The sequence below is a fragment of the Globicephala melas genome, chromosome 12 (assembly GCF_963455315.2).
Source record: "Globicephala melas chromosome 12, mGloMel1.2, whole genome shotgun sequence".
NCBI lineage: Eukaryota > Metazoa > Chordata > Mammalia > Artiodactyla > Delphinidae > Globicephala > Globicephala melas.
This window is the reverse complement of record NC_083325.1, coordinates 14,182,736-14,300,211: the sequence shown is the minus strand read 5'-3', so window position 1 is coordinate 14,300,211 and position 117,476 is coordinate 14,182,736. Positions and strand designations below refer to the sequence as shown.

The following is a 117,476-nucleotide window of genomic DNA, read 5'->3' as shown; positions in this document are numbered from 1 at the left end:
CAGGTCTCATCAGGGGTCACCGACCAGTGTGGGGACTGGCTGTTCTGAGGTCAGGAGCCCACCCTGGCCCATTTGATTGGGCTAGCAGGTCCACGTGGAGCAAAAAATAGTTATGTGAGCAGTTTTCTCTCAGGTGGGCCTGGGGTGGTAACACGTCTGGTCTACTAGGTTCACTGCATTCATAGCAGTTCTCACTTAGTTTATTGGAACAGGATTTTCATTGAGAGAAGAGTAAATGAAATAGCCTTTCAGTGTGCCCATTCGTGAAGCTAAAGAGGCTGTATAAGTGGAGACAAAAACTTTTTAACCAAGAATTAAAAGATACTATATTTTATAAAATTCATTTATCCACTTGAGATTTCATACTTTTAATTGTGAGGGTAAACTTTTTCCAAAATTTTCCAAAGACACATTGTAGAATCTAAAGGGGAAAAGTAATCTCAGTCATGTTTAGGAACGATGCAGAAGTTAAGCATTGCTCACATGAAGAGGGGCAGGTAAGCGGCGCTGAGGAAAATTCAGCTTTTCAGGATGCTTACAGTCTAGGGCAGTGGTTCTCCGCTGTCCCGTCAGAATCTCTGGGAAGCATTTTCAAAGAGCAGAGCATTTTGACGGGTTGAAAAACCATTATTAAATACAATTATTCCTCAATTACTGCTTCAGATCCTTTAATATAATAGTTGGTGATGATAAGATGCCGTTCCTCTATTAACAGATTAAGAAAAAGATAACCAAATTGGAATTCTGTGGCATGTCAGACTAGGATTATTGGAGGAACTCCTTGAAACCAGTGTGTGTTCACTAAAAGGAAAAAGGGTGACAAGAGAGTGTTCTAAAACTCCAAGGCCAAGTGTGTGTCTGTTTATGGGACCAGTTAATAAAGAACACACATTTGATTCGAGACGAGAATCTCAAGAACCTGACGCATGGAATGGCTTTCTGTTTTCATGGGTTTTCATTTCCTCCTGCTTCTGAGGTAGCAGAAGCCAGTCCCTCACAAGGCCTCCACATCATTTCTCACCTGCCTGGCTCCTCACCTCTTCCATTCACCCTTGGAAGCGGGATGGATCTGGCGCCCGAAGAAGCTGAGGAGGAGCCTTTTCTACCACCTCCGTGACTTCTTAGTGCAACGTGGACAACGGGGTCTGTGGGCCTCAGAGCACCTTGGTTTCCCCTCTAGGCCAGGGGCAGGAGAGGTAGAGACAAGGGCTGGCTAAGGCCCCAGCAGCCAGAGATGGACTGAAGTGGAAGGGCTGACAGGCACATGATTTAGGGGAAAGGGAATTTTCATACATGTAATTTTTGTTTTATGGGTAGCAGGGCTTATCATCTACATTGATTTTATAGTTTGACAACAGAACATCTTATTACATTAAAGGGTCTATCTAAATGACATTCAAGTATACGTAAACGTGGAATTTATTTAACACCTACTACATCCCAGCATGGATCCACAAGACGGCTAACCCTCATACCAACCTTGCAAGGGAGATACTATCTGTCCCTAGTTTAGATTTGCAGAAACTGAAGCTCACAGAAGGTTAAATACGTTACCCAAAATACAACTAGTAAGTCACAGAACCCGGGTCCCATCTCCTTGGAATCCTGTGTATTTCCCCAAGCCTTCTAACAACATATGAAAATTCACATCAAAATCAACAAGTGACTGTAATCTAGCACCAGAAATACTAACTACTTCTTTATGACACTGAACCAAGTCAGCTTTTAAATTTTATAACTTTGCTTTTCTGTTATTTGTCAGCTCTTAACCTGGTTAATATCAGTTCTGTTGACATTGGACTTGGCTCAGGAAATGATTAACGAGTGGGTTTTCAGCCTTGCTTTGCATCTCTTCTTTCTTTCAGTCCTCTATCGTCTTCTTCACCTGCTGCTGCTATGCCTTACAGTCCTCGCGTCAAACACATAGGACTATAAAGGCAAAGAAAATGAGGGTTTCATTGTGACGTTTCAGATTTTGAGTTTCCAAGTCTTTCTTTGGGGGGGTTTTTGTTTTTGTTTTTTTTGGCCACACGACGCGGCATGTGGGACCTTCCCCAACCAGGGATCAAACCCGCGCCCCCTGCAGTGGAAGCGCAGAGTCTTAACCCCCAGACTGCCAGGGAAGTCCATGTACCCGTTTATATCTTAAAGGCAAGGGCTGCAGTGGCATTAAGGGCATCCATAACTCCCAGTGCATCTCCATGTGCCCCGCCCTCTTCTGACCTGCATCCCTTCTCCCGCATTTGCCGATGAGGACACAGGTTCCTAGAAGGAAAGCAACAGACCAAAGGTCTGTTCGCAGAATTAAAACTGCCTTGCAGATGAACTACCCTGTTTTCACAGCTACCTGGTTTCCACTGGCGACCTTTAAAAATGTAAGACAAACATAGTACCAGATTTATATTTATGTGATCAACTGGTTTTCAAAGCACAGATACCAATTAATTTTTTTCTCTTTGCAACAATTCTGTGCAGTAGGCACGGAGCCAAGTCACCAGGCACCAGGCCAGTTAGTGGCTGAGTACTCAGCTTCTAATCCTTGCTGACGAATACTTTTTTTTTTAAGTATTTTCTCTTTCCTCAAAAGCCCAACATTACAAAGATGTCTTTTAAAAGAAAAAGGTTAAGACTTTATTCAAGATATATATCAGGCATTATAACAAAACAGCAGAACTTCAACCTTTGGAGTACTGTAACTTTACATCCCTTTGATGCACAGTTCAGTATACTATTTGATTACAGATCATTCTATGGGGATTACAGAAGTAAACCAAGGGCAAGTGTACACAGTCACCGTCCAGAATGCCAGCTCTCTGAGTGTGTGCCGTTTGTGAATGAAACACACATCCTTTACCATTTCCAATACTGTGCAAGGTGAACAACTAGGAAGGTACTCGGTGGTGGTCGTGGTTGACAAGCACTGTTAGCACAGACACATGGACAGTATACTACAGAGAACATACATTTCAGAGGCCAGCGAAGTGAGCAAGCTATTCACATAAAGCCAGGAGGGATTATGCCTAACTCTCCAGTTTATAAGTACAATACCACGTCTCATCTTCTCAGAAACAGAACAGGTGCTCAATAGCAAAGAACCGAAAATTACTACATGAAAAGTACAGACTTTCCAGCTAGCATTTTGTAAACAGCCTGTGTCTGTAAATCAGCCAATTAAAAACATTCAGTTTTATCCTCTAGACAGAACTCCACATCACTACTTGTACACTTTGAGGCATTCACATTTTACGTCAGTCCACACAAAAACACAGCTTGTTGGATAAGTAAACATGTTTTGCCAGAAATATGACAGCTGCTCTCAGTTGTACAGTGGGTGTTTTTAAGAGAGAATCCAACTCCCTAACCAACACTTGAAGGAAAAATAGTTACATTAAGACAGCAGTTTGGATACCTTTATATTTTTAAAATCTTAAATGAGAACTAATACAGCATGTCTGAGAGTAGAGTGCTTCAAACTTGTTTTTGGCATAGTTGAGTGCAAACTTCATAGCCCGTATGTTAAAACTCTCCATTGTAAAATGGTGAAAATATAGCTTGTTCACAATAGGATTTTAATCTCTGCTGCTAAAGGCATTTATTACTTTGGCAAAAAAAAAAAATTGCTAAAAAGCTGCTTAATGAGTTAAGCTTTTTTGCTTTTGTTTCTGATAATTCTGGGTACTCCCAATGACAGGTAAATACATTTTAAAGCGTATATTTTTCCTCTGTCTGAAACTATTCAGTGAGCTTGAAGAAAACAGGTTTTCTGTCTTCCCTCGGGGGTTTAGGTATTGGTGGGTGTGGGGCACAGACAATGAACAGACAGCCTCTGTTTGCCCTCTGAACCACAAATTTGCTTTTAGGTTTATTTTCCTAAATCCTTTTGTAAATTACAAAGTCACCTTCAGAGGCATTGTGGGGAAAAGGGATTTAAATATGCACATCTGGTAACAAGCAACTTCAAGTAAAACCCTCTCGGAGGTGGCTAAGATCCAGCCAATGTGTCACCAGCAAAGACTGATGTGTGTTTGCGTAGCTCAGTCTTTAACTGGGCCTGTTTATAGCTGATTGACAGTAGGTTCTATGTGGTACATAACACTCTCTAGTGTTCAGGGCCTATCTATGAACAAACATAATCCAAGTATTATAAGTAACTGGGTTGTGACCACTGCATGCATCACACTGAAAGGAAACACCAACTCTAAGCGTAAGTATATGAGTCCTACATTTAGGGTCAGCTCTACCAGAGCAGCTGCCTCAGACCAAAATGCTATTTAAACCAGATTCTTCTTTTCAGATAAAATTCTCAGTCTAAGCAGGGAGTTCCCTCAGACAGTGATTTGTTCTCTTCCTAAGCGATGCGGGCTTGTATGAAGTACGAGTGCCCATGAGCGTGCGACATCTCTGGTTCACATTCTGCACAGGCCAGGAGAGGAACAGAGGGCATGAGCCAGAGCTGCCCGTGAGCTGGGGAGCCAGTCACATCCATGAAGGTCTCGACCTCTGAAACCTTTCTAGAACCCAGCGTTTGGACTGTTACCCAGGTGTCTCAGATATACTTCACCGCGTATCTGAACCGATCATGATCGTAGGGTTGCTTTTGTTTGGGTGGATGGGTTGGTTTTCGCTTAGTGTTTCCTGAAACGAGGCGCTCCCACTGTGGGCTCCTCTACCTGGGGAAATCAGTCACAGCACTGGGTCCTATTATGGAGACACAGTCATCGTCAAGCACTTTTGAACCACTCAAGATGATTCCTTACAACAGCTCTGTAAGTCTACACGCCCGAGAGGAGTTTTACCAAGGGCGAGGCTGCTGCCTAAAACAATGATAAATCCCCTGTAAGGATTCAGAAGCTCCTAATCCTGGATCCATGGGAGAGACAAGCTTCCTGTGACTTTCCTCTTATTCTAGGCTGTTCCCCTGTCTTCGTTACACTCACACCTGTCACTAAAGTGTTGCCTCTCTTCATTCTAAACTTCCCTCTGGTCTGTTGACTGACTGTCTGAAGGATATGGACCATCGCCCTGCAGGAAGAGGGATGCTGTACTCGAGGTGTATTTGGAAGCTTCGTAAGCACATCTGAGACATCCTCTAGAATCAAGATAATTTTTTACACTTCTGCTTTTGCAGTTTTCTTCCACATCAGAACCTCTGGCAGCCCTTGCAAGTCCACTGTCTTAAGCCAAAAGCCATAAATATGTACATTGTAGTCCAAAGTACTAGTACCAAGAACAAAAAGAAGTTAAAAAGCAAATTGCCTTGTTTGCATATACAGGACTAAAAACGAAGTATGCGACCAAGAAATGACAAATGTGCATCCCAGCAGTGGGGGCGATTCTCTTCTATTTCTAAAACACTGCTGTCTGTACGCCGGTCCAGTTGTGGAAAACTGCTGACCCCCGGCACACTACCTTTCCCTTTAGCCTCTCCCCAGCAAAAGAAAGAAAAGGAGGGGGGGAAGAGAAACTCTTCCAAGTGGAACAGGGGAGAGAGGAAAGGCCGCGTCCGAGGCTGCACGCTCAGCACACCAGCCTGCGGGTTTCTATGTTATTAGTGAATAAATAGCTCTTTAAGGCAGAGAAGAAACATTCTGTGGATCCAGTGCTGTTGGCTCATCTCACTCACGTGGTTTCAGTGGCCGAGGATGAGGTACTTTTCTTCCTGAAGCGAGATCGAAGGATTCTAGGCGGTGCCTGGTAGAGGAAACAGAAAAAGGACCCCTCAATTTGGCATAGCATGGAAGCTTTCGAGGACAGCACCCGGCTGGGTTTGTGTTGAGACTCCAGCTCCTTTGGTCAAATGCACGCGTGTGTGAAGAGGCTGGTGCGGCTGGGGGCCCACTCGGAGTGTCCACAGTAGGAATCGGAGTCACAGCCCAAGCATCGCCATGAAGCTGAGCCAGTTGAGCCCGGCGCCTCCCTCTTCATGTTCTCCTAAGTCCCTGGATCTCCCAAGTGAATGGCTACACAGAAGGATGACACATCTTGTTTCTGCCTTGAGAGCAAAATGATCTTACCAAATGACTCAGCAGAAAGACCTCCCCATCTCTTCCCTTGGGAACCAGCCTCGTGTTACTTGGTACATGCTTCAAATTTCCATCACCAAATTTCCAGTCCTCTTTCTGGAGGTGAAATCCCTTCATGCACAGCAAACCACACAACAGAGGAAACACTGCCTTTAAGTATGAAGGGTTCCACCTCATCTTCCCTACAGATGGCTATCAAGGGACCCCTCCTTCCATGGGACACACAAATCACAGGGGAAGTTACTATCACAATAAAAGAAAAGGAAAATATTTTCTAGCATAGCACTCAAGGGGGTTCACAACTGGCCCCAACTCTCCGTACTCAGCTTCGTTTTCTACACTGCCCTTTCATACCTCCATCCCTTCTGACCAGAGGTCCTTCCTCCCTTCTCCATCCAAAGTCACTCCTGAGCCCCACCCGCATGGCCCACCCACAGCCAGGATCGGCTCCTTGGTTCTCACATTGTTTAGCACGTGACAGGGCGTCAGAGGACTTTGCGCCCACGGGGGAGCCTGCCTGCTCTGTGCACTGTGTCCCCTGCCACACTGTGACTTCCTGGGAGCAGGGCCGAGTTCACCACCGTTTCCCAGCAAGGAGCTTGGTGCCCAGTGGAAGGGAGGCAGGGAGGCAGAAGAGAAAGAAGCAGGAACGGAAGGCTCTGGCCTTCCACATCCTGAGTCCTCACGCTACACCTCTGCGGCTAGGAAATGTTTACCAGCCACCTCTGGACACAGTAAGAAAAGAATGGGTGAAACCTGTTTTAGGGATCTGCCTCAAGCAGATTAACCATAAACAGTAAAGCAGCTTGCGCAGCTGTACAAAAACAAAAGCAAAAAGGCACAAAGCCTCAGGACCTAGAATGGTTCTGGCACCTTCCCTGCCCTCCGGGAAGGAGGTCAGCCTTTCCATGCACTGCCTCACCTGAGGCTCACAAGGGTCTCTGCTCTGTGGGCAGGGGGACTCCCAACTTGCCTCAGATGGACTCTCAGGCCGCAGTGTTCAGGGGAAGGGGAAGGGGGGGAGATGTGACGGGACAGAGAGGAAGACTCTGGGGTCCCCCGATTCTGTGGGCCCTGCACCCGAGCCCAAGGCTGGTGACCCTGCACAGAGCAAGGCCCTGAGGCTCTAGGCTTGGCCCTCCTGCTGCCAAAACTCCATCTGCATCTACGACTGGCAAGAGTACACACATCAAGTGTATTGTTTTGGTCATTTTGAAGGGCTGTGCCCCTTGTATAACCTTTTACGAACATCTGTGTTGTACCAGGCACTACGCTGTGTCATGGAGATACAGGGATGAACACGCTTTATTTATAAAGACTTGTCATATGACACATTCTGAGTGTTTCTTCCTCCAAAACACTCATTTGGTTGCTTTTCATTCACACATCACCTTAGGTTGGTAGTTGGGTTTTTTGTTTGTTTTTTTAATCCCTAGGCACTATCTCACCTCTCCTATTTCCAAATAAAAGTAGTAGGGTCTTTTTTACCCCTTGGCAAGTAGCTGGACGCTACCTAGTGGCTTGTCCTGCCTGTTTGATGGAGAGAGGTCTCCCTGCCCCAGGCACTCCGGAGGCGTTGGGTGCCTGAAGAGATGCTGCCCCCGGGAGCCCCAGTTCTCCAGGGCAGAGCCCTTTTTGCAAACACACGCTCCACCCCGCAGCCCCCAACACCGTGTACCTCCAGGGGGAACTCCGTCCTTCGAGGTGCTTTATACTTGTACATGAAATCCAGCAGGTCTTCCTCATCATCATCGGAAAACGCCAATGGGTTTTGGACCTGGTGAGGCTCCCATGCCTTCACACCACCCTCATTCACATCCCCCTCAACCACTGAATGTCCATTTACAATCTATGCAGAGGAGACAAAGTACAGCGAGGTGGGATCAGTGTAGAAAGGAGCGAAGAAGGGCACGCAAGGTCAAAGTTAGGCACACAGCACGGCAAGCCAGGCCGGTTAGGAGAGCCGAGGCCCCGGTATCCTCCAGCGATACTGCAGAGGATCCAGGATCATTGCAACTGTGAGACTGGTCAGGCGCCGTGCATGGGAACGGGCACAGGGTTCAGAATCTACTGATAGGCTACCAGGGGAGGTGGGGACAGCGCTGCCTTAACTGAGACATGTCTAACCCTGCAGCTTAGAGCTGTGAGGCCATACCAGAAGAATGCTTCGGGAAAGAATCTCTAGGAAAGATGGTGGCAGTGACCTCTGGAGAGGAATAGCACAGTTTTCTATAATACAAACCAGCAATGCTGACAGTGCCTTCATTACACTTGCACGTTCAGCTCCAGGCATTCTTTAAGAGACAGGATGTAAAATGCCAGGAAGCCTTCAAAGAGAACCTTAAGCAGAGCTATGTAGATTTTTCATTTCAAAGGCCAAGTCCTAGAGGAGCAGAGGAGCCTCGTGGAAGGAGAATCTAGCAGCAGTCTTCCCCTCCAGAACGACAGCAGGATTCCTGTTTCGGTCTGCCGTGACTAATCCCCAGGGAGAGCACCAGAATGGACTCATGTCACTGAGTGCACGGTATTTTTGCAATGTTCAACGCTGAGCATATTCCATGTCATCTGGCCGTGTGGTCCTATCTCAGTCGAGATATAAAATACTTCCTGCCCACACCCAGTTTATCTGACACCCAGAGACACATCTTCCTAGGCTTCGTATATTGTTTTTAATGCACAGCCAGGGGGCCCTCAGATCACCTGGTCCGACCACCCCAAGGCCTGCAGATAAAAACCAGAGCTCTTTCTGGGACACCCTGCTACTTCTCCCCAAAACATTTTCAGCCACCAAATGTGTTCTCTCTACCAAAAGGGGGATAACAGCACCCGGTGTGGGCTTAGTAAAACTAACAGCGGAAGAGCCGCTTTCCGGGTCATTGCTGCTATACTCCCAATAGCCGGCAGGGGGCAGCACGAGAGCAGAGCTGCCTTAACCACGGATTTCAAAGCTGAATCGTAGGCTGGGAGCAACCTGCTCAGACAGCACCTGAGTAAGAGCCCGAGATCATTAAACTTCCTTTGCGTTTTTTGCTCCAGTGCATCCCCCAGCCTGTCTCCTCCGGGTTTAGGTTCCCTCTGGTCCCTTCCCCTGGCCAAATCAGCTGCATCCTTAGGACCAAGGAACATGAAGGCTGGCAACTCCAGGGAGCCCTCCCTGAATGCTCCGGTCCTGCCTGCCTCTCTACTCCCAGCGGGGCTTGGGATGTGTACCACATGGCTTGTGCTGCGCACCCTGGTCCTCCTGTCCGTCCGTCTCACTGCCTCAGCCCCACAGAAAGCATCCTGAGCTATGGTTGATCCTCCTGGGCCCCTCGGAGCACCTGACCCCGGGGTTGTACCCACAGTGGCTGCTGGTCCACTAACCAAGGTGGAGACCTGACATCATCTCAGAGGGCTTGGCTCCTGTCCCAAATCAGAACTCGACACCTATCACAAGGACATTCCTTCTGGACACCTGACAGGAGGAAAAAGAGACAGGCCAGCCCAGGCCCGAAAGCTCTCAGGCCAGGCCAGAAACTGCAGAAGCAGCCTGGCCAGCTCCGTCCGCACCAGCACAGAACCCCACATCCTGAGAACGGGTAGGGGACCGGTTTGAGTCTGTGCCTCTGCACACGTGGTTCCCTCTAAATCCGGGGCCAGGGCTTTCTCTGTACCGATCACTCTGGGGTTCAGAGGGCAGCCCAGAGTCACCAAAACATCCTCAGGCATCGAACAACTCCGCCTGCTCACGTGGTCTGGATTCTGAGCCATGAACCCACACGTTACCAAAATAATAAGAGTAATAATAACAACAACAACAACGACTATCTCAGGACTGAAACAAAAATGGCTTCGAGTTTGTTCTCCTCTGCATCCTTGAGCATGGACTAAAGGGTAGAAAAGAAGTGACCCTCTGGCCCACTAGGAGTGATGGATCAAGGGGAACCCAGATATCCAGGCAGGAGTAGAAAACAATCATTCAACTCAGCAGAGGTGGGGAACAAAGGAGGTTCGTGTGGGCAGCTTGGGGGCTGGAAGTAGCTTCGGATGGAAGCCACAGAGAGAACCTGCTAAAAAGAAGAATCCTACTGCTTACTGTGTTCACGGAAGGGTTTTGCCAAGAATGTTGTTTGTAATGTTCTGCCTGACTGTCGGGACCCGTGAGAATAACCACTGTGGACAAGCTGAGCCTCTGAGCCTCCGGGTGGCTACCGTGTTGGGACACTGAATCTCTGAACTGCGTTTCCCTCTTTGCACTGGCTGCCAGGAAGCCCAGCATCTTGGACAGTCTGTGACTTTGTGACATGCACTTAAACTTTTCTTCTCACTCTGACTCCATCTTACCTGCCTATTCCCTTTCTCTCAAGCTTCATTTTTCTTAGTTGGTCCAATTTATCATCTGTATTTCCACAACCAGACTTAAATCCTTTGTGGAACAGGGAGGCGTATAAATGAAGATATAAACCCCACAGAACCTGGTCCCACCAAGATGGGCACCAGGACGAAGGTGAGTGGCTGGGTGGAAAATTCGATGGTGGGCCTCAGCACTCCTCTCCCTCTAGATCCAAATAGAATTGGTGACTGAACAGGTTCTCACCCAGAAGGGTACTGCTGCCCACATCTCAATACTCTGACGGCTCCTGAAGACAACTTGTATGAGGAACGTCTCATGCAAGGTCATGGCCAAAACCACCTCCAAATCTCAAGGAACGGCAGCCAAGGCCTTGAGCCCGCAGAGCTGACCATGGTGCCCGAGGCTGCGCGGCCTCTAGGAAAGGACAGGGGTCGCCCTTACTTTCCACAGCAGGGGAGTGAGTGTGTGGCCTTGAAGGACATTCTGTATTAGCAAACGTGTTTACAGCAGGCTAGGAAGCAGCTGCACCTCTTCTCTCCGTGGAGAGGCCAGGGAGGGAGAAACTCCCAGCCCTCCAAGGCCGAGCTGATCTTTCTGCAGGAGCCCCGGGGCCCCCCCCACCCATCCCACCAGTGCAGCAAACAACCCAGGTTAGCAAACACTCCCCCGCAGCACACGTTAGTGGGAGCCGTTCACGAAAGTCAGCAAAGGCATCTGGAGGAGAGCACGCCCATCTGGAACACTCACATCAGCGTCCCCGACAGCCACCGAGGAGAAAGAAGAGAATATTCTGTTAGGGAAGGACCTCTGGGGATGAAACTCACACACACGTGTGAGTGTTCGTGCACACACACAGGTATACACACACGGACACACGCTCACTCTCTGCCCGCGCTCCAAACCTCTGACGGCTCCGGCTGCCGCGGAAAGAAACTGCCGCGGGGCCACCCTCAAGAAAGATGCAATTCTCTCTTTCTTTTAATAGAGAGGATAAAGAGATGACTCTGCTTTTTATATGTCCCATACACTTGATTTTTTTAAAAAAAAGGAAAAAAAACCCCACCTCTATGACTAATTTCAAGCAGTAATAGAATTCAGTTTTCAGCTCTATGTAACATAAGGCAGGTAGAGAGAAAAGAGGGGAGAAAGGGCGGTAGGTATGAGCGGGAGAGAGAGAGAGAGAATAACAGAAGCACAGAAAAAGAGAGACAGATGTGCAGGAGACAACAGGAAACGATTAACAGATGGGCGGGAATGGAACAGAATGTTCTCCTGGGGCCCGAGACGCACAGATGGAAATCATTTCAGGGGACCAGGAGGGCCCCTCCGACCAAAGCGTCTGTGACCCCCTGAAATCCTCTCTCCCAGCATCACTGCCCCAGCCCCGGGCGTGAGACCAACCTCCCCCAACACCGTCTGCTGACACTTCACACTCAGCACCCTTCACCCGCAGAAAACGGGTCAGAGCTGGAAGGGCCCCCAGGGGCATCAAGCTCAAACCACCCCCACCCCCACTTTACAGAGGAGGAGACTGAGGCCTGGAGAGCCAAGGGGTTTTCCCACCATCACAGAGGTTCCTCGCAAGAAGACCTTAGGGAGACGGGGAAGAACTCCAGGGCCCTGGGTGTCAAGAGGGCCAAGAAAAGGCAGGGCTGCGGCAAAGGCTCCCAGATCACAACCCTGAGCAGGGCCACCCCAGCCGGAGGCCTCCACCGAGCCCCACCTGCTGTCCAGTCCCCAAGAAGCCCCCATCCCCGCAGCTCCCAGGAAGACCGAACTCGACTCAGTTCCCACAATCCGCTGTAATTCTGTTTAAACGTACTGGAAAGGCAGCCTCTGATTATGAAACCACCAGGGGTCATGGGGAGGGCGAGGGCTTCCCCATGCAGACAGCAGCACAGAACAGGCCCACGAGGCAAGAACGGAGGAGAAGGCAGCTCTCCTCTCCCCGGTCCCCCAAGTGACAAGATCCCGGAAGGAGAGGCGTTCTGAACGGCTCATGGAATTTACAGACTCAAAATTGTGAAGGGTGACTAGATAGAAATAACCATAATTGCCCGGGACGCTGTGGTTGTTTCCCACAAACTAGTACGTCCACCAGGCCCGAGTCTTGGCCGCTAGCGCTGGAAACAGCTGCGTGCAGCCCCTCCGTTTCTTTTATCCTTGCTGAGCATATATACACTCCTCTGTCCCAGCACGATGCTGGTCTCCGCAGCCCTGCTCAGGACTCCTTGGACCATCTGTTCTCATTAGGTTTATGGCCTCCAAAACCCCCATGTCTTCTACAGACCTTTGAAAACCTTAGCACTGAAAAGTCTTAAAACTGAAGAACTAAAGGGAAAACAGGACCCTTCTCCCGCCACCGATATGGGAGGCGTGAGCCACGTCTCAGTGGCACCGGGGCAGGGGGCACAAGGCAACAAGGGCGCCAGGCGTGCCTCTCTCCTCCCCTCACACCAGCCAGCAGCTGCAGGCCGGGGGCGGCCCCTCTCGCCTTCTGAGCCAAAGGCACCTCCTTGGTGTGGGGGGAGCAAAGGGGGCTGGGTTAGCCCAGCACCATTTCTGGTCCCTCGTGTGTCTAGTTAAGGTCAGGGAAAGCGCGGGAGCAGGTCAGGAGAGAACCACGTGGCTAAGCTATCACCCACACCCAGGGAGGGTGGCAGCAGGGGCCGGCTGGGCTCCCTGAGGTCCCCTGGCTCTAACAGTAATCACCATCACCACCCTTCACAAAGTCCTTTCACAGACATTTTCACAACAGCACAGTGAAGTGGGGAAGCGGGGATCTTTCTCTCTATTTGAAGCAAATCAAGGCTTAGGGTGTTAGGTGATTTGCACATACTTACACAGCTGGTTAAGTGGCAAAGCAGGACCAGGGCTCCCTTGGCTGCACAAGGACCGAAACCCCTGGGGCTCCAGCACTTCAGAGGAGCTGGGTAAGTGCCTATGTCATCATCACCCGGAGCACAAGGAACTATGACCCTGGGATGGTTTTAAAATAGCTCCACACATCCTTTGACGCTCCTCCCTTCAAGAGGTGGAGATGAATTCCCCTCCCCTTGAGTGTGGGCTGGACTTAATGACTCACTTCCAGCAAACAGAATAAGGCAGAAGTGGTGGTGTGTGACTTCTGACCAGGTCCTAAAAGGTACTGTGGCTTCCCGCTTGCCCTCTCTCTCCTGCATCACTCACTCTGGGTGAAGCCAGCTGCCATGTCGTAAGGATGCGCAGGCAGCCCCAGAGAGGCCCACGTGGTGAGGACCTGAGGCCTCCAGCCAACAGTCACAAGACAGCCATCTTCAGTCAAGCCTTCAGATGGCTGCAGCCCTGGCCGACATCCTGACCGGAACTCCTGAGTCCCTGAGCCAGACCACCCAGTTAAGCCGCTCCCAAACGTCTAGCCTGGCTTCGCTGTAGGGTAATACATGTTTGCTGTTTGGAGGAGGTAACCTCCTGACTCCACCCCCCAGACCCTGCAGCTGAAAGGGAGCCCCCAGGTCTGACACCAGCTCATGGTTAGAGCCTCGTCCCGAGGCAAATCCCGCACGCTGCAGAGATGCTGGCTGTCTACTCACCTTTCCAGGTCCTGCAGGTGAAGCAGCAGGTACACACTGTGGGAATGGGGGCACCATCAGTGATAGCCCCCAGGTAAACCGGGAGGTCCCAGGGAGGTGTGGGGATCCCAGTGTGTTCAATACAGGGGTCCCAGGAATGTGGGTCTCTGTAGAGACACCGAGGTGGCAGAGGGGATCATTCCAGATCCAGCTTCCTCTCGGGTGCTAGAAAATGACCTTGCCTGGCCCACAGAGCTCAGTCCTTGTGTCCTGCAGCCCAAGGATGACCTTGCCTGACCCACAGAGGTCAGTCCTTGTGTCCTGCAGCCCAAGGGAAGGCAGGGGGTGACGTCAAAGTTTCCTCTGAGAAATAACTCCAACTGTGTCTGCCCAGATGCCCTTCCTCTGTCTGTCTCCCAGTTCAGAATGACCTGCAGGAAACTGACCGCTGAACCCTCAAAGTGCTCAAACAGCTAATTGGCTGCTACCTCACACAGTCCATTGGTCTTGGTGCACATCTGGGCCTTGGTATACAGTAGGTGCTCACTAAATACAGGCTGTCTCCAAGTTCATGGAAGGCAAGGATCATTTTTTCAACTCCCTTGTACCCTTCCTGGGGTTCAGTGCCAGACTTTCAATAAATGGTGTCTGACAAAACGCCTCCCAGTCCATTCTGCAGGGTGGGCGATGCAAACTGCATAGTGTTATTTTACACCAATGGGCCTACATTTTTATTTTACATAAGTTGTTATATAATATCTTGTTCCGTTTTGTACTTTTTTCACTAGGCCTCGTGTTTTCAAACTCTACCTATATGTACATTGAAACTGTTGCTTCCAACGCTGCGCACAACTCCGCGGGAGGGCAGCCACTGCGTCTTGCCTATCCTCTCCCAGCCTGCCCGCAACAGGTGCTACCTGCCAGGGCTTGCACATAAGCCCTGTGCCTTGTGACTGCTCTCCTCACAAGCCTAAGATGTAGGAGGGGTAGGGATTCTTGCGCCTTTTCTCCAGAGGAAACCTGAAGGCAACGGAGCTCGTTTTCTGTGCCAAGGTCAAACCCTCTGATAGCAGCCGCCTGGGGTATCATTCTGAGGAAGGTTCTGACTGAATCCAGGCCCAGAGGGAACAAGTGTGGTGACTGCTTGTTGACGTCTGCCTCGCTGTGTTGCATTTACCGTCTCTGCGCAGGCCCGGGGTCACTCAGCCAGGATGGAAGCCCAGACTGGGGGCCGTTTCCCCGACCCGACCACGCCTGGCGTCCGAGGCTGGGTGCTGGGAGGGTGCACAAAGCTGGGCCTCCTTCGGCTGACTCCCTCCCAGGCACCCGCACCCTCCACTCTGGGGTTACGACAGCCCCAGAGCCTCTGATCTGGGTGCTTCTGCCCCACGCCCAGACCCTGGGCCATCTTTCACTGGTCTTTCTTTCTGAGATGACTTTTATTTTAGGCCCAGAACAGCCAGGGCAAGGGCCAATGGTCCCTGCCCTCCCTGCTAGGTCAGCACCTCCCTTGCCCGCCCCCTGAAGTCACAGGCGCCACGGCCAAGGGCAGGCCGTGAGGAGAGCAGGTCGTGTGGCAGCACAGCGGGCTCTCTGGTTCTCTGCAAACTCCACCCACTTGGCCTGCACACCTGCAACCAGAGCGCTGCCCCTGCCCCACGGGGCACAGCAGAGGACGGAGGGCAGCAGGTCAGAACCAAACAAATCAGCCCAAATCCGCTTCCATCTAGTGATTGTCTGGGAAGATGTTCAAAGCCCAGGGGACGCCTCCCATCGCCTTTTTTTTTTTTTCCCGTATTGAAGTATAGTTGACTTACAATATTATATTAGTTTCAGGTGTACAGGTGCAGTAATTCAATATTTTTATAGATCGTACTCCGTATACAGATACTATCAATAATAATGGCTATATTCCTGTGTTGTGCATTGCATCCTTGCAGCCTATCTATTTGATATCTGGTAGTTTGTAGCTCTTAATCCTCTCCACCCATTTTATGCCTCCCGGCCACCACTCTCCCCTCTGGCAACCACCGGTCTGTTCTCAGTATCTCTGAGTCTGTTTCTGTTTTGTTATATTCATTTGTTTGTTTCATTTTGTAGATTCCACATATAAATGAAAACATACAGTATCTGTCTTTCTCTGTCTGACTTATTTCACTAAGCGTAATACCCTCAGGTCCCTCCATGTTGTCACAAATGGCAAAATTTCATTCCTTTTTACGGCTGAGTAATATATCCATCGCCTTTTAGATCCTACCAAACCTCTCTCCTTCCTAGTTCTGAAGCTGTCACGAATCATCCGCCAAGGGCAGGTGTAGGCAGGAGGCCTGGCTTCCAGTCCTGTGTGGCCTTGGCACAGCGTGTGACCTCTCTGAGCCTACTTCCTCTGCTTCGTTCACCTCTGTAATGACAATAGAGACTCTAAGAGGGAAAGGGACTGTAGGGCCACCTAGGCCCACTTCCTAGCCAAAGCAGGAATCCCTCCCTAGAGCTTTGGTATATGACTAGTTGACTTTGGTTTGGGCCCTTGCAATGTCAGGAATCTCACTATCTCACAAGGCAGCCCATTTCTGTCCCGGATACTTTCATATTATAAAGTGCTTTCGTAGGTGAGTTAGATATCAACAAGAAGAACAAAACTGGCAGCAGCTACGACCTCGAGTGCCAGGCATGACCGTAAGCACCTTTACATGGATTATTTTGGTTGAATCCTCACGACAACCCTACAAATGGGGCTCGTCATTCCCTGTGTTTCGATAAAGAATCTGCAGTGCAGAGAGGATAAACAGCTTGCCCGGGCCACACAGCTGGTAAGTGGCTACCCCCTTGGAACTTGACCCCACTGGTTCTAGCTCTGCCCACTGAGCCTCAGAGAACTGGGGCCCTTTTTCTTCCAATGACAGCTTTCATTTGAGGCTTCGTAGCCGGGAAGCTGACCGAGGGTGGAGGCGATATCTAATTGCATTTCGCATCCCTATTTCTGCGACGGTGCCCAGGAGGTCAGAAGCTGTAGATGCTCAGGGAAACCTGACGGCCAGCAGGTGAGTGGAGAGAAGGCCCTGGCCTAGGAGTCAGGGGGCCACAGGAGAATGCCACCGGCGGGCAACCCTGGTGACAGCTCCCTTCCCTGGGCCTTTGTCTCTTCATTGGCAAAATCAGAGGATTAGACTGAGTGATCCCCGAGGTCCCCTCCTGCCTGGCCTTTTGGGATTCCATGCTAAGCTCCCCTGGCACAGGGACAGGGTTCCCCTACCTGAGGTAGACCTCACCCCCATGGCCAAGCCTCCACCTCCCCAGCCCTGCTAGGGTTAAAATCTCTCCCTTCCAACAGAAAAGCCACATTCTTCAATCCTGGGGCCGGGGGTAGAGAGGCCATTCCTGAAAGGGTTGGAACGTGGCAGACGCTGGGCCGGGCCCTGAGCTGTTCTCCTTTCCCTGGAGGGGAGCATGGGTTGTCATTCCCAGGGCAGTGGTGAGGCTCCCTCTTTCCCATCCATGTCTTAGACCCTCAAGTCAGGTGGGGCCTGGAAGGACCCCAGGTGCAGGACTGAGATGCCCCTGTAGGCTGCACCTCACAGCACACAGTCTAGGTCTAGGTGGCCTGGAGGTCCCTGTTTACACATTTAAGGGCAGGCTAACCACCTGCACATGTCACAGCCAGAGATTCCAATAGTGGCCCAATTTCAGCCCCCAGGCTCAATTTCCCAGCAAGGTGGAGGGGCGGAGGTGATGATCCAGAACGATCCCTGCAGCCCCTTCCCCATCAACCTTCTGCTGGCAGCAGCAGTGCTCAGCTCCCGAAAGCCAAGCCCCGTAATCTTCCCAAGGAACAGTCTGGGAAACCGAGTCCCGGTCCAACTCCGTAGCCCTCTAATCCCTGCCCCTACCTTCCACAAGCCCAAAACCCACTGAGGGATCAGACGTCAGTGGGTCCCAAATGTGGCTGCAACCTCGACAGCATCACACACCAGGGGCTCACCCTAGACCTACTGAATCCCCCGGTGGGGGGGGCCCAGGACTCTGCACTTTTAAACGAAGTTCCAGGCCAATCCTGGCCCAGGTACCCCTCTACCAGGGGTAGACATCGAGGTAGAGGTGTGGTTTCCGTAAAGCCCTGGCCTCCACAGGAATTAGACCTCAGAGCTAGTGTGGCGTTTGCATGTGGTGGCCGAGGTTATGCATGGGGCATGGTGGCTCAGGGAGGGGAGGAGATGGTAGAGTGAGAGACAGGACAGGAAATACCGTGCAGGGAAAAGGGATACTGTGCTGTAAGCCCTGGCTGGGTGGGAGGAGACACTCAGGTGCTCACGACAGGTAAGCCCTCCTGGGAGTGTGGGGTCAGAGAAGAAGAACACAGAGAAAGCTGCCTTGGCCCAGGTCCAGCTGGGCCTGTCGCCTCTAGGCTTGGTCCAGGTACTACTACTCAACACCCCCACCCCCACATAATCAGATGGAGGAGATGGGGCCCTTTGGTGCAGGTGACCCAACCCTGCCCCTGATCAGAGTCCCCAAGGCCAGCCCTCTGCCCTGGCCCAAGTGGTGCTCTGCCCCTTGGCTGGCCTGGCACGGTCTGATGCACGTCTGTATGGGTGGCGAGTCCTTGGGGCAAGGGCCCTAGGGGGGCCTGGGTCTCCCTTCACGAAAGCAAGGCCTACGAGGTGGAAAAGAGGGGAAGGGAAGTGACACCTACCTGAGCTGCCAGCGCTCTCGGAAGCACTCCTGGACATCTTAGGCTGGCCGTGTTTGCCGCTGGCCCGCCCGGGCCCTGGTGGCGGGGGGCCGGAGGGAGCAGGGGCGCCGTCTCCCCTGATGGTGGAGAGATCCTGCATGCTGAAGCTCCGGAGTCTCTCTGATAAGGCACCCTGTCCCTGGACACAACACAGGACGGGGCACACGTCAGAGGCCTGCCCCACAGACCGGGGCAGCTGTGGCGGGCGAACGCAACCGAGGCCAAGAGGGGGGCTCTGATGGTCAGCCAGGTGGAGGCCAGTCCCCTGGAATACTCTGCAGAGGGGCAGCTGCCTGGTGTACTTGCAGGGGACACTGAGGGGATCCAGGCCCAGAATGTTCTAGGGCCTCCTGTGGGCTCAGGAATTGTTCTTCTGGCTCCAGGCTCCTTCCTCTCCTTCAGACGCCCCCCACAATAAGCCCGAGCCTCGGCCAGACTCAGGGCCGAGGAAACGACTGCTGCCTTCGGTTCCTACTCTACAGGGCTTGTCTGCGGCTTCTCGGGCTTTACATAAATCAAAATCCTTATAGAGCTACATTTTGCTCCGTTCCCAGGACACAAGGATCTGGCTAGAATATCAGAACTTCATAATCTATGTGCTCAGTCCTTACTCTTTTCAAAGGAAATAAAATGCAGACAGTATTTTTTAAACGTATGACAACAGCCATTTCTTTTATCTGTTCACACGACTGTCCGTGAGTCACACTGACTGCCACTGTCACCTTTGAGCTCCATAAAATACCCAAAGTAACGAATCAGGAAGGAAAAAGATGATATTAAAAAAAGACACACACGCGACAAAACACTGTTGACCGTAACCATTTCTCATTCTCAAGGAGCCACAGAAGCTGTCTCAGGGGGAAACTGTTCTTTTGTTTAGGAAAAGCAAGATCAATCCATTATACTTATGAAAGGGAAGGGCCTCGCTGTCTGGATGAGAGAATCTGTCAAAGTGAGAAGATTATAAGGAAGGCACAGGGATGACAGCATTGCTTGAGGTGTGCCTCAGGGGCTGGAGGGGGAGAGCTGTGTTCGGGGGAGAAGGAAACCCGAGGGTGGAGGGGCTGGTAAGGAGACGTGGATTATTGAGAACCGGGCTGGGATTCGGAGCAAGAGGTGACAGGCAAGTAACCACTAGGCAAATTGATAAACTTGGGTATCTTCAGAAACACTCACGGGCATGCAGACTTCCCATAGGTACATGGGATGCATGGATCGGGGGCGGAGGTATTTTATTTGAATAATGAAGGAAAGAGTAGTCCTAGAGGGCTAGAGGACGTGGGGACCATAGGCACCGCAGATAGAACAGAACCAGCAAATCAGCACAAAATCAGCGAGAGCAGCTAACAAGGGCTCTGGGCTGGGGGGTGGGATTGACGAAACCAACAAGGGCCATGACAGCATTAGTTAAGAGGCTTTCAGAGATGGCAGAAGGGTTTGGAGATTTTTTTTCACTTTACTTAAATAGTAATGAAAATGAGCCAACAAAGCACAGTAATTCACTGAAGTAACTTTAGCAAAAGAGTCAGTTAGCTAAAGGAGCAAACGCAGAATGAGTTCATTAGAGGCAACGGGGGAAGACAAAGGAGCTTGCAGACAGTTTTAGAAAAAATGTCAGAATGAAACAAAGATGCATTAAAATATGAAAATGATAAGTTCTCAGCCTACAAAGATATTTAAAAACCACGTCTCCAGGAAACTAACAACAGCAGAAAGAAAACCATTTAAATAATCAAATATACATACAGGACTTCCCTGGTGGCACAGTGGTTAAGAATCCATCTGCCAATGCCGGGGACACGGGTTCGATCCCTGGTCCGGGAAGATCCCACATGTCGCGGAGCAACTAAGCCTGTGTGCCACAACTACTGAGCCCACACACCACAACTACGGAAGCCTGTGCGCCCTAGAGCCCACGTGACGCAACTACTGAGCTTGCGTGCTGCAACAACTGAAGCCTGTGCGCCTACAGCCTGTGCTCCGCAACAAGAGAAGCCGCCGCAATGAGAAGCCCGCGCACCGCAACGAAGAGTAGCCCCCCCTCGCCGCAGCTAGAGAAAGCCCACGTGCAGCAACGAAGACCCAACGCAGCCAAAAATAAAAATAGATTTAAAAATAAATAAATAAAATAAAATAAAAAATATATACAACTAGAATTCTAAATCCAGGCAAAGGGGTGTTTGGAGGGCATTATGTGAGAAAGGCAGAAATCTCCCTGGTTGCCTCAGATACAGCTCCTGAACGATGGTGGGCAAGGGGTTTGAGGCTTCACCTTCTAGACATGACAGCTGGGTGGTCTTTGGCAAGAAAATGAGGGGGGAGACCCGCTCCCCAGTATAATCCCCTCCAAATCCATCAGCCAATGACCCATGATTATTCTACTCAGAAACATTCCAGATGACATCTAGGAACTTCCCTGGAGGTCCAGTGATTAAGATTCCGTGCTTCCATTACAGGGGGCACGTGTTCAATCCCTGGTCGGGGAGCTAAGATCCCACATGCTGCGGGGGGCAGCCAAAAAAAAAAAAAAAAAAAAGGATCACTTCTGGGAAAAAAACTAGGAGGGGCTTCATGATTCTAAGTCCAAATAAAAGGTGGCGGACTAACTCCTTCCCTGGGTCTGGCAGCTCTCACAAAGGCTCAGCAATGTATCTGCGGGAAAGAGGCAGCAGGCATGTCCATGACCATTTCAGCAAAGCACTCAGTTCCAGTCCCAGAAGCCAGCTGGCCTGCTCCAGTATCACTAGCATCATGAAGGCAGGAAGTGGCAAAGGTTAGGAAAGAAAAGGAGATAATAACAGCTCAGTATCGACTGAGTCCTGTCTCAGAAGAAACCACGGCAGCATGGATACAGGCTCTTGAAAACAAATTAGCCCGTACCCATCAAAACAATCTGAGACGGTTCAAATCAATATAGCCCTCTCAGCTGTAAACCTCTCAGCCCTGCTCAGTCTCTACTCCAAACCTCATCTCCATTCACTTTCCACAGACCTTATTCCACCGGCCGATTCAGCTCTGCTCTGAGAACCTTCGTTTTCTTATTCTGGGAACAGCCCAAGAGTGGTTCTCTGGTATTCTGCAAAACTGGGTTCCTTATTTTTGGGAAAATAAATTTGGACTCCCTAAATTTGGAAAAGCTTAAAAACATATTCTATAATTCAATGAGCCACATACGAAAAGCTTTGAGACGTTGTAGTGTTTTGGGTTGTTTGACTCAGCATATCCCAAATGTATTTGACCACAGTGGGATAGACTGTTAGTTGACCATCCAAAAGTCATGCCCAATTCCGTTCTCGAAATGGTGAGAAAAAAAACCAGGTTTCCCAAACTCCCTCCTAGCTATTATGCATGGCCATGTCTTGCAGTTCTGGCCAATGGGAGGTAAGGGGAAATCTGCTAAGGGATTTCTGGGAAAGATATTTTCTCTCTCTCACATGCAGGAGAAAGGCCTGACCCTGCTCCCTGCCTTCTGCCTTTGAGTGTGGGAACTGCCACCTTGTGACGAGGAGACTCGCAGAGACATCCACCCGGAGCCTTGACATCACTAAGTCACTGGAATACCGACGGTGCCCATTTACTCCTAGACTTCTTGTGGATAACTATCGTCAATTACAAGACATACATTTTTTCACCTCTGAAAACTGGGGAGGGTCTTACGATTGCTGTTGCCTTGTCTTTGTTGTCACTGCCTACACATGAATGCACTCAGTTGTTATTCCCAAAGGCATGACCAGACAATGGAAACTCCTGACTGTTCACTGTTAACAAACCATTTAAGACCCAACTGGGACTTCCCTGGTGGCACAGTGGTTAAGACTCCACCCTTCCAATGCAGGGGGCTTGGGTTTAATCCCTGGTCAGGGAACTAAGATCCCACATGCCGTGCAGTGCAGCCAAAAGATTTTTTTTTAAAAAACCCACTTGAAGAAGGAATCTGAGTCTAGGTTGCCTAGAACACGTTCTACTGACACCTTCTAGTAAGATGAAGAAAGTGGCGACATCAGAACTGGCAGAATGGGCATCAGCAGCATGGATGAAAATCTCAGAGACAAAAGCTCTGCATCACCAACGCTCTAGAAAGCACAGAGAGTGATGCAGCCTCATCCTAAACGGATACTGATGAGCGGAGTTGAAAAGTGATTCAGAAGAATCGGATTCTGAAAGTGAAGGTTAGAAAGACTTCAATCAGTTTATGGTGCCTGTATCCTTTATTGCATATACAAAAGTGACACACAGAAAAATCTATGTCTAAAGACTCCAAAAGAGTCTTTTTAATAAGTAGAAGTAGATGGGACTTCCCTGGTGGTCCAGTGGTTAAGAATCTACCTTCCAATGCAGGGGATACAAACTTGATCCCTGGTTGGGGAACTAAGATCCCACATGCCACGGGGCAGCTGAGCCCATGTGCACTCTAGAGCCCAGCCTCATGGGACCAGAAAGGAACACATCCACAGCCTTCCATGAAAACTAACCTCCTGCTTGTATTGTCATACTTTGACCTCTTTATTCCCCACAGTATTGTAAGCAGGGTCTACCCAGTTTTGTTGTGGCTGCTTGCTTACATGCTGTTTGTTTTAACAGACTCACCTTGCTTTTTTCTGGGTATGTCAACAACATATGGCCCAGTGGCTCTCTCAGCTGGGCTCCTAGAGCCCCAGAAATCCCACAGAAGTATCTTGGGGGCAAGGGAGGGGAATCTATTCCTGATTACTTTAATCTTTTCTTTTTCCTGGCTAAAACTCTTAGAAAATTGGACTTTAAGAAGTAAACTGTGGGGACTTCCCTGGTGGCACAGTGGTTAAGAATCCACCTGCCAATGCAGGGGACACGGGTTCAAGCCCTGGTCTGGGAAGATCCCACATGCTGCAGAGCAACTAAGCCCATGCACCGCAACTACTGAGCCCACGTGCTGCAACTACTGAAGCCCATGCACTTAGAGCCTGTGCTCCGCAACAAGAGAAGCCACCACAACGAGGAGCCCACGCACCGCAACAAAGAGTAGCCCCTGCTCACCGCAACCAGAGAAAGCCTGTGTGCAGGAACAAAGACCCAACGCAGCCAAAAATAAATAAATAAAAGTAAATTTAAAAAAGTAAACTGTGTCACTGAATTGTCTGTTAATCTGAGATCTTTTTTGTATTTCAATTTTATTGATGTAGTTTTTCATTTGTATTTAATTACTACATTTTTCTAATTTTATAGATGGATTCAAGATATAAACCTTAGGGACTTATATGTACTTTTATGTACATATTTATATGTATAGGTACTGTAAATTTTTAAAAAATTTTTACAATTAATTTTTATTGGAGTACAGTTGATTTACAATGTTGTGAATCTGGGAACTTTAATTCCTCATCCTTCCCCCAATTTGTAAGGAATAAGAAATCCATGTAGCTAACACACAGCAAATTTTCTATATTTTGATGCTTTTCTTAGTCAGATGAGGGAGTGTGTTCCTGGGAAAACCCAGACCTTTAAAAAGCTGATATTCTAAGTAAAACAATTTACCACTAATAGAATACCTGCCATTAGGGCCCACAGAACCCCGAGTCAACAGTTACTAAGTTTGGTTGCAAGCCCTCGACGAGGTCCTCTTTTCCAGAGGGACACACAGGGGAAGGGACACCAGTGACAGGGACACAAGTGACAGGAGGGAGCTCCAGCAGAGCACAAAGTTTAGCCCACCTCACCTCACATGGTTTCTACTGCCTTCAACTGATGACAATGAGAATAAAGACAAAAGGCTTTAGTAAGTCAGGCAGTTGATAACAAAGCCACCAGCATAACCACATTTCCCACTGGCGATTCAAATATTTGAAAAAAAGAAGAGTTAGTACTTCCTTCTAAATTCCCACAGGGTTTCCACCTCGCTGAAACAGTTAACCTCTACAGCTATACATGCTCCACGTCGAGGCCAAGCAGGCTCCTTCCCAACATGCTGCACGAAGGCAAGGGCCTCGTTCGTGACATAGAATTGGATTAACAAACAAGAGAGAGAGAAAGGATTCTTCCCACCGTAGCATCAATCGTCAAATTCAATTCATTCTCCAGGCATGAAACAAACAAACCAAAACACCAAGTAAGTTAATTGCATGTTAGATGCTACCAAATCAACACAATAAGAGGCTCTGGGAGGAGGCTGACAGGGCCTCGGCTCTGGGATTAACGCACATGTACACACATGGCTGTCGGGAGGAGAGACACCTGGCTCCGATCCAGACCATGGGCCAGTGGGCACAGGTGGCTGCTGGCTTCCATCCCCAAAGGGTTCAGTTTGGAGTTAGTCACATCTCTCAGCGGGGTTACCTGCCCTTCTCTGAGGTCCAAAGAGGAGACAAAAGGAAAGAGTCGAACCACCTGATAAAAGGGAAAAGAAAAAAAAAAGCCATGGGCACCAAACCTACAAAATGGGTTGAAGGGAGCCATGCTGCCCTGGCCTCCTACAAGTCACTCATTCACTCACTCACTTCTTCATTCCTTCCTTCGCAGCCAACGCTGCTGGAGAGCTCCTGAAGTGCTGCGTGAAGCCCCGCAGGGGAAACAAACATGAATAGGAAACACGACACGGTTCCTACTCCAAGGTTCTCCCAGTCTGGCTGAGGCATCGAGACACAAACGCGTGCAAGACAGCAAATGACAGACGACAAAACATACGACAGAAGCTCAGGGGACGGAGAGAGAGTACTGTTGGCTAGGATACCCGGGGAGGCCTTGTCCAAGAGCTCAGACTTGAGCGAGGCAAGGGCTGCCCCATCAGAAAGAGAGGGGAAGGACACTGTGGCCAGACAGTGGTTGGAGCCAAGGTGGGAGAGTGGAAAACCCGGGTGCATTGGGGAACTGAGATTGAATCAGTCTGAGGAGAAGAGGCTCGGGTGCTGGTGACGAGTGGGAGATCAGTCTGGAAAAACTGTATTTTGCCTGAACCTGGACTTCGATGAGAGCTCCACTGAAGGTTTCTGGGTAGTGAGCAAAGTGAAGACAGTGGGATTTTAGAGTCATGAGAACATTCTGGACACACTGCGTGGCACACATGGAGAACGGCCCCTGGTATCTGCCCTGCCTTCCTTCCTCAGGTTGGAGCTGGGCACATGGATGTCTGCAATAAAGACCGGAAGTGCCCTTCATGGGAGATGAAGCGCAAAAATGAACATTAACTGGTGAGGGAAGGCCGGTTGGGAACACTGGCCAACACCTCAGGCCAGGCTGGATCTGAGGTGCTGACAGCAGCTGCTGAGGAGATGAAGACCTGGATCTGGGAAGCGAGACAGGGCTGTGCAGGACAATGACGGCACACAGATGAGCAGAGTCCCTGTAAAGCAGAGCAGGGCCTGGTCATCTGAGCCAGGCCAGCACCCAGGTGATGGGGTTTGGGGGTCACCGGGAAGGGCTCCACACGCAGCAGCTGTCCAGCCCTCATGTGTAGAAGGCCACCAGTGAGACCCAGCTGGAAGCTCTGCTTGGTCCAGGCTTCCTCCTTGGAGAGGCCAGGCCCTGAGGGGAGGTTAAAGCTGTGGCAGATCTCTCTTCAAGGAGTAGGAGTCGGGTAGGGGACCCAGAGGTGGGGCATCCACAGGACAAGTTTGCTCAGTGAAAAGCGGAGCTACGATTACAACTTCCCACTTTATCACAGTGATACGCTTTGTTTATTTGTTTTGCTTTTCAATATCCTCATTTCTTTTTACTGAAGTACAGTTGATGTACCATGTTATATGAGGACACAGTGATAAAGCTTTAAAGAAACTATCTTTAGTCTCTTAAGGTAACTTGCGACCCACCACCTGCATTTCAGTGTGGCCCCAGCCTTGCCTCAAGGCAAAGTGGGAGCCTGCCTTGGGGGCAGCTGCTGGCCGTCTCTCGCATATGAATGTACCTTCCTGACTCCTAGAGGTATTCCAGATAAAACGGTCAGAAGCTCAGGCAGACAACCTTAAAAGTACCCTGGGCTGGGACTCGCTCTAGAATTGTCAGGGGCAGACAGGCATCCCTCAGGCTCTCGGCCATGGGGGCTCAGGGCCTGGGGGTGTGATCCAAGCAGAATGTGGTCAGGAATAGTCAGTTCAGTGTGTGTGGAGGGGAGGGGGCCATGGGGGTGTCTGGAGTGATGCAGGAACACAGGACTGGGAACTGGAGTATCGCTCTCAGCCCAGCAGCATGACCTTGGGCACTGGGATCTCGGGGTCCTCCCCTGTGAAGTAAGTGGCACCTAAGGCTCCTTCCTGTCCTAACAACCCACAGGTTGACATTCCTCTCTCTCTCTCTCTCTCTCTCTCTCTCTCTCAGTGGGGTTTGGGGCAGGGGCTCACGTGTTATATAGACGCTGCCACTCGGACACTGCTCACCTCAAGGCTGAACAAGGAGACGGAAGATGGGCCCAGAGCAATGAGGGACCTGAAGCCCAGGGTGGGAGAGTGGCTTGCCCAGGGCCACACAGCACAGGCAAGGTGGACAGGGAGGGACAAGGGCGCAGGCAGCGCCCCAACTGTGCCCAAGCTACCGCACCACAGAGAAAAGACGGGAAGAGATCCGCACAAGCAGGAGACAGCCTCCTTTCCACAAGAGTCTGGACTGTAACTGCCCAATGCCAGCATCGGACTTGTTTCTCTTATTGGTTCAACAGTGAGTGAAGATCATGGTCAACCTTAGAGAGCAAACTGACACAGGAGAAGTGGCCAACAGGTGGCCTCAGCATGAGCTCTGCCTCCTGGGAAATCTCTATGGACATCGACTCATGACTGTTTTGTGGCAAAAACCATTATCATGCCCATTTTGCAGGTGGAGAGGCTGAGGCTCATAGAGGTGCAACAGCAAGTGGGGGAGGTGGGGTTTTTTTTGTTTGTTTTTTTGGCTAGGCCGCGTGGCATGTGGGATCTTAATTCCCCGACCAGGGATCGAACCTGCACCCCCTTCATTGGAAGCACAGAATCTTAACCACTGGACCGCCAGGGAAGTCCTGGAGCTGGGATTTTTTTAACCTGGGTCTGCATATTTCCAAAGCCCATACTTGTTGCTAAGCATTGCTCTCCTGGCTGTGACAGCTAAAAATATGAACAGCCATCCTTCATCCCTTTACCATTTACTGTGCACCTAGTAGGGGTGCAGGTAAGACATGGATATAAATGACTACAAGAGGGCCACTGGGGTGCCATGAAGTGAGACCAGTTCCCCCAGGAATCTAAGGAGGCTGCTGTGAAGGACGTGGCTCTTGACCTTGAAGGGTGGACAGGATTTCAAACAGGTGGGAACAGGGGCAGATGAACTAGCATCAGTAGAGGCAGGAAAGAGAAAATTCTAGAAACAGCAGAGTTGCTATTTCTAGAAGAGCACTGAAGGTGGTGCTGTAAGTACAGTATACAAGAACCAGAAAGGTCAGGAGAGACTAGACAGGAAGGTTGGGATCAGGGCCAAATGCACAGGCCTCAAACAGGAAGGGAGAGTGGCAGTGACCCCTTGAGTGGCTACTGCAATAGTCCAAGCTAGAAGGGAGGGTGCCTGGAAGAGGGCCTGGAAGGAAGGAAGGAAGGAAGGGGTATCAAATGGACAGGACTTGAAGAGTCAATCAGAGGAAGGAGAAACTCAAAGATGACTGAAATTTGGAGCTTGGGGTCCAGAGAGGATGGTGATTTTGTCATCATCAGAAATTTGGGACACAAGAGGAGGGACACATTTGGAGTTAGAGAGATGCTGACTGAAGGTACCAGGAGACAGGGAGGAGATGTTCAGAGGACCAGAAATGCTGGACTTGAGACCTGGGGAGAGGAGCCTATCTGGGAACCAGGAGCAACAGGTGGTGACAGCTGAAGGTGAGGGAAAGGATGAGTGGCTCTGGGATGGAGAGGAGAGCAAGGCGGGGCCCTGGAGAATTCCCCCCAACACTGAGGGAGTGAGGGCAGGAGCCAGGAGTCGGCGGGAGGAGGTGACCAGGAAGGAAGGTGCATTGACACAGCCAAGTGCTTTCTCAGACCTCCTAGGTTCAACCAGGCTCTTCTCAGAGGTCAGGCAGGCAGGTGGGCTTCTCTCTTTCCACTGGGACCCTCGATGCCTCCGGCTACATATGATCTCCACAGGCAAACTTGGAACAGAGATTTGGCAAGTAATATCAGACCGGCAAACTCCGCCTTCTGCTGACTTGTGAGACTGAGTCTCTTGTTTGTTTCAATCCACCTCACCATCTATGGAGTGGAGTAAGGTGAGGTAACATTCCAAGTAGAAACATCGGGAGGAAGACAGGGTGTCGAGGAACAAAGGCGAGTGTGGTGGAACCACAGTGGACAAGGCTTCAGGTGCTGCTTCAGGTTTTGGAAATGAGCTCCAGGGCAAGCTGATTTGTCTGGGAGGGAAGTATTCCCTACCCGCTACCTAAATTTTTTCAGCAGGTTGTCCATAACAGTTTATGTAATCTTGGTGTTTAAATGGTTGCCACGGTGAACTCTAAATATTAATTTTATGTTACACGGTCCTTGGCTTCAACAGAAGAAAGAGGGCTAACTTGACATAAGCTAGCGCAGAGGCTGGGAAATGTTCCTCTGAGGGGGTGAAGGGACGAGCATGAAACTTCTTAGAGTCCTCAGCCACTTAGATTCAGCAGACACAAGTGTGCGAAGCCAGACAAGGGAGACACGGGGATCCAAAAGGGACAGCAGTCTTCTCTTCTTTCTTGGAAATACATTCAAAGCATGAGTGGATACAGGGAGGTTTTATAAAAAGAAAATGAACACCTGCCCTCTGATTAATCGTAAACAGGTAGTTTTTGCTTTTGTCTATCGTGGGGGTTTTTTGGCAAGAAAAAAAACAAAGGCAAAGGCAAACAACTCCAGTCTGGTCAGAAGCCCCTAATCACTAGGCTTATGAACTTTCCAGAATGAGCTTCTGGTTCCAAGAATAAAGTTCCATGTCGTTTGAAAGCAGTATTTTTATTCAAGCAAGAGGTTTAGATAAAGCAGTGATGGATAAAAAATAAGGATCAGAGGGAGAGGACATTTTTTAAAACTATTTATGCTGAACTGTTTAAAGAGTTTGTTTTTAAAGCAAAATTGAGTGGGAATTTTTTTTTTTTAAATGAGTGGGAAAACACTATAATTTATCTCTCTGTGATTGTGCCTAGGTGTTCAGATGCTAGGGCTATAACCAAGGCTTGGCTATACCCTGGTGGCCACTGACCATAACTGCAGGCAAAGTACCTGAGCTCTGGCTGGCAAGTCAGCAAAGCGGAGGTCACGGTGTGAAAGCAGAGCCGGACCAGGGGAGAAGATGAAGAAACGGAAAGATCGACCATGGGCAATGCCGCAGGCTGAGTCTCCATCTGCCCGTTTTCCTCGTGAACCTCGTATACAGAGGCCCCAAAGGGCTAAGTGGGTAAGGGAGGGGCCCTTGTCAAAGCAGAGCACTGCAGGCGAGAAGATGGAAATAAGGCAAAGGAGAACCCAAGAGGCTTAACAGAAGGCTTGGGACAGTGCTGCCCAAGAGAACTTTCTGCGATGGTGGGAACGTTCTATCCCTGTGTCAGCCACCAGCCACGCTGGCTGCTGAGGACTCGAAAGCGGGTGAGTAAAGACTGAGGAATTGAATATTAAAATTTACTTCATTTCAATTAATTTAAACAGCCACACGTGGCAAGTGGCTACCATTTCGGGCAGAGCAGGAGTGGAGGCATCAAAAAGTTTATTCTTCAGACCCATCAACAAGGTTTAATGAGTGCAAAACATCAGACAAGTTAGCAAAGTTTGGTTTTGGGTTTTTGCTAAGCAAGAAACAAAGGAAAAGAATCCAGAGTCACTCAGGGCCAGAAGCTCACAATCTAACAGGAAATACTAGATTCTAGGGGGGAAAAACCCCACACGCAACCTGGGGACGAAGCATCCCTAATTCACAGAACGCCAGCTTTACTTAGACCGGCTGTCTTAAACAGGTGACTTTAATAACACTATTGTCAGCACTGGAACTGTTCTAGGGATAGGATTTCCAGGGAAAGTAAAAGGCATTATTTTTCAAGTTATGAGACAGGTCAAAAGCAAGATTGGTTTACCAGGCCTGAGAAGTGGGCAGGTGGAAGAGACCTAGGATATGGTTCAAATGGCAAGGGGAATAAGGTGGCCTGGATACCTCACAGTTTGGGGGGATTTTTTTGAAGATTTTTTTATGTGGACCATTTTTCAAGTCCTTATTGAAGTTATTACAATATTGCTTCTGGTTTTTTTTTTTTTATGTTTTTAAGTTTTGGCCACGAGGCATGTGGGATCTTAGTTCCCCGACCAGGGATCGAACCCACACCCCCTGCATTGGAAGGCGTAGTCTTAACCACTTGACCGCCAGGGAAGTCAGTTGTAAAAATACCTGACAGTTTTAAAACTCTTGATCAATTGGTTTTTCTCACTATTGTTTCTCTTCCCTTGAGAATGTGTTTTGCTTAACTAATGAGTTTCTAGAGCATTAATTTTAAAAAGCGAGAGATTTCCAATTCTAGTCTTAAAAAGACGTGGGGCTCAATTTTCCCTCTGGGTGGAATTACTGGCTGGGAAACAGCTAATATCTAAGCTCAGAGCCAGCCAAGAGACTAGGGACACTTAGAAAGAAGGTACTACCGAGGTGTGTCCCTAGGAAGGAGACAGATCAGCTTTTGCTGAAAGAAAAAAATGCATCACTACTTCCCGGGGACAAGGATTAGACCTTGGGGAAAACTGGGAGGTGGGCTGGGGGTTAATAGGCCTGGGGAGAAATTTCCAACGTGTAATTTTGTTTGTTTTGTTTTAGCTTTTCTATTCTAAGATAAAACATTAACATTAATAACAACTTATATTTGTACAATGATATGGTTTACAAAGCTTCTTCACACTTCATGATGATCCCAAAACCCTGCAAACATTCACTTTTCTAGAGAAAGGGCTCAGGGTTCAAAGTTATAAGGAAAAAAAGGATTAACTAAAAGTGGAGGCAGAAGATCTTTCATTCTTCTGGTTAAGTTCTGCAGTTTCCTCCTGGGGAGCCACCAAAGGATGGAAAATAGAGCAGATGAGGAAGGAGTGACCGCCCTCATCCGGTCCCCTGGTCCCAGCCTCCCTTCAATCTGTCTGAACTCAGAGGGAGGCTCTCAGTCACCTCACCCTCTCTCCTGCAACTGTTTGGCTAAATGCAGCGGATGTTTACAGTGAGAACTGATTTGTAGGCTGAGGGTGTTTTCTGGGAGGAGACAGGCAGGGTCCAAGAGACGTAAAATGGAGCCATGAGGAGGGCGACCATAAACCCCGGTTTGCTTGGAACAGACCTAGTTTCTACCTGTTGTCCCAGCATAATAATTACAGCACCGTTTCACTCTCAGATGTGTGCTGTTTGAACAGTATATGGTCACCCTAGCCACTGTGACTGGGCAGAGTGTCTTTTTTTCACAAAATTGCTTTGATTGTTCCCCTGGGGGTAATCGACAAGGTTGTTCTGGACTCAGCTTTCTCATTCTCAAGGTTAATGCTTCTAAGCAGCTAAATCTGCATCCCAGGAATGTTAAAACAAGTTAACTGTTTTAACCCTCATCACCTGTGGTGTATGGTTCTGGATGGGCCCTCAGGCAGGGACCTGTAAAGAGTTGGCTGTTTATTTTATTTACTTATTTTTTAAAATATATTTATTTATTTTGTTTATTTATTTTTGGCTGCGTTGGGTCTTTGTTGCTGCACGCAGGCTTTCTCTCGTTGCGGTGAGCGGGGACTTCTCTTCGTTGCAGTGCAAGGGCTTCTCATCGAGTTGGCTTCTCTTTGTTGGGGAGCAAGGGCTCTAGGCGCAGGAGCTTCAGTAGTTGTGGCACACAGGCTCAGTAGTTGTGGCTTGCTGGCTCTAGAGCGCAGGCTCAGTAGTTGTGGCGCACAGGCTTAGTTGCTCCGCGGCATGTGGGATCTGCCTGGACCAGGGCTTGAACCCATGTCCCCTGCATTGGCAGGCAGATTCTTAACCACTGAGCCACCAGGGGAGTCCGAGTTGGCTGTTTAAAAATCATCTGGGGAACTTGTTAAAAATAGAGATTCAAGGGCTCACTGCCTGAGATTCTGATTCAGCACATCTGAGAATCTGTTTAAAAATGAAAAACAAAGCTTCCCAGGTGGTTTGGATACTAAAGCCAGATTTGAACCTAGTGGTGACTTATCATCCTTTGGCCGCGGCCTGGAGTGGTCCATTGTTACTATGGAAACCACTGATCTATCCCTCAGCCAGGTTGAATTTTACTTCTTTTTCTTTTCTTTTCTTTTTTAAAGTACACATCTGTTTCAAAAACAGAGGGCATTATTTTGGGGAAAGAAGAGTGTTTTCTCTCTCAAGATATTTAGAGAGGAAAAGCAAAGCCCCCACAAGGCAGAAAATTTTCTTGTCTGAAACCAAATTCAGCAGGAAGCAGGCGTCCCTCACTACTTTTTAGCCCAACTAGAAAGAACTAATGAGCAGTTATTTTCCGAGGCAAGTTTCAGACTATCTAGAGCTTCCTTCAGGTTAGTGGTAAGGTGCCCGGCTGGAGGCCTAGGCTCACGGGCTTCCCCGGTGGTCAGAGGGACTGGCGGTGACTGGCCAAGATTCAGGAGGCTCCAGCTTGAGGCAGACCTGGAAGAGGACGGCCCTACAGAATTACCATAAGAATATAATTTACACACACGGCTGAGTGGCCTGGTGACCGGTACTGAGCCACCCTGATAAATATACCACACTGATGCTCTACAACTGAGCTGAGAACAGAGCAGTAACCTATATTCCTTCAGGTGCAGAAGCAAAGATGGGGTGGGGAGAGGGCCTGGGAGGCCTCTGTAGCTTTATGTGGCAAAGTTAGCCTGATGAATTCAGAATTTAGCAATTCTGAGTTCTCTTTTCTGTCAGCTTAAACACAAAAGGCTAAAACGATTGCATCTCAAACAGAAGGATCTTAGAATTCACTGCTCTTTGTAAATCCTGATACATCTCCAGATACCGAAGCGGAACTTCCCCTCCGATGATACTCATTGGGATTCATCACTTTGCCAGCTACTCTTGTACCTAAGGTGGACAGGGACCCTCCAGGTACCAGCGGAACACTTCACTATGGTTCTGTGTTACAGAAGCACCTGGTCCTTCTCTGAAATAGGAATCACTCCCCTTTGGTTCTCCTGTCTCCCCGCCAGCCTTTGTCTGCAGAACTCCTTGACTTTATGTGGAAGGTGCTTTTCAAACTCCCAGCCCTGTGTGCTAAGTTTTCCTCCCAGAAATGCTCCTAAAGTGCCTCTCCTTGGTTCAGGGCCCAGAAAACCCAGCTCAGTTCCCTGACCCAACTGGCTATCGACACCCTCCATCCCACCATCCACTGGGAGCCCGTGGAGCACGAAGATCTGTATTAATTGTCCTCTTCCAAACACTTTCACAGCTCTACCCTCTCTTTCCTCCAAACCCTCACATGGCCACCCAGGATTCATAGCTTCCCTTTGCTAATACAGCTCACCTCCCAACCATTGTATCTCTCCAGACATAAGCATAACTGCCTTTCCTCCACCCTCAGCCAACTGTAGACCCCTACTCTACCTTTGGATTTGGAGGAAGGTGTTGTCACCAGGAAACACTAGGGCAATATGCTGAATTTGCTCTGAGAGTAAACATCTACCAATTTAATTTTTCAGGGCTGAGCACATAACGAGAAACTGACAAAGCGACAAGGAGAATGTAATGGGAGAGGAAGCTGGGAAGGAACACAGAGGGCCTTTGAACAGGGCTGGGTGGAAAAAAGAAGGAAGTAATTGCTTATATCACAATATCCCACAAGACCAGTATTTATTTCAAACCTCCTCTACCTCTAGTTACTGCTGCTACACATATCATTGTCCTCCACGTTTGAACCACTCAACTTATTCTAGGACCCTGGGTTCCTTCCCCTGGATCTGTGGGGCCACGTGAGCATGGAGTGCACCCACTCACTCAGGTAATAAGTCTCTGCACCTGTCTATTTAGGTGACTCTCCCAGTGCACCCTAGGAAATTGCAGAGAAGAGCTCCCTCTCCTCCCCTTCTCTCTTCTCTGCGTCCAAGGATTTCACTCCAAGTACTTTAGAGGTCCTTGAGACCCACAGATGAGCTTCAGGAGCTCGGGGAACCCCTCAATATTGCATAAATCATTTGTGTGTGGGGGTGTGCAGTTTTCTGGGGGCAAGATTCACCCTTTTTCCCCTCAGATTTTCAATGGGACCCCAAAAAGGATGAGGAACCTGATCGGTCCTTAGCCTGTCTCTGGGCAAGTTACAGCCATGGTGGTCAGGTCCCAACATGGTACCTTGGAAGCAGCCATCACCGCCGCCGTGGCCGCCACGTTCAAGCCTCGCTTCCCAAAGTGCACGAGGGCATCATAACTTCGGTCTTTTGCTTGGACCAGGCAATCATCGATTTCCTGTCGAAGGAAAACAGAGGCACACTGAGTTGGAAAGCTCAAGTAAATCTCTGTTCTTTCTCCCTTCTCCTGAGTGCTGAGCTTGGGGGCTTGTGCCCAACCACTCATTCTCTCTGGCATTGCCACTAACTGGCTGTCAGACCTGGGCAAGTACTTAGCCTCTATTCACGGTTCTGTCTTCTGAAAAATGAGGACCCTGGTAGCACCTAACTTGTGGAGCAAGGTGAGGATTACATGCGATCATTCCAGGAAAGCACCTGACACAGTGGCTGGTTTCAATAACCAAGAACCATTGTCATCTTCCTTATCTCAAGGAGGTCAGGCCCCGGCAGCTCTGAAATTCTGTTATTCCACAGCTATTTCATACGATATCCATATCCCTCCCCGTGTATATATCGATGGGAGGGATTAGGACATAGAAAGAAATAGGTGTTATTTTTGTTGATAGAGAAGATCATTGTACAGATAAAAAAATAAAAGCATAAATTAGAAGTCATCCAGCATCATACCACAAGGTAAAGGTGAGGTGGGAAAGAGGATTGACATCTACTTCAGGGACCGAGACCAAGTAAGATATTGGTTTAGTTCAAATTTGAATCAACGTTGGCTCGTTCTTTTTGTTTGTTTGGTTTGGGTGGTTGTTGTCACTGTTCGAAGAAAACAGTGATTTTGGAATCACAGGAGCTCATTGCAGAGTTCAGTCAATGACACTTGGTCTCCGTTTCATTTGAAGTTCAGCACATCGGTGCACTTCCTTGACTTTGGGGTATGCAGGCGGGCAGTCAACCCCCTGCCTTGTCCTTGTTTAAGCTCCTTCAAGAAGTCACCACACTAAGTCTCCATTGCGACCCCTGGCCGACTCCAGAAGTGATTCCTGGCAGCTCTTAAGAGTCAGTCACCTTCATTTCCATGGAAATTACACTGGCAGCTTCAGGGTAAGTCCAGCGTTTGGAGAAAGGGAAGCAGGAAGAATAGAGATTTGATAACCAGGTCGAGACAGGGATTACCGTTCCTCAAAATCCACCCTCTGAGACGGGAAGTGTGTCCTAGTTCCTAAACGGATTCTCAGAAACGTCTACAGTAGCCTGCTCATCCAACCGATATACTCAAAGGCTTCCCCTGGAAGTCCAAAGTATCCAACTTTCAGAAGCAATAGAAATGAATATATCAAGCCACCAACAGTGCTCCTAATTCATGCTGTAGGATCCTACCACACAATCAGTTTAGAAAGTCATATAATATCATTAATGAGTTATACAATGTTGGACCCAGTAATCCCAGTCCTGAGAATTTATTCTAAGATAAGAAGTCAACAGAAGGAACTATATACCATGTGTGGTGACTGTCGTGGGTCACTAGGAAGACCAAGTGAGAAAGGATGCTATGCCGTCATGTCTAAGATCTCAGAAGATAAATACTGCATCTGCTCAGCGTTTTTGTTATTGCCTCTTGGTTTGGAGTGGCTTTTTTTTTTTTAATGTACACTTAAAATTTTATTTTAAAGAAACGTTTCACAGACTGGATTGAACTTAAAAAAGGAGCTACCAAACAAATTAATAAGACAGAGGTCCTGTTTATTTTAGTGGTCTCAGCATCTATTACTGTATGAAATCTTAAGAAAACAATGGCATAATCCATTGAAAGCAAATCCGGCAGATTAGGTTCAGTGGAGATGTTAAACAAAAAATAATTTTATAGACAGTGACATTATCTTATAAGTAGCTTAAATTTCTTTTCAAGAGGTGTAAGTTGTAATTCCCCCTTGAATCCTTAGTTATTGTTGACCCCTTCCTGCAATCTCTCCCTATCTTATTTTTTCCATCTCTGACAATAGACACACCTGCATTTTCATTTCAAGGATGTATGTGAAGTACTCTGAAGCGAAACAAACACAAATGATAAATAGCGAGAAGCAAATTATTATGACTATTCTCATTAATACTTATTGACTGATAATTACTAAAGTAATTACTAAAGTAATTACTAAAGTACTAAAGATAATTACTAAAGTAAAGCAGGTATTTCATTGGTAGCATACATTTTATCATTGAACAATAAAGCAAACATACTAGAAATGTATTATATTCCAGTCTCTGTTAGTAGCTATCTGGGTACAAGTTCAAATCATTTAATCTCTCTAGGCTTCAACGTTCCTGTTTATGTTAAGTTTTTAAAGTATTTTAATAGTCTATGTAAAAATCCTATCTGCAAAAGGATAGGGGCTGAGCCTGATGAAAGGAAGGAAATTCAGTTTGGGGAGTTGAATTATGAGTGAATCTCTTCTGCTTTTTGTTTCAATGTATGGAAATGTTTTACAATAAATAATGATGAATAACATCCTCTGGAGAATTTCACCACTATTTCTAAACAGGTCATAAAAATAGACTTAAAAAAGAAAGATTAGAAGGAACGAATGTTGGAGGGGGGAAATAAGAGTCAATTAAGAGCCTCCTGCAATAAAACAACCTGCCTTTTTTTTTTTAATCACTTTTTAAAATTTTTTCACTCGCTGGAAGGAGTGCAGGCAGAGCAACATAAATTACCTTTTCTTTTGAGGACAGCGTGGGATGTACAAACTTCCTATAGAGGAGGCTGGAGCCTTTTGTGTAGGGAGACAGCAGCCAGGCTACAAATGCTATTTTTAGTTCATAATAGAATGGAAACCTGGAGAGAGATGAGAAAATACACATTCCATTAGGTTCTCAGCAACTCCGCCCTGAGTCTTTGAAACATGAGACCGGGGGGCACAGACACCTCTCCTGCCTGCACACGGCCGCCTGGCCCCCAGATTCCCATGAAGGTGTATGCACACACAAGCACATCCAAGGCACAAGCCCAAGGCCTCTTGGAAGCCAGTTCATTTTTTTTTTTTTTTCCTCTTTGGCCATACGGCTCAGCTTGTGGGATCTTAGTTCCCCAACCAGGGATTGAACCTGGACCCTCAACAAAGAAAGCACTGAGTCCTAACCTACTGGACCACCAGGGAATTCCTAAAGCCGGTTCGTGTTTTCTTTCCTTGTCAAGCAAGCCAGGGAGCTGGGGTCTCTCCAGCAATCACCCTATGACCGTGCTTGACAACAGCTGGAGCTTCCGTCCGAGCTCTGCTCATTTCGGTTGGAGCCGGGGTTCCTGTAGGCCCAGATGCCACAACCAGCCGTGCCCAATTTCCCGGTCATTCACTCTTCACTGGAGGCCACGAAGGCACAGACACAGGATTTACCGTAGGGCGGAGCTGACAAAGAATCGCCAGACTGAGAGTAAAGCCTCCCCTCCTCGGCTATCTTCTTAGTCCCCCAAAAAGGCAGGGACGGGAGCCCGATGCTTGCCAGGAAAGAGGATGCTACTCACCCTATTCAAACCAACAGCAGGCTGGCGGGGAGGAGGGGAGGCATCAATTAGGAGTTTGGTGTTAACATATACACACTACTATATATAAAATAGATACCAACAATGACCTATTGTATAACACAGGGAACTATACTTAACATTTTGTAATAACCCATTAGAGAAAAGAATCTGAAAAAAATATATAACTGAATCACTTTGCTTACACCTGAAACAAACACATCATTGTAAATCAACTCTACTTCAATTTAAAAAATTAAATTTAATTAAAAAAACCAACAGCAGGCAAAAAGGTCTTGATCTTTTTGGTGCCGAAAGAAAGAAGAGTTCAGGGTACAGATAACATACGATACTGAAGTTTAAAGTCCTGTGTGCCGTGTGTTTATGCATCCCATAAACACCCACCCAGCACCCATATGTGGCAGCCGGTGCTGAGCACCAAGGAGACAGTGGGAAGCAAAGAAGACCTGACCCCTGCTCTCTTGGAGCTTCCAGTCTAGCGGGAAACATAGACAAGGTTCTGGTGTCCTTGGAACTGGTAGTCCAGTCAAGGAAACAGAGATTGCTCAAATCATCACGATTAATATAGAATAGCAACCTGAGACGAGTGCCATCGCGGGCCTCTGCTGACCCACGTGGTGTCTCTGCACGTGTGAGAAAAAGCCAAGTCCTTCAGCTGGATGCAGTCCTGGGAGCACATGGCTTGCAAACAGGGCTTCATCCGAATTTCAGCTCCGCTCGCCTCCTTGGCCAGATATCTTGTGCTATGAACAACCTGTGCAACCATACTTGGCAGGCCGGATGTGTATTAACCATATTTTAAAATTTTCTGTCCTCTGATGCTTTGACATCTTGGGACCTCGCTGACTCTGGAGAGACTGCCTCTCCCATGGAAACCACAATACAGTCTCTTGCCCACACTTCCTGCCTCTGCTTCCTGATCAGCCCCGTGCTTCCCCATGTGGCTCTGCGCAGCGGGCTGTACCTCTAGGGATCTGTGAATATAATGAACTTATTCCTTCATGATAGTCATTTCTGTGACTGCATGTCTTACCAGACCTGAAAACAAAGTCTGGGTACCATTAAAACAGATGCGATGAGGGAAAGTGACACCTGGGATAGTCTGAGGAATCAGAAAAGTAAACCCCTCCCAGGCATCCCCCCTGATAAGAGAGCCAAAACAAAGAGCAATTTCTAGCAGGTCATTTCAGAGCCCTTTAACTCTCACGTCACTCCAATCAGCGGCCCCACCCCCTCCTCCTTTCCTCATCCTAGTTCACTGCCTTCTGCTTCCGGCAGGCCCTTCCTGAATATTCCCTCAGCACCTGAAGGACACTTTCATGTCAAGATTGCTTAATGTTTCACAGCCAGAAAAGAGAAGGAGCTGAAGGAACAGAGGTGTGATTCTCCCGTAATTGAACACTCTGGTGATGAACAGTGAAGGAAGTTTGGTCTGGAAAACAAGTATGTGTCAGCCCCAAGGGACGAAGGAACCTGCGAAGCTCAGGCACCAACCCAAGATTCGCGGATAATCCCAGGGGTCCTGTCACACTGCTGCTCTTTTGTTTACTACGTAAAAGACGGGTTTTGTAAAAAATAGGTCATGCGTGCACAGAGTTTAAAAAATTCTAGAAGTCCAAAAGAGTATATAGCAGAGTCTCCTTCCCATCCTGGATGCTTTTCCAAAGGCATACGCATCATCAGTGTCTTGTGCGTCCTTCCACAAGTGGACCAGGGCTAAGATACACAATTGTGTGGGTACATATGACTCCCGTAGTGTCCCCCATGCTCACCTAGTGGCATTCTCTGCACCCCCTCCTGCGCCTTGCTTCCCCCTGCTGCACACACACGATTAACAGTACACTTTGGGGATTTCTTTTTTTTTCGCTGCACCCTGTGGCTTGCGGGATCTTAGTTCCCCAACCAGGGATCGAACCCGGGCCCTGGTAGTGAAAGCACGGAGTCCTAACCACTGGACCGCCAGGGAATTCCCCAGGCCTCACTCTTCTTTTTTTTTTTTTTTGAATTTCATTTCATTTATTTTTTTATACGGCAGGTTCTTATTATTCACTCTTCTTCATGGCTGTGTATGGGGGCGTGAGCATCTACCCAGACCCCCATGAATGGATATTTACAAAAGGTTACAATCTTTGGCTACTACAAGAGGGCTGCAGTGCATCTCCTGGAACATGCTTTATGTACCGATGCTAACGTGCCTTTAGGAAAACGCCCAGAAGTGGAATTTCTGCGGGCATCTAATTTACAGCTAGAGGTTGTACTTCTGTGCAAACACAGGTACAAGAGGCTGATGGCCCACAGTCACACCCTCACGGTGTAGGACCAACCGTAAGAGCCTGCCCCAGGCTGGACGGGGGTGTGGGGGGGAGAACGTTAGATCCTGAGCAATCCTTCTGGGCTGCCAGAGACCCTTTATTCTTTGGCCAGCCTGCTCCTGAGCTTCCTGTTCTTCAGGATCTTTCCCGTGTGCCCCATCCATGCTGACGCAGCCTTTGAAAACCTTCCTGCCTCCTAACCTTCTGGCTTCACCTCCCAAATCTTCTCCTGTCAGGCTGGCAAAGCATCTCCAATGACCAATTGCGGTAGCAGACTTCACTTGGTGGTCTTCAGACCACCAAGATACCGCCCTCCCTGGCATCTCTGGACCAGGACACAGAGGGTTCCTCTGTATTCCCCTGTCCACCTTGGGGGATGGAGCTTCCTTTGAAGCGAAATCAACTAGTTATAGAAGAATCACAGTGGAATGGGTTTGTTCCTTGGGCAGAAAGCTGACATGGATATCCACAGAAGAAAAGAGGAAGAGGTTACAGCCTGCTAATTCTCCACGTTTCCAGGACTTTGGTTAAAAGGAGCCTCCTTTAGAGTCTTAGTAGCAAAACTCGAATCTCAAGACTGCCTCCTACTGTTAGCAATCACTAGGTTTTCTTTCAATCTCTCTCCTCAAGCTTTTTTCCTGCCCCACTTTCTACTCAAAGATAACAACTAGCTTATTGATTGATTCATTCAGTTGGGAAAATTCTATTGAAAAGCTATGAGGTGAAAGGTCTGTGCTAAGCAGTACAGGGAAACCAAAGCTAGGTTAGGCATGTCCTCGCCCTTAGGGGTTCATCGTCTAGCAGGAGAGCGGAAACCAACAGGTGACCCCATAATGTGCAGTGTGATATGGAACAATGTCTTAGTGAGGATCAAGAGCCTTGCTTCTCTCCAAATCTCCATCCGCCGCCCACAAACATCCACTTCATAATTCTTACTATGTACCTGGCATCAGCTCAACCTTGGTAGACCCAGAGCAAATCTCTCAGAAGTCTCTACACATTACTCTCTGGTGGGTGAGGGCCCTCTCCCCTTTGCAGATTCAAGTGAGGAAATGAGCTTAGGACTGAGGGGGCCTCAAGTTTTAGTCTAAGTTGCCAGTGACTGTCGGTAAGGCCTGCAGGCCACCTGAGAAGGTCCCTGGGGATGCCAGCTGCCCCGTGGTATCAAAAGAAGCTGAGAGCTCCTGCTGAAACCTAAAGCCTCACGCCACAGAACGTAAGTGGGAAACCTCCCTACCTCCCTACTGTGGAACGAGATATCCTGGAGTAAAGGCTGTGTATCTTAGCCAGGACAGGAAAGGAAGGGAAGAGCGTGGACGGAGGGAGGCTAGACAGACAGAGAGACAGACAGACAGACAGACACACACACACACACACTACAGCGGAAAAAAGAATCCTGCCCTTAAGCCACCAACATAGAAGAATAGAGGACAAGAAGAGGCACCTACTTACTTTTTAGTGTATTGTTTCAATTTTATTTTGTCATGTGTATGTATTATTTTATAGTTTTTAAAAAATTAAATGAAATCACTTATACAAATTGTGAAAAAAGCCACCATCCTATCTCTCTCTCTTTTTTTTTTTTTTGCGGTACGCGGGCCTCTCACCGTTGTGGCCTCTCCCGCCGCGGAGCACAGGCTCCGGACGCGCAGGCTCAGCGGCCATGGCCCACGGGCCCAGCCGCTCCGCGGCACGTGGGATCCTCCCAGACCCGGCACGAACCCACGTCCCCTGCATCGGCAGGCGGACTGTCAACCACTGCGCCACCAGGGAAGCCCCCATCCTATCTCTTCTGTGACCATACACAATTGCTGTTTTCATCAACACAGAAAGTTTTTAAAAGTTACCAATGAAGAGGGAACTGCCCTGGTGGAGGGGTGGAGAGAGCAGGATGGGGATGAGTGAAGAGTGACGGGAAGAGTATACACATGAGGGGTGATCTCCAGGCCTGGAAGTAAACAAAAGTTAAAGATGCTTCTAGGAAGCCAGAAGGTGCAGGACTACCCCGCCCCCCTTTCAATTATAAACAGAGCTTAGAGCAGCTGAGTTGGTGTCCATTCCCTGGAAGGGAAAGGGGGCCCTGTGTCTGATGGGTCTATCCCATGTCCATTCCCAGGGCGAGAGGCAGGATGGAGAGGAAGGACTCTCCCAGAAGGAGACCATGATCTGTAATACCTGGAGGTTGGCAGGAAAAGAGAAAGCAGACTGAGGGTATGTCCAGGCTGTGAGCTGAGGCAGGCAGGGAAGGGCCCCAACGAACCATTCCCTGCAGAAGCAGAGCCCACGGTGCCAGGAGAGAGGCAAGGGACCCTCACTTTCCACCCACAAACTGCATGGACAGCGCCAGTTCAGAGGGACTAACGAGGGACCAGATGAGGCCTCCACATGGGTCAGAAAGAGAGGGGGATTCTACCCATACCTGTGCACATGCTCCAAATACCCTAGTTATCAGATGCCTTCCTGTGGCATGCAGCACATGACCTTGATCCTATGGCCTTCCTCCCCATGTTACCCACAAATATGTTACCTTATGTAGCAAAGGGATTCTACAGATGTAATTAGGGTAATTACTCAGCTGCTTTTTTTTTTTTTTGCGGTACGCAGGCCTCTCACTGTTGTGGCCTCTCCCGTTGCGGAGCACAGGCTCCGGACGCGCAGGCTCAGCGGCCATGGCTCACGGGCCCAGCCGCTCCGCGGCATGTGGGACTTCCCGGACCGGGGCACGAACCCGTGTCCCCTGCATCGGCAGGCGGACTCTCAACCACTGCGCCACCAGGGAAGCCCTCAGCTGATTTTAAGATAGGGAGATTATACTTGATTACTGAGGTGGGTCTAATCTAATCACCTGAGACTTTAAAAGCAAATGCAGAGCTCTTTCTCTGGCTGGTAACAGAAGAAGATGGAGATGACGTGCCATTGTTGGCTTGAAGATGACAGGGTGGCACACGTCAAGGAAATGGGGACCTCAGTCCTACAGCCACAAGGAACTGAATTCTGCCAACAACCTGAATGAGGCTGGAAGTGGAATCTCCCCAGACTCCAGGTAAGAGCCTAGGCTGACCCACACCCTGGTTTTGGCCTTGTGAGTTCCTCAGCAGAGTTCTCAGTTGACTCTACCTGGACGTCTAACTCACAGAAACTGTGAAATAATAAATTTGTATTGTTTTAAGCTGCTAAATTTGTGGTAATCTGTTACTGCAGCAACAGAAAAGTAATACACTGGGACTTCCCTGGTGGTCCAGTGGTTAAGAATCCACCTTCCAATGCAGGGGATGTGGCTTCGATCCCTGGTCGGGGAATTAAGATCCCACATGCCGCGGGGCAACTAAGCCCGCACACCACAACCACTGAGCCCACGCACCACAAACTACAGAGCCCACACACCACAAATAGAAGAAGCTCACACGCCGCAGTGAAAGATCCCACGTGCTGCAATGAAGATCCCACAACCAAGACCCGACGCAGCCAAAAATAAATAAATAAACAAAAATTTAATTAAAAAAAAAGAAAAGTAATCCATCTCCCCAAATCAAAATCAAATCCATCCCAGAAACAGTTGTTGAGCACTTATTAGGCATGAGACTAAAATTCCAGGGCCATGGGTAAAACATATTCCAGCTACCAGGGAGCAGCACATCCATCATCAGGCAGGATTTCCACCCAGGCAAGAGCAGCAAGGCTGAAATGCCCGAAACCCCCGGGAAAGAGCTCATGAGACGAACGCTCTCCCCGCTTTGTTCATGATAAGGGACAGGAGGACAGCAGGAGGCCACCTGGCACCAGACAGAAGGAGGGCATCATTAAGAAGGCTGCACGACATGAAGTGCTGGCCATGCTCTTTAATCGACTACACAATCCTCACTGGGTCTGGCCTGTTCTCATCTCTGCAGGACAGACAGGAACCTCCCCACTGTAGCTCTGCACAAAATGAGGTCCACCTCCTAGTGCCAGCCTCTGGGGTCTGGGGAAGATGAAAAAATGGCTCAGCAGAGTTCCATCTCCAGCCCTGGAGACTCAGCCCCGTCTTCAGTCTGTTGTTTATCTGGGCACAGGACAGGGCAGAGTGGCACAAGCATATTGAATTAGGTAATCCAGATTCCTTCCTTCCAGCTTAAGGCCATAAGAGCTGAGACATCTATCTCTCCCAGTAGAGATGAAAGCCAGGCTCCTTCAGGGGAAAAACTACACACTGAGGTCATTAAGGCCACTGACCCAAGACAGGATTCAGTGAAGTGGTGTTCAGAGAAGTGGATGTCTTTGATCTAGGACATCCCAGAGGGTAAGTCCAGGCTAATCCTTTCTGGGGTAAGAACTTTTTTTTTTCCCAAAATGGAAATATCTTTATTATCTTCCCTGATGAAACCTGATCATGGTAAAACATTCACACAACACAGCAAATGTGAAACTGACCCCATGATCCCAAGTTGCGGAAATAACCTTTGCTAACAGACAAGTATTTTCCACACTATTTTTAGTACACATTCACATGTGCACAAACTCAGACCCTTTAGATACAAACAGGATACTGTATATTATTCACAGCCTCTTTCAGCTAAGACACAATATGTGAATACAAACACCTAGCTTATGATTTTCACTTGGTCCATTGCTGTAATAGCTGCATTGTTTATGAGAGAGAAAAAGCTCTCTCGAAAGGGGACTGATTAAATAAATTATGATCCATCTATACCATGAAATTCTATGTGGCCTTTAAAAAAGTAGGTAGATCTATTTATGCTTACGTCAAAGTATTTCAAAAATAAATTTAAGAAACAAAGTGAGAACTGTTAGGTATACTACAGTACTATTGTTTTTTAAAAAAGGAAAAGTATGTGTATATGTGTGTACGTATACACACGCATACATATTTTAAAAGTATATACAATTGTGAAAAGCAGTAACGGTGAGAGTGAATGGTGTAGGGGAGAAACTTAGTTTTATGAGAGAAACTTAGTTTTATTGCACACTTTTTTGTACTGTTTTTCTCCTTTTTATTTTTTTTAACATAAGAATGCTTCTTTACCAGCTCCATTAATTGAGGAATTGTGTTTATCTTGCCCATCATTATATCACCGTCAGAACAATACCTGCTCTTACATGGTCATTCAATAAATATTTACTTGAAGAACAATTTTACAGACTAATTGATTTGAAATGTTCCAGTTAGTATTCCTGCACCTGCTTCTCTGTGCTAATAAGGTTTGAGACTGCTTTCAGACCTTCCCACCTCTCCCTGACACTTGGCAACATCTTTCCTGGAAAAGTCCCAATTCCTACAGTACTTACCAACAAAGGAAGATGTCGGTGAATGTCTCTGCTGTGGTGAAAAGTGCAAATATAATCCAGTACATCATCCATTTGACCTGTTGAAGGAGAAAGCAACAAAGCTAGCAGAAAAGGTCAAGGATGAATGGCTTCCAACTTGAAGAGAACAGGCCCCGACAGTGGATACTGAGACGTGTCCAGGCAGAGTGGCCTGCACTGGTAACCCCTTTTCCTATCTTTCCCCAGGTTGGTCCAGTTCTACTCCAGACCTTGGGGCTGGGGGCAAACAGGCTGTTTCCACAACTGACCCAGGCTCAAGCTCTAAGTAGACTTTAGGTGGCCTTCAATAGCCCTCGGGTGAGCCAGGGAGACCTGAAGACCAGCAGTGACTCAGGTTTCAGTCAGCTCATTTGCCCAGGACTAAAACACCAGGTGAATAAAGTTTTCAATCCTCCACAGAGACACACCCTGGAATAAACTTTAACCTGGCCAGACTCTCTGATATGGAATGATGGTAATCCTCACTGGTCATTTAAAAAACCCTTCCAGGGACTTCCCTGGCGGTCCAGTGGTTAGGACTCCATGCTTCCACTGCAGGGGGCGTGGGTTCAATCCCTAGTCGGGGAACTAAGATCCCGCATGCCATGGTGTGGCAAAAAAACAAAAACAAAAACAAAGAGAAAAACCCTTCCATGTGGGAAATCCCCACAGTCCCTCCCAGAAACTGGATCTTTTCTTTTAATCTCCCACATGTGACCATACTTTTCCATTTCTACTGTCTCTCTTTCCCAATTGAGGCCTTGGTCCCCTCTCTCCTGAACTACTGCAGGGGTCTCCTGACTGCTTCCCTGTCTCTTGGCTTTCCCCTCGCCAATCCAGTCTACAAACTATCCCCATACTAATCTCCCCCAAAGCATGAACTCAACCTATTAATCCTCCATTTAAAATCTTCTAGCCTGCAGCATAAAGTCCAAATTCCTTAGTCTGCTCCTTCTCGCTTTCGGAAATGGTGGGGTAGTTTGTATTGGTCTAATCCTCTTGCCAATAACGATAATAAACTCTGAACAAAATATTTTATTTTATTGATTGATTGACTGATTGATTGCCTGCCGTGCCGCGCCACATGGCTTATAGGATCTTACTTTCCCGACCAGGGGTCGAACCCGCACCCTCAGCAGTGAAAGCGCAGAGTCCTAACCACTGGGTCGCCAGGGAATTCCCTGAACAAAATGTGTTAAAACAACTGTTTGAAGGCTAGAAAAGCTATCAAAAGCTGGCAGAAACTGGAAAGGATCCAACTCTTGAAATAAGGGGACCACACCAGAGTAAATCCATGTTGATGTAGTTAAGGAAACTCCCTAGCTGGCAAATCATGGGGCAGATAGAACTCCAGAAGAAATCCATAGTCTTATTTGCTTGAGGAAGTGGAAAATAGAGTTTGAGACTGCCAATGATGCTGGAAACTGAAAAGGAAAAATCCCCAGTAAGAGGGAAGCCATAAGGGTGTAGGCCCCCAAATCCACATATAAATTCCTTTCAATTTCTTGGCTGGCTCCTGAATTGCACAGAATCAGGTAATATTCCAAGGTGACTGAGTAAAATACAGCTGGAAAACTGAGAGTTGAACAGAGATTCAGTTTCTGCCCACTGGAGGAGAAATAGAGCTTGGAGTTCAAGTTCTGCCAAATTAGAGGAGCTTGGTAAACATTTGGGAATTTCCAGTGAAACACCTAAAAGGCCATACCTTAGGAATAAAAATTATGCTCTAGGACTCAGAGATTAGCTCTAGGACTAAGAGCAAAACTGAAATACACCTGCCCCAATAAAACGTAAAACCTAGCTGCCACAAGGTCAAGATGATCTGTCAGAATTTAACTGCCTGTGAGAACAAAAATTAACGTTCTTCACAAGAAGGCAATGCAGGTCTAGAGTTCCTATGATGTATTATACATAACAGTCCAATAAACAAGAAAAGCTATATATATGAAGAAACAGGAAAACATACTCCATGGTTAAGAGAAAAACTGGTCAATAGAAACAGATCCATATTTGACCTAGATTTTATAATTAGCAAAGACTTTAAAAAGTATAAATGTGTGTTAAGACAACTAGATATTCACATGTGAAAGAATGAAGATGGACTTCTACCTCACACCATATACAAAAAATGAACTTAAAATGGATTACAGACCTAAATGTAAAAACTCTTACAAGAAAACACAGGAGTAAATTTTTGTGACCTTGGATTAAACAATGTTTTCTTAGATGTGACATCAAAAACACAAGCAATGAAGGAAGAAAATAGACAAATTAGACTTTGTCAAAATTTAAAACTTTTGTACTTCAAAGGATACCATCAAGAAAGTGAAAAGACAACCCACAAAATGGGAAAAAAATATTTGCAAATCAATATCTGATATGGTATTTGTATCCAAATAATAAAGAACTCATACAACTCAATAATAAAAAGACAAAACCCAACTTAAAATGTGCCAAGGGCCCATATCTTTTAGAAAATGAATCAATAATTAATAAATCCAATACCCATTTATGATAAAAACTCTCAGCAAAGGAATAGAGGGGAACCTCTTCAACTTGACAAAGAACATCTACAAAAAACACTACAGCTAACATCACACTTAATGGTGTGAAGTTAGATGCTTTCCCACTAAGATCAGAAACAAGATAAAGAGGTCCCCTCTTAACACTCCTATTCACTATCATACTGGGAGTCCTAGCTAATGCAATAAGACAAGAAATGAAATAAAAAGTATACAGACTGTGAAGAAAGGCATAAAACTGTCTTTTTTTTCAGATGGCATGACTGTCTATATAGAAAACCTAAAAGGACTGACAAAAACAAAACCAAAAAACCTGGAATAATGAGCAATTATAGCAAGGTTTGAGGACACACGGTTAATATATAAAATAATCATATAAAAAATATAAAAACCAATTGCTTTCCTATATGCCAACAAAGAACAACTGGAACTTGAAATTTAAAAGAAAAATACCATTTATATTAGCACCAAAAAATTTAATTACTTAGGAATATACCTAACAAAATATGCAAAAGCTCTGTATGAGGAAAACCACAGTACTCCGATGAAAGAAATCAAAGAAGATTTAAATAAATGGAGAGATGTTATATGTTCATGGATAGGAAGACTCAGTATTATCAAAATGTCAGTTCTTCCCAACTTGATCTATACATTCAATGTAATCCCAATTGAAATGCCAGCAAATTGTTTCGTGGACATCGACAGATTAATTTTAAAGTTTATATGGAAGGGCAAAAGATCTGAATAGCCAATATGATACTGAAGAAGAAGAACAAAGTTAGAGAATGGACACTATCTAACTTCAAGACACAAGCTACAATAATCAAGACAGTGTGGTATTAGTGAAACTACAGATAAATATATCAGATAGACTAGACAAATAGAATGGAGCTCCAAAACAGACCACATAAATATAGTCAACTGATCTTTGACAAAGGAGCAAAGGCAAATCGATGGAGAAAAGATAGTCTTTTCAATAAATGGTGCTGGGAACAACTGGATATTTGCATTAAAAAAAATGGATAGATATAGGTGTTGATCTTACATCTTCCACAAAAATTACTCAAAATGGATCACAGACCTAAATGATAGATGCAAAATTATAAAATTTCTATAAGATAACACAGGAGAAAATGTAGGTGACCTGGAGCTTGTCAATGAATCTTAATACATCACCAAGAGTGTGACCCATGGAAGAAAAAAACTGATAAGTTAGACTTCATTAAAATAAAAAACTTCTGCTCTGCAAAAGACATTGTTAAGAGAATGAAAAGACAAGCCACAGACTGGGAGAAAATACTTGCAATACATATATCTGAAAAAGGACTTGTATCCAAAATATACAAAGAATACTTAAAACTAAACAACAACAAAAATAACCCAATTTTTAAAATGGCAAAAGATCTGAAAGACACCTCACCAAAGAAGATATACAGCAACTTATTAACAAATATTTTGTTATAAAGCTAAATTTTTCTTCTGTCACCACTTAACAAGACACTTATCCTAGGAGAAAAAGGGTGGGTTCAATATTATTTTCTTTAAAAAGTAGAAATATGTTAAAGAATCTATAGGGAAGGGTAGATATAATGAGTGAAGCGATGGGAGATTTCAAGAGAAAGAAGGAAAATTTTTAAAAAGAACTAAACGATATCCTAGAACTGAAAACTACAATATCTGAAAAAAATTTTTTTTAATTATTGAATGGAATTTATAGCAGCTTGGACACAAAAAAAGATTTGTGAACTTGAAGACAAGACAATAGAGTCAACCAGGCTAAAGTCTAGATTGGAGGAGGGCAGGTGCGGAATGAAGAGTCTCAATACCTGTAGAACAGCATCAAGCAGTCTAACACATATGGACTAGGAATTCTAGAGGAGAGGAAAAAGAGAATTGGACAGAAAAATTATCTGAAGAAATATCGACTCAAAATTTCCAAAATTTGATCAAAATATCAAACCCACAAGACCATGGAATCCAATGAATTGAAGCAAGATAAATATGAGGAAAACCACACCTAGCCACATCATAGTAAAACTGCTAAGAAGCAAAGAGAAAATCTTAAACAAGGGAAAAAAGACGTTACATACAGGGGAATGACAATAAGAATTATAACTGACGTTTTATCAGAAACAATGAATACCAGAAGAAAATGGAATAACATCTTTAAAGTGCTAAAAGAAAAAAAAAGTGTCAACCTATAATTCTACACCCAGCAAAAATATCTTTCAAACATGAAGGCAGTTCTGGTGAACCTCCATTGTCTTTGTGACTCTGAAACATGTGGCACAATAGATTAATTAGAGGACTTCTCTATTTAGAAAAACAAGACAGTCCCCTGGAAACAAGGCTGGCTTAGTCCATCAAAAGAAACTACTATCGGGGCTTCCCTGGTGGCGCAGTGGTTGAGAGTCTGCCTGCCGATGCAGGGGACACGGGTTCGTGCCCTGGTCCGGGAAGATCCCACATGCCGCGGAGTGGCTAGGCCTGTAAGCCATGGCCGCTGAGCCTGCGCGTCTGGAGCCTGTGCTCCACAACGGGAGAGGCCACAACAGTGAGAGGCCCGCGTACCACAAAAAAAAAAAAAAAGAAAGAAAGAAACTACTATCTAAGATGCTACACGCTACCAAGGTTATCTGCAGCAGAACGGGCTCCTTATCAGGGAGCAAACAAGATCTAGTCCAGCTGTAAAGTCCATGGCATACTGGGGCCCAAGATCCAGGAATTCCCAACACTGGTATCCAGATACACTGGCAGGAGCCTGAATTCCCTCTCTGGAGGCTTTTTCCTTTTAGTGTTCAAACCACACTCTAGTATCTTCGGTTAAAAACAAAGGAAAATGATAACAACAATAAAATAAATATTTTTCCTTGACACAACGCTTAGATACAAACTTCTCCAGTGGGTCACCTACACTTGCAGTGTCTACTTCCTCATTCCTCACTTACTCAGTGCACTGCATCCATTACATCAAAACTGCCCTCACTGGGGTCTTTGTAATATATTTCAAGGGGGTGTAAGGGACGCTTTTTCAGTTTTTCACTTGACTTGCTTGACTTTTCAGCTAGACGTGAAACTATCACTTAATGAAAAGCTCTCGCAACACTACCTGATTTCCCTCTTAACTTTCTGGCTACTTCTCAGGCTCATCAATTCCTCCCCAGGGCTTTGTTCTTGACATCCTCTTCTAACCCTAGACTAGACATTCTCCCTGAAGGAAGTTCTGCATTCTTCACCTAACACAGCCAATGAATCAAGTTCTGTCACTTCCACCCTCTTATTTCTCTTGAACTTATCTTTTCTCCATCCCTCTACCATTACTTCAGACCACCACCATCTCCTGCCTAGAACAAAACTACAGCCTTTTGATTGGTTTTTATACCTCTACCCCCTTCCCAATCCGTCCTCCATATTCCAGTCAGAATGACCCAAATTTGATGATTCTCCTTCCTAGCTTAAAGCCTTCAATAGCTCCTTATTGTTGTTACAATAAGGCCCCAGTTCCTTAAATTGGCTTACAAGTCCTTGCATAAACTGGACATTGATTACCTCCACCAAAAGCTCTCCTCCTCACACATACCTTCTCGAATTTTCCACTCCAATTATAACGAACCTCTTTCAGTTTCCTAATAGAGCATCTTCTTTTGCCTCCAGATTTCAGCCCTCAGATATCAACTTAACTGTCATTTCCTCCAGGAAGTGCCCAAAGTTTACGTATCCTCTCCTTTCTTCCTCCCATGGTATCATACATGTTCCCTGTCATAACACTTACCACTCTGCTTTGAAAGTATCTGTTTATTCTGATGTTTCTCTTCCTACATTGTAAGTTCCCTGAGAGTAGAGACCAGTTCTTCTTGCACATCATTATATCTTTTGTACCCAAAACAGTTCTTGGCACATAGTAGGTTCTAGGTGAATATGCCTGGATTAGAATGTTGGGTGTTGTGAATGGAAAAGAAAGAATGGTCTCAAAAAGGTTGAGATGGAATATACTTTGGAAAATACTGGTCTAGGTGGCTTTTTGAGAAGACAGAATTAGATAGCTGGCAAAGCAACAGATGCTCCCCAAGAGATGGATGGCTAGGTATACATGGGATGAAAGGGTCCTGGTGAAGCCAGGGCATGAGTGACTGATAGTTATGGAGCCTCTCACACTAGCAAGAAAGTAAAGAAAGAGCCAATTTAGGGAGAAGAAGCTAAGCTCCATGAGGCAGAGGACAGTCTGAGGGTCCCAGAGGACATCCAAGAAGAATGCCCAACAGGCCTCTGGAAAGGCAAAACTAAATCTCAGGAGGGGGGTTGGGGCTGAAGACAAAGGTGAGGGAGCCAAGGCAGAGAGGAGGCTGGAAGTGTTAGCCTAAAAGAAGTTTCCATCATGTACTCCTCCACTTTAAAACACTTTCGTGCAGAAGGAAGGGTCTGAGAATGACTCACTGAGCTTCACAAGGTAAATGAAATACTGGTGACTCATTCACGGAAACCATAAATAAATTACCTGGAAATGGTTTTCCCCACTAGGCCTCAGAGAAACCAAATGTAAGGTATTTTTCCAAGATTTGAAATAGAACTTGCCAGGTTTGAGGGATTCCACCCAAAATTCCCTGCAAGATGAGGGGGAGCTTGGGTGGGCCAGCATCCAAAAAAGAGACAGAGAGTTATTGCTGATTTGCGAGGTTATCACTGGGGGCAACTCTGGAGTGGAGAGTTGACAGCATAACTGGGAACTCCCCCTGGACTGGTCAAGCACAGGAATGAGAAGATAGGAGAGCAGTGGTAACCCTAGGCCATAATAAAGGGTGGGAAGCAGAGCTTGTTGACCTTCCATGAGCCACAGAGGTGGGCTGAGACCCCACAGCCCAACAGACCCTGCTCCCAGGGCTCCTGGGAGCCTGCAAAAGGCCTCCCCCATGAGCTGTGGAGACAGCAAAGTCAGCCACCTCTTAGCTTCGCCTCACCTTTAGCCTCCCCGATGCAGTCACACTAATATTTCTTGAGCCTCTCACATTTCCTCCTGCATCCGGGCCCTGCTTCTGCCTCACGGGGAATTCCCTATGCCAAATGACTGAGAAAGGACAAATGTGAGGCTGGTTGACAGATGAGTCTGCACCATCTGCTGGCACAAGCTCACAGTGGACAACTGTATGGTCAGGGGTGACCTGGAGGGAGTGGGGAAGGAAATTCCCTGCAGGCAGAACTTTGAGCAGCACAGTTAGCCTGGAAGAAGAAATGTCCTGAGGTAATACATTTATACTGTCACCAGGTTTATTAACTGTATTTTCTTATTTTCTGTAGTCTTGATGCTGGGACATCTGGGGTCCTGCTGACCGGAGAGAGACTGCCCCCTCTAGGACTAGCTAATTCTTGAGACATTCTTGCCCCAGAGCAAACATGCAAACTGCCCAATCCAGGATCCATACTCCGAACTACCTCCTTTATGGAGCTCTCGTAGGTTGAGCCAATACTTCCCAGCCCTAATCACCCCAGGACCTGGTACCAGATACCTAGAGGCAGCCCCCACACCCCAGAGCCTGCTGAAATTATTCCAACTAGCCAGTTCTAAGCTAGCTTACTCTGCCTTGCTTTGCCTTTCCCACAGAAACCATGATAAAGGTCATTGCCCGCATTTCCCTCTCACTGACCCTGGTGCTTCTCCGTGTGGCCCTGCATGGTGTGTTGTGCCTCCTACTTCCAGGGAACTGTGAGTAAAAGCTTCTGCCTCCATGAGCCATTTCTGTGTCTGCATGCCTTACCATACCTTATTAAAACAAATCTGGGATACATTTTAAAACACCACGTAAGAGTTTGGATAGATGATGAGGTACTTGGAAGGGACAAGACTGAGCGATTGGTGTTGAGGTGGTTTGGAAATTATACGAATGGGCCCACAGAACGCAAGTATTTGTGGTCCTTGCTAATGCTCACCAAAAGGTCCTGATGGCAGCGGAGGCTCTTGGTAATCAGGTGGATGAGATGACCAGCCCTTTGCATATCTATGAGCCTTTTACTCCAGCATGATATTGCATGATCAATGGGCTCATGGACCAGTGGTCATGTAGACAGAGGGAACACATGGGCTCAGCAATGTTCATCCCTCTCACCAAGGGCGACCTGGCCATGACCCTGCTCAGACACCAAGTTGCCAGCAGTAGTGACTAAGTATCTCTAGGACAGTACCATATCTTAAGGCACCAGCCAGCATCCTGGGAGCAGGCTCATCATAACAAGCCCCTTCCTTCATAGAAAGGGCAGCATAGACTCTTTTCTGGAATATTCCTTTATTGGGTATGTGGACTTGCTTTTCCCACTGCCATGTTTCTGGCAGTCATACAGCAAGCTGTGGACTCAGTGAGTGCCCTGTTCATTTTGATGTATCCCAACATTGCTTCTGACCAAGGGTCCTCTCTTACAGCAAAAGAAGTATGACAGTAGGCTGATGTTTTGGGGAATCACTGATCTAATCATGTACCCCAATGCCCTGAGGCAGCTGGCCTTATACAATGCTACAAGAGCTTTGGAGAGTTCCAGAAAAGAACCAGGTGGGAGTCAGCATTCTGTGAGGTGATATGCTGTCCTAGAGGATGCAGTTTCCTCTCTGAACTAGTGACCAACACAAGGTACTGCATCTTAGCCAGAATCTAAAGGTTCAGGAACCAAGCAAATGAGGGTGGTGTTTCTTACGATGAAGCCTAAGGCTAGCTCCTTGTAACTCAAAGTGTGGTTCATGGGCTGTGGTTCCAGTTCACTGGAAACTCCTAGGAGCTTGTAGAATCTCAGGCCCTACTCCAGAGCTAATGGATCAGAATCTGCATTTTAGTAAAACTCTCTATTTATTCATATGCATGTTAAAGTTTGAGAATCACTGGTCTAACCCACTCACAACACTTCTGCTTCTCATCCTCAAACCTCTGAGCTCTGCTTTTTAATAATTTTAGTACTCGAAAAATGGGTGCTTCCGTGAGGGATATAAAATGGTTCTGATGAAGTGGAAGCAGAGACTAGAAGGTCACCTGGCCATTTCAAGACCACCAGGCCACCAGGAAATAGATAATAAAAGGACTCATGGGCTTTCATGGGTTGACTGATCCTGCCTATCAAGGGGAACTAGAGTTGCTACTACACAATGTGGCAGGAAGGAGGGTGGATGGAATTTAAGGGTCCTCTAGGGGATCCCCTAGTATTGTCTTATTCAGAGGTAAAGTCAATGGATCACTACTACAACCCTACAGAGGTAAGACTACTAAGGCCTCAGATTCCTCAGGAATGAAGATTTAGGCCACACACTTGGAGAAGAAACCACACTGGAGGCACAGGGGAGCGCTGACTGGATGGTGGAAGAGGGAAGTAATAGGAAAAGTTGTGAAAGACTTTGGAATGGGTGTCCTGTGGAATACTAGGTGCTGTCCAGAGCAGCCTTCCGAGTTATCTTAATTCTGCAGGTGTCTTGTTTTACAATGTCTTTGAGCTATTTTGCAACTTTGTAAGTTACAGAAAACTGATTACAATGCAAATAATTTAGTCTATAGATGTGCCAAAGAATTTTGTCCAATGGAGGTACAATTGGGTCCAATGGCCCTACTTCCCAAGAAATAAGTTGAATATCTATGAACAAATTCATTTAGTAATTCCTCAATGCTTATATATATATATGTTCTTTGGAGTCTCCTTTGAACTGTTTTTTAACACCTTACTGGTTCCCTAATTATTTAAGGAGTTAAGTAAAATTTTCAACATGTGTCAATTTTATATTTGTACAAGAATCATTATTTTACCCTTTTAAAAATCATCTTTTGGGCTTCCCTGGTGGCGCAGTGGTTGAGAGTCTGCCTGCCGATGCAGGGGACATGGGTTCCTGCCCCGGTTCGGGAAGATCCCACATGCCGCGGAGCGGCTGGGCCCGTGAGCCATGGCCGCTGAGCCTGCACGTCCGGAGCCTGTGCTCCGCAACGGGAGAGGCCACAACAGTGAGAGGCCCACGTACTGCAAAAAAAAAAAAATCATCTTTTAACAAAAGACATAAATACCAACTATGAACTCATGACCACTTGCCTAAATAAGGACTGTGCCTTCTATCCATTTTCTTCCTTTCTGTGTTATGTATAGATTTAAATATTTTAACTAATTTTATTTTTATTTATTCTCCTTCTCCCCCTAATATAGTATATACGGTGTATCAGTGACGGTTCACTTGACAATTTAATTTTTAGAGTGTTGAATATTAAGGTTAGATCCTGTCAGAGCCGGAGGATACTGGATCTGGAGCTGGACTCAGATGAAGAATTGGATTTAGCAAGCATCAATAAATGAGTGGTAGAGAATTCTTGTTGGAAGGTTTTTTTTCTTTTTCTTTTTGGCTGAGTTGGGTCTTCGTTGCTGCGCGCGTGCTTTCTCTAGTTGCGGCAAGTAGGGGCTACTCTTTTTTTTTTTTTTTTTTTTTTTGCGGTACGCGGGCCTCTCACTGTTGTGGCCTCTTCCGTTGCGGAGCACAGGCTCCGGACGCGCAGGCTCAGCGGCCATGGCTCACAGGCTCAGCCGCTCCGCAACATGTGGGATCCTCCCGGACCGGGGCATGAACCCGTGTCCCCTGCATCGGCAGGCAGACTCTCAACCACTGCACCACCAGGGAAGCCCGCGGGGGGCGGTCTACTATTCATTGCGGTACGCGGGCTTCTCATTGCGGAGGCTTCTCTTATTGCGGAGCACGGGCTCTAGGCGCGTGGGCTTCAGTAGTTGTGGCTCGTGGGCTCTAGAGCACAGGCTCAGTAGTTGTGGCTCACGGGCTCTAGAGTGCAGGCTCAGTAGCTGTGGCGCACGGGCTTAGTTGCTCCGCGGCATGTGGGATCTTCCCGGACCAGGGCTCGAACCCATGTCCCCTGCGTTGGCAGGCGGATTCTTAACCACTGCGCCACCAGGGAAGTCCCTGGAAGGTTTTTTTAAAAGCCAAAACCTGGGTAAAAAAGTGGATGTGGATGTTGTGCAGCCCAAGAAGTAACTGTAATTTAGATTATTATACTATATATTTTCATATATATAATATACAGGCATACCTCGTGTTACTGTGCTTTTTTTAATGCACTTTGCAGATATTGTGGTTTCTTGGGGTTTTTTTTTTTTACAAACTGAAGGTTTGTGGTTAAGCAAGTCTATGGGTGCCATTTTCCCAAAAGCATTACCTTTTAATAAAGGTGTGTATAGCGTTTTTTTAGACATAATGCTGTTGCACACTTAACAGACTACAGCATAATGTAAACAACAACTTTTATACGCAGTAGGAAACCAAAAAGTTTGTGTGACTCACTTTTTGGTGATATTCATTTCATTGTTGTGGTCTGAAACCAAACGTGCAGTATCTCTGAGGGGGGCTGTGTGTGCGTGTGTGTGCGTGCGTGTGTGTGCATGCGTGTGTGCGCGCGCGTATGTATTTTTTTTAAACTACCCGCATCCAAAGCCTTCTCATTTGGAGGGCGTCTCCCAGCATGCAGGTCTTTATGGGAGGCAAGGCCTATTATCCAGGCTTGGAAAAATCAAATGCCCCTATCCAGGGTTTTGAATCTTCATGAAATGTTCCAAAGTCATGGGCAGCTGGCAGACAGTTCCATGGTGGTGACCTGGGCAGCAGCTTCCTAACCAGACCCTTCCTGAGGTATAAGCTTGGCTGTCACCCAGCCTTCTCAGATCTTCCCCAATTTCTGAATATCTTTCCCCCGGCTTCTAGTTAATCCTACAAATTCCCATAAATTCCTTTCTGTTTAAGTTTTTGTCTCAAATCTTTGACTACTGCAGTAAGTTTGGAAAGACATAAAAAGCTATGAACGTCAAGAGCGGTGTTTCTCAAATTGAGGATCTTGTTAAAAATGCCAATTTTTATTCAGGAGGTCTGGGTAGGGCTTGAAACTCTGCATTTCTAACTAGCTCCCGGGTGATGTTGATAATGCCGGTCCACAGACCACACTTTGGGTGTTGACACTGAACGTGGGCCTTCCCTGGTGGTCCAGTGGTAAAGAATCTGCCTTCCAATGCAGGGGATGCGGGTTCGATCCTTGGTCAGAGAGCTAAGATCCCACATGCTGAAGGGCAACTAAGCCTGTGCACCGCAAGTACTGAGCCCGCACGCCTCAACTAGAGAGCCCATGTGCCACCAACTACAGAGCCCATGTGCTCTGGAGCCCTCGCACCACAACTAGAGAGAAGCCCGCCCACCGCAACAAAAAATCCCATGTGCCGCAACTAAGACCCAACACGGCCAAAAAAATAAAGAAAATAAATAAATATCTTTTTTAAAAAAAGAAGCACTGAATGCTTGTAGAGAAGTGGCTGGAAAGTAGAGAGAGAAAGATCAAGAAGGTTCAACGCTGTCTAATGGAGTTTGGACTTCATCCTGCAGGTAATAAGCAGCCATGAAAGGATCCAGGGGGAGTGAAATGAATAGATTTCCATTTTTCAAAGGCTTGTCGAAGTGATGTAGACAACAGAGCATGAGATGAGGGACAGGAGGTGGAGAAACCAGTTAGCGGTATGGCAGGCAGAATAACAGCCCCTGCCCCCAAAATGTCCTCGCCCTAATCCCCAGAACCTGTGAGTATATTGCATTATAAGACAAATGGGACTTTGCAGTTATTAAGTTAAGGACTTTCAGATGGGAAGATTATCCTGGATTATCCAGGCAGCCCCGATGTATTCACATGATCCTTACAAGTGGAGAACCTTTCCTGGCTGCGGTCAGAGACAGACAGGATTACCGAAGAACGGGGGGAGACGCAATGCTGCTGGTTCTGAAGATGGAGAAGGAGGCTCGAGCCGAGGAATGCAGGGGGCCTCCAGGAACTGGAAAGGGCGAGGAAATGGACTCTCCCCTACAGCCTCCAAAAGGAGGCTTGATTCCAACCCAGTGAGACCCATCCAACCTCTGACCTCCAGAACTGTGAGATAATACATGTGTGGGTTTTTTGTGTTTTTTGGGGGGCTGCATCGTGCAGCTTGTGGGATCTTAGATCCCCGACCAGGGAATGAACCTGTGCCTCCTGCAGTGGAAGCCTGGAGTTCTAACCACTGGACCACCAGGGAAGTCCCGCATTTGTGTTCTTTTAAGCCACTAAATTCATGGTAATTTGTTACCGTGGCAATAAAAGAATCGAATACAGGAGGCCACTGTGACATTCCAGGGAACGACGATGACAGCCTCATTGAAGAGACAGGCAGCACAGAAGGAGAGACCTGGTTTGAAAGATTTTAAGGAGGATACAGAGGAAGGGTCATGGTCACCACCTGGGCATCTGGGTGGGGATGGGTGGTGAGGAAAGGACAGGAGTTAAAGGAAGTTTCCAGGTTTTTCTCTTGGACAAACGGGTCTGTTGGTCAAAAGGAGGGAAAGAAGTGAGTGTGAATGCGTGTGGGAGAAAGCATGTGAGCATGCATGCGAGTGTGTGAGTTGAGCGCATGTGAAAAAGTGCAGGAAAAGGAGGCAGGTCTCCCGTAATACCACTGGGTGCCTTGCTTCCAGTTCCATTTTTACTGAGAAACTGTCTAATCTTAGCTCTCAAGCTTTCCCTCCTGGGCAAAGCACGTGCTCACCGCCAACACAAACAGCTGCTCTGCTCGTCCGTTATATTTTTCAGTTTAAATTAATGATTGCCGTTCTAGGCATAAACCAGGCTCCTGTTGAGTTTAGATAGAGCAAAACAATTCACCAGGGTTTGCTCTCTCCCGGATGAGCGGACAGCGTTGAGTTTCTACCCCTGCAAATCCGAGGATCAGACCTTGAACTGCGGTGACCCCTGCTCTGCTTCCTTTCCTGGCACAGCATCCCCCCTCCCCAGGCTGGAAGCAGTCAGGGAAAGGGAGACCTGGAGGAGGCTGCCCAGCGCTTTCCCCTGGGCCGAGTCCATTAGGAATCATGAGGTTCTGTGCTTGCAACTTAACAGCTATTTATAGTTCACACTCTGAGATGCGTTCACAGACACATACTGGGGACCCAGCCTCCACAGGAGAACACGCCCCGTCTGGATCCTCTGCATATCCTGCTTCGTAGCAAACGCAAGCCGGGCAAGCAGTTCTAGGAAACTCAGAGAGTGGGTGTAGGCAGCTCTGGTTGAGCTGACCTGGAGGTGGCTGGTTTCATCCTAAGGACATCCTGGGAACGCTGAGAACTTGCAAACCTGCTCTGAATGATGTCTTTGCCTGTGCCTAACTTGCCAAGTGACCTCCTCTGAGTAAAAGCGGAGCAAAGACCCTTTGTCCCTCACAACACTAGGCGCTGGGATTGCTGATATCCACCACTGCTCAGATGAGGAAACTGAGGCTCCTGGAAGTTAAGATTCTTGTCAAGCATGGTGCCAATCCGACGTCAGAGCCAGGACCTGACTTCAGTCTCTTGATGACAAAATCTATATCTTTTGTACTTCGACCTGGGATACTGTCCCCCCTGGGGAGGGACACTCCTCCCTCCCCAGCCACCCCCCACAGGTCTTCTTCAATCAAGGTGTGGTCTGATGGTTCTCCTGCCCAGAGGTGCCCAGCACATTTAGGGCTGTGACTGGGGCACCCGAATCACCCAACAGTAATACAATCCTCCAACCAGTAAGTACTCCTAATCCCCTACCCGTGTGTTCAGCCCTCTGCGAGGTGCAGTGGGAAACAGTCATAGGACGATGGTGACTCTTGCCCTCTAAAAGCTTATAAAGCAACAGGGCTTACACAGTGGGGTGTTCAAATCACAGAACCGGCATGGGGATCAGAATTGCTAGGCAGGGTCTGCTGGGCTTTAGGACCTGTGCTCCTGCCTCCAGTGCCAGACTGTCTCCCAGTAACGCTGCTTTCCAGTCCAGACAAGGAAACTGAGGCTCAGAGAGGTGAAGTCACCCTTCCAAGGCCATAGAGCGGCCTGTGGCCACTGGGGGCCTCCGATTCCAGGTGCCATTTCCTCTTGCCAAGTCTCCCCGCTGTGCTCACTTCCACACTCTAGTTCTAAAGAGGAGGTCTAGCCGGGAGAGGACGCCTGGGTCACACCCAGCAGGTCGCCGTACTGCCCTGCTTCCCAGTACCCACCAAAGAGGGCGTCTGCGCCACCCCCCCGCCCCGCACTTCACGCCCAGCTTCCCCCATCTAACCCCATCACCGCCACCACCCCGCCCCCCAAAAGTGCTACTTACATATTCTTTAATGTCCTTCGATTTCACAGCCTTGTAGGAAGAATAGGCAGGGTAAAGGGTGCCAAATATTAGCCTGGAGGGGAGAGAGAGGGGAAAAAAGAGCAACGTGATTTTCATTCATCCTATTTGACGGAAAATGTCATCTTCGATGCAAGGAGCATCCTCCACGCTACAGAAAATGCTGCTGTGAGGCTTGGGTAATTTTTCTGAATGCCCTGAAGGTTTTCTGCTCATGGCTGGGACGCGCTTAGGAACCTCTACGTCCTGTTACAGATCCACACCGACCTCCTTCAATCTGTCATTTGGCAACACAGCAGGGTGGTTTGAGGTCATGAAGCCAAAAATGGGGCCATCCTCTGGAAAGGCCGAAATTATATCTGGGGAACAAGATAAGACAGCTAAGGGGACAAACAAGTAGTCTGAAAGGAAGCAAGAAATTTAAGAAAGAGAGGGATGGCCACAGCGCCAAAGATACAGGCAGCTTGGGGAAGCCCACTGGATTCCGTCACAAGCCAGCTCAGAGAGGGGGGTCTCCCCAACACCCCCGTGCTGTCCCGCCCCCTAAGCAGTATTCTCAGATACCAGGGAGAATCTTCCTTCCTCTGTGAGCCTTTCCTGACCTCAGCACCCCCTGAAGATTAGGTTCCTCTCCCGTTCGTTACTGCCACTCCCTAGATAGTCCCCTTTCTTAGCCCTTATCCACACCATGTGCAATGGTTTATTCAATGTCTGTCTCTCCCACAAGCCTTTTAAGTTCCACAAAGTCGAGGATGGGGTCTATCTCGCTCATGGAACCACACCCCCCTGGGGCTGGTAAGTGCTCAGGAAATATACGTTCATTCTGGGAAGTTTCAGTGAGTGGTGAAGCAAAGGCCAGAGCCACCCAGGGGACACTCGTGACCTTGGGACTGAGGTCTCAGCAGCAAGGGGATGCCAGACAGCACCGGTCTGATTCAGTAAAGCCTCGGGCACAACACCACAGGCTCCAGAGAAATAAACACACCGTCCTTTGGCACAGATGCCCTGCTTATTAGCCACATCTGCCAGGGTGGTGTCCAGCCCCTGCCCTGAGGCAGCGTGTGAGCAGCAGAAGAGACAGGTGGAAAATGCATCTCGACCCAATGGCCCGCGGATCTGCTCCTCTGTGAACCCTGATGGCCAACACCACCTCCTGAGCGGTCACAGAAGTGGGAAGCACGGGCACCCAGACAAGGGAGGCCAGTACTCCGTGCGTCTGCTGGCCTCGCATGTGAAGTGGCTGCCAGCATCCCCCCTACCTGGGTCCCTCTGGACAGCACAGGGACAGCAAGACGAATTTGCTTTCCAGTCTCTAAAAGCTCTGAAACACTGACATGTAAGGGAGTGGACTCAGTATTTCACTGCCCAGGGGAGGGAGAATGGGATGAAAATGGCGAGTTCTTCTAAATCTATTTTGGAGAAAAGAAGTAACAAATGAAGCAGGCCCAAGCCAAAGGGGCTTGGGACTTATGTCCATTCAGACTGAGTCCCCCTGACAAGGCCCTTCTCCTTCCTGGCCTCCCAGACCCTCCTCCCTCAGCTCCGGACCCTAAGGCCAGCAGCTGTCCCCCAGTGAGCCGGGCTCAGAAGCTCACAATCTGTGACTTCCTGCCGTCTCCCTCTTCTGCCTGAATTTTAGTGCATGATCTTCCCACAACCCTTTTATTCCCCCTGATAAAGTCTCACTAATCCTTTAAGACCCATCTCAAAAGAGCCACTTCTGTGTGTCTTTGATCACTTGTCCCTCAGAATTTTCCTGACACTTGTTACGTCTATTACAGTCCTTATGTAGTAGCTGTAATTTTAAAAAAAAATTAAAAATAATGCTATTAATATCACTGAGTCCTCACTAATGCCAGGCACTGCTCTACAGCCTGTATATTCTCTCAACACCCCTACGGGATAAGAATTCTTACTACTCCATTTTACAGACTAGGTACTAGGACACTGAGGTCCAAAGAGACGGAACAGCCAGGAGCCGAGCTGGGATGTGACCTGGGTAGCCTGACGACAGGCTTACTGTCTTCTCCCAGGGCTGCCTGGGCTGGTTGAGCCAGACCATCCAGGCCTGGGTGATCAGTGGGGTCCCTAGCACCTCACACAGCCCTTGCCCAAGTGGGTGCCGGACGCGTGTCTGATGAGTGAATAAATGTCAAACGATTTCAGTCTCTCTCCAAGGAACCAGCCCACTTGAGAGATTCACATGACTCTCTCTACAAGCTCAAGAGGAAAGCTGGTAAAATTCTTAGAAAGAGCTAATGCTGCTTAAGAGCTCAAGGTCGGCTCAGGAGCGGGAAGGGAAGGCTTGAGTGCCATTCTCTAGAGGGGAGACGGGGCTCTGTGCTAACACACTCCTCCCAGCTTTCTGTGAACGGAGCCTTGCCTGGCGCCTCAGAGCCGCAGAGCTCTGCACCCACCCTCCCTCTGCCCACTGCCATTTACTGCTACCCAGAAGGTCCCTCCCCAACTTACTGCCTCCATCTATCTGCCTGCTGCATTCCTCCTATCCGTGCCCTAATTCCTCCTCCTGCTCCAAATTAGGGGCCTTCAGCCGGGTTGCCTCTCCCACCTCCTCCACAGCTGCAGTGGAGGGACCATGAGCCTCATGTGAATTCTACCCTCTAAGGCAGTGGTTCCCAACTGGGGGTGATTTAGCTGCCTGGGGGACATCTGGGCAATGTCTGGAAACTGGTTGTCACAGCTGAGAGAAAGCTATTGGTATCTACTGGGTGGAGGCCAGGGATGCTGCTACAACATACAGGACAGCCCCAGTAAAGCATGATTTAGTCCACAGCATCGAAAGTGCTGAGGCGGAGAAATCCTGGTCTAGTGTGATGTTTCCCGGTCCTTGGGTCCTGGACCCTTCACCCAACCATCACGGGCAACCTGCCCCAAGAGTTTTTTTTTTTTTTTTCTTTAATCTGGGGAATTTATTTTTTATACAATCAATTCACTTTTAGTTTTTGTTTTTTTTTTTTTTTTTTTTTTTGGTGGTACGCGGGCCTCTCACTGTTGTGGCCTCTCCCGTTGCGGAGCACAGGCTCCGGACGCGCAGGCTCAGCGGCCATGGCTCACGGGCCCAGCTGCTCCGCGGCACGCAGGATCCTGGCAGACTGGGGCACGAACCTGCGCCCCCTGCATCGGCAGGCGGACTCTCAACCACTGCGCCACCAGGGAAGCCCAAACTACTTATCAACTTCTGACCAAGGAACAGAGGTACTGCTCACGGGAATTAACGGTTAACTGTGGCACCAGTTATAGTCACCGAGAAGGACTGCCCACCACTTCCCGGAGCCTGGAGTGACTGCAGGGGAGCAACTGTTGGCCTAGGGCTCGGCTACAAGCTGTGGCACCACCGTTACCAACTGGGGCCAAGGCTTTTGTAAACCATGAAACGACAGTATCTTCCACAGTCTTCTCAGGCATCTTAGTGTTGGGCCAACAATTCCCAATGCCAAGTTATCTTGAAAATTAAAAAAAATCAATACCAGCAATACTTTTTTTTTCTGAAATTAATTTTTAAATGAAAACAACAGGCCTATTTGTACAGTTGTTCATGTTATGATAAACCAAATTGAATTTAAGAAGTGGTACACCATAAGAGCAGAAAGTAAGATCTACCCCAGCTTGGAGAGGTCTCTGTGGTGTAGTGAATAGGGTATGGGGCTTCGAGGTTGTCTGACAGACTGAATTCAAATTACGGCTCATGCTATGACAACATGGTGATTTGGCATAGGTTTTAAGCTCTCTCAGTCTCAATCTCAATTTCTTTATGTGTAAAAAGGGGAAAAACAATAACTATATCATGGTTTGCTGTATGGATTAAATGAACCTGAAGAAAAAAAAAAGAAAAAAAAGAAATGGTACACCACATAGGGGCTTTCAGAATACTGAATTTCTTGACCTGGATGGTAGTTATGCAGAGTTTTGCTTTATAATCACAAATGTATATTAAACTGTACACAGGGCTTCCCTGGTGGCGCAGTGGTTGAGAGTCCGCCTGCCGATGCAGGGGACGCGGGTTCGTGCCCCGGTCCGGGAAGATCCCACATGCCGCGGAGCGGCTGGGCCTGTGAGCCATGGCCGCTGAGCCTGCACGTCCGGAGCCTGTGCTCCGCAACGGGAGAGGCCACTACAGTGAGAGGCCCGCGTACCGCAAAACAAAACAAAACAAAACAAAACTGTACACATATGTTCTATGTACTTTTCTGTATGTACATGTTATATATAATTTTTATTAAATAATGTGCCATATTAAAAAAAAGAATTTTCTAACAAATGCTGGAGAGGGTGTGGAGGAAAGGGAGCCCTCCTGCACTGTTGGTGGGAATGTGAATTGGTACAGCCACTATGGAGAACAGTATAGAGGTTGCTCAAAAAACTAAAAATAGAGTTGCCATATGATCCAACAATCCCACTCCTATGCATGTATCTGGACAAAAGTATAATTTGAAAAGTTACACACACGCCTATGTTCATAGCAGCACTATTTACAATAGCCAAGACATGGAAGCAACCTAAATGTCCATTGACAGATGAATGGATAAAGAAGATGTGGTACATATATGCAATGGAATACTACTCAGCCGTAAAAAAGAATGAAATAATGCCATTTGCAACAACATGGATGGACCTAAAGATTATCATACTAAGTGAAGTAAGTCCGAAAAAGAAAAACAAATACCGTGTGATATCACTTGTACGTGGAATCTAAAATAAGACACAAATGAACTTATTTACAAAACAGAAATGACTCACAGTCATAGAGAACAGACTTGTGGTTGCCAAGGAGGAGAGGAGGTAGGGGAGGGATGGACTGGGAGCTTAGGATTAGTAGACGCAAACTATTATAATATATATAGAACGGATAAACAACAAGGTCCTACTGCATAGCACAGGGCACTACATTCAATATCCTGGGATAAACCATAATGGAAAAGAATACGAAAAAGTATATATATATATAATACACATATTATATATATATATATATATATGTATGTATCTGAGTCACTTTGCTGTTCACCAGAAACTAACACAACATTGTAAATCAACTATACGTCAATAAAAAATATTAAAAAAATGAATTTTCACAAAAGGTCTTCAAGTCATGAAGGTACATTGTTTCCTCTGAACATTAAAAGGTATTAAAATTTACACTGATTACATTTTGTGCTTTTTGTTCTTAATAACATAAAAATATAGAATTTCTTTTTTTTTTTTTTTTTGAAGATGGTAAGGCAGACTTTATCATCGACGTAAGTATAGGGATCACTGTAAAGGGATTTTACAGGGGGGTGGGGAGAAAGACCAGGCTCAACTCCAAATACAGCATGGGCGAGTGGGAACTTATAGCCAAGGAGCACGTGCGGTGGGGGTCAGTGGATGGAAAATGATTAAGAGGAAACATCAGGGATGAGGGGTATTCTGGCTAAACCAATCTAACAGATTCTCGCTGAAGACAAGCCAGGGTGATCAGACATCACTGGGTGGGGAAGCGGGCTGGAGGATGAAGAACCTGACCAGACACCTTGGGTGATCAGATATGGGGGCAGGGGGGAGGTTCTTGCTAAAACCAGATTTTACAACAAACTACACGGATGGGCCTAGGAGACGGTTCAGGAACCTGACGGAAAGTTTGGTCAAGCAGAGAATTTTTGTCAGTCTCCCTTCTTGTTCAAGGAAAGAAAAGACGTTCTTCTTTCCTCTGAATAGTACAAGTCCATTTCCTCACTGAGTTGTCTTTTGTTCATTACAGACTGGCTGAATCCTCTACTTGGTAGTAGGGGATATTTGCTGGGTGGTGCTAGCAGTCAGGCACTTAATGAGGGGAGTTGTTATTCCTTTCCAAGTGAATAATATGGTCTTTTCTTTCAGCTCGAATGACATGATACCTGCTCTAAGTAGGGCCTAGGGGCTTCTCTTCCTTCTCTAGTTAATCTCCAAGGAGTTACAATTTCATAAGAAGAGAGATGGGAGGTCTGTTGAAAGCCTGACCGAGCCCCACCTAGGGCTGGGCTCACCAAACCCAAGAACAGCAGCCACTGGAAGTGGAGGGTCCCAGAGGGTGAGCCCGCACCCGATTCCATCTCAGCCGAGTCTACAGGTTCCCCTTAACACTCGGTCGCCCCTGCCTCTGCCAGCTCCACCATTTCCCAGCCCTGCTGGGGCTCCAGGGCTGGCAGCGATGCACGCTCAGCATTGACGCAAAAAATGTACAATTTCTAATTACTGTCCTCTGTAGGTTTTTTCCACACAGTTTATGAATCAATTTTGATTTACTTCTCTGAGAATTAATTTCCAAGACCAGTTTTACTCTCTAACAGAAGGGTACTCCTTGGTCCTTGAGCTCCTTTTGGCATTCCAATAAATATGCTACAATTTTTAATATGGGAAAACTTAAAACGTGAGAGAGATATTTGAAGTCTCCCATATACTCTTTCCTCATACGTTTCTCTCTCTCCTTCCCCCAAATAAGCACCATCTTGAATTTGGTGCTTATCATTCTCACCATGTTTTTATCAACTACATAAGCCATGCCTAAAAACAAAAAAAGTATTTATACCTATTTAAACATATAAATGGAATCACACTATATGTATTCCACTGAAATTTTTTCACTCAAACTTGTTTTTGAAATTTTTAAAAGATACTTATTTTATTTATTTTTTTGGCTGTGTCAGGTCTTAGTTGCAGCACGCAGGATCTTTCATTGTGGCGTGCGGGCTTCTCTCTAGTTGTGGCGTACGGGTTTTCTCTCTGTAGTTGTGGTGTGTGGGTTTCTCTCTAGTGTGGCGTGCGGGTTTTTCTTTCTCTAGCTGTGGTGCGCAGGCTCCAGAGCATGTGAGTCCTGTAGTTTGCAGCACGCAGGCTCTCTTGTTGAGGCACGCAAGCTCAGAAGTTGTGGCGCACGAGCTCAGAAGTTGTGGCATGTGGGCTTAGTTGTCCCGTGGTACATGGGATCTTAGTTTCCCAACCAGGGATCGAACCCGTGTCCCCTGCATTGGCAGGCGGATTCTTAACCACTGCACCACCAGGGAACTCCAACAGTAATATTTTTAATACAGGATTGGAAACATTGTTACATTAAAAAAACCCACTTATCTGTGATGATAGGGTGATATACAATTTCTCCAATTATGAGAGAGAGGCATACTGTGTGATAATGTAATTCTTTGAAAGCAAAGTTATAAAACAGTAAGAAAACTAACACATTATTAATTTATATTAAATATCATACCTTATTTGAGGATAGACTACTATCTACATATATTTTATGCGTTCATGACATACCTTTTTGTTAACTTTTTCAATATTTCTAGGCTACGTGGTTTGTGAGTTTTTTCAAATTGTTGCAAATCCCCCCAAATTTTCCAATATATTTATTGAAAACAATTTGCATATAAGTGGACCTGTGCACTTCAAACCCATGTTGTTCAAGTGTCAACTGTAGTTCATATTTTTATATTAGAAGTGTGTATTAAATTTTTTTTTTTTTTACTGAAGGGGTGTGCTACAAAAAAAAACTTTGGGGATAATAGTCACAGTTCATTGAACCAGCCTTTCATTAATATATGTTTAAGTTTTTTTCCTGTAATGATTTTAAAATACGTATACAAATTCTTTTTTTTTTGACATTCGTTTCTTCGAAAGGTGAAGCTTAATTTAGGTCCCCTTGAATGTGGGCCAGACTTGGTGATTCACCTCCAAAGAACAGACTAAGGTGGAAATGGCAGTGTGTAACTTCTGAGACTATGTCATACAAGACACTGTGGCTTCACCCCTCTCAGATTACTTTCTGTGCAGGACGTCAGCTACCATGTTGCAAGGACACACAATCAGCCCTGGAGAGGAAGTGAATCTCTCATCAAAATCCAGCGCCAACACGCCTGTCAAGTGAGGGAGCCATCTGGGATGTGGATCCTTCAGCTCTAGCGAAGCCCTCAGATAACTGCAGACCCCATATAACTTAACCACAGCCTAATGAAAAAAGCTTGAGCTGAACCATCCTGTTCAAGTTTCCTCAAATTCCTGACCCACAGAAGCCATGTGAGATAATAAATGTTTACTGTAGGTTTAACCAGCTAACTTTTTAGGTATTTTGCTGTGTAGCAATAGATACCTAACATGCTTCTTAGTTTTTATTGTTATAAATACTGCTGTAAAGAAATCTGTGTGTGTGTTTGTGTGTATTTACACATTGGCACTCTCGTATGAATATATTTGTGGGATAAATTTCTGGATATAGAATTATTGAGTCAAGGGCTTTATATCCTAAACATTTTGATATACTTTGACACATTTTCTTCCCCAAAGTGAATAATTTATGCCTCCTTTTGCCAGTTTTTGAAATTTTGATCCAGGTTGAGACTTGTCTTTCTAGATCATTTTTAACCTCTGTATACTATTTCATTATATGAATATATTACGGTTTATTTATTCATTCTACTGATGCATATTTCCAAGTTGTCACTATTACAGACAGGGCTGGAACACACATTCTTATTCATGTCTCCCTGGGCACATGTGAGACTTTCTCTAGGGTTTACACACAGTGTGGAACTGCTGGGTCACAGGGCATAGCATCTTCCTCCAGACAATGCAAAACCACTCCCCAGAGAGGTTGTACCAGTTTCTACTCTTTCCTGCAGTGTAAACGAGTTCTGATGCTCCCCATTCTTGCCAAATTAATATAGTCAGATTTAAAAATTTTTGCCAGTCTGATTGACGTGAAACAGTATATCACGTTTGTTTTAATTTGCATTTCCTCAATTACAAGTGAAGTTGAGCAACATTTTATGCCTTTTGGCCATTTGGCCCCCTTCACTGAATTATTTATATCCCTTCCGTCTCCCCCCCACCCCATTAGGTTATTCATCTTTTTCTTACTGATTTTTAGGACTACTTTGTGAATTCTGGGTATAAATTATGCCTTGGACATATGCAATGCAAACATCTTTTCCCAATAAAAAGCTCTTTTAACTTTGCTGTGGTGTCTTCTGTTGTACAGAAGTTTTAAATTTTATATGATAAATGCATCAATCTTTTCTTTTATAGCTTGTTTTTTTATATATTGTTGAGGAAATCTGGTCACATACATCTTCTCAAAAAAGTGTTTAATGTTTGCTTTTTCACTATTAGGTTTTAATTCATCTGGAACTTATCTTTATGTATGTTATGAGTTAGGGATTCAACTTTATTCTTTTCTGTACAGATCCCAACTGTCCCAATAACATTTACTGAATTCTTTCCTACTGATTTTCAATTCTACCGTCACTTGTAACGTTTTCTAACATGTGTAGGTATTATTTCAGCTCTCCATTCTGTTACCCTGGTCTACCGACTAGCCGTGCACCTATACCACAGTGTATTAATTTCCATAGCTTTATAATAAATCACGATATTCTTAAAACTGTCTTGCCTATTCTTAGCCTTTGTTTTTCTATATGAATTTCATGACAGTTTGTCAAGTTCCATGAAAAACCTCATCTGCATTTTGATTGCGAATACAGTGAAGTGACAGATTTACTTGGGAAAAATCACCAACTTTATCAGGTTTCCTCTTTATGAACATGGTCTCTTCCACTGAGTCCTCTTTAATGTCTTTTCATGATATGCTATAAATTTCTCTATAAACATCTTGGGCATGTTTCACTTTCTTTACTCTTAAGTACCTCAGGGGGGTTTTGGTGGTATTGTGCATTTTTAAAATTAGATTTTCTTGGGACTTCCCTGGTGGTCCGGTGGTTAAGAATCCGCCTTCCAGTGCAGGGGATGTGGGTTTGATCCCTGGTCAGGTAACTAAGATCCCACATGCCGTGGGGCAACTAAGCCCGCACGCCGCAAGTACTGAGCCCGCGCGCCACAACGAAAGATCTCACATGCTGCAACTAAGACCTGACGCAGCCATAAATAAATAAATAAATATTTAAAAATAAATTAAAAAAATAAATTAGATTTTCTCTTGGTTATTAATGGTATACAGGAATGCTCTTGGTTTTCCACGTTGATCTCAGAACCACTCAACTTGCTACAATCAAAAGCATCTGGAGTCCCAAATGCATTACACTCCATGAAAGAAGCCAAACCCCAAAGCCAACATGCTGTATGATTCCATTTATATGTTATCCTGAAAAAGGAAAGTTTACAGGGACTAAAAACAGATCAGCGGTTGCCAGGACTAGAGACGGTGGGAGGGCTAACTACAAAGGAGAGTGGAAGAATTTTGGAAAATTATGGAAGTTTCCTGCATCTTGATTATGGTGGCTACATAACTGTATGCATTTATCAAAACTCAGAATTCAAGCTCCCACTTAAAACACGCACACTGAAAAGGGTAAATTTTACTAATTACATCTCAATAAGCTTGACCTTAAAAAGAAAAAGCATTTGGAAGAATCCACACTCACAAGTATAAGCGTGTGTGTGTGTGTGTGTGTGTGTGTGTGTGTGTGTATAGTTGTCTCCAAAAATGCATAAAGCTGACCAGGCATTAGCCTCCAAGCTCCGAGACAACTTCCTGGTATCAGGGGTCCATGTGTGACAAAACAGGGATTCACAAAAAACATAATACACCTCCTGTTAATACTATAGCTCCGAAAGGACTGTCTTAGATGCACTATGGGCCTGGGTTCTAAAAGCCTGATCTTGACTGTGCTGCTGCAGGGAGCATCTTCACTCACAGTCGTTATTCAGAAACTTAAGCTGGGCAGCTTCTCAGGCTGGGTGCAAAGCTCAAGGTTCCCGTGGCACAGCAAGCCACCTAGGCTTTGGTTCCATGGGTCCCAACCCTTGGGCCTCTGCTTCTGCTTACCCACAGTGACCTTCTAAAAGGCTAGAGGGGGGAAAACAGCAAAACCGGCCCACTGTGCAGTTTGGCTCCATGGAGATTATATTACTATGATTTATAAGCTACTATTTATTTATTGAGTGTTCATTATGTACAACGAACTGTGCAAACTTCTTTATAAGCGTCGTCACTTTTCATCTTCATATGGCCCCATGAGACAGACATTGTTTTCCTTATAATATAGATGAGGAAACTGGAGTTTAGTTAAATCGAATAATTGAGTTTCACAACTGTGCGGGGGAGAGGGTCAGACTCAAACCCAGATCTATCTGACTCTACTGCCCATGACATACTGCCTTCTTCATTGACCTCAGTGCATGGCTCAGAGCCTGCAGTGGCCCCTGAATGAATGAATGAATGAGTGAGGACCAGGAGAGAGGGAGGAAGAATGTTGCCTGCTTCCTTGCCCAGGAGAATTCCACTCTGGCCCTGCATTATATATTTGCTGACACGAGGTGACAGTATAATTACAGGGTTCCAAGCACACAAACGAGCTTCTCTCTCCGTCCAAGCTGATCTCAGCAGAACAGAAACCAACCACGTCCTTCTTTCTCAGCCTGACACATGATTCTGCTGACCCCTGTCTGTAGACTCTTTCTTTTCAGTGTGTTTCAGGCCCTACTCCTCTCTGCAGACTTGGGACAACAATCACATACAAAACTCCTCCTGGGGGAACCGCCCTCACAAACATCTCATTCACTTATTTGCTCCTTTGATCCACACCACAACCCTCTGAGATAACTGGGGTTCTTTCCGCAGTTAATGAAAAACTGAGGCTCAGAGTGGTTCAGGGACCGGCCAAAGGCCCCTTCCCTATCCAACAAGACTCAAACCCAGGCCTCCTGCCCTCAAGTCCAGGACCATTCTACAGCCCACATCACCCTAGCACAGAGAGGGGTTTATTGCTTATGTAGGGCTGTGTGGACTGTGCGTGTGGCAAAAATCCGAATTCGGATTTACCCCTGAATCCAATTTAGAAAAGCACAAAACAGCACATGCTGCAAAATTTCAATTCGTGCTGTTAAGCGTTAAACTCTGCAATCCAACCCACTTATATCCTGCTCAAGTACCAGTTTGAATATCTTTTTTAAATCTAAATTGTAGAGATTTCTATTCTTAAGAAATCCAGAGGCTGAGCTTTGGCATTGGACCTGAGTCTGAATCCAGCTCCATCACTGACTAGCTATGGGACTGTGAGTGTTTATTAACTCCTCTGAGCCAGTTTCCTTGAGTATAAAAAAGAAAAACACGTACATTCAACAGCCACTGCACAGATTAAACAAGGAGACCATAGGTAAGGATTTAACATCCCAGACACACTGTAGAGGAATGACAAATCCTAGTTCCCTTTCCTTCTACAGAAATAGTCACTGCGAATGCCAATTCTTTTAGGCACAAAACAGTTTTCATCTAATCATTGAGTATTTGCTGAGCATCTACTATGTGCCCTGGGCCCTCTGGTAGGGAAGCAGCCAGCAAACAGATAATTATACAAACAATTGATTAATGACAACTGATGTGTTGAGTCTTGCTGAGTGTGTTTGGAAGGCAAGAACAGATTTGCTTTACAATGACTGTCCTGTGGCCACCCATCTGCCAGCCTGTGTTGCCTCCCAGGATCTCAGAACCAGACACCTGACCCTCAGCCAGAGGGTCCCCTGGTACAGGGTTATGGCTTTCTCCTCCTGGTGGACTTTCTCTAAAGCCCCCTGCAAGGAATATACTTGGTGAGAGGAAAGGACTGATGGGCCTTCCTGTGTGTACCATGAAAGGGGAGGTGGGGGAATAAGCCTGAGGGGTGCTTTGAGCTGGACTTGGGGTGGTAGCTGTGGAGTACCTGTGGGATTTTCTGGGGACTTGTCTGCTCAGCTCATGCCCCTCCTGGCTCCCACGTGGCAGAGGCTGGTGTTACCCTGCCCAGCTTGGAGGTCTACACAAGGTGCACGCGCCCATCCGAGGAGGGTGTCAAAGGGCTCCAGGGGAGGGAGGGGAACAGGACAAACCTTTACTGATGCCCACCAGGTGCTGCACCAGGCACTGACCCCCACAGCAGTCAAGTGATGTCGAGACTACTATACCCTTCTTCCACAGGCGGTACCTGGGACTTAAGAGGTTATATTCATTCATTCAACTGATATTCATTCAGTACACTCTCTGTGCCAAATTCTGAGTCTAACACAAGTCACACAGCTGCTAAGTGGGTGAGCTGGATTCAAAGAGTCTTCGTGGCTTCAAACCCCTTGCTCTTTCCAATCCAAGTGATACCTCAAGAAGGCAAGGGAGTTTATCCTCAGGGTGATCACAAAGTGGTTGGAGTGCCAGGTGTAGCAGAATAAGATAGTTAGCAGGACAAAGCTGTGTGTACTAAACATTGAAGGAAAAGCCAATGATGATGGGCCCAAGAGCCTCCTCCATTAGACTGTGAGCTCTCTGAGGGCGGGAACTGGGCCTTCCCCATCTCAGCATCTCCAGCGCTGGGCACAGAGTGGGTGAAACATGCAACAACATGGGTGAAATTCAAATGCATTATGCTAAGTGAAAGAAGCCAGACTCAAAAGGCTACCTGCTGCTTGTCTCCATTTATGTGACATTCTGAAAAAGACAAAACTATTAGAGATAGAAACAGATGCATTGCCAGAGGCTGGGGTTGGGGGGAGAAGTTGACTTCAAAGGGGCATGGGGAAATTTTTGGATGTGATGGAACTGTCCTATATTTATGCTGTGATAATGGTTACATAATTTCTTTTTAGTTGTAGCATGAGGACTCCTTAGCTGCGGCCTGCGGACTTTTAGTTGCGGCACGCATGAGGGATCCAGTTCCCCGACCAGGGATCGAACCTGGGCCCCCTGCATTGGGAGCGTGGAGTCTTACTCACTGGACCACCAGGGGAGTCCCATGGTTACATGAGTGTATGCATTTGTCAAAGCTCATAGAGCTACACGGTAAAAAGGGTAAATATCACTGTATACAAATTATACTCTAATTTTTTTTAACGGGGAAAAAAGAGAAAAAGAGAATGAACATAAAAAGCAGAAGTAGGTTTACAGTGAAGCTAATGAAGCTTAAGTTTCAAGACCCCTCAACTGCATGGGTCCTGGAAGGGGTCCTAGCAATGTGTTCATCAGATCTGTTATGACTCTTTCAGAGAAAGCGCCTTCCCTCCATTGTGAAAGCTTCAGGCTCCATGAAACCTAGATCCACCCCTGAATAAAACTACAAGAACAGATTAAAAAAGAGAAGACTGGTGGGCTCCCAGGAAGTTGGACTCAAGTGGGACCCTAGAGAAAGGCAAGACCTGGTTCCGGCAGAGAGAGAGGTAGGGAAGACATCCCGTGGAACAGAACCAGCATGGACACAAGTGCAGGGCTTTCCCAAGGTTCCCCATGACCACACGAGCACCAGGAACCTAGTGGTCCTACACTTGTGTTCACCACCCAAGTGCACGTGTCGTGGTGTGATCTCCTCAGCCACGCCAAGCCATTCAAGGCAGGTAGACAGTTGTGACCTAACAGGATGTGAAAATTCTAGATGCCGGTGAGCTGGTGTAACAAGCTTTTATCATTCTTCTGGCTCCCCACACAGCCAGGACCCCCACCGCCTAGTGGAGGGAAGCTTTCACATTACATACCTGAAACTGGTGGATGTTCACTTTTTCTCTAGTCTCCCTTGCAGCAGGGATGTGGGCCTGTGGTAGACACACCTGCCTAGGTATGAATCCAGGTCCTTCCAACCCTCTCACTCAGCTAAACTGAGGCGGCACCCTTCATCCTGACGATCCTGTGATACTAAGTGAACAAATACAGCCAAATGAGGCTGGTCTTGTGGGTGGAGTTACTGATTTCTTTATGGTTAAAGTCAGCCAAGTTAACCGGATAGCATGAAGCTCAGGGGCTTCCCTGGTGGCGCAGTGGTTAAGAATCCGCCTGCCAATGCAGGGGTCACGGGTTCGAGCCCTGGTCCGGGAAGATCCCACATGCCGCAGAGCAGCTGAGTTCATGCGCCACAACTACTGAGCCTGCGTGCCTAGAGCTCGTGCTCCACAACAAGAGAAGCCACCGCAATGAGAAGCCCACACACCACAACGAAGAGTAGGCCCTGCTCTCCGCAACTAGAGAAAGCTCACAGGCAGCAACAAGGACCCAACGCAGCCAAAAATAAATAAATAGATAAATAAGTTAAAAAAAAAAAAAGAATGCAGCTCAGATTTTAAAATGGTTCTGTCTCTATGTATATGTATATATGTGTACATATGTGTATATGTATATATGTGTACATATGTATGTATGTATAGGTGTATATATATACTTTAAAATCTAATTATATATGTTAGATAGAAAAGTTCTGGAGATCGATTGCACAACAACATGAATATACTTAAGATTACTGAACTTAAAACAACTTAAAAATGGTTAAGATGGCAAATTTTGTTATGTGTTTTTTACAATTAAAATTAATAAATGTATGATGTTTATGAATCCCCCCCAAAAAATCTTTACACACTTGAAAATTTTATAAAAACAGAATATACTGAGTATAGGCCATTGGCTCATTCAATCCATAAATGGTTCATTCTAACAAATTTAGAAGAAAACAAAATTTATAATTTTTCAGGTTACATCCGTTCTGCTTCATGGTACAATGCCATTTATTTAATTTCCTGAAATTGTCAAACAAAATAAAATTTACCAATTTTAGAAGGCACTGTAAACCCGTCTCAATTCATTATAAAGGCTACAATGACATTTAAGATGAATGAAAATTAGCAAGCAAATCAAATATGCATTTTTGAAATGGTTCTGGTTGTAGAGGGGGGAAAAAAAGCCCGTATATTACATTCTAGCCAGAAGTTTCACTACTAAGTATGTTCCTGCTATTGATACCATATATATATATTTATACCTTGATTTGCTCCAGAAAAGATCTGAGGTGACTTGGTTATAAACTGTGTGGCTCATAAGAAACTACCACGATTCCAGGCCACTGGGCTCGTCAGCAGGAAGGATCGAGCAGCTAACAAAATCACTGTTGTCATCTCACCCAAAGTGGGAGGAGCTACAGGAAGGCCAATCACATCCAGACCTGACTCACCTGCTCGTGGAAGAACAGAGATTGTCTGCAGCAGGGATGTTTGGCCGGTGCCCAGAATATCTCCCTAATGAGACCATGAAAGTCCAAGAAAAGAAAACAAAGTGGAAAACAGCCAGGTTTCCTCCAGTGAGTGAAATTTAAATTTTGAGAGGAGGCTCTCCAGCACACGTCTCAATGGTAAGGGAGTTATGTTAATTATGAGGGACGGTTAGGGCGCAAAGGCCGCTGATGGCTGCTAAAGAATGGGTCTGGCTGGGCGCTCTGAACCCACGCCCGTCATCGGGAACACCTGTCCTACTGTCCTACAGCTGATGTAAGGAAGCCCACGGCTCCCCTGGGAGAAGGCCAGTGAGTGCCTTGCTGAGGGGCCGTGCCGGCTGCACGACTCCTGGGGACCCAGCCATCAGGCGCAAATGGGCCCTGAGAGAGGAAGGCGAAACCCTGGTGTGGGTAACAACATTTTAGTTTTGATGCTTGAAAAGGTAATGCTTGGTACTGCTCTAAAAGGTGTGGTGGAACACTGCTTAAGAGATAATAAGTTGAAATACACTAAATCGTTTGCTTTGTTTAGAAAAGAAAGCTAAGTCCTCTCAACTACACAGAATGAGAACTACTTCTGACATCTGTCCCATTTGCTTTTGCAGATCTGAAGAGAATGGATAAAACTAGGTCACTAAGGAGAGAAAAATTCCAACACAAAATACAGAAGAGCTGGTTTTGAGGATGGTGATATGAGAAATTCTGTTCGATTCAGAATGAAAATAATACACTTTCTTTCCATTTGTTGTGAGCCTCAAATGGCCATGATCACAGGGCAGGCATAAGGGAAAGTTCTGGTGAGGGACGGCCTGTCATCCAGGGAATCAACACCAAGAAGGACTGCTTCACATTTTGGAAAAAATTAACATCACATAATAAGCAGTGTCAATTACTGAGCATGGCTCTAAGGAAGTAGGCATGATTCTAATCTCCATTTCTCACACTGACTATGAGGATCAGAGAATTTAAGTAATCAGGCTAAGGTCACACAGCGAGTCCATGTCAGGGTTGAAACTAGAACGTGAGATTACAAAGCCTCGGTGCTAAACTGATATCCTGACATTTTGACGGCACAAAATCAGTAAAATATTTTGATCACATATTATCTGTATGATGATGAAATCTCAGGCTTTGCTGAGGAAATCTTTTTAAGTCATCATGAGGGCTGGTTTATCTAGAATGAGAATATCTAATACATAAGCCCACTTCCCAAGGCTCTTGCAAACGGTAATACGACTTGGGTTCTGCTGAAAGCAAAGGAAAGCGTGAGGGACCGTGTGGGTCCCACCACATTGTGAGTCTACTCCTCCTCCTCAGGACCCCCACCCCCTATCCCGGGGAGTGTGTGCCACACGCGCTTCTGACACGCAGACCCAGTGCCTGCTCCGTGCCCAGCACTGCGCTGCAAACCACCCACCGGATCTCCTCCCATGCTCATGACATCTGGAGGATTTCCCTGTCCACGGAGCTGGTCAGCGCCTATGAACGGGGGATGTGGCCTGGCTGTAAAGTTGCTTGAACCCTTATCTGCCCATGGAAGGAGTGACAACCTTGGAGGCTTTGGGGCTCAGGGACCTCAGTGCTGGTCTGTGCTGCACCACGCACCAGACGACGGTCCTTGGACAAGCACCCAGGAGACTCACTGGTTTTATCTCCTCTGCACAACAGGGTGTCCCCACAGGGGCTGGTAGTTCAGTCAAATGGTATGATACACAAGAAAATACTTTGAAAAGAAACGCTGCACAGATCTGTGAAAGGGAGCTCTGTGCAGAGGACCGTGGTGTCCCACTACCAAGAGGGATAAAGCAAAAGCCACCGTGGGAGTTATCCAGCCAGTCCTGGGTGAGGCTGGGTCAAGCCCTTGTGCCTATAAGACCCAGGAATGCCCCACTGCTGGGAGACCAAGGACAGCACTGCCTGCAAGCCCCTTCCTGGGGCCTGGGTGGGGAAGTGGCCACTAACATTTCCGACACGTATTTTTTTGGGAAGCGTGGGCAGAAAAGCCCCCTACCCTGACTTGTTGCTTCGTTCTGGCTGTGTGACACCAGGGAAATGCCTCTTCCCAGAAGGTTCTGGGGGTCTCAGAGGACACCTGAGGTCCAGCCTGCGCCCCTCCCAAAATAGAGAGGGAAAACGATGGACTACTTCACACCACTCCCTCTCCCTATGTGCATTTGACCAAGAAGGCTTCACTATAAACGGTACAGGTTGGCCCAAACTTCAGCACCAGTAGGATCTTACCTCGCACCCCTGCCCTGACTGGTCTGTGGAGACATATGCCTGGACTGAGGCATCCCTGGAGGTATCCCTGGGGGACAGTCTATCCTGGGACGTATAACTAAAGGAACCGGAAGCCTCTGATGTAGTGTGGGGTAGTTCTACAGCTCTTTTGCCATGGCAGCAGGTAGAGCAGGCAAGTTGCTTTTGAGGGTAGGTTGGTTGGTTGGTTGGTTGGTTACTTGGTTGGTTGGTTGGTTACTTGGTTGGTTGGTTGGCTGGTTACTTGGTTGGTTACTTGGTTGGTTACTTGGTTGGTTGGTTGGTTACTTGGTTGGTTGGTTGGTTGGTTTGGGGAGCAGTGGAATCCTAGCAACAGGAGGGGTTCGCAGCACACAGCGCCGGGTAGAGATGGCTGGTCTGGGGGAAGATCCGTAACAGCCAGCGCCCAGGACGACATCTCTGGGTGCCTGTGAGCTGAAGCGGGGTGCAGCACAGGGGGAGGGCTCCCAGCTGGGCCTCAGGAACCACGGCTCTAGGCTCGGCTCTGATCCCAACCAGAGGGGTGATCTTGGGCCATCACACCGTCTCTCCCCGGACCTCGGTCTCCTCATTCGTCCATTCAGAAGTCACTGACCTACTGACCTGGTACCTATTGCATGACCTGGTACAGCAGGTGTCCAGCACCACTCTGCTGCTGACGAGCCAGCAGTGAACAGATGGGGAGAGCACCCTGTCGAGCTCTGGGGCAGCCCCCTCCCCCAGCTCAGGCATTCTTTCATCCCATGACTGCAGGCTGACCCAGCTCCAGCCCCGGCCTCTGCTCGGCCGCTTGCATCTTGGGGACACCGCTGAGCATGAATTGTCCCCTTGTCACCACCCCCCGCTCCACTCTGCATCCCGAGATAGAGTGAGGATGTCAGCAAACCCCCAAACAGCGGTGGGTGATAAGCAAACGAGCAAAGCTGCTACAAGGCCGTCAGGACAGAGGTGGACAGTCACCCCTCGCCGTGGTAGATTCCTGGAAATTGCCGCGGGAAGTGAAGCGGTCAAAAGGGGATCGTGTTTTTTGCTGTATCCCTTTGTCACCAGCAGATGGGAATCATGGGCCAGCAAGGCAGAGTGCTGATACAGCTTTCCTTCGGATGCGTGGAAAACAAAGAATGGACGGACTGGGGTGGAAAACAGGAAAACACAGGTGCGTTTTAGTCTGTGGATGTGCAGGTGAGCAAATGATGAGGCAAAGCTGGGCTGATGAGAAATGACACCTTTCTTGATGGGGCGATTCCACTGCTCCAAAAACTGCCGTGGCTCCCTACTGCCCACGGAAAACTGCTTGCCTTGGCCTTGAGGGCCTCTACCATCCAGCCAGGCCCACCCCACCAGGCTCATGCACCTCTGCTAACTCCTGTGCACACATCATGTGTTTCTGCCACCGTGCTCTGCCATCATTCTCTTTGCCTAGAAGGTTCTTCCCCATCTCTGTCTGCCAGAATCCTTTGCATTGCATTAGACACCTTGGCACTATTGACATTTAGAGCCAGGTAATTCTTTGTTCGGGGCGGGGGGCTGTCCTGGGCATTGGAGGATGTTTAGCAGTATCCCTGGGCTCTACCCACTAGATGCCAGTAGCATTCCCTCCATCCCGGGTGTGACGATCAAAAACATCTCTAGATACTGCCAAAGGTCCCTTGGGGGCAAAAGAGCCCCTGGTTGAGAACCACCATTTTACACCCAGATCCTGTGTTACTCTTTTCATGAAACCCTTCACTGAGCTTCTTAGAAGGAGGGTTATCTCATATGTGTGCCTTCCACACCCTTTGTAATATTCTATTAGCATTTAACATAGCCTCCTTTTAGCTTGATTTACGTGTGCTTATATCACCCCTCCTTATTAGGCCATAAGTTCCCTGAGGGCAAAGACCACCTTTTGTTCATCTTCTACAAGCCATTCCATACCTATTGGCCTAGTGAAACTCAACCACTGGGTTTAACTTGCTTACTGTTAACACAAACATAACTTGTTTACGTTACTTGTTTACGTTTGTTGTAGAAAAAAGAATTAAGACAGAAAAGAATAAAACAGGGACTTTCCCGGCAGCGCAGTGGTTAAGACTCTGAGCTTCCACCGCAGAGGGCACAGGTTCGATCCCTGGTCAGGGAACTAAGATCCCGCAAAAAAAAAAAAAAAAAAAAATCAAAATCACCCAGAATCCCACCATCCAGCAATAACGGTAGTTAAAAAACTGCTATACTGAATATGTCCCTCCATTACTAGTATACCAATAAAATACTGGTACCTGTCCCTCCAATCTTTTCTATGCAAGAAGAGTCCAGGGGAAGTATCTGCAAGCAGAGGCAGCATTTCACAGCCAGACTGTCACGGCCACAAGGGGCCCTTAAGGTCACATGGTCCACCCCCAGCAGACACCTGGATCTCCTAGGATGCTACTCCTGACTCTGTTTGAACCCCTGTATGTGTGGGAACTTGCAATCACCCAAAGCAGTCTGGTCTACCTTGGACCCCTCTAAGGAGCTCTTTCTTCTGCTGACCTGAAACCTGTTACCTGGGAGCTTCTATTCCTCGGTCCAGTCCAAATTCTACCTCTTTAGCCCAACTGATCTACTCACTCAGTTTTCCACTGACAGGGTATCGATCCAGCCCTCCTTCCTCCCCTCTGAGAATATCCCCTCTCAAACACTGGGGTGGGCCCCAGCGGCCAGGTTCATACTACACGACCTCCCTCTGACCCTGAACAGGCAGGGTCTAGCTCCCAGGGTTTGGCACCGGGACTGAGAAACGTGAGTTAGCAGTTTCTGCTGGAAACTTAGACTCAAGAGATACAAACTCAGGAGTGGGGACTGTCATTGTAGGTGCCCATGTTTGGCTCTCTATGGACGAAAAGTAGAAACCTGGAGAGAGAGACAGAGTCAGAAAGAGAGCAGCACAGATGTACACACAGACACAGACACACGCAGAGAAAATGAAGCAGATGTGGCCAGAGAAGCAGAGATGTGAGACCAGGGTCTGGGGGAGGGGGAGGAAGTGAGAACAGCAGGCTTCCCAAGAGCATCCAGCCCAGGTGCTTGGACCCTATAGAGTCCAGCTGCAACTCCCTGCCTCTTTACAATGAATTCCCCTTTTTGGATCATGCTAAGTCCGGTTGGTTTTCATTATTTATTTATTTTTTAAAACATTATTTATTTATTTATATTTTGTGGCTGCGGTGGGTCTTAGTTGCGGCATGTGGGATCTTTTGTTGCAGTGTGTGGGCTTCCCTCTAGCTGTGGCAGGGGCTCAGTAGTTGTGGTGCGAGGGCTTAGTTGTCCCGCAGCATGTGGGATCTTAGTTCCCCGACCAGGGATCGATCCCGCATCTCCTGCGTTGGAAGGCAGAGTCTTAACCACTGGACCACCAGGGAAGTCCCCCAGTTGGTTTTTATCTATCCTGGTTCATGCAAAAACAAAAACAAAAAAACAGAAAGGGAAAGCAGCCTTGACTAAGACACAGCCTCTGACAACGGATGCCTGAAAGCTCAGGTCCCCTTAACCTTCTTCTCTCCAACATGAACTCACGTCCACTGGGGCTGACGGAGGCTTCTCTGGTGGGCTTTATGCGTCCATGCGCACAGAGCCCTTCACGCCTCAGTACCACCAACAAACCCAATTATGATGATACCAAAAGGTGAGGCTTTAGTTCCTGAGCTGAGAGAGCCAGAAATCCAGTCGAGCAGTACCTACCCAAAGTGTATGTTTGTGTAAGAATTCACATCCAACTAACCCACAGTGAGGGTCTAAGGCCGGAGAAGCTGGGAGCTGTCCAACTTCTCCCTCTGGTTCCCTTTGAAGCCGCTTCTAAGCACCTCTCAGAGCAGACCTCAGCCCTAGCAGAAAGTACAACAGACTTTCCTAGCAGCGCATAGCCCTGTCCTCCCCAGGAGCAGATAATGGCAGCTGGATTACAGCGCCCTTTCTTCCAGCCCTTGCCAGAGCCAGGAGAAAAGCCACCCCCGAATACTGAGAAGGGCAGGGGCTCTGGATCAGACAGACAGATTCTCCTCTCATCTCTACCCCTTACTGGCTTAATGACTCTGATTAAGCTGTTTAACTTCTCTAAGTTTCAGTTCCCTCATCTACAAAAATAAGAAATAACAACAGCTCCCATTGCAAGGATTAAACGAAACGAGAATTTTAAAGGGACCAGAGTATTAAAACAAGAGGGTTTTAATACTCACCAGGTGTTAGCTTCCCATCTCCCTTCTTGTTCATATTCAACGGTTTAATTAATTTTTTCAGTTTACTAAGTGACAATATAATGTCAGTTTAAAAACATAATCTATGAGAGATCATCCTCAGCTGGAAAATAAAAACGTGATTAGGACTCATTTTATTTTATTTTATTTTATTTTTTAATTAATTAATTTATTTATTTTTTGCGTTACACGGGCCTCTCACTGTTGTGGCCTCTCCCGTCGCGGAGCACAGGCTCCAGACGCGCAGGCTCAGTAGTTGTGGCTCACGGGCGCAGCCGCTCCGCGGCATGTGGGATCTTCCCGGACCGGGGCACGAACCCGTGTCCTCTGCATCGGCAGGCGGATTCTCAACCACTGCGCCACCAGGGAAGCCCCGGGACTCATTTTATTTTTTAAGTGTCTTCGAAATGGCACCAATTCCAAAAGTACGTCAGCAAAAATAAGCAATACCAGGGCTTCCCTGGTGGCCCAGTGGTTGAGAATCTGCCTGCTAATGCAGGGGACACGGGTTCGAGCCCTGGTCCGGGAAGATCCCACATGCCGCGGAGCAACTGGGCCCGTGAGCCACAACTACTGAGCCTGCGCGTCTGGAGCCTGTGCTCCGCAACAAGAGAGGCCGCGATAGTGAGAGGCCCGCGCACCGCGATGAAGAGTGGCCCCCGCTTGCCGCAACTAGAGAAAGCCCTCGCACAGAAACGAAGACCAAAGACAGCCAAAAAAATAAATAAATAAACAAATGTGGGGTTTAAAAGAAAAAAAGAATTTAAGAAAAGGAAAAAACTGAAATTATATAAAAAAAGAAATAGGCAATACCAGCAGAGTATACTTAATACTTCAACAGATGTACACGTGCAAGAGGCTGCAAGTTCAGTTTCCAGGCAGGTCCGATTTCCTATCAGGCCAACGAATGACTTCTTGGAACCCACCTTTGCTCCTGGGCTTAACTGGCCAGGAGGCCCCATGCGGATGAATGCATAGTAGTAGAGACCTCCCCACACCGTGATGGCAACAAATGCTTCATCCTCACTCCGTTTTCCTTTAATGTCCAGTAGGCTTTATAAAGCCGACAGGCTTCCTGAAGCTTGAGCTCCTCACTAATGGATGTGCGGCCAATGCACTGCTGCCTGGAGCTCCCTAACCACGCGTCAGCAAGCAGCTTCTTTCCCTGCTTCGGAAAGCTGTGCAGGAGGCTCTGGAGTCTTGGAAAGGGCAGCTGTGCTGATAGCGCAGGCCCTTGTCACTGAGGACCAAAGTCAAGGCCGCGGGCTACGGAGCAACAGGCTTTTCTCCACGCGGGGTCTCCTAACACAGGAAAAGTTGCCACTCCCTCCAGATGGAAGGCATAGCCAATTAAGAGCTATCAGTGCTTCATTTTTTTGCCTCCATCTTCTTTAAGAATTTACAAACCCAATCATCAAAAACCGCAGATGGGAGTAGAGATTGGGACAATCTTTCTGGGAGGCAAGTTGCCCTTATCTCTCAAATCTTTACAGCTTTACTACCCTCTGACCTAGTAATTGTACTCCTGGGAATCCATCCAAAAGAAATCATCAGAGGCAAACAAAGATTAAGGCACAACTACATTCCGTGGCTTTTGTTTATATAAGAAATTGAAAATAATATAGATGTCCAACAATTTAAAAAAAGGAATTAACTGTACAATTTTAAAAGGTCACCAAAATCCTGTTTAGAAATCTTTTGGACACAAGGATATATTAATATATTAATGTTAATGGGAAAGGAAGATACACAGTATAACTTCAACCACACAAAATTTTTGTATTCAAAAAGTCTTAAGGACTCCTCCAGATGCATCTCTGTAACGGAATTATGAGTGGTTTTTTTTTTTTTTTTTGTGGTACGTGGGCCCCCCTGTTGTGGCCTCTCCTGTTGCAGAGCATAGGCTCCGGACGCGCAGGCTCAGCAGCCATGGCTCACGGGCCCAGCCGTTCCGCGGCATGTGGGATCTTCCCGGACCAGGGCACGAACCTGCGTCCCCTGCATCGGCAGGCGGACTCTCAACCACTGCGCCACCAGGGAAGCCCCTATGAGTGGTTTTAAACTGTCTTCTTTATCCTTTCCTTTTCTCCCTCATCCTATTGCCCAGAGTAGCATCTGATCCTTTATCCATCACTGTCATGATGTAAAGATGAGTGGGACAGTCCCAGACATCACCAAGTTCAAGTCTAGCTGGATGACACTCAAGTCAGATCATCACACCCACAACTGCGCTCTGTGATCCGAGGCTGGGCTACTACATCAGCAGAAGATGCTCCAGGAGATGTTAAAAGATGAGTAGGGGGTTGGTAAATTGGAGAGGAAGGAGGGGACATTCCAGGAGGGGAGAGAACATGAGCAAACCCCAGAAACAGGAGTGAACATCGTGGGTTTGGGGCTACAAGGTGCTCAGTGCAGCTGGGACCAGGCTAGCTGGGCATAGGCTGGGAGGGAGCTGTCACTCCTCAGAGCACCTTCTGCCAGGGTCACTCCAAAGGCTGAGGGGAGGAGGGAAAACGAAAGAGGAAAGTGGCAAGGCGCGTGATTGAAAATACGAAGTAGGATGAACTCTATCTCCTAACACAGTGCTTGGCTCCCAGAAGGTATGAATAATTGAGTGAATGAATGAATAAATGAGTGAATGAATGAATGAATGAATGGCTCAGGGGCAGAGGGGAGGTTAAAGAAGGAATTTACAACCAAGACTGCTAGGAAACCAGTGAGTCGGCGTTCCCCCTCTTTGGAAGGTGGGTAACAGATCCATTCAGACATATGCCCTGTGGTCTCCCAGGACTCAAATAAATATTCCAGTAGAACGAAGGAACAATTCCTGTAAAACCATTAGAAACCAAGCCTTAGATTTCACGGGAAAGAAAGATGCATGTACCCAAATTCACCACAGCACCAACCAGATGAAGATGAATCTACTCCGGCCGAGAGGAAGAAACACAGAAGCCACTGCAATGCCCTTCTCTCCCCTCTGAGCCCAGAACCCATCCTTCAGGCTTGGAAGCCCAAACTCTGTTGCTTCATGTGTAATCACAGACTCTCAAGGGGAGCGGCTTTCAAGGCTACTGCCCCACCCCCAAAAGGAAAAAACGCACCGTGTCAATCCCTCTGCACCAACAAGCTCCTCCCCTCCCCCTGCCTCGGCCAACAAGGGTTCCTAATAATTAGTGCGCGCAAACCCTCAACGGGGCCCTGCAACGTTGCGGGACTGCTCCGTTAAGTTCATTATGAAAGAAAACAAAAGCCATTTTTCCCCCACGGATCCCACCAGTAACGATGAAACAGTGCACTCTGGAACAGACACTGGCACAGCAGCGCCGTGCGTTTGCCTCTCTCATAAGGACCACCCACCCTCACGTATGTACCAAGGACCCTGCCTCCAGCCAGAACTGATTCAACCAGCGCTGGCTCCCAGCTGGGCCTCTCAGATTTCCTCCCCAGGAATTTAGAATCAGAGCTGAGAGGTCTGCGGGTTTCTGAACATGAGCACTGTAAACTAGCAGCTCTGGGGTGGCCACGTCTGGCTAGATGCTCACCAGAGCAGAAATGGATGTCTGCAGAGACAAAAAGAAGGATGGAACACAGAGAAGCAGAGACAATATTTCATGCTAAGAGAGACAGACTTGCTGTATAAGGGCAGAGCTGAGTCTCTTTTTTTAGCTCATCATTGTTACCTAAAACAGGCACAGAGTAAGGAGGTGGATAGATGCTGGTTCAGTGAATTGAGAGAGAGGCAGAGACAGAGGGAGCAGCTCTCGGGGTCCTCTCCATGCTCAGCTCCTGGTCTGGACTCTCGCACCTCATACTCCAGGAGCTGTCCCAGCATCCTTCCCATAAATGTCCTCTCTTGCTTAAGCAGATCTAAAGCAGATTTCTGTTACTTGCAACCAAAGAGTCTCACTGAGACACCCCAAGACTGCCTGGGAGCCCTGCCCCCTTCGTCCCGCAGTGCAGCCCTTACACTCCTGTGTGCACAGATCTGGCAAGCCCAGTGTCCACACCAGCCCCGCCACTCCCCTCCCCAGCCTCCTCCCCCTCCCCCAATCTCCAACAGCCTGTCAGCATTTCCTCCTGGATCAGATGCCCCCACTCAAACCCAATTTCCCTATGTCAGTGGCTCTTAAACGTGAGGGTGCATCAGAATTCCTCAGTGGGCTTGTTAAAGCACACATTGCTGGGCCACCCCCAGAGCGTCTTGAGTCTGTAGGTCTGAGGTAGGGCCCAAGTCTGCCTTTCTAGCAAGTTCCCAGGTAGTGTTGCTGCTGGCCCGGGGAACACGCTGTGAAGACCACTGCCCTATTTCCATCTGAGATACCACCACCTGCCCTGTTCAGATAACCTCCTTCTCTCCCTTGGAACCCACATCTCAGGACTTTTCCTCTGTAGTGACTCTTCTACTCAGCCCTTTCTTTTTTATTTATTTATTTTTTTTAATTTTAATTTTAATTTTTTGTGGTACGAGGGACTCTCACGGCTGTGGCCTCTCCCGTTGCGGAGCACAGGCTCCGGACGCGCAGGCTCAGCGGCCATGGCTCACGGGCCCAGCCGCTCCGCGGCACGTGGAATCTTCCTGGACCAGGGCACGAACCCGCGTCCCCTGCATCGGCAGGCGGACTCTCAACCACTGCGCCACCAGGGAAGCCCCTCAGCCCTTTCTTATTCATCTCATGACACTGGCCCTTCTCATTTCACTCCTGGAGGGCCGTGAGAACCTTCTGACCTGCTTCCCTTCGCTTTGCCCTGACCCAAAATGGTCCACCTTGCACATCATGGCCAGGTTCATCCTCAGGACACTCTCCTGCCATAACCTCTGGCTATTATGAATAAAGCTGCTATGAACATCTGAGTACAGCCTTTGTGTGGACATATGTTTTCCTATCTCCTGGGTAAATACTTAGGAGTGAAATGGCTGTGATAGATGATAAGTATGTTTAACTTAATAAGAAACTGACAAACTTTTCTGAAGTGTCCAAACCACTTTGCATCCCCTCCCTGCTCGGAGCCTCTCAATGACTCCATACAGAGTAGTAACCTTTTTCCAAAATCCTGGGCTCAGCTTCCCAGGATCCTACAATCTGGCCCAACTTGCCGATCCAGCCACACCCAGCACACCACATGCGTTCTCCCGTGGTCCTCATCGTGTTCACCCTGAGTCCCGTTTCCTCGAAATCAAGTCCCACCTCTTCTGTGAGACTTTTCCCACCCACCCTCATCTGAAAAGCACAGAGGCCTCTCTTCCTGAAACACAGAATATACAGAAACAGTCAAGCAAAGACAATCTACTTCCTCATTTTCCCACCTTTGCTTGAAAAAGTGTGATCATAAGAAAATGTTCCCAGTTGGTCTGCACTGTTACCTAGTCTTTATCCAGTCATCAAAAAAAACAGGACTGATGGATTTTTATGTAAAACAATCTACAGTTTCAATTCTAAAAAAAAAAAAGAAAGCGATCTACAGTACCACACTGGCAACATTTTTCCAGACACTAGAGACAAACAGTTACTATAACTTTCTCAAATGAAGGGACAAAATGCATGTCCCTCCCTCTTGCTAAGGGTCATGCGATCTTCCACAAACCGGCGGCTGGGAGTTCTCCTAACAGACCTCAAAGAACACTAATAGAAACAGCTATTTGTTCTTACTTGTGTTACTTATGCAGAGCCTAGGGCCGAGAACCGTACGACAAAATTCTGGTAGGGCCTCTCTCACTGCCGGTTAGCATGGGAATCAGCACTCCCTGTGTGACAGCCATTCGGTGACACAGATCAAAGGCCTTTCAAAGACTCACACCTGTTTATCCGTAATTCCACTAGTATAAGGAGAAGATCTGAAAAACAAAGGCGACTATACCATTCCCTACAACCAAACAGGTGCACACAAAATCAGAAACAAATGAAATGTCTCACAGAGGCACGGCTCTCACATTCACGTACTTATTTCTTGTCATTCATGCCAAAAAGGATGTACTATACAATTAATTGTGCTCAACTTACTAGAATGGATACAGCCATTAAAAAATGATATTTACATAATGTCTTAAAACAGCACAGAACTGTTTCAAGCATCATGCTTAGGGGAAAAGTAGAATACAAAATTGTTACTATGTGTAATCAAAACTACATATTTTTACAAATTAAGTTCACAAGTGGAAAACTACCAGAGAGATTCTCTACAATGTTATCGGCAGTTGTGGTGGGCTGGTAGAAACAGTAATAACTTTCCCTTTCTATTGTTAGGTGTTTCCAATTAATGATGAGCTCATTTAACATATATATATCTTAAAATAAATATAGAAACCAAATCGGGCACGGGTGTCAGGTGTTCCCTATCATATAGCTCAGAGAAAATCACCTGTTCTTGATAGAAACGTGTATCCGATTACAAGAACAAAAGGCAGACAAATGCAGAGAACGCAGGAAGGACTGGGCAGACCTTTGTTTTCAGCCAGTGCAGGCTGCTAAGAATCTCTTAGATGCAAGATTCAAAGGCAAACAATGCAAGTGGTGACAGCCCTGCTACTCAATTTGACAGGATTACAGAAAAAAGGGGAAAACACATGTGATGTTGGAAAGGCACTTTCAAGTATGACCAAACACAGATCGTGGTGTTTTAAACGGTGGGCCATAGAGGAGTAACATTTCTCCTCATGGTTCCAGAACCTCCCGGGTCTGCTTAACGAGTTCACCCTGCTAGCCTGGAAGGGCAGGACTGCAGACGGCTGGTCTGAGGACCTGAACTGCAGCCCGAACTCTGTCACTCACCAATGTAGCCCTCGGCTCTTGTTGTCCTCATCTGTAAAATGGGAGGGTCTTGGTAGAGATTCTTTCGGTTTTAAGTAACAGAAACTGACAAAGCTGGAGTAAGCAACAAAGGGAATTTGTGGGGAGGACACTGGGGTAGAGCCAGAACCCCAGGGCAGCTGGGCTTTTGTTAGTGTCTAGAACCAGGGACTGAAAAGCCTGGGAAACCATGCAGTGTTTCTGGCACCTCTGTGTTTTCTGAACGTCTCCTGTCACTCTTCCTTCCCTGCTGGCCCACCTTCCACACGCTCCTCGTGGCAAAACACAGCCTGCACACCTCCTCACCCTTACTTATTATGGCTCCTGCCTCTTGAATAATTGGTGTTTTAGCTCGGGCTACCGTAACAACACACTACAGACTGAGGGCTGAAACCACAGAAATTTATTCTCCCACAGTTCTGGAGGCTCAGAGTCCAAGATCAGGGTACTGGCAAGGCTGGGTTCTGGTGAGGACTTACAGATGTCCAAGTTTCTCTCTGTGTCCTCCCATGGCAGAGACAGAGAAAGACAGAAGAGAGAGAGACAGAGAGAGAGAGAGGAGAGACAGGGCTCTCTGGTGTCTCTTCTTACAAGGTCACTAATCCCATCATGGGGGCTCCACCCTTGTGACCTCATCTAAACCTAATTGTCTCCCAAAGGTCCCACCTCCAAATACCTTTGCATTGGAGGTTAAGGCTTCAACATACAAAATGGGGGGAAACACAATCCAGTCCATGGCAACTGGCTACCTCTGAATCGCACTTCTGTGTTGCCAAGAGAGGGAAAACAGAATTGGTTCAGTCTGAGTCAGGTATCCATGTGGAGAGGACAGGTCATCCAGCACAAACCTGGCTGCCTGGAGCCTATCCTGATCTCCAGGCCTGTCTGTACCTTGTCACCTGAATGAAAAGCCGTAGGGCAGCAAGTCAAGAAGTATTCCTCTTGGTCAATATTTCCCACAAAACTAAACACTCATGGAGGATAAAGGTCATTTCTCTCTTAGCCACCACCACCTCTTCATGCCATAAGGAAGCAGGCACACAGACAATGTTCAGTGCCTGGATGTTGCCTTTTTGGATAAACTGGGCTACACTTACTGAGAGAAGGATAAAGAGTCTGTGCTCCAAAGATATACACAGACATATCATCACCTTCTCAGAGCCAGAGTATGCTTTCCACCCTAAAGGTCAAGAGATTTCCCTTCTAGTCAACCTTTCTTCTTTTTAACCTTTCCCAGACAAAGAAAATGATCACCTGTCATTCCGTAGAAACTCCTCTATATGTATGTTGAGTAACAGCAATGTATAAAGTGTATAGAGCAGAAAAGGGAGCAAAAGACAGACTGTCTACCTTCAAGGACTGAGACCTGAGCCCAAGAGACAAGCCATCAACACTGGCAAAATAAAAAAAAAAAAATTATGAGTTAAGAAATAAGAGAACATGTGAGATGTCTCAGGACAGCTGGGAAGGATATTGCCCAATGACTGGTGCTAGCGAGCTGAATGTCCTTTGAGGTGGCAGGACAGAGAACCCACTTTAGTTTAAAATGGTCCAGGAAGAAAAAGTAGGCATTAAAGATGGGTGGCATATAGCTTGGTGGGGGGAGGGGCTGGGGTATGGCCTTCAGGAGTGCGGTAGCAGTGACTCAAGTCAAAGCATGGAAAACACATGACATGTGTAGGGATGGTCATGGGGAACAGTGAAAAATAAGGTCATTTAGAAGTACTGATACATTATGGGGGGCCCTGAACATCAGTGCGAAATTCTAGACTGGATTATGGAATGAATGTGAGTGCTGGAAAGGAAACAAACAAGTACCTGGGGCCTGCACAGGTCCTCTGAGGGCAATCATGCCGGGCAGCCCTTGTTTCTTCTTACGACAGAGAGACCGGCAGGGGACTACAGGTTTTTCAAGGTCCTGCTGTAACCAAGTCCCATCAACTTGATGGCTTAAAATAACAGAAATTTATTCTCTCACAGCTCTGGAGCCTAGAAGTCTGAAATCAAGGTATGAGCAGGCCCATGCTCCCTCCAAAGGCTCAAAGGGAGAATCCTTCGTTGTCTTTTCCTAGTTTCTAGTGGTTGCCAGCAATTCTTGGTGTTCCTTGGACTGCGGAGGCATCGTTCCAAAATGCCTCAGTTGTCACATGGCATTCTTCCTGCATGTCTCAGTCTGTGTCCAAACTTCCTTCTTCTTATAAGGACACCAGTCACTGGATTAGAGCCAACCCCAAGCCAGTGTGAACTCATCCTAACTTGATTACATTTGCAAAGACTCCTTTCCCAAATAAAGTCACATTCTGAGGTCTTGGGTGGACACGAACCTTGGGGGACACTATTCATGTCAGTGCAGACACTGAGTAACTCTCACCCTTATGTGCTGGTTCCAGAAGCTAACAGCCATGTAAGCAACTGTTCCCTGATCCTGCATTGGAAGTGACTGGATGCAGTGCTGTGACAGATGTCACCAAAGGAGGAATCCCCTCGTCAGGACAAGATAAAGCTAGATGACTTCCAAAAATCCTTCCGATTATACACATGTGGGGTTCAAGGTCCTGTCAATTACTTCTGTTCTACTGATTTACCAATTCAGTCCTCTCTTTCCATTCCCACTGCCAGGACTCTGGTTCAACACTTATTGCTTCAAACTTGACATCGATATAACTGTTTTCACATCACTCCCCCCTTAAAAAAAACCTTCACTGGCTCACTCCTGCCTCAAAGCAAAGTCCTGTACTTTGACCTCAAATTGACCTTTCCCACCTGAACTCCTCAGACAGCATGACATGAATTCTCAACTCAAGCCAGTCTGGTCCTTCAAACACAACTGGCACATTCTCACCCCCTACACCTTACCCGATATCACCTGGCATGGGCCTCCCTCCCTGCAGAAGGGAACCCAAACTGCATTTGGAAGACCATTCATTCCTCTTTCACAGTACTGGGGACCAGCCAGCCTAGCACACAGTACTTTGGAATCTCCGTGAGTTTTAGTGCATCCTTACTCTCCCACTGCCTTCCACTGCTTTTTAAAAAAAATAAATTAATTTGTTTTATTTATTTATTTTTGACTGTGTTGAGTGTTGCTGCACGTGGCTTTCTCTAGTTGCAGAGAGTGGGGTCTACTCTTCGTTGCGGTGCAGGGGCTCTAGGCGCACGGGCTTCAGTAGTTGTGGCTCGCAGGCTCAGTAGTTGTAGCGCACGGGCTCAGCTGCTCCGCGGCATGTGGGATCTTCCCTGACCAGGGTTCGAACCCATGTCCCCTGCATCGGCAGGTGGATTCTTAAGCACTGGGCCAACAGGGAAGCCCCCGGCCTTCCACTGTTAATGATCATTTCCGACAAAGGGGATGCAGCAACACTGAAGCAAAGACAAAGCAAATGCTGTGAAATCAGACAGATCCAACGGATCTAACAATTAAGAACTGGGCAAATTCCTTAACCTTTCTAAACCTCAGATTGCTCATCTGTAAAATGGAAATAATACTACGTACCTATCCCATCAGACTACTGTCAAGATTAAGTGAGATGATGTACGCACACTGCCAGTGCAACATCTGACATGGAGTATAAATATGTATCAATAAAAGTACTTATTTGTATTACAGTAAAATGGACCTAAGTTTTGCCTTTAGGTCTGGGAACAAAGCGCAGATCCGGGACCCTCCAGCGCCGAGCAGCACACTGTCAATGACTACTCAGATGACATACGTAGCAGGACCCCTGTGAGCATTCAGCTACGCCCCCACTTCATTTTATGAATGGGGAGACTGGTATGTGTGGGTGGAGGCAGTTCCTGAGGGTCCTGCCTTTTCCTTCCTGGGTCTCCTGTCCTCAACAGCTCCTCACTATAAATATCATAGACCCTGCAGGGCCCCTGAGACTCTGGAGAGAGGCTGAGAGGCTGTGAGAAGGTCCGCCCTGCTCCGAGCAGCTGGTACTTCCAGGAGACGTAAATGGTGGGATGGTGTGAACAAGCAGGGAATCTGCCTGCCAGGAGGTTCAGCCCGACCCCACTCGATTTTACAGAGAGGAAGAGGAGCTCTGAGAGAGAAGCCCCAGGTCACACAGCCCATCAGGGGTAAAGCTGGGGCCAGAATCTACACCCCCAAGGCCCACCCAGTCCTGGGCCAGGTGGCACTGCTGGCAGCACCATGTTTCTCTGGGTCCAGCTCTACCACTAACTTGCTGGGGAACCCGGGGCAGGCTACCTAGCCCTCTGGGCTTCAGTTTTATCATTTGGGAAAGAAGGAGTAATGCCCGCTTTGTATGACTGCTGTATTAATAACATCACAGAGCCTTACATGAGAAGTGCTGTGATGGCGAAGACTCCGTTTCGCCTCAGTGGTGGCCCAGCACGCAGCCCACAGGAGCATCGCACTAAATATGAGATGACTGAGTGAACTCGCTGAATGAATGAATGAGGAACAGGACGGCACAGTATCTGCCACATGTTAGGTACTCAGTCAAGTGTGTTCCATTACTGTGGATACTAATCCTTGGCGGATATTTGCCTTCATCTTGATACAGGATGCAGAGGCTCTCTGGGTCCTCTCCGCAGCCCCATGTAGCCCCTGTGCTTCGGAGAAGCTGACCGTATCCCCAGATCCAGGGTGGGTCTTGGCTGGTGTAAGTCATTCTACACATCCCATCCCCCTGCCATAGGGATTGGCTCAGGGACAGGTGTGTGACTAAAATCAGGAGAAGAATTCTAACTGCTATACCTCTGAACCTCAAAAATGAAGATGCAAAAGGAGACCATTATTTCCAATAGTATCAGACAAGAGACTCTGACTTACCCTGCCATTGGCAACAACTAAAAATTCTGGATTTAAAGAAATTGTAGGGGCTTCCCTGGTGGCGCAGTGGTTGAGAGTCCGCCTGCCGATGCAGGGGACACGGGTTCGTGCCCCGGTCCGGGAAGATCCCACATGCCGCGGAGCGGCTGGGCCCGTGAGCCATGGCCGCTGAGCCTGCGCGTCCGGAGCCTGTGCTCCGCAACGGGAGAGGCCACAACAGCGAGAGGCCCGCGTACCGCAAAAAAAAAAAAAAGAAATTGTAAATTTTTTACTAAGTGGTCAAGTTTGGTATCACCAATCATGGGACAGCCTGACATTCTGTCCTCTTGACAGAAGGCAGTGGGAGGTGCAGCTCATCATCTACACAATGTAGACACAAGGGCCTGAGTCTAAGGACAAGTCTGAAGTCCAGAACGTCTATATCACAGTCGGCCTAGACTCTTCATAAAGTTGGGGGGCGGGGGGTGCAGGTGCTGTTCTACGTTGATCAAAAGACACGGCCGCCAGATTCAGTGTATGAGCTTTGACTGGATCCAAATAGAAACAAGAAAAAATAAATAAAGGATTTTTGTTTAATTGGGGTTAATTTGAGTACGGACCACATGCTGGATGAAGCTGTGGAATGAGAGTCGATTTTCTTAGGTATGGAAATGATTGTTCATTGTACAGAACAGTGAATGGTTCCCAAAGCAAGATCCGCAGACTCCTCGGAGACCCCAAAACCCTTTTCAGAGGGACCCTGGCAGAGGGTTCATGAGGTTGAAACAATTTTAATAATAATACTAAAACATACGCCTTTTTCACTGTGTTGAACTTGCACTGATGATGTAAGAACAATAAGGGGTAAAACCGTTGCCTTTGCACGAATCAAGGCAATGGCACTAAACTTTACCCGTAGTCATTGTATTCGTCACCATGACGCAGTAGGAAAAAAAAAAATGCCTGTTTCATTTAAGAATGTCATTGATGATATAGCAGAAATCATCAATTTAATTAAAGCTTGACGCTGGAGTACAGGTGTTTTTAATATCTCGTGATGAAATGGGAAGCATGCATTAAGTACTGCTGCATACCAAGTATGATGACTGTCTTGAGGAAAAGCCCTTGTGCCGATTATCCCGTTTTTCAGGAAACAGTACAGTTACTTGAATGACTGATAAACAATGGTTATTCAGAGTTGGGTATCTGGCAAGCATATTTTAGGAAATGGATGAAATGAGCCCATGACTTCAAGAAAAACCAATAGTGTTTGTTGCCAATGATAATATTCAATTTCCAGCTAAAACCAGAATTTTGGAAAATTTTTATCCACTACCATGAAACTGACAGTGTCCCAACACTTAAAAGACTTTCCTGATGGGATTGATGGTGATATTAATGAATGTGAATTTTTGATATTGTATAATGAAATGTGTCAGCATTTAGAAGATCTGCATTTCACTGGGTAAACCAACAGTTTCTAAATGATCGAAGTGTGATGTTACAAATTACGCATGGATATAAAAGATCCATGAATTTAAACTATGTGGAAGGAACAGAAGCCATAAAATATGACCAGTTTTGAAACAGAACTAAATAGAATTCCTAAAATAGAATAATTGAAAATTTAAAATCAATGAATATGTTCAGCAGCTGATTAGAGACTGCTAAGGAGACAGACATGAAGAAAATGACTAAAAAAGCAGCAGAGACAAAAAAAGGAATCGGAAATAAGAAATGAAGAGATACGGAAGACAGAGTAAGAACCTAACATATATCTAATGAGAGTACCAGGAAAAGAGGAAAAAAGGAATGGAGTGCAAAAGCAGTGTTGTTAACGATGAATAAATTTGAAAAATTACTAAGATGAATAAACTCCTAAACTAATATTAACTCAAGAAAATAGAGAAAATCTATAATCATTAAAGAAATCGAATAGGTAGGTTCAATTTTCCCCACAGAAAAAACACCTGTCCCTGATAATTTTACTGGTAAGGTCACGTATTTTACACGTAAGAAAGAAATCCAATCTTACACAAACTATTCCAGGGTATAAAAAAGAGGATATATCCACCCTCAATGTGGTTTATGAGGCTTGTATAATCTTTATACCCAAACCAGACAAGACAGCACAGCTAATATCACTCACAAACATAGCTTTAAAAAAAAAAAAAAGACTAAACTAAATATTAACAAAACTGAATCTTAGGTTGTTCTAACAACAACAACAACAAAAACCCAACTTTATGACCAAATTTTGTTTATCCAGGAAGGTAAAATTGTTTAATGGCAAAACTAATTAATACAATTTGCCACTTAACAAATTAAAGGCCCCCAAAAAATCCCCATTATCATCTCAATGGAAGCATTAGCTAAAATACAGTATCATTCATTATAAAAACTCTCAACAAACTAGGACAAGAAGAAAACTTAGTGATAAAGTATATTTCTGAAAACCCTACAGCAAGCACAATACTTTATGGGAAAATGTTGAAGCATTCCTTTTTAAACCAGGAAAAGACAAGAAGATCTGCCTTCACCACTTTTAGTTATCTTGTACTAGAGATCTTAACCAGGACAGTAAGAGTAAGGGAAAAAAAGGAATTACTGGAAAGACACAACACTGTGCTATTCTCAGATGGCATGACTCTATCTGGAAAGCCCCAAAGAATGTATAGTGTGGCAAGGATGCATTGTTCTAACAAACAGTTGGAAGACTAAAATTTTAATAAGATACCAAATACACTGGCATCAATGAACATCAAGTAACTGGGAATAAATCTAACAGATGATGCACAAGACATTTACAGTAAAAATTATAAAATTATATTGAAAATCATTAAAGAAGATCTAAATTAATATAGACAGATGCCATGTATATGTATACATATATGTATATGGATTGGAACAGTCAATATCTTAGGAACATCAGTGTTATTCCAATCAGACTCCCAACAGATTTCTGAGTGAGTGAGTGAGTGTGTGTGTGTGTGTGTGTTGTAATATATAATTCTAGATAATTCTAAACATGTATATGGAAGAGAAAGGGCTAAGGCGCTTTTGAAGGTGGGGGGACTTGCCAGGCCAGATTCTAAGAATTTTCTTAAGGTTATGGTAATTAAAACAGTGGTACTGGTACAGGGCCAGAAAAACTGTTCAATGGAAGAGAATAAAGAGCTCAGAATAGACTTACACATCCAGGGAAACTTAATTTATGACAGGGCTGGACATTGCAGATGTAAAGAGAAAGGACATACTTTACAATAAACGGTGCTATTGCTTTTCCTTATGGAAAAAAAATTCTGGAGTCCTACTCCACATCATATACCAAAATCATCTCAAAATGGATTAAGAGGGCTTCCCTGGTGGCGCAGTGGTTGAGAGTCTGCCTGCCGATGCAGGGGACACAGGTTCGTGCCCCGGTCCGGGAATATCCCACATGCCGCGGAGCGGCTGGGCCCGTGAGCCATGGCCGCTGAGCCTGCGCGTCCGGAGCCTGTGCTCCGCAACGGGAGAGGCCACAACGGTGAGAGGCCCGCGAACCGCAAAAAAAAAAAAAAAAAAAGGATTAAGAAATTAAATGTGAATGAAAAAACTGTAAGACTGCTAGCTAGGAGCAATATAGGAGAATAGCTTCATGATTTGAGAATACCTTCATGATTAGGTAAGGTTTGCCTAGGACACAAAAAGTATAAACTATAAAGGAAAAAAACTGATAAATCCATTGCACTAATATCAAGAACTTCTGTTTATCAAAACACACCATAAAGAAAATGAAAAAATAAACCAGGGACTGGGAGAAAACATGTGTAATGCATAGTGACAGAGGATTAGCATCTAAAGTATTTAAAGAACTCCTACAAATCAGTAAGATAAGGACAGGAGAAAAACTGGCAAGATTTGAACAGGCTCTTCACAGGAGAGAGAACATGAATGGGCAATAAACATATGAAAAGATGCTCAATCTCATTAGTATTCAGGGAAATGCAAATTAAAACTATAATGAGATTCCATTCTGTACCCACCAGACTGGCAAAACTTCTAAAAGTGTGACAATAGCAAGTGATGGTAAAGACATGGTACAACTGAAATTGTATATGTTGCTGGAGGAAAACGATGTTGGATAGCGATTTATGATGAACAAAATGTGAAGGGGACCTGGCAGGCCAGATATCAAGAATTTTCATAAAAGTTATGGTAATTAAGACAGTGTGGTCCTGGTGCAGGGTCAGACCAATTGATTAACGGAACAGAATACAGAGCCCAGAAACAGACCCACACATCTACGAAACTTATGTTATTTGGTCAAGCGAAAGATGCATATACCCGATGCCTCAGCCATTCCATTCCCAAGGAAATCTGTGCACCAGTGCGCCAGGAATCACATATCAGAATGTTCACTGCAGAAGTCTTTTCTTTTCAAGAGCAAGAGAAAAACAAAAATTAGAAAGAACGCAAATGTCTGTAAACGGTGGTATATTGATACAATGAAGGTAATGTTCTATTTCTTAAACTGGTTGGTGAGTAAAAGAGTATTCATTGTATTATTATCCATTACTGTATACCCTAACCACTTCATTGTAATCTTTTCTATTGGTGCAATAATTAATTTTTACAAATCAAGGAGAGTCTGGAAATGGAGACAAAATAAGATGTTAGAACATCAGAGAGTTTTTTTTTTTTTTTTTTTTTTTTTTGGCTGCACCGGATCAAACCTGAACCCTTGGCAGTGAAAGCGAGGAGTCCTAACCACTGGACCGCCAGGGAATTCCCCCAGAGTGTTCTTTCTTTAGGCTTTTCTTAACTCCCCTCAGCTTGGTGGCAGCAGGGCCAACAGCCATGGGTTTAACGGGCTGAATAATGGTCCCCAAAGATGTCTAGGTCCTAATCCCCAGACTCTATGAATATTACCTGATATAGCAAAAGAGACTTTGCAGAGTCTCAAAATTAAGGATTTTGAGATGGGAAGATTATCCTGGATTATCTAGGTGGGCCCTAAATGTAATCACAAATGTCCTTCTAAGACAGAGGTAGGGGAAGATATAAAGACAGAAGAGAAGGCAATGTGACCACGGAAGCACAGACTGGAGAGATGCGGCCATAAGCCAACAGCCATCAGACACTCCAAAAGCAAAACATGGATTCTCCACGGAGCTTCCAGAATGAAACACTTCTGCTAACACCTTGGTTTCAGCCCCCCAAAACTCATTTCAGACTTCAGGCCTCCAGATCTGTTAAGAGACTACATTTCTGTTGTAAGCCACTAACTCTGTGGTTCTCTCTTCCAGCAGCAATAGTAGACTAATACAGTGGATAAGGATGCTCAACTTTACCCATCTCTTTGTCCCTGATTGTATTCACGCAGCACATCCTCTCCTCTGCCTCCTCTTCTTTCTCAACATTGGCTGCCACAGTGTCTCCCAGGCAGAGACACAGCAGTGGTTTAATCTCCTTTCACACATCAGATGTACCACTTCCCCTGTGAAAGGGCTCCTCCCTACAATTTCCAACCAAAGCCAGAAAAGTCGTTCACACACACCCACAAAATAACCACCCAACGGAAAGAACACTGGCCCGGCAGGAAGGACACTGGAATCCAAGTCCAAGTTCCCCACTGATTGGCTATGTGAACTCAGAAACTTCTCAAAGATGCAATTGGAATGCATTCATCTCTCTATCCCTGGTGCCCAGTGTATGCTTGGCACAAAGCAAATGGTCAATAAATGAGCAGTTAATCAATGAGCAATGAATCAATAACTCTCGAACAAGGACAGGCGGCCTACCCACTGAAAAACAGAATCTTTCCAACAACTCGTATCTCTCTTCCTCCACTATAATAAGGGAAAAGATTAAAATCCTAGAGTTTCAGAGTTGGAAGGTCTTAGGGTTGGAAGCCAGGGGCTCATTGCCTCACTTTAGCACCAATTACCAAAACACTCTTCCTTCTATCATGACAGGAGTTTGTCTTCTAATCGCCCACGAGTCCTAGTCCAAGCCTCTAACCACATAAAACAAACCTCTTTCTTCCACATCAAAACACTTTCAGAAATTGGAGACTTGGCCTCAAGTCCTGGCCTAGCCGATCATGTTACTGACCTTGATGAATGACCTAAAACTAAACCCTCATGCCCCATCTTCCTTGTCTGTCAACAAGAGCCTGAAATCACTAAGAGCCCCTCTAGCTCCAAGAAGCGGGGTAGAAAACATCACCCCCTTGGTGTTCAATCCCTCATCATTTCAAACTATCCATCGGGTTTTAAATTTTAATGCTTTATTTTTTACTTTTAGAATTGCTTCTTTTCCCGTGGGCCCATTCCTCTCCCTGCTCCAGCCCGACACCTGCTATTTTCTTGTATGTTCTTTACTTTTTCATTTTAGAAAGATTTATTCTAAGGTCTCCAAGTATTAATAGTTACTTTATATAAATAATATACAATTAATATAGGTATGCAATTTACCTATTTGTTTATTTATTTCTGGAGGGCTAATCCTGCCTTGTAGTGTTTGTTAACTCCTGCTTAGGAGCGGGGTTCATAATTTTGGAGTATGAATTCATGTGCTTTGGGGCTAATTCTGTATGATGTGTATTGAGAGCTCTTAGAGAGACTGGATTAATTTCTGTCAGATGTCCCAGGAGTAACGCTGGCCCAAGACCAATGTTTATGTTAATCTCTCAGCTAAGGGTACGCAGACCGTGCAGAATGTGTTAAACCCCAAATCCAGATGAGGACAGGTCCAAAAATGGTATCAAATTCCCAAGGGAGATTTTCCCTCCACCAAGAACCCTGGGCAAGACAGACAAGCTTCACTGTCATCTCTCAGTGCTTGGGGGTCTATGCTTTTACTAAGGATTATGCTGCAGAATCGCCCTTCAAGTCTGCACTTTATGCCAACGTTCAGCTCTGACTTAATACCCCACAGACTCAAGGCCCCTCTTTTCTCTATTGAGATATTAAAACCAAGTTAGGCCAATCCTCCAGTGTGGTATATTAAAGATGGCTGCGAACTATTTGCTACCCCACTCATGGGGAGGTAGTCTAATCCCCCTCTCTTCAAATCTAGGATGGCCTTAAGTGACTTGTTTGGCCAATAGAATGCAGCAGAAGTATCATCCTGGGACTTCTGAGACCAGCTCGTAAAAAGTCTTGCAGTTTCTGTCGATGCTTCTTGGACACCCGTTCTTGCAGTTCTGAGCTACCATGTAAGCAACTTGACTATCCTGAGGCCTCCATGCTGGAGAAATCACATAGAAAGACCAGATGAAGAGGCCTTAAAACACACAAAAAGAGACAGCCAGGGCTTCCCTGGTGGCGCAGTGGTTAAGAATCCTCCTGCTAATGCAGGGGACACAGGTTCAAGCTCTGGTCCGGGAAGATCCCACATGCCGTGGAGCAACTAAGCCCATGCGCCACAACTACTGAACCTGCACTCTAGAGCCTGTGAGCCACAACTACTGAGCCCACATGCCACAACTACTGAAGCCCGTGCGTCTAGAGCCCATGCTCCACAACAAGAGAAGCCACCACAATGAGAAGCCCACGCACTGCAACAAAGAGTAGCCCCCACTCGCCGCAACTAGAGAAAGCCCGCATGCAGCAACGAAGACCCAACACAGCCAAAAATAAATAAATAAAAAATCTTTTTTTTAAAAAAAGAAAGAGACAGCCAGTCTGCCACTGCCATTTGCATCATCCCAGTTGAGACCCAGACATCATGGAGCAGAAATGAGTTTTGTGTTTGGTGTCCTGTCCAACTTCCTGTCCACAGAGCCAGGAGAGATGATAACAAAACGTCTGTTGTTTTAAGCTAAATCTCAGGGTAGTCTGTCGTGCAGCTGCTACAGTACTGGTTTACAGCCTTGCAAAATGATTCCCTCTCTGTTTTGTCTCCTGGCAAATTTACTTACTTAAAAGCTCTGCTATACTTTTAGGGGATCGCTGTTGTATTTCATGCAAGATTTTTAGAAAAATGTTCAATTCAGTTTTAGTAGGGAGGGGTTTCAGACTATATAGTTTTCTATACTGCCAGAAATAGAAATCAAATCTTTCAATTTACAGATGAGAAAACTGAGGCTTAGGTTAGGTTACTTGCCATGGTCACAAATCAAGGTTCTACAAACCTAGGTTTAAGAAAAGATCTTCTAACCCCAGAGGGAATACAAAGTCATCATTCGTATACATTTTAAACATGTTCTATGAGCTTAGAACTGCTGGGAAAAACGGCTGTGAACAAGATAAAAGTCTCAAACGTCATGGAGATCAAATCCTAGTGGAGAGACAGACCAGAAACAAGCAAGCAAAAGAATTAGAAGCATAGTTTCAGGGAGGGACAAAAGCACAGAGGTGTGGGTGGGGTGTATCTTGGAGAAGGTGGTCAAAAGAGGCCTCTCCTGAATAGGTGACATGTAAGCAGAGACCTAAATGGAAAGAGGGAAAGGGCCACGCATGACCCAGGGCAGTGTGTTCAGGGCAGAGGAGACAGCAAGTGCAAAGGCCCCTGGGTGGGATAAGCTTGTCGCCTTCTAGGAACAGTGAGCATGATGGGACTGAGCAAGTGAGGGGGAAACAGTACAAGGTGAGGTCAGGGCAGTGGGCAGGGGCCAGGCCTTGCTGAGTCTTGCCGACAATGGTAAGGAGTCTGAATTTTATTCTTAGTGTGACGGGAGTTCTTTAGACAGTTGTTTGTTTGTTTGTTTGTTTGTTTTTGCGGTACGCGGGCCTCTCACTATTGTGTCCTCTCTCGTTGCGGAGCACAGGCTCCGGATGCGCAGGCTCAGCGGCCATGGCTCACGGGCCCAGCCGCTCCGTGGCATGTGGGATCCTCCCAGACCGGGGCACGAATCCGTGTCCCCGGCATCGGCAGGTGGACTCTCAACCACTGAGCCACCAGGGAAGCCCTTTTAGACAGTTTTTAAACAGCTAAGACCTACTTTATGCGTTTTTAAAAAAATTTTTTTTCCTTTATTATATTTAATTAATTTATTTATTGAAATATAGTTGATTTACAATGTTGTGTTACTTTCTGGTGTACAGCAAAGTGATTCAGTTATACAAATATATATATTTATTCTTTTTCCTATTCTTTTCCATTATGGTTTATTATAGGATATTGAATATAGTTCCCCTGTGCTATGCAGTAGGTCCTTATTGTTTATCTATTTTATATTTAGTAGTTTGTATGTTAGCCCCAAACTCCTAACTTATCCGTCCCTCACCCCCTTTCCCCTTTGGTAACCATAAGTTTGTTTTCTATGTAAGACCTATCTCACATTTTTTTTTTTTTGGACGCTCCATGCAGCTTGCAGGATCTTAGTTCCCCGACCTGGGAGTGAACCCGCGCCCACAGCAGTGAAAGCACGGAGTCCTAACCACTGGACCACCCGGGAATTCCCCTATCTTACATTTTAAACAACGTCGACATTGGAGAGATGGGAGTAGAAGCAGGGAAAGCAATTAGGAGAGTTTTGAAATGGTCCAGGAGAGCAATAATTTGGGATTGGAACAGGGCGGTGGCAGTGGAGGTGGGAGTTGGTTGGGCAGGGAGGGTTTGAAGGTAGGGCTGAGAGGACTCACTGACACGCCTGGATTCCGCAGCACACAGTGTCTGGCATGAAGCATTTACAGAGCCCACTGGGTCCTGTGACTTCCTCAGGAGGGACATCTAGGGACCAGTGGTTCTTGGCCTCATGTGCTCATGAGAAAAAGTCCTTTCATGTTCCTGTAAACCCACCGTGAGTCCCCAGCGTGAGTCGACTGTGTTTCTCCAGCTTCTTTCTCACGGTGGGTTGTAACCCACCCTCTTGAATAGCACGAGCTGCTCACCGCAATATCCTGTCTGACGGGCATTGTCTTGGCGGTTTAAGCCCCAGTTGCAGCAAAACTAAATTTTACATAGATCACGGTTCGGCAGCCCACTTGTGAAAGGTTCGTAGTTGAGCGCTGGGTTGGTGGAATCCAGTTAGGCTATTCAGAACTCATACAAATCAGGGTTGGGACCTCTCGGAATCAGAGGGATGAACCACAGTCCAGCACAAATGGATGACTCGGGATTGAATTCCCATTTACAGCCAATAGTGGGAATATTAGGCAAGTCCATTTCTGTTCACTTCGCAGGGGAGATGATGACTCCCTGAATCCTGACTCAGTGCTTCTCAAGTTTCATGGGGGTCTTGTCAAAATGCAGATTCCCCGGGCCTTGGGTGGGGCCCCGGATTCTGCATTCCTAACTAGCTCCCAGTGATGCTGATGTGGTTGGTGCACAGACCACTCTTTGAATAGAGAGGTCCTGACTCATTCATGAGCCAACATATACTCATTGGGCACTTACTACCCATGAAGAGCAGAGAGGGAGACTAAGAAACAGATGTGGGAGGTAAAGGCACAAACCACCACGTCACAAGGTACAAAGTGACAATGCCACACCGGGGCCCCAGGAACAGAAATCTTTCTTCAGTTAGGGGCCCCAAGGGAGGTTTCCTGGAGGAAGGTAGATGGAGGCCAACATGGAGAGTGTAATGACAATAGTAGGGCACCTTCAAGGTCTTTATCCATGGAATAGCATGTCCTCTGCAATTGCTGATTTCTCCTCAAAATTAAGACTTCCTTTTAAAACTCAAACACAAGATAAAGAAAAGAGGTGAAAAGGAGAGTGAGAGATTTTTCTAACATGAAGAGGTAAAGGAGTGTGTTAGGACTGTCCCAGTTGCAAGAAGAAAAAAAAAAAAAAACCATCTTACACCAACTTCAACAAAAAAGGACATTTATAGGTTTGCAAAGCTGGTTAGGATTCATTCATTCAACATATACGGTGGTCACTGGGGCTGTTCACAGATGTTTAGTCAGACTGTAATTCTCCACACACTTGAATTCAGGCTTGGTTATATGATTGTCTTGGGCTGATGATATGTGAGCAGAAGTGACATGTGTCACTCCCGGTTAGAGGTCCTTAAGCGCTGGTGCATGACTCTCCATCTTTCTTTCCCTACTCCAGTGAATCCTGGTGCCTTGTGCTGCAATGATAGCGCCCTAAGACAAAGAGGCCTCAGTCAGCCTGAGCCTCTGGTGATGACAGTAAGCAGGTTGCCTCTGCCAACCCACAGCGCACAGGCAGCATAAAGCAAGAGACCAACCTGTGCTGTCCCCAGCCACCGGGATTTGAGAGCTGTTACCGCAGCATAGCCCAGTCCATCCTCACCACTACAGTAAATGCTTAATTAACACAAGCACTACTCAAGGCCTTCATTCTAGGATATGGGACAGATCAAGGCCTTAAACGAGGAGCTGCAGGAACCGGGGCCTGAGTCACCAGAATCAAGCCAGCTCCCGGCTCTCTGTGCCTGTATCTCATCTCTGTTTACCTCTGCTTTGTCATACTTCGCCCCTTTGGCCACCATGCCTTCTCCATGTGCCAGGCAGCCACCAGTAGCCCCACCTTCACATCTTTCCAGCTCTGGGTCCCATAGGCAAGGCTCTCCTCTCCCAGCTTCAAATCAAGACACCCTGGGGAAGGATCTAGGGGCTCCGTTTGGGCCACAGACCCACCTCTGGACCAATCTCTGTGCCCAAGGAAATGTGTCGCTAGGCCTGAGTCCCTGCCCACCTCCATGGTTGAGTGGAGGGTGATAGGATGGGGTATGTGACCAGAGGGGAACGGGAAATGCATTTTGAAGCCCAGAGTACCATCCACAGATCCCTAAAGGAGGTGGAAAGGATGTGAATGCACAAGTACATGAGAGCAGCCAAGGTAGAAAGTAACTGAGCTGCGATGGGTGAAGGGCAAAGGAAAAAGGGAAAATGTGGCATATGTGTGGTCACCCTAAGAGGAAAGGAGCAGACTGGAAAGCCACTGGCTGGACAGCTCCCTGTGCTGGCGTCAAGGAGGTACCTATGGCCTAGAACTGCCAGGTGACTGACAAAGCCTGGTGGGGGCAGGGTGTCAGGAGGGGATGTTAACTCAGTTAAAGGATGCTCCTCCTGTCTACTAATTTAGGGAAGCTTCTTAAAACTCTGACAGTGGGACAGACCTTCTGTGATCAGGAACAGGCCGAGTTTGGGAGAGCAAATGCTTTAAACTTTTAATTTTTTTTGGCCACACCATGCGGTATGTGGGATCTTAGTTCCCCGATCAGGGATTGAACCAGCGACCCCTGCAGCGGAAGCACGGAGTCTTAAACACTGGACCACCAAATAAGTCCTGGGGGAGCAAATACTGAGCCAACATGTGTGCCCCCGTTACCATCATCCCTGCACAAATAATTCAGGGGTGTCCTTCCCCACTGAGCCCAACTCAGCTTCATACCCCATCTCAAGACAGGTCCCAGGCAGCCTCCCATCAATTAAAAGAGATAAAACCTACTAGCCATCCTGGTCTAGGTACACATGCCATGCTTGAGGGCCTATAATATCAGATTAACTGTCAAGATTCCTTCAGACACCCCTACTGTGTGCCAGATACTTGGTCCTTTATATTTACTTTTTCTCTAAAATCAAAGGAAAGGCCCTGGGTGTGACTAAAACAACCCAGAGGGAAAACAGTGTGCTTCTATGTGAAGATGGATGAGGTCTGAGAGTTCAGAACAAACCCGTATGTATGTAACTATCCACCTTCCAATCCATCAGGGCCTTACCAAGGCCCTGAAGTGAGAGGAAAATATTCTCATGGCCCAAATGCAAACCCCCTCCTGTTGGTTCTCGGAAAAATTCCCACAGACACCAAGAATCCTGGTAACCGGTTGAGCATGTGCACAGCTCATTGTTGGCAATAAAACTGCAAAGGTAACATATACCCTGACTACTGCACGGCCAAGTCTACCCCATCCCCAAGCCTCTTGAAATCCCTTGGAAAATACACACACACACACACACACACACACACACACACACACACACACACGACACACATACACAACACAAAATGGCAGCCTCACTAGGTGGCTACTGAGGGTCTGACCCGCCTTCTCTCATTCTTCCCAGGGCTCTTCCGCGCCCCCCCCCCCGACAATACACACTACAAAGAGGATAGCTCGCTTTAGAAGGAAGGGGGAAACTGAGCCATTAATAACCAGGTGAGACCCTCACTTGTCAGCTACCCTCGAAATAAGACACAGCAGGAGGAAGTGCACAAAAGCTACTTCCCAGCAGGCAGCCAGGATTAATAAACAAAGACCAGGGCAGAAGAACAGCAGCGAAATCTAGGTTGATGTTTTTCACTTCCTTGAGGATACGGCCCCCCTTTATAAATAAACACAGTGCATGTAGGCCGGCTGGGGGACTTGAGGGAAAGGAAGGGGCCCAGAGGAGCACTGGCTCTTGGAATTATTAAGACCTCCAAGATGATGCTGGCCAATAATATTGTATCATAGACCGGGAGCAGGGCCCCAGCGCAGGTGCCAGTTGCCCTGAGGATTCTGCAGGCGGGTCAGACCAGCACTTGGACTAGAACCTAACATCTTTCCTCTCACAATTCAACTGAAACAGTCACCCAGCTCCTACCCTGTACCACACCCAGTGCCAGGAAAGAAATCATCAACTAACCTGAACCCTCCATTAACAGGATCATTTTTCTGCATTCCCCTCTTGAAAGCAGGCCCCAAAGAAAGGTAAGTTTATGTTTAAGAGTGTATGTTTTTTTCCATTTGTGTTGCAACAGTTGAGGAACATCTTGAGGACAGCCCACATTCCTTCCAGGCTTCTCTACATGTCCATCCCTGACCCAGGGCACAGAGACTTCATGCTGGAGACAGTCCTAGGACTTAGCTAGATCTTCAGCTATCAACTCAAGACTGTTTTAAACATCAGACTCTACCTTCCAAAAACTAACATTTTTTAAAGATGTGCAATGTGGGAAAATGACATTTTCCGGCATAGCTATTGGTTACTTATGAATTAGGACTCTCTTTTTCCCCATGCAGTGAGTTGGAGTTTGGGTCTACTAACCCAGTAAGTGGTGGGAAGCTCTGGATCCATTTAGCCAACATCCTGGGCCTTAGCCAAAATTCTGTCCAGAGACAATGAGGCAAAACCTGCTCCTTGGAATAAATGCTTCAAGATAGTGCATTCTCCCAAAAAGACACAGAGCGACCTCTGTATGCCCGCTCCAATGCACAGTTTGAAATGCTTCCACACCTAGGCCTTGAGTTGTTTGGAAAGAAAACAAAGTATTTGAAAGGAGGCGAGCAGACCAGTCCTAAATGAGCTCCCATGTTCCATGCAGATATCAGCCAGGTTTCAACAAGGCCACCCTTGCTACTGCACTAATATTTCTTCCTTAATTCTTCCTAAGCTAAGCCAGGGGAGTTAGGAGGAAGACAGCTGGCAAGAGAGCAGCGTCTCAAATTGGTTCCCATTCCAAGAGCTTTGCCCAGTGGGCACAAGCCTGTCCCGATGCCCGCTAACCTCTGTCCCCAGGGGATGACAATGACCGGCTCTCCTGCTTATCCTAGGGTCTCTGATCTCACTCAACACAACCAACCTTTACTGAGTGCACTTGAAGTGCCAGGTGCTTCAAAAAAGAGCCTTGGGAGGGGGCGAGAGGTGGGAGGGGGCAAAAAACGACCACCATTGCCCTAAAAACGCTCACAGCCCATGGCAACACAGTCACCATCACAGCTGGCTGTCCCCAGACACCATCAGCTTGTCTTGACGCCTCTGGTTGGAAGGAAGACGCTCCCCCCACATCCTCAGAGCACAGTGACAGGTCTTCCTTAAATGTTCTTTGATGGGACAGGGGCTTACGAAACCATGAAAAGATTGCTTATAGGAAAAGGGACCTGTGGACAAAATCATAGGATGCCATACTAGAGGTCTCGAAAGCTTGAAAGAGATCAGTTTAGGTCAAGGACAGGCAGAGGTGGAAAGGGCACTGACCCCCAAATCCAGAGCCTGTGTTCTTCACCAGCTCACCTCGTGTCCTTGGGCAAAGCACACTCCTCTACAGTTTTACAGATGAGGGGAGGACTGGCTTAGTGGTTTTTATTAGCAGTAAAACCCATGTAGTTTCCAAATTATATTTTATATAGAACCCCAGTATGTAAAACAAAGAAAAGGAATCAGGGCTGGGAACCCAGAGCCCGCCCACTCAGGCTGAGTGGCCTTCAGGGAAGCCAGTTGGAAAACTGCAGGAATAATGTCTGAAAGCCCCTTCCAGAGCTCTTACAACCTCTCTCGGAGGATGGGAGGGAACACTCATTGACTGAATGTCCTCTGTGGTACTTGGCAATTTAGAAATCATGTATCATCGAAATCTTTGCAACAGTAAAGTGAGATTCACTAGGGCTTGCAAACTAGGATCTCCTGTGATCTGAGCTGTGAACTGGGATCTGTTGGCAAGAGGCAGAACTGGGATTTGAATCAAGGGTTTTCTGAGTCCAAACATGGCATTTCTACTCTTTGCTAAGAGGTTTGTGGAAATTTGGGCTGAGTCGATAATTTCCTTGCATGGTAAATATAAACATATGTGCATATATGCCTAGGGAAACACAGCTTGACGAATATACTTCTCAGATTTTTCCTTAGCTATCTCTGCATGGGAATAGTGCAGATGAGTTTCCATCTATGGACCTACATTTTCTAATTTTCCTATAGTGAACAGGTATGATTTACGCAAAACAGGTGCTGCCTATTAAAATGGTTTTAACAACTCACAACTGACACATCCATGTTGGGTTTCTATACAGAATTAGGGGCTGAAGGGATAGGTCCTATCTCTGACCTTTTGGAGTTGATAGTGGGAATAACAACCCCAAATCTCACAAATTCTCCCTTGGAGCACAGGGTCCTGGGCTGACCTGAGGGGCAGTTCTCACGGCCATTTAAATTCTCTGAAATGCAATTCTTCACTTCTGGGGAGTGTGGTTGTTTTAGAAAGTAACTGCTAGTCCCTGAGACCCCACCCAAACATATGTTTCTCCCCTTCACCCCTCTTAGTTGTCTAGTATACAGGGGGTGGGTGCTAATAAAATTAAAGACAGTCACATGGACCCCAGACCAGAAACCCTGGCTGCTCAGTGTTCCAGCCCCAGCCCAGGAGGACCTATAGGGAGTGAGTCCTCCAGCCTGGCCAACTCAACTCTCTGGCCCACCCTGAGGCACCCCCACCCCCACCCCCCAGAAGCCACCTGCAAATCTGACAATCAGGGCACTACTTCAGGAGAAAAAAAATACCACCCGGAAGGCAAGACAGGCCTTGATCAGGCATGAGGCGGGGCCAGCCGTGCCAGCCACTTCCCTGGGTTATTCATGCCACCTCTGCCCGCAGGAATCTTCCAAACATTTAACATGCTTCCTCTAGGTACAGCACAAATCCCCAGCAGGTGGCAACAGCTGTGGAGAGGCCAGCAAGGAATGAATGACTTGGGGGCCGAGAGGGACATACACTGGCCTTGGGAAGAAAGCTCATAATGGTGGCCAGGAGACAATGCTGAGAATGGCTTCAGAAGGCTACCCTGACCGGCTTCTTTGAAAATCAGGCAAGAAGGGTAGGAGATGGGAGGTGTTCCCAAACGTGGGGAGTGATGGCGCACAATCAACCAGAGTCGGGAGCCCCTCTTCCTCAGACAAAGAAAAAGCCGGAATGGTACCACCGGCTCCCACACCCCAGAACAATTTCACCCCGGCTCCCCAAGCAGGTGGCAAATCTGTCCTGACTCAGGCAAGGATGGTTAGGAAAGGAGGGGGACTGGAATAGATGGCCATGTCTACCTCCAAAGGAGAACAAATCCACGAGGGAAGGAGCTCTTCAAAGGTCCACTCGGCTCTGGGGCTTGACAGAGCAAAACGCCCCCGCGCCCACCCGCAATGGCTTCACACAAGGCCTCACCCCAGATGACTCTGCGCTCTCCCACAAGGCCTGGCAGGTGTCATCGCCACCGTCAGTGTGGCCGTCTGTCACTTGGAAATTTCCCGTGAATTCCCGGAGATGCCCGTCTCTCTCTCTCCTTCAAACGCCCCGCCCAAGGAATCAGACAAGGGGACGCGGGGCGGCTACCCCAAGATTCGGGTCTGTCCTCCTCCGTCCTACTTGCCTAGGCCGCTGTCCATTTGAGAACCCTAAAAAGGAGGAGTATTTTTCAACCCCCTTAGGAGCCCTGCCTCCAGCTCTCCGCCCTTCTCCGCGCCGATCCCTCCAGGCAGCGCCCCAGGCTCTTCTGGGCTCTGTCATTTTCACCTGACAAAAGCGTGGCGGCGGGGCGCGGCAACGGGCGACCCCAGGCCAACATTTCTTCCCAAGGAGAGGGACACGTGTCCCCGCGGCGCACTCACTCGGGGCCTCGGCCAAGCCCACCAAGCGGGGGAACAAAGCGGCCGGGCGCGGCTCGACGCGGACCCCAGCGAAGCCCCGTGCGCCCCCAGCCCTCGCGGCCCCGCCCGCCGGGCCCCCGCGCCCGGGCCGGGCCCCGCAGGGCAGCAGCCGCGTTCTGTGCCGCCCGCTCGCCCGCGACCTCGGCACCTACTGTACCTGCTAAATTTAGCGGCCGCCGGGTATTAATAGCCGGAACGACCGGGGCGGGCGCTGCAGGGGCACGCGCAGCCCGGGGGCCGGGGGCCGGAGAAGGAGGGGAAGGAAGGAAGGGACGCGAGGAAGAAGGCCACTTACACCACCAGCCTGGAGATGATCCACGCCACCATGGCGGGGGGCGGGCGGGCGCGGCCCGGCGGCGCGGCGCGTCTCGGATGCTGGCGGCTGCGGCGCTCCGGGCACGTCTGTCCGCGCACGGCCGCCGCCGCCAGACTGAACGCGCCCGCCGCCCTGCCCGGCGCTGGCGCGTCGGCGCAGCCGCGGCACGTTCCGGCGGCGGCGGCTGCCCCAGCCCCCCGGGGCACGGCGGGCCCGCGGCGATTGGGCGGCGAGCCGTTCGGGCACCAGCGGGGCCCGCCCCGCCCCGCTTGCCCCGGGCCCCAGGCTGAATTCGGGAGGTTCCTCTGCGCGCCCCGGTGCCCCCGCCGCTCACAGGGGACCCTGAGGTGGTCCAGTTGGCAAGGCAGAGACCCGGGGGCCGCCCCACCATCTGTGCTCCAGTGGGGAAACTGAGGCCTGGATCTTGGGAATCTGTCTCCACCTGTTCTGATTCAGATACAGTCATCCCTCGCTCTGATACGGATACTGCGATAGCCTGTATCCAGATATGACCCCTCCTGTTGTCCCCCACAAGGCATTATCTGCGTAAGAAACAAATCTGGGCCTCTGTCTCCCCTAGTTAAAATTCTAAAGAGTCCCTACAAGATCTTGTCCCTGCCTGCAAACTCATTGCCACCACCATGCCCCAGATACCCCTCTAGCCCTTTTCACTTCAGGAATTTTGGACCTGGAGAAGCGCTGTTCCCTCTCCCCTGTTCATTCACTCCATGCCTCAGATAAAGTTTATTGCCTAAAGAAAGCCCTTCCTAGATGGCTGCTCAGCATTTCTGTATCAAAGTGACTCAGGGGTACGATCTGGCTGGGAGGAAGCTAGAAGCTGGAATTGCCTAGTGCCGGTGCCCTGCGGAGCCATTTTAGAGCCTTAAGCAAAAGGGAAAATGTGCATCGTATGCCCGTTTTTAATGTGTTTTTTAAAATATTGCATCGAATGTGATTTATCTTGATTGCTGCATTTTGTGGCACTCCCTTACATTTTGCCACCGAGGAGAGTGCCTCACTCTCCACACCCTAATCCTGGCCCTTATTATATAAGTGCTGCCTGGTACATTGTTTCCTTGTGCTCTTGAAAAACTTTTGTCCATTGCCCCTGGCCTTGGTTGCTGCCTTCCTCACCACCTCCATGGTGCCCTCTCAGAGCACTCTCCTCCTTTCCTGATGCTGTGTCATGTATAATTCAGTGTCAGACGCGAGAGGCACAGGAAAGAGCTAGCTCGAAGCCTTCTTTAAAGGAACCCTGCGCAAGACAGCTTCCTAGCACAGGCAAGGAGACCTCAGACCTTGGCGGAAAGAGGCTGGAAATGTACCTTCAGAGGTAGTAGAGAGAGAGTGCGTGTGATACAGGCTGAAGAAAGACCTTGCCCACAATAAAGGGACAGCAGACAGAACATCCTCTGTGATAAGGGGTCTCCAAAGAACCCATAAAATACGTAATACAGTTGTTGTTGTTGTTGTTGTTGTTGTTGTTAATGCTGTTTTGACCCAGTTTTGAGGCCCATCAGGGACCGGTCAGTTCCCCTTCTTAGGCGGCCAAATAAGTCCACACCCCACCACCTGCTTTATCAGGCTCTCACACAGGCCACCATACGCCTGGCTTATCACCCCAGGGCCGGGTACCAGATGGCCGGGGACAGCTCCTACGCCCTTGAGCCCACTGAAATTATTCAAATTAGCCAATCCTGAACCTGTTTATCCTGCCTTGCTTTTTCCTTCCCGCAGAAACCACAATTTCCCTCTGTCTGCCTGCCTGGTAAGCCACCCCAGTGTTTACAGTGAGTGGCCCTACGTGGCATGCTGTGTTCTGTCCAGGGAACCGTGAGCAAAACAAAACTGTAAAAGCTTCTGCCTCCTCTCTCCCGATCCAGCCTCACCATACCTTCCCCAAGGTAATATGGTGCAAACAGTACCCAACAAGAAAAAGCTTGGAATACCTACTAGGCAGATCAGGACAGTACCGATCAAACAGGACCTTCTTCCATCCCCTCCCCCCAGCCCCAGGTCAGAAAATGCTGTCAGTGATGCTAGGTGGGGGGGAATTGGGGGAGGGGGAAACTGTGGTTCAAAGAAAGCCTTTGGGTGGGAAATTAGAGGAGAAACTGGTCATGTGCTAGTTCTGTGCTGGAGATGCCCCCATTCCTATTAATGAAATTCTTGGGTTTGTCTATTGCACACAACTGGACATTTTCATGAATGAAATGAGACCGTTCATGGGATTAAAATATCTGGAAGTCTTTCTGTTATCTGAAGAGGACCAGAAAACTAGTGGGACCAACCAGATTTCACTCAAGGGTTATGGAAAGAACATGTTCAACAGTGCGAAGCATTGACGGGCACAGAAGGGGAAAGAACAGAGAGAAGAAAGCTGCTTTTCTATTTCATTCTATGTCTTTCAGGGTAGCTGTTACACATATTACATCTCTCCATCACAGACCCCTTCTAGTTTGTCCTTGACCCTGGAAAACATCAGGCCAGGGAATGGATACAGCCTTCTAGACAATGCGACTCCTAAAGCCGTATCAGCTGGTTCACTTTAAGTTATTTTTCACGTGAACTGCTGTTCACGCGGGTGCTTACGATCCGTTTCCACCCTGTAACCTTCCCCTTTCTTCTGGGAAGATCTCTCCATTTTGCATTGCAGAATGGTTCTACCCATACTCCAATTTCTTTTTTTTTTGTTTGTTTAACTGAAGTATAGTTGATTTATAACGTTGTGTTAATTTTCCAATTTTTTGGGGTTTTTTTGCGGTACGCGGGCCTCTCACTGTTGTGGCCTCTCCCGTTGCGGAGCACAGGGTCCGGACGCGCAGGCTCAGTGGCCATGGCTCATGGGCCCAGCCGCTCCGCGGCATGTGGGATCATCCCGGACCGGGGCACGAACCCGCGTCCCCTGCATCAGCAGGCGGACTCTCAACCACTGCGCCACCAGGGAAGCCCAATTTTCCAATATTTTAAGTGTCATTTTCTCACAGGTCCTTACTACCTCGATTGGCCATGGGTGAGCACTGGACATAAGCTAGACCGAAGTTCTCCCCTAGGATTTCCAAAGTTGAAAATAGGAAAAAGACACTTCCACTTTCAACCATTTATACGAAATTCCAGTCAAGACAAAACCTTTTGCTCTACAAATTCTAGCTGCTTGTACCTGAACTATCAATAGTAACAGAAAATACGTCAGTGTTGCCCAGATGCCAGCAATGGGGGAAGGGAATTGACTGCAAAAGGGCAAGAGGGAACTTTTGGATGATGAAAAAATTCTATATCCTGATTGTGATGGTAATTACCAACCATATACATTTGTCAAAACTCACCAAATTTTACACTTGAAATTGGCGAATTTTATTTTATGTAATTATATCTCAGTAAAGCTAATCTTTAAAATTAGAAAAAAAAAGTTTATAATGTGCTATGTGAGGCTCAGTAGTTCTAGGAAGCCATGTTTTTTATTAGTCTTTTTCTTATTGATTGATTTAAAATTTTATATATTAAGAAAATGTCTTTCAATCCACATTAAAAATGTTTTTGTTTTTTTTTTTCCAGTTTGTTGTTTTTTTCCTTCAGACATTGTTCATGGTATTTTTTTCTTTTCAAAGTGTTTGGGGCTTCCCTGGTGGCTCAGTGGTTAAGAATCCGCCTGCCAATGCAGGGGACATGGGTTCAAGCCCTGGTCCAGGAAGATCCGACATGCCGCGGAGCAACTAAGCCCGTGCACCACAAATACTGAGCCTGTGCTCTAGAGCCACAACTACTGAAGCCATGTGCCACAACTACTGAAGCCCATGCATCTAGAGCATGAGCTCTGCAACAAGAGAAGCGACCACAATGAGAAGCCCGCGCACCGCAACGAAGAGTAGCCCCTGCTCGACACAACTAAAGAAAGCCCGTGTGCAGCAACGAAGACCTAATGCAGCCAAAAATAAATTTTAAAAAAATTTTGTAATTTAAAAATATTTTTAATTAAAAAGATCTCCCCAAGCTTTCTGCTGTTGTGGTTTCAATTTTAATTTCACACCTTTTATCTTGCAGTCTATCTGGAATTTATTTTAGTGTATGAGTTAGCTGATTGTCCTGACACTATTCATTGAATAATCCACGATTTTCTCCCTTACTTCGAAAGACCATCTCTATGATATACTCTAATTGTTATTATATCAGG

General features: G+C 47.0%; 1 protein-coding gene across 3 annotated transcripts; it reads right to left on the bottom strand.

Annotated features, from left to right (window-relative positions):
- Window positions 1-3,590: 3,590 nt before the first annotated feature.
- Window positions 3,591-113,411, bottom strand: REEP1 (receptor accessory protein 1). 3 transcript variants are annotated; one of them, XM_030837464.3, is made up of 9 exons: window positions 112,508-112,680; window positions 61,666-61,738; window positions 45,981-46,057; window positions 37,560-37,680; window positions 34,903-35,016; window positions 18,598-18,775; window positions 13,929-13,964; window positions 7,702-7,853; window positions 3,591-5,691 (listed from the first exon to the last, which is right to left on the bottom strand). In XM_030837464.3, exons 1-9 carry the CDS (start codon window positions 112,549-112,551, stop codon window positions 5,620-5,622), a joined length of 867 nt encoding a protein of 288 aa, XP_030693324.2. In that variant the 5' UTR covers window positions 112,552-112,680; the 3' UTR covers window positions 3,591-5,619. The 3 variants fall into 3 exon arrangements, with proteins under 3 accessions (XP_030693324.2, XP_030693332.1, XP_060165173.1); XM_030837472.2 differs by lacking the exons at window positions 7,702-7,853; window positions 13,929-13,964; window positions 112,508-112,680 and adding an exon at window positions 113,285-113,411; XM_060309190.1 differs by lacking the exons at window positions 7,702-7,853; window positions 13,929-13,964 and having other exon boundaries at window positions 112,508-112,566.
- Window positions 113,412-117,476: the final 4,065 nt, after the last annotated feature.

Bases quoted from the DNA above. Each gene is read 5' to 3' on its own strand.
- REEP1 (XM_030837464.3), bottom strand. From the start codon at position 112,551: ATGACACCTGCCAGGCCTTGTGGGAGAGCGCAGAGTCATCTGGG. The intron at 46,058-61,665 runs GTAAGTAGCACT...CTCCTTCAACAG, and splicing joins CGAAGGACATTAAAGAATAT to GTCAAATGGATGATGTACTG. The intron at 35,017-37,559 runs GTAATTTATGTT...TTCCTTCGACAG, and splicing joins CGCTGTCCTCAAAAGAAAAG to GAAATCGATGATTGCCTGGT.